The sequence below is a fragment of the Argopecten irradians genome, chromosome 13 (genome assembly GCF_041381155.1).
Source record: "Argopecten irradians isolate NY chromosome 13, Ai_NY, whole genome shotgun sequence".
NCBI classification, from domain to species: Eukaryota; Metazoa; Mollusca; class Bivalvia; order Pectinida; family Pectinidae; genus Argopecten; species Argopecten irradians.
The window spans coordinates 18,459,349-18,569,017 of record NC_091146.1 but is presented as its reverse complement, the minus strand read 5'-3'; the positions used below and the strand labels follow the sequence as shown (position 1 = coordinate 18,569,017).

Below are 109,669 nucleotides of genomic sequence, written 5' to 3'. Positions count from 1 at the left end.
TCTAACATCAAGTGAACATACGATTCTACTTCCTCTTGAAGTTTTGTATCTTGAGGTTGGCGTAGTGGTAGAGGTGAACGCGACAATGCATCTGCGGTGTAGAGGAATTTTCCAGGTACGTATGTAATGTCATACTCAAACCTCATCAGTCTCATCCTGAATAGCCTTCATACCCGACAGTGACACAAGTGGTTTATGGTCAGTCTCTATTGAGAAATGTTTCCAATGAGAAAGTCAGAGAATTTCTCTGTCGCCCAGGTGACAGCTAATGATTCCTATTCAACAGTGAACTTGTGCATAGCGTTGCTCGGTTGAATTCATTGAACGCGAAGCATAAGCTACTGACTTTCAGGATTCTTTTCCTGTTTCGTCACTTTCCGTGTTCTGTAGTAACACTGCACCTAAGCCGTCCGACGACGTATCCGATGAAACTTTAGTTTTCGCGTTCGGATCGTACAAGGAAAGGACAGGTGTATAATTTAGTTCCTTCTTAATAGCTTCGAATGCTTGAGCTTATAAATCCTCCCAAATCCACGAATTATCCTTGTGTAACAGATCGCGAATTAGCTTTGAGAGCTCGGACAGATTCGGAGTGAAACGACCTAGTTAGTTGACCATACCAAGGAATCTACGTACTCTACAGACATTTTCCGGCTCCGATCGAATACCGTTCTCATCAATCGCATGTCCCACGATTATGATACTCGACTTGTTGAACTCACACTTGTCGCGATTTAGAGTTAGGCCTGCTTAAGCTACCCTGCTATGCACTTCATTCAAATATATGTCGTGTTCCTCTTGATTAAAACCGAATACCATACCAAGACATCGTCCATCTGACATACGATTCCTTTGACTCCTTCCTGAAGTTTTGCCATGCACTTTTGGAAATGCTCTGGGGCTGACGAAATACCGAAAGGTAACCGGTTAAAGCAAAATCTCCTAAACGGCATCATGAATGTAGTCAAGGGTACCTGCCAAAGCCCAGAATTGGCATCGAGTTTCGAAAAAGTCGATGAAGCGTATCTTCGACACTTGGAAGTTGGATGTTCTCACGTCTAACCGACTTGTTGCGCTGAGTGAGGTCCACACAAAGTCTCATAGAATTATTTTTCTTTGGGATTACTAGGAGTCCAATACACCAGTCAGTAGGCTCGTCCACTGCTGAGATGACTCCTAACTTAGTTATTCGGGACAGTTCTTGCTTGACTTTGTCGAGTAAGGGTAATGGTACGCGTTGCGGAGTAGTAAACGCGTATGGTTTCGCGTCCTCGCGAAGTCTGATTTCGTACTCTCCTTCTATCTTTCCTAATACTTAGATATTGGGTCGAGTTTGTTAGAGTCCTGAACAGCAGCAACTACTTTCAGTAAATTAAGTTCAGTTATAGCTGGCCTGCCTAACAAAGGTACTTTCAGAGACATTAGCACATAAACTTCTACATAAGCTTTCTTGTCAGTTTCTGTGCTCACTAGTGTTGAACCTGCCTAGAGTTGTAAGTTTGTTCTGTCCTGGCCCATGTAGGATTTTATTTTAAGACTGTAACTTAGGGCTACCGATTTCCCTATCCACACTCATTGGAATTGCTGTTACGTCTGCTACAGTGTCTAGTTTAAAGTCTATAGACGACTCTTCTAGCTTTAACTTTATCCGCCATGGGTTGTGTCCATCATTATCATGTATGATACCCAGGAACTCGCTCTCCTGTGTCAACTCATCTATATTAGATCTACACCTTTTTGCAAAGTGAACTTTTTTTTATTGCACTTACGGTATGTCGCGTCACGAGCTGGGTATTTTTCCCTGTTGTGGTTCGGCTTGAATCCACATCTTGAACATGAAGTTGTGTTAGAGTTGTTCTCATGTGACTTGAGGCGAGTTGACTCACCGCGATTTGTTTGTGTATTTCTACGCTGGATAATGTTCGTTCCCGACATAACTTTGTTTGGGTTCTTAGCTTTCCTTTTAGTAACGGTGTCAACGTTAACACTTGCGGAACCGTTGGTCTCGTCTCTTGTGACGGTCTGCTGTTTTTGTACAGCCTCTTTTTGTCTCGCTTGTAGTACTGCCCTTTTAAGCGTTATATCAGGGTCCAACTGTATTTCTTCTAATAGGCGACTGTCTCTTATACCAACAACAATGCGATAACGTATCATCTCATCCCATAGTGTTCCATACCCGCAATATTCGACTAGATTGTATAACGAAGAGATAAAACTGTCTACAGATTCTCCCTCGTTTAGCTTCCTGTGGTTGAATTTCGCACGTTAGAATATTCTTCGTTTCACAAAATGGCCCCCAAATTTCTCACAAACCACGCTGTATTTTCCCGCATCTTCCGCTGTTAGCTGGAAAGATTTGAATATATCTGCTGCGTCGTTCCCCAACGCGTAAATCAGCGTGTTGACCTGAACACTCTCCTCCTTCCCATTTAGCTCCGACGCTATTCCAAATCATTCAAAACGCTGGAGCCATTTGGCCATTCGTCGGACTTAGTAAAGTCAAAACTATCTGGTGGAGGGACTCTATACGTGGTCATCTTTTATAATTTATAATCTGTCAGTCCGATGCAGCAGAATGGTAGGGCTTCAAAACACAAACGCACGTGGTCAGCCACAGTGTCGTCACAAAATCAGTTCATAATATGAATATGGCTCATGGCAACAGTCTAAACGCACATTGTCGTGTTCGTTGAATCTTCCGACATCTTCTGACACCATGTTATGTTGTACATCAACTTATTTATACATTGCAACATTACAGAAATCATACACAGATACTGTAGCTTGCTATGTTACCATTATGGCTGATAGTCCGCGAGTGCCCAGAACGAGGCTTCACTATAGTCTGTATCAAAATAACTCAACTGGACATAGTTATAGTCCGTAGCATTTTATGTCTTCTAATCATGCGCAGCACTGATATGTCAATCAGTGTGATAATTTTGGTCATTATTTCACAGAAGATGAAAAAATTGCCGTCTTGAAGGTCAAACACCGTTATTGAATTACCAAGTAGCTGAGAGATTATGAATCTGTTTGCATTAGATTTGAAATATGGAAAATCTTAAGCAATGCATACTTAGTCAACATGTAAAACTACATGAACCTGAAGTGTAAACCTGTGGCGAATCCGGATTAAAAACAACAAATGACACAATATTAACCCCTGAGTCAGCCTTAGTATCCATTCAATCATAGGCCTTACTACTTATGACAATTACTTAAACAGTTTCTAAACCATGAAAATAGATAACCCCCTATGCCTTTTTGTCTTGATTTAAATATTAGTTCCATGTGCCATACTAAGTCGAAGGTCTTACTGATATTACAAAAGTCTAATTTCCTTACCTTTATCCAATGCTGAGAATATATCATCGTATTTACCCTAATCCATTCTTTATACTTTTGAAAACGCTTGACCGATCTTTAGGAATAAGTAGTTAAAGACATCAATCTGATAAATAGATTTATAGATTTCTTAAAATGATTTATTATTTTGATTACGTGCGTATTGTCATATACAATGTACATTGATTAGTTTTGTTGCTAAACATTATATTTTTAATTTTCTACTTCTAAATTACCATCACAATACCATATTACTTGAATTTAAATACTATTAGTTTCAGGATTAATAATTACGTAAACCCTTTAATCTAGTTATATTATTTTCCACTGTATTTACTTTGGATATAAGTCTTCGATTCTTCATCACGAACTACAAAGCGTAAAAGAATCATTAGCTCAATTACAGTCTACGATAATTTCCAGGCGGAAAACGTAGACGCGCCATTGTAATTAGTAGCATAATGAAATCCCGATGTACTATTACTTGGCCAAAAATGACCCACTGTTATATACACATGAACCCCCCGGTTCAATCTTAGAACAACTACAGAGGTCGCCTGATGCAGATCGTGTATTTTTTGGGCATCAGAAAATGAAGACCCTCTAATGGCTCCGTTAACCATCAAGAGCGTTTGAAGTTGAGTATAAAACTCAGCACAAGTGACCCACATAAAGACGTAGGTGCCAGTTTCGGGAACAATGTAGATTCCATTACCAGGATTGTATCCGTGTCCCTCGTCCAGTGTCTCGTGATTAAAAACGACGATGTTCCCCGTCCTTATTGTTGGTAGATGCGTCAACTCGGAATGGAAGGCCACGACTGAAGAGTGCGGAACCGCCCTTGAAACAACGGAATGATAGCATGGTATCCTTGTTAGGAGGCAGCCACCTTTTTAGACTAACATTCCTGTGATTTATTTCAGAACAACAATCCAGATCCAAGATAATCACGAAAATTATTTCATCATCTGTTTGTGTTACAACCAGAACGTAACTTCTTAATATTACAGTGATGTTTATTTCATGATGACTACCTAAACATGTAAATCAGCTTCCTACAATTTTTAAGTTAGTCAAGGGAGATAACTCGCTTCCATTTGTATTCATTTGGTAGCACTACACTTATGAAATGACTCTAGTTACTCCTGCCACTAGGCAAAATCCTGATTTCAGAAAATCTTTTTCGAGAAACGTCATCATTTAATGGAAAACAAAAAGAGCGGAGTGTGTTCCTTACCCAACTAAGTACTTTAGTAAGCATTTTGGCGATCTTTGGAGGCGTTTTTATTGAAGCTTTTCTGGAACAAGTTGAAAAAGTACTGTTTATGCGATACGGCCTACTTCGTTAAGAAAACGTCCTTCAAGGCACAAAGTAAGCATTTAAATAGTACATATTTGATCAAGCACCATAAAAATATTTATGTGGTCAATTTTCGAGGAACACAATGCAAATGTTCTTACACGTAAGTACAGTAGGCTTTAAAGTTAACAGTATTATTAGCAATTGTAAAGTGGTTTCTGAAGGTATATTTCCATATAAACACGTATAAGGCATAAAAAACAAGAATTTCACAGTGCATAACCAATGTGTTCTAACTAACGTTTTTAAGGCATTATATATGATTGTCTGTCCATTTGAATGATTTTCACAGCTTTATTCATTAAAACTTAAGGTTTTAAATAGATACTTGAAGAAAAAATAGCATGTCCAAATTTTCGACCAGTTACGGCACATATAATTTTAAGACGAATTTATATCATAAAACATAAAAACACCAAAATGAAAGTCACTATGGGGATAATGAGTCATACTAGATCTGCAAGTAACTTACTCATTTGACTGTGTCTTGGTGAAGGGATTACATCATCCCCAGACTTCCTTGGTGAAGGGATTACATCATCCTCAGACTTCAGACTTCCTTGGTGAAGGAACTTCATCATCTCCAGACTTCCTTGATGAAGGAACTTCATCATCCCCAGACTTCCTTTGTGAAGGAACTTCATCATCCCAAGACTTCCTTGGTGGAGGGACTACATCATCCCCAGACTTCCTTTTTTACACTCAGAGGTGGAGAATATGACTGCGGCAAAAGCAAAAATCATTTCCCTATTTCTTTTTAAATTTCTAATGGAATTTTTCCGATTACCGTTAAATTTGCATAAACTGGCCTAACACTCACAAAAACACACACACCAAACACACACATACACTACATACATACATACATACATACATACATACATACATACATACATACATACATACATACATACATACATACATACATACATACACACACACATACACATACACACATCACACACACACACACACACACACACACACATACACACATACATACATACATACATACATACATACATACATACATACATACATACATACATACATACATACATACATACATACATACATACATACATACATACAATACATACATACATACATACATACATACATACATACATTTACATACGTACATACATACATACATACATACATACATACATACATACATACATACATACATACATACATACATACATACATACATACATACATACATACATACATACATACATACATACATACATACATACATACATACATACATACATACATACATACATACATAAATACATACATACATACATACATACATACATACATACATACATACATACATACATACATACATACATACATACATACATACATACATACATACATACATACATACATACATACATACATACATACATACATACATACATACATACATACATACATACATACATACATACATACATACATACATACATACATACATACATACATACATACATACATACATACACACACATACACACACACACACACACACACACATTATGTACATGTATACATTTACACACATACACACACACACACACACACGCATACATACAAACCAACACACACCCTCACAAACCCACACACACATATATATACACACATACATACACACACACATACATGCATGCATACACGCACACATATACTTATTTATACATACATCTACATACACAAATCACACGTTGTTTGTGAAATATTTATATATACTTACCAACTTTTATTTCTACTTTTGCCGATTTTCATAACTTTCTCTTTTTTCTCATCATTGTGTTTCACAATAATTTATTTTCTTTTTATTCACCATTCATGTTTAATACGTTATTTCTATTGTTCTGTTCAATTATACATTTACATATAACTAAAACAATCTAAATGTTGATAAAAAATAATCATACCAGTTACCAATAGACTGGTCAATTTTACCGAGAGCTATGTGCTTGTGATGGTCATATCAACTCTATCCACATTTACGTAAGCAGTCGGTACAATTGACCAGTCCCCGCACTGAAACCAAACATCATTCAAACCATTGTATGAATGCGTTTAGCATTCTCGATTTATGTTCTTTTCATGTTTTTTTCAGTTCGAATTGGTATTACTGACGTACCTTTTTTTCTCATCATTGTGCTTCACAATAATTTATCTTCTTTTTATTCACATTCATGTTTAATATGTTATTGTTATAATTCTTTTCAATCATACTCTTACCTGTATGGAAGTATTAAACAAACTAAAAACAATTCAATGTTGATAAAATAAATCATACCAGTTACCGATAGACTGTCAATTATACCAAGAGCTAAGTGTCAGTGTTGGTCATGATCATATCAACTCTATCCACATCGTACTTGCAGTCGGTACAATTGAGCAGTCTCCGCACTGAACCAAAAGATCATTCCAGACTTTGTATGAATGCGTTTAGCATTCTGGATTTATGCTTTTTCGATTTCATGTTTTTGAGTTCGAATTTGAATACTGACATAACATTTACTATCTTAGTTTTCTGTTCACTCATGTGATATACTTTATAAATCGTATAACCTATTATAATTAAAATAATATTTATATCATAACAATTTCTTTGGTTAATTTTATAACCATATATAATGTGTTTGAGTTTTCTCATATTGATACTATAACCAAATATTTTAAATATGCTTAGAGCTAAATTCCACAATTCATTGAAATATTTACATTCAATAAAATAATGTGTATAATTCTCAACATCTTTGCACACTTTACACAAAATTACTTTCTTGTAACCCTTCATTGCTTCAATAAAAACAAATAAATAAATGTTCCTTGATGACATTCATCATATTTGCATGTATAACTTGGTCTATCATTCCCTTTTTTCCTTACATGATTCAGGGTTAAATATCCTGCCATTGCTTTGGAACTGCTTTCTTTATTTTCAGTGTTTCAAAGATCAATCATTCCCAATTTATTTCATGAATCTCTTCATCAATTTCCCCAGACTCGTTCTTGGTATAAGGGATCTATAAAAAGTATATCCCCACTATCTGGTGACGGGACTTATTTATCCCCACGATTTTTTTAAGTTGGTGAATGACTTTATTTCCCCAGAGTCTTGATGAAGGGACGTATCATCATCACCCAGACTACTTGTTGAAGGGACTTTAATCATTACCCAGACTTCCTAATATGAAGGGATTTCATCATCCCCAGATACAATTTTTATCATCCCCAGATATATTTTTTGAAGTCTCATCCCCAAACTTCATTGGTGAAGGGAACATCATCCCCAAACTTTTCCTTTGTCTTCAACATAATTTTGGTATAATCATCCCCAGAATTTCCTTGGTTGAAGGGACTTCATCATCAACCAGAGTCTTCCTTTGTTGGGATTCATCATCTCCAGACTTCTTGAGTCCTCCAGACTTCATTTTTCCAATCACGATGTTCTCTTTAAGGGACTTTCATCCCCTTTTCATTGCCATTGAAGGGACTTCATCATCCCCAGACATTCCTTGGTGAAGGGATTTCATCATCCCCAGGAAAGTTAACTTTGGTGAAGGGACTTCATCATCCCCAATTCCTTGGTGACTAGGGAAACATCATCCCCAACTTCCTTGTGAAGGGACTTTTTTCCCCAATTCCTAATGCATCGATTGACTTTTTCATCATTCCCAGATTTGTGAAGGGACTTTATTACATCCCCATTTCCTTGGTGAAGGGACTTCATCATCCCCAGACATTACTTGGTGAAGGGATTTTACTTCATCATCCCAGTCCAGATTACCTTGATGTGATTTGCGTTTGTGAAGGGATCATCCCCAGACCATCCCTTGGTGAAGGGACTTCATATCATCCCAGACTTCCTTGGTGAAGGGACTACATCATCCCTACTATCCTTGGTGAAAAATAGTGACTTGATCATCCCCTAACTTCCTTGGTGAATTTTAATCTGGACTTCATCATCCCCAGATATTTGGTGAATATTACATTCGCCTGACTTCCTTGGTGAAGGGACATCCCTACTGTATGACAAAAAGAAGGGACTGATAATGGACAGCCATCACCAGACTAGTTATTTCAAAATTTTCTGTAATCCAATTATTGTTTTTGACACAGCCCCTAATGTTTGAATAAAAAGTCTTAACCCAATTAATTTATGAAATCCCAAACCCAAATTTTGAAAGACAAGAAAACAAGAAATCCCATTCTATTGTATCAAAAGCTTTAGCAAAGTCAAGAAAGAGTATACATGCATCTATAGTTAAATTTTTTCCGAATAATCTATGATATCTTGAATTTGTCTAATATTATAATACCCAATAGTACCTATTTTTCAAATATACCATTTTGATCTGTGAAACTGGATGATTTTTGGATAGACTTCGTTTTAGTCGGCATGTAGAAAAACTGTAACAACTTGCAGCAATTTTTATCAATCCGTATATCATTGATAATGAGATAGGTCTCCATTTTTCAAGATTTTAAAGATTCATTTTTTTTATAAATCAGTGAAACTAGCCCAAATTTTTTGTGTTTCCCTTAGCTCTTGATCTTCATACCTTCATTTAAGGATTCTGGGTTTATACCAGTTTACCAATCTTATCCCAAAAACATCTATAGAATTTCAACAGATAGGCCATCAGTTTCCTGGACTTTTATTTAATTTCATTTTAAAAAATAGCTTTGGTGCATTCCTCGTACGTAATGTATCCTTCACATGATCTACTTTCACTTTCTGATAACTTAGCACCTACATCTGTGTTGTTGACACATATACATCGATCTGAGTTTTATTTAGATATACAGAACATATATAAAATAGTATAGAGAATTGGATGTATAGATTTTAAAGTAGATTGGTACTAGAGCTCCGTTACAACATTTCCTTTTTCCCATCTCTAATTCTTTGTAATCACTCTATGTTGTCCCTGCCTTTTTTTTTTTTTTTTTTTTTGTTTTTCATACTTAAGAGAACATTTTGTAAAGTTTTTTTTCACCCTGTTACTAGCCAAATACTCCCGCGCCCCTAGACCTGTGCCCCTCGTGCCCTTTCAATCTTCATACAATAGTTTCTAACACTTTATTTTTCTAAAAATCCAGCCAGTATCTCATTCTTCTGTAGTAGAAATATCATTTTTTGTTGTATAATGTGTGCTAAATTATCTTCTATCTGGTTAATTTTGGATCTTTTTTCATCGTTACTGTTTTTGCAAAATTTTATTGTTTCACTTTTTATCGTAGCTTTGCAGTAGTCCCAAGTTTGTCTTTTGTTGAGGCCTGCTTTACTACTTTCTTCTATTGTTTGTTCAATACAATTGTACATATTTTTCTTGTCATTCTTAATTTTGAAAAAAACGATAGCGTTATTTTCCATGATTGACCTATATTATTTTTCTCTACAGTAATTGAAATGCTAGTAATCATCTATGGCGGGTTATATATCTCTGAGTTTTACGAAAGTTTTTTCATTGGCAAATACATGGTCATTCTGCAGGTAGAATACGTGTTTCAACCATGTGTTTGATATTTTTGCAAAATTTGAGTCTCTCCAGATGTCTAACAAAATACGAACCTATTTGAATTTTAATCATAGGTAGTTCTTGTTTTAATCGTTTTGCTTGTTAAGCATTATTCCTTTTAATTTTTGGTTAAGTATGAAGTCATCATTGAAAGGACATTCCATAGACTTTTAATATTTGACTAATCCCATTTATTTAATTCCGAAGTTTTCATTATTCTGTTTTCAATTTTTATGTTTAAATACGAGTTTTACAATTTTTTCTCGTCGTTAGGTGGCATAAAACCATATTTATCTAAAGTAAATTATTGTATTTTATCAATTTCCATATTCATTAAGACATATCTATCTTCCTTCATTTTGAAACTTTAAAAAGTAACAATATTTGTTGTATAGCGATTTTTTAACTAAGATATGGAAACTCCACAGACTCACTGACTATCTACCAATACACTGTTAAGCTGCTACATCCATTGACATCATGTAATTCTAAACGGTGAATCGTAATGTCTACAGTTCAACAGTGAAGATGCGTTTTCTTGAAGAAAAGAAATATGAAATTTTTTTTTACCATTCTCATAACAACATACTCATTTGTATTCCCCAGGCCTATTCCTTGCGTAATTCAAGGATTGTCAATCAAGTTAGTCGTTACCATTTATACCATTTAGTTACATTATATATTTAATGATCTATTTTTTTTGTGTTTTTTTTTCCCTTCCCCTTGATTTTGAGGAGTGGGTGGAGATCTCTGCTTTGATTTGCTCCGATCCCTTTTTGGCGTTTCCATTTGATTGAACAGGGAGTCTTAGGATTCATTTCTCTCATGAAACCGAATTTTTTCAAAGAGTTTTGTGTTGCCCGTGTCCATTTCAGAGTCCTTTCTCCTTAGCTGCTTTTTTGCGTCTCTCTCGCCCTTCGGTTCTTTCTCTCTCTTCTTCTCCATCCCTTCTCTTTGCCGTTTTGCTCTCCTTCTTCTTCTTCTTTTTTCTTCTTCTTCTTCTTCAGATATTTTCTTTCCTCTTCTTTTTCTTATTCCATCCTCCTTCACCTCATCTTTTCTGAGTCGTGTGGGAACAGTCCATTTGTTTGTGCCCAGTTTTATTACATCTGTTACAAACTCCTGAGTCGTTTGTACATTATATGACATTTTCTATGTCCTTCTTGTTTACACTTTGTGCACGCTCTTGTTTGTGTCATACTTTGGTTGGTTGAATTTCTCGGCTGGCCATAGTACCAAATAGCACCATAATACCTTGTGCCGACTTTGATTGATTTCGGGAGATCCGTTGTCAATTTCTGTGTTATGACAACGCGATCACCCGTGTCACAGTTGGTAAGTTTGTTGTCTATCCGGATTTTTCTCTGTACATTTCAATTATTGTACAGAAAACCTTCCGATGCTCTTTTAATAACCCTTCATCAACTTTGTAGGGGAATTTAGACACTTTTATTCTTGTTGTTGTCACATCATATTTTGGACGATGGGGGTTATCTGGTACTCAAGTACGTGTTTACCTCTAATCGCCACGCCTATCTCTATAGTTTGAGTTACTCCGATCACCCAAATTGTCGAATATATGCGCCACAAAAAATTCTTTGTACCGGCCACAAATGGTCCACTATAACCCCCAAAATCAGATCTGGTACAGTTCTCAAGTTTGTTTAACCATTGTTTATATCTAGAACTATGTGTTTTGTATACCGAAAACGTCAGTTTCTTTAATAAAAACTGGTTTGGCTGAACTATAGCCTGTTGGAGGTGGATACATTTCAATCGCGTCCTGAGTTAGTACTGCCCTTCAACTGTACGTCATTTGCCATATTGACAGTTTCCCCTGTACAGCAATCGTCGACAGTACTGAGCGGATGTTTTGTTTCTGCCTCACGTACCGACAATACCCGAGTACGTACGATTACCGTCGGCCTAGACTCGCTGTTGACCTACATTTACCTGATGGCAGTGTACCTGTTTTTGAACTAGGATACACGGTTTGAGTACTTCCATGGCAATCGCATATGTCTGCACTGCCCAAATGCTTGTACCTGAAATTGACTCATTTTTGGTTTATACCTGTGGAAAATTCACACATAAATGTTACCAGATTACAGTGTTCAGACCTTCATACACGATACCAATCATCCCCAGACTGACTTTATCATCCCCAGACTTCCTTGGTGGAGGGACTACATCACCCCCCTTGGTGAAGGGACTACATCACCCCCAAACTTCCTTGGTGAAGGGACTTCATCATCCCCAGACTTCCTTGGTGAAGGGATTACATCATCCCAGACTTCCTTGGTGAAGGGATTACACTTCATCAAGACTTCCTTGGTGAAGGGATTACATCATCCCAGACTTCCTTGGTGAAGGGATTACATCATCCCCAAACTTCCTTGGTGAAGGGACTTCATCATCCCCAGACTTCCTTGGTGAAGGGACTTCATCATCCCCAGACGTCCTTGGTGAAGGGACTTTATCATCCCCAGACTTCCTTGGTGAAGGGACTACATCACCCCCAAACTTCCTTGGTGAAGGGACTTCATCATCCCCAGACTTCCTTGGTGAAGGGATTACATCATCCCAAGACTTCCTTGGTGAAGGGATTACATCATCCCAGACTTCCTTGGTGAAGGGATTACATCATCCCCAAACTTCCTTGGTGAAGGGTCTTCATAATCCCCAGACTTTCTTGGTGAAGGGACTTCATCATCCCCAGACTTCCTTGGTGAAGGGACTTCATCATCCCCAGACGTCCTTGGTGAAGGGACTTCATCATATCCCCAGACTTCCTTGGTGAAGGTACTTCATCATCCCCAGACGTCCTTGGTGAAGGGACTTCATCATCCCCAGACTTCTTTGGTGAAGGGACTTCATCATCCCCAGACTTCTTTGGTGAAGGGACTTCATCATCCCCAGACATCCTTGGTGAAGGGACTTCATCATCCCCAGGCTTCCTTGATGAAGGGACTTCATCATCCCCAGACGTCCTTGGTGAAGGGACTTTATCATCCCCAGACTTCCTTGGTGAAGGGACTACATCACCCCCAAACTTCCTTGGTGAAGGGACTTCATCATCCCCAGACTTCCTTGGTGAAGGGATTACATCATCCCAAGACTTCCTTGGTGAAGGGATTACATCATCCCAGACTTCCTTGGTGAAGGGATTACATCATCCCCAGACTTCCTTGGTGAAGGAACTTCATCATCCCCAGACTTCCTTGGTGAAGGGACTTCATCATCCCCAGACTTCCTTGGTGAAGGGACTTCATCATCCCCAGACTTCCTTGGTGAAGGGACTTCATCATCCCCAGACTTCCTTGGTGAAGGAACTTCATCATCCCCAGACTTCCTTGGTGAAGGGACTTCATCATCCCCAGACTTCCTTGGTGAAGGGACTTCATCATCCCCAGACTTCCTTGGTGAAGGGACTTCATCATCCCCAGACTTCCTTGGTGAAGGGACTTCATCATCCCCAGACTTCCTTGGTGAAGGAACTTCATCATCCCCAGACTTCCTTGATGAAGGAACTTCATCATCCCCAGACTTCCTTGGTGAAGGGACTACATCATCCCCAGACTTCCTTGGTGAAGGGACTTCATCATCCCCAGACTTCCTTGGTGAAGGGACTTCATCATCCCCAGACTTCCTTGGTGAAGGGATTACATCATCCCCAGACTTCCTTGGTGAAGGGACTTCATCATCCCCAGACTTCCTTGGTGAAGGGACTTCATCATCCCCAGACTTCCTTGGTGAAGAGACTACATCATCCACAGACTTCCTTGGTGAAGAGACTACATTATCCACAGACTTCCTTGGTGAAGAGACTACATCATCCCCAGACATCTTTGGTGAAGGGATTACATCATCCACAGACGTCCTGTCATTTGACCACCTGTCCTTGATGGTCAGATCACCGTTTATCTGACTAGCTTTGTGTATTACATCAGACGTAGGTACAGACCTATCATCATCGGCATTTTTTATACGGACACAGACTCCACTAATGCTCTCCCACCACTCACAACAGTAGGTAAAGTCTTTGCTTCAATACGCTGATAATAACTACTGTGTATACCTTCATTGGCAAAATCGGATTTGAAACTGGACATTGGATAGACAGCGTCATGGGCATACCAATCTTGCTCTAGTGCCGTAATATTCTGAGTGAGAATCTTCACACATGCCTTCAGCTGATTTATTTCTATGTTCTTCTTCTGTATTTCCCTCTCGTTGTCGTTTACATATTTAATGTAAACAACGATATAGTTTTCTAGTTTCGTCTCCAGGTTTCTAATTTGAACATCTTTATCTGTTAGCTGATGTTCCATTGTGGCTAATCTTTGGTTAAGGGAAGTTTTAGAGGTAGCCGTCCATTGTTGTGGTTGGTCACGTTGTTGGGGGACGGCTCCCTCTAGTCCTTTATACAGACAAAGTACCAGGACAATCACGAGCATTGGAGCATGACGGTGATGTGTGTTGGTATTTAGACGCTTACAAACTACACACTAGTCTACATTGTAATATACTTATGCGCTTTCTGGTCATGTGATTAGTGGATACTTATAAGACGTATCTTTTAAAGTTTAGTAGCATCGAGCAAAACCAAATACAAAAATAGCTGAGAAATTAGAACCGAGAACCGCCGTCAATGGTGGACATGTCAATGATATATAACTAACAGAGCCAACATATTGTCGACTATACCAGGCAGTGTGACATTCATCTATATATACAGGGTAATCGATGATAGATCTGTGTCAAATTCAGGTCTCAAATGCCTAATTTTAAACATTTCGCCGTGTGTATAAAGACCATGCATCCAGGTCCTTTAGATTATCTTTATAGACATGTTTTACTGCATCAAACATCAAAACTGTTCATTCTTGTCAATTCCTAATTCCTTGAAATTTAAACATTAGCGTTACTATGAAAGTATATGGTTGGGAATGCAACTATATTGAAATGCTAGTAATCATCTATGTTATATATGCTCTGAGTTTCCACTATTGTCATTGGCTAATACATGGTCATCTGCAGGTAGATACGTGATATCAACCCTGTGTTGCCTATTTGAAAAATGTTGAGTTAACATAACAAAATATGAACTATTGTGAATTGTTGAGTTCAATAGGGTATTGTCCTATGGCAATCGTTTTTCTTGTTAAGCATTATTCTCTTTTAATCTTTTGGGGTTACACTGTATGAAGTCATAGACAAAAAACGGAAGGACATTCTTCATAGACTTCTTAACCCCAAAATATATTGAGAATAATGCTTATTATTTAATTCCGATCACTCAATCAGGTACTAATTTTTCATAAATTTCCGTATGTTTACTTACTTTTACAATTAAACAAATTGAGTTGTGGCACATTGATATCTTATCCAATAATTCAGTTGGGACAATGACTGTACCGCTTTTAAAATTCTCCGCGATTTTTTTTATGACATCATAATACGTGACGTAAGATTATTTTGGTCTATGGGAAAATAACCTCAAAGATCTAGCAAATTATATGGACCTTTGATTCGGTTGATATGATTTTATAAACTGATAGTATTAACCTTAACAAAGTATAGGTCCATGCTTGTCATTGATATATGCAACCATTTTAAAACATCACTACATGTATTACAACATTTTAAATGTGTGCATCGTTTTCGCATTGATACAGAAATATCATGCATATCCAGAGTTCAATAATTATTGAATCTATCAGAAAATGGTGGCGTTTCCATTTAGAATACTCCAATCGTTTTCAATTTGAATTATTCAATTTCATACTAAATGGTAACGTAATTTCGATCTCCGAATACCTGAAAATCGGTACAGCAGTTCGGATTCATACTAGGAGGGAGTGCCATTATTTGGAACGAAGACAACAAAACACAATTATGTCATTGCATCCACATTGTTTTAGCGCTGGCTACCTGGCTTAAAAGTGGTCTTACATAATAACGGAGTAGGGGTTTTTGACCTACAAAGATAGTTTTCCTGATACCCGAAATTCAAATATAACCAAGTAACAAACAGTAGGAGTGAGGTTAAGTATATCACTGATCTGCTCTTTTCGAGAATTACCAGGTAGAAAACCCGATTGACGAGTGGATGTTCTCTAAACATATTCCAGCACGTGTCATGTCTCCATTTCTTTGAATACCTCTATAGTTATGTCGTTTACGGTAACTGAACTATTTGATGTAAAAGTGTTTCCTCTCGACATCTACTGACTATTACGTAATCAATACTCTAAGTATTCCTCAGTATTTGTAAGATATTGCGACATGTCAGGAGAACTTGAGTTTGTGAGGGTAGTTTCATAAAACCACCATATCTTTATATCTTCTACCTTTGAGACTCCGATGTCGAGTCATTTGAAAAGTTTTGTGGCCTTCTGCCAAAACCCCCAAAATCAAGATCTCTGAGTTGAATGAAGGTATCTAGCACTATGTTACTATTCGTATCTCTAGATCACACGGGTCAAAGCAAGTTATCATATAATCCACTACCAGCCTCCCACCTCTAGAGGTTGATGGCCTAGTAGTTAAGGTGTCGAGCACTTTCAACACTTAGTCCGTTGGCATATTGGTTAAGGTGTGTGACACATCTTTACTTTGTAAGCCGCGATAGTCAAGTAGGTAAAGTTTCTGATGTTCTAAGCCCTTCCTCCTTAGACTATCATAATCGTACGTTTAAGTTGTCTTAACTTTGACCATTCTGCATTAGCATATTACAGGGTTATCTGTCCTTGCGGGTAGGTATTAATTGTGACGTCATGTGTTTGCGAGCGTAATGTCATACGTTTCGGAGAAAACGACGTGAATTGCGCTCACAAAATAATGACGTAACAATCGATACCTACCCAGAAGGGAGCTAACTCTGCAATATCCAAAGACGGAATAGCCCTCGTTATCTACACAAACAATATCAGTAAAACTGTATTCAAATTATAGTCTATGAAAATAAACCGGTTATTCTCCTATTAACCATAAATAAATATTGTGTACACTCTTCAGAAAAACTCAACCCTGTATCAGGTCACGGTATCACACGTAGACACGTAGAGGATGCAAGTCATCCAACCGTAAAAATGAATGGCCTTAAGTAATTTTCAGGATCACAAAATTTCTGATACCTGGAGTACAATATTTGGATTTTTTTAAATGAGTAATAAAAAGAGGATAAGCTTGATAAATTCCATAACACATAGTCACGAGTGAAAGATTTTATTTACCATATAACTTTTATAAATGGAAATATAAATAAAATTTCGTCTTTATATAAAACAGTAGAAATAATCAGTGACCATTCCGTCTACTGAGAGAATCATGAGACGTCGTATATAGATCATGACGTCAAAACTACATGTGACGTCATAATAGTGTTATTACATATGTGTTTTACGATGTTTATGGCATGGCTGTATGACATGGCTGGACGAGCCATTTATGTGATTAAGTTATAGTGATAAAAATATGGATTTAGTGGTCGGATAAACACCTTCTTTCATAGAGGCTTTGAAGTTGAGTTCATCATCAAAATAATGTCTTTTATTTATTTTGTTTTGTTTATTTTTACATTACAGATTCAATTCATGCCCAGCACCTCTCTAAACCATTGTTTATTCAAATTACTTCATAAATCTATGTTCAAACAAAATCTGATTATTCACACCATTATGAATCCGTTTGTCTACATCCGTTCAGCTCTATTTTAGGTTAATTTCCAGCCTGAAAATGTGGATGCACCATTGTAATTACGGTCATAGTGAAAGGTGACACTAGTGACACTTGTATGACCTACTTTTATAAACACGTGATCTCCCTGGTTCACCTTCAGGACAACTACAGAGGTCGCCTGATGTAGGTCGTGTACTTCTTGTGCATCAGAAAATGAAGACCCTCTCACAGCTCCATTAACCATCAATAGTGTTTGAATATGTTGACGAAATTCAGCAAACATGACCCACACAAAGACATATGTGCCAGTTTCTGGTACAATATAAATTCCATCAACGGGATTATATCCTTGGCCCTCGTCGAGTGTCTCGTGGTTAAATACCACAGTGTTTCCTTTGCTAACAGCAGGTTCCTGCGTCAACTCAGAATGGAAGGCCACGACTGAAGACGGCTGGGTCACCCCTGAAACAAACCATTGGCATCTCCATTACGAATCGGCTTTGGAGTGTTTTTACAACATCCAAATGAAACATCTTCAAGTACAATTTAATTCAAATGTATCATTTTCAGAGAAATATTGTTCGTGAAATTTATCAAAAATGGGTATTTTTTATTACCATTTGTTTTTGTATATCTAGGAAGACCAAATTCCGCTTTTAACACATATCTTAAACTATTGTTTTCTTCTGGAAGCGGAAAACAAATTAATCAAGGTGTCTTGAAAGTTGTCTGGTTATGCATTGGACCGTCTTTTTACAAAGAGCTGCAGGGGTAACGCAACATTCAATTTAGCATCGTTAAATCAAATATCTTTTTAATGTCGTTTTCCAGGAGACAACCGCACACTTAATAGATTGTTGAGGTAACAATAATGTTTAGATATAACTGTCTTTTCTTAACATAAATGATATTGATGAAATAACCAAATACTTGATAGATATTCAAGTTACTTACTCGTCTGTCTGTGTCTTGGTGATTTTCTCTCACTGGACTCACTGCCAGTGATGGTCTGATCACTGTTTATCTGGACAGCATCAGACGTAGGTACAGACTCATCATTATAAGTATCTTGTGAAGAGACACAATTTACTTTCTGAGTGAGAATCCTCACACGTTCTTTGAGCTGATTTATTTCAATGTTCTTCTTCTGTATTTCCCTCTCGTTGTCGGTAACATATTTACTGTAAACTGTGATATGGCTTTCCAGTTTCGTCTCCAGGTTTCTAATTTGAACATCTTTATCTGTTAGCTGACGTTCCATTGTGGCTAATCTTTGGTTAAGGGAGGTTTCAAACTCCGTCCATTGTTGTGGTTGGTCACGTTGTTGGGGGACGGCTCCCTCTAGTTCTCTACACAGACAAAGTACCAGGACAATCACGAGCATGTCGGCCATGTTTGGTGGTGTCTCGACATCAACAGATTGTATACTGGTCTATCTGGTAATATATTGAGGTACATACGTACTGATCATGTGATCGATTTAAATACTTAAAAATCTCGGTTCGTCAAAACAAGTCTTATCTATGAAGAGTAAATAGTACCGCATAATTAATCATGATATCTCCGGGTTCAACTGGATCGATGGGTGTTAGCAAATTTATGTTACGCACAAATAATTAAGATGTTAATGATTTTAGTTGACGTTACAAACTTTTCATATTGAACTCCAGGAGGACACAACATACATATTTGTAAGTGAACAAAATACAAAGAAAAATGTTTTATTAAAAAACGTGATGATTACCTGAAAATTATTATTTCAGTCATTTCCTTGCAACATTAGAATAAACAAGCAGCATAAGAAATAGAAATGAAAATAAAATTTGTTTAGCTTTAGAAATCATTCTACTACATTGCCTCCACCTCCTAAACATGGCACGTCCTTTAATTAAGCATCAAACTGTCTTCCTATGGAATCTGTGGTCTAGCGTGCATTATGATGATTGTCTGCAGATCTAGATCTCTCGTATCTATATAGATCATAGATTCCATAGCAAGATAGTTTAATACTTATATTTACATTATTAACTCATTTTGGGATGATTGTATTCATTGTTAAAGTTAGACATGAAAAAAAGTTTATCAACGACGATTTAATCCACAAGATTGAACAGCCATTTCGACGGTGATTAATTGACGTTACCATGTCAACATTAATGTCACAATGGTAACGTTTTGGGTGAGTTATACCCCAATAGACTTCACTTTGACTTGGTTAGATTATATAATAGAAATACCAAGTGAACGTAACTATATGACCTTATCTGTTAATAGGACGTTTCACCAAACCAACATATGACTTCGTTTGGTGGGAAGTCGATATACGACATTGATATCGGTTAATAGGGGTCAAGAGGTCAAGGCTACGAGTGTTCTAAAGATAGAAAGATTGGCTACATTGTATATCAAACCAGTCAACAATTCAGTCCTTTATCGGAACAAAATTGACATTTTAAAACGACCGACCTGTTTATATCTACGATTAATGGGGGAAACGGAAAAAAATGATATCCTGCACAACACATATAACTTCAGAAAACCTATTTATGATAATTTTTTATCAAAAATCTAAATACTCTCAAAACTGTCTTGTGCCATCTTTAAAACAGAAACAAAATGTAAACATATGACCAGTTGTTAAAAAATAGAGGTCCGCAAAGTTTGCTGAAGGTTTTGCAACATTTTGTGATCCCGAGGGTAATGTATATGATTATAAATTAAATGTTCATTTGCAATGTTTTAAGACTCTTCAGGAGTGAGCCTCAGGCGACATGAGAGTATTGAATGAGACCAGTAAGTATTACACCTGTAGGTATGACAGAAAAAACGTTATCACTACCTCTCAAACTCATGGTCACAGTGACACACAAATTCTATTTTTGCATCTTGTAAGTCAGGTTACGATGACCGAGTTGTTCAAGTGCCCGGCATTTGAACACTAGCTGAGATAAAAAAAATATTTGTACTGCAAAAACCCTCAATTAATTTCACAAAGAATTATATGCATTTCTGAATAAATATTTATGGATATTAATTAACTTTTGCTTCCCTTCATAATCCACATGTTAATATTATGAAGACAAACATCAAATCAGAAATGGTTAATACTATATTGTATAGTTGTGAGAAAAATGTAATAATGCCAGGAAGAAGACAATGACGAAATAAAAAAAATCAGCTTTCAAATATTTATTGTTTTTCATTGCCGGGTTAAGAACGTTTAGTAAATAATTAGAGTATAATTGTATCATTATTGAAGTTATTTGTTATATAAATTCAGCTAATATGTATTTTTGATGTCTGTGTCAAAAATCAAACCTAATCAGAACCTTTGGACCGGGGATGGGAAGAGCTTGGTAACCTCGTGCATTCTGTAACTAGCTTTGTATCCCATCTTTACTGCTTCTTATTTACAATGCTGAATACAAATATAAACCAATTTCAATATTTTTTGACAATCAATATTTTGATACGATAATTACGTCATTGATAAAAGTCCATCTCAACAATATCAATTTGAATATGACTGAAGTAAGTTAAAATCAGCAAATGAGCTGCAGGTTCAGTCAGGCTAACGTAAACGAATATCTACATACCTGTGCATATTAAAAGAGATTTAAATTCCTGTCTGTTAAGGAATACAACAAGAAAATCAAAATGTTTGGGAAATTTATCTCTGAACGGAATGAGCTTTGCTTAAAGAGAATTTCCTCAGCTGGTGAATAAAAACCGGCTGATCACCGGTCGCCTCAACGGCGCATTTCCCCCCAAATCCAGTGACATAGCCGGGTCGCTAGCGAGCGGCGTTCTTGACGAATCGTATCAGGGGAATAGTTATGCAAGATAGGATTCTCTTTAAAGATATTTCCTTAATAAGATATATCATCATCTACTGATCACATGACCAGTGCATATTTATTTAAATATGCAATACCAGGTAGATCAGTATACAGTTCGTTGAGGTCTAGACACCACCAAACATGGCCGCCATGCTCGTGATTGTCCTGGTACTTTGTCTGTGTAAAGGACTAGAGGGAGCCATCCCACAACAACGTGACCAACAACAATGGACGGGGTTTCAGACCGCCATTAACCAAAGATTAGCCACAATAGAACGCCAGCTAACAGAAAAAGATGTTCAAATTAGAAAGTTGGAGACAAAACTGGAAACCCACATCGCTATTTACAGTAAATATGTTACCGACAACGAGAGGGAAGGACAGAGGAAGAACATCGAAATAAATCAGCTGAAAGACCTTGTGACGTCCCTCAAAAACAACGTCACGGTACTAGAACAAACCTGCCGTGTACCTGATGCTGCCAATCGTATGTCCAATTTAGGATATGGCAATGTCGCCAATGAACACGTCAAGGAGGAAAACCACGTTACAAATACGTTATTGTCTGTCACAAGCAGTGGTGAAACTGAAGATCATGTCCTAATGTCGGATTCATCCAACAAAGATGGTCACATACACGATGGTCCGACCACTACGTATAGCGACTCCACCCACATCACTTCTGAGGATGATGTAGTCCCGTCACACAGAATCAGTCAGATAAGTATGTTAACCTGATGGAATTCATACCTCATGGTTTATCTCATATCTTACAGGTGTAATACTGGTTTTTCTCTCATACCTACGGGTGTAATACTGGCTGGTCTAGGGTAATACACTCATGTCATGGGTAGCCATGCAACACAGCCAAGTGACCTCACAGTGGCAACACAATTGCTAATATATCTTTTAATTTTAACAATTTTTTTCAGAAACGAGGCTGGCTTTATCATAATCGATGCAATCGACGGTATTGAAAACGGCGTTGAAAATATCATGCGCGTATGGAGATTTGACTTCCTGTTTGTAGCGGTTTTCTTTAAACTTATTTTAAAATGGGAGAAATAGTTGTCAAATTGCTTCCCTCCGTATCACAAAATGTAAAAACCCTTGGCAAACCTAGGGTTTTACAACATTTTATGACCCTCAGGTAGAATAGCCCTATCCTTCAGATCCACAAACGAAAGAGTCTTATAGTCTCGTATAATGAACCAATATGTCACCTGAAGTTTCATCACCTGGAACACAACCTCACCACTAGTTTCTTATATGATTTCTTTAGCAAATTGATTTATGCTTCATATTCTATATGTTGTGGACTTATGACGCTATACATGTGTAATGCTTTAATTCGTACGAGAGAGGAGATATACACGAAGAGGGAAAAGTAAAGTATGAGAAAGAGAAGAGGGGACAGAATCAACGAAATCACATATCCACAACAATTACAATTCAATAAGCTGCCATAGGAAGAACCTTGCTATATATCGTACTATATGTAATATAATTATTCAAGATATAACAAATGACTCAGTATTTTTTCAAATGTATTATTAGGTTTGCTTCATGGGTGTTAATTAATTTGATTTTATTGAGTTTTACATACCCACAAAACCTTTGTCATTCTGCGTACAAGCAAATTCATGCGCCCATGACAATGTGTGTATATGTACTATATGTTCATACACGGCTCAACTTTCTAGAGTTTCGAAATTTTTTTTATATTTAAATCACATTGTCAAATACAATCAAATATTCTTATGGTAATAATAATCAAATACCGTTATGATATTAGTGTGAAATTTTAATTTTTGCAAACTGTTTTATCATAAAACTTCAAAAATTTTCCATTCAATAAACCCATTTCATAAATTTCCATTACTACACTCGTGTGATAAATTTGATTGTGAATTGTATGTATTTAAACACGTGCGAAATGACCTTTTTCATATAGGACTTTTACTACGAAACGATAAATTGAATGACGACACTACACTTACCTGTAAATTCATAACGATGCGTAATATCAGCATCAACCCTCATCTTTTCGTGTCGGTTTGAAAATGATTATCAATGAAAACATATGTCGAATTCCCTAATATTCTAAACTCATATTAAAAATCTTCCTACTGAATCAGTTGTATCTAAATCAAAGGGAAGTAACTCTTACAAAAAACAGACATAAATCAGTTAGCTGAGAAATTAGATTTTCTTTCAAGCGGGAAGTAATATATGCGTAACTGACAATCTTACAATGCAGAATTAGAAACTCTAATCAGCAGTTTTAATTTTCTGAGTATTCTGATAGAGATTTTCTGTTCAGTATAAAGATCCAAAACACGTTATCACGAAATGATTATTCGCCGTTATTTTCACGAACGCTACTTTCTCAAAGTAGTGAATTATTGAAATTCTTATTTCTTATATAAACAAATATGTTTCAGCATGAGAAGCAGTTTCAGAAGGAGAATGTATTTTTTAGGGGCGGTCCCGTATTCTTCAGTCGTAGCCTTCCATTCCGAGTTGACGCATAGGCCGATACTACGGAGTGGGAACACAATAGTGTTTAATCACGAGACACTGGATGAGGGACACGGATACAATCCCGGTGATGGAATCTACATTGTTCCCGAAACTGGCACCTACGTCTTTGTGTGGGTCACTTTCTCTGGATTTCATGAACATATTCAAACGCAGTTGATGGTGAACGGAGGTGTACGAGGGTCTTCATTTTCTGATGCCCAACAAATACACGACCTACATCAGGCGACCTCTGTAGTTGTCCTGAGAGTGAACCAGGGGGATCACATGTATATAAAAGTAGGTCATACAAGCGCCGCCAATGCCACCTTATACTACGACCCGCATTACAATGGCGCATCTACATTTTCTGGCTGGAAATTATCCTGAGATATCACACTGAACTGATGTGGACAAAATTACTTTCTACACTTGCATATGGATACGGATAATGTTTTAACTTTCAATTAATTTTAAAGTAATTCTAATACAATATATATAATATGCCAAGTATTCCGAATTTGCATATTACGGAGTTATCTGCACTTGCCGGTAGGTATTGATTGTGACGTCATGTGTTTGCGATCATAACGTCATACGTTTCGGAGAAAACGACGTGAATTGTGACACAAAATAATGACGTAACAATTGAAACTTCCCGGAAGCTTAAGGGAGCTAACTCTGTAATATGCAAAGACGGAATAGCTCACATGTAGTATACCTACAGGGTGCGTCTTTCTAATAATGTTCATGATATGTTCAGCTACAGAAAGGATGTTGATCAAACCAATAAAGTTAGTTATATTTCAACCACATCGTTTTGGATGATCACTTACAATGTATTGCAATGCAGTTCAGTTTTTGAACTCCATATAGCAGTAAACACTTTCTGAAAGCTGGTCACGGTTATATGATTAAATGGATGGGAAAAGACGTCAAGATACGATAAAGAACAGCCAACTAAATGACACGTAGACCGGATCATGGAAATGATGACGGTGTATAGATGATTGAGACGTGGATGACATTTTGTCCCTGCCACTCGCTGGCGAATTTCCAAAGTAAAATGTTATTTCTATAGGTTACAATGATATGAATTTGGAAATCCAGATTGAAATGTAGGTTCAAAATATCAATGATGAAGTGGAAAAAAAATCATTTCAGGTGCCATTTTTTTTTCTTTGCCAAAAGAACATCATTTTAAATGGCTACCCAGATTGGAGTTTGACCAGAAGGACACCATCTCATTTCCTATATAGTGTTATATTAAAACCATTCCTTTAGTTTAGGTACCCAATACATTACAAATCCACAAACTAAATATAATGGGTTGGTCTCTGATATCACAATCATACAAAACGGAGATGTTTCCCGTTGCGTCCTGTTAACAATAAGTATCAGTACATACTTTTATTTAAGGAATAGATTCTCACGACAGTTGCATATTTTTTTTTATCAAAATACCCATAATATTTTCGCTCATGTCATCGTCAACTAATTCGATTGAACATCTGATTGGAATCGGGTCATTCATATGCTCCCACCAAAAGTGGGATCATAACCCCACCTTGCTACGCCAGCGACTATTCCCGTAACAATAGAATCCCCGCACGTGTTGTACTAACATTATACAGTGATAATGATAATACTAGAAAGCATGGTTATTGAGTCCATGTCAGTGCAAACTGTAAATATAGAATCTTAAATGAGTGCTCATTCCATATGAGATAATATGAAACCTTTCTAAGAAAGCTTTACTGTTTGGAGTCTTACAATTTACAGACGAGTGTCATAAAATCTCATAAAAAAAACTCAAATGTTGATACTTTTATCACTTAACTACAACAATCTACATTTCGAAGAATCTCCATGTGTTGCAATTCATTTTTTTGCATAAAAATTAAAAAGAAATAATTGCATATTACGGAGTTACCTGCACTTGCGGGTAGGTATTGATTGTGACGCCATATGTTTGCGAGCGTAACGTCATATGTTTCTGCGAAAACAAGGTGAATTGCGCTCGCAAAATAATGACATAACAAACGATACCTACCCGCAAGGGAGCTAACTCTGTAATATGCAAAGACGGAATTAACAAACGAAGACCACCCTTTAGTCACAACGTCCTCGAATACTGACGTCAAGTTATTGCTTACTGACATGATATCATGACGTCACAATGAATTTCCTGGCAATGACAATCTCACCAGGATATATTGCAGTAGTGACATATGCAAAACATTTTCAAGGGCGAAGTCATTATATATCAGCCGGATTATGTGATAAAAATCCATATTGCGCTGGTGTGCACCATAAAATACGTAGGTATCACAATCCGAGATGACTTGATAAACCACCAATGGTACACAGAACCGTTACAGGTATACATCAACTGGTTTAAGTTACAACACCATCGAAGATAATGAATCTAACAAATCAACCCGCTCGAAGTATACATTATTCATCGAATAAGATATACAAACACAATTGCCTTAAAACACACCATTCAATTTAATGTCAGTTAAATGTCATTTGTAAAATACGTTGATTTGTAATAGAACTTTCTGTTTGTGATTGCGTCTGCATAGTTATCCTAGCAAACACCACATCAGTGATGTCCTTGACATGACCCCTACTGGTGACCTTCTGTCCCCTTTTGATGACCACCTCTAGTGGCCCCTACAAACTGTTACCTGATTTAAATTTCGGGTATCAGGAATACTATCTCTGCGGGTCAAATCTAGAACACCCCTGCTATTTAATAGTTGGTTTACCTGGATGGAAAATAATGAATGCAAAATGAAATTAAAAAAAACTATAAAGTTTCTATTTCCCAATTAGTCATTAGAAAATGGTTCCTCTTATTTACATTCTACTTTTAACTGGCATTAAGCTGAATGGTGTGTTGAAAAGATATGCAAGTCAATAAAAAAAGGAAGCTAGATACAAACGGATTTTGCACAGTGAGTTTGGTATTGACAAGAATTGCTGTTTAGTCTACAGTTGCAATAGGGTGTTTAACCTCATCATACATGTTAGGTTTATATGCACGGAATAAGGCTTTTTCAATGAATTTATTATTAAAGATGCTCCACCGCTGACAAATGGTATTTTTTTCACTATCAAAAACAGGAGCAGACGATTAAGTATTTATCTTCAGTTACAAAAGTTACTCACTTTAGACCATTACCACCATTGGAAAGTTTGAACTTCTAATTTTATTTCACGTCAAAAATATAAAAAAAAAATTAATTGCATCCCGAAAAAATTCCGTGGCACTATATCCTATATAGAAGGAAGAACTGATTGCGCATGCACTAAAGACAAAATTCATTATTTTATATTATTTTTTGTGTTAATTAGGCATATAACACATACACGATTAAACACCCATTATTGTTCAAATGATGAATATCATTTATGCTCTCTCGGCGGTGGAGCATCTTTAATGAAACTCAAAAATACATTCTTGATACAAAAAGATATTAATCTGTCTCTCTGTCTCTCTCTCTCTGTCATGGAGTATGTAAGAAAAAATGGAAATGTACTTTGTATGTTTAAAACTACGTTAATTCTATGTTTATATTGATTTTGAGTATGCATGAGATTTCGTTTCTGAATAACATTTTAAGTCTGCCATCTTCAAATGTTGATTATGTATATATGTAATATTGTTGGAGAGGGCTTGATATAAGTTGAAATAACTTGTGCCCAATCCTTTTGTTTCAATAAAATATGTTTAAACTAAACTAAGGCTTTTTCATCTTTATTCTAGGTCATTGGTACAATGTTTGATCATTGTATATGTTTGGATACGTTCATTAAGTTTATAGTGGAGCAGCTAAGGTCGATTTTTGGGATAAATCGTTCAAAGTTTGAAGAAAACATGAAACTTCTTTCGGACATATGGTTTCAGGGAATAAATTGGACACTAAAAACACGTCCCTGGTAGCCGCCATATTGGTTTTTCAAAATGGCCGTCAAAAATCACCTTCTGCTTCCCATATTTTACGTCCTACGTACATTTATACCAGTTAATATGCAAATGTTCAAGATTTCTTCAAACTTTGAACGAATTCTATGGTTAGCCGCTCCACTACTATAGAACGGCACCCTATAGAACATAACCCACACAATGACATATGTGCCAGTTTCGGGTACAGTAGGGATTCCATCGCCAGGATTGTATCCATGTCCCTCGTCCAGTGTCTCGTTATCAAACGTCACGGTGTTTCCCATCTTAATTATCGGCCTCGGCGTCAACTTGGAATGGAGATAGAGCACCCGGCTGGTGTTTGGAGGTCCAGGGTTTTAACCCTAACCCGTCAGCTACATTTTTCTTCCAAAGTAACACACTGGCCCTTGTATAAAAGACAGCTTTCCTTTGGCAATACCGCTTTATATTTTCCGTTCAATTTTGCATCACTCTGTCAAAGATCGTCCCAAATCTCGTTCGGGATGCTGTACGTATGTATATCTCTGTACTCGAGCAAGTGAGCACTGTGACAGCCATATATGTTCTCACTCCTTTTTAACTATAATATGGCTCCCTTGCTACGGATCCTGCGGAGTGAACCATTATTCAAAATCAATCGGGACGCTGAACATGTGACGTCATATGCTAGAATCAATTGCGTCCGACAAAACTCTGACAGCTCAAGATTTGTTTACATACCAGGCAAGGGACCGAAGAAAGCTTGGTTCGACCAGTATCAATACACTACGCCATATATATTAGCTTAGCCTCATAACAAAGGCTTGCTCGCGAGACAAAATTGATTAAATTACGGGGTATTTATTATAACGGGCCGGGGTACAGAGACTGGTGTGGTGTAGGGAACACTTGCACGCGGAGAGCGCGCGCTAGGGACCTTAAATCTCTCGTGCTCTATAAGTTTACATCCTTGTTGCACCAATAGGATTTAATGTGTTACATTTCCCTGGATATCCGCGACAATGTTAAATGCTAAAAGCTGTGATTGCGGTGTGAAAACCAAGTTTAAACGTACATCTCTATGCTTATAGTAGATTTTTTTGGTGATGCAAGTCGATAGCAGAAAAGGTTATAGATACTTTTTGCTACTGTAAAATCGACTGAGTGAATTATTTTTGGATTAGATTTGTTATTCAAAACATTTTCTGTGTTGACGCAGTTTGCTGCTGAGGAGGCAGAAGTTATACCATGCAGCGTTCTTGTATAACTTTGTGTTTTCTATAGACTGTGTGTCTCGAAGTTTCGTCCTGAGCTTTTAGTTTACATATATCTTGAACGCGTTTGACAACATTGTGTTTAACGAACTTCAGTCAACACGCGCGTGACACGTGGCATTTGACAGGTGCACGTGCTCTTTTCATTAATGATCACCATTTACATTTGTAGGACATTCATCAGGATGGATGAAGACATACCGGTATACAATGGTAAGTTGTCTATTGATTTCCCTATATTAGTTTACACACTTAATGTAAACTTGGTAAGTCCCACATATAAATCATATGTTACACACGACACTATATCGATACCGCTTATCGTAAACGTTTGTGGTTCGTCGCGTTCGAGGAAGTCTCTGTTGCCATCTGGTTGGTAAAAGGTCTGCCATTCTGTGATCGGTGTCTTGCCGCGATAGTGACTCCAAGCGAGGAAAACATATATTGCCACGAAATATCCGGTTTATATGGAGTTAAAAATAAAAATCAAGTACACAAAATGCAGGTGCATAGTTTTGGTAATGAAACTTGAATACTAGTATCAGTTTTAGTTTTCATAACCAAGATCGTCGGTTAAAACGATTTAAAATCTGTCGTAGCGGCCACCTGTATATGCAGACCACCTGCTTAATAAGATCTCTTTCTTAGGCCCAAAACAGTTATTTCAAAACATTTTAACTCGCATTTTTTTTGTTTCTACCTTAAGTGATCTAACTGACTTCATTGGTTGTTTTCATTCCTATAGAATCGATGACGCGAATGTTTTCAAAATCAATGGAGTCGTTTGCAGTGAATATTTGGTATAGTTCGAGTATGCAACCGATCTACTTTTGATGAATTGGATGAAAAAATAAAGCCCCATTCAGAAAATCCTGCAGTCTATAATAGCCACTAATAGAAAGACTCGACTCACTGAATAATTCCGGATTATAACTGTGTAAGTGATTAACGGCATTAACGACATGCTAGCTCTGTAATTAGGAGAAAATTGGTTTATTCCGTTAGCAAAGGCTAACTAACGGAAATTGCATTTCAATATTGCCAAGTAGTTTACTAATAGACACAGGAACAGTCTGGGCGACTGTCTACCATCCTAATTAATATATACTTAAAAGTGACCTACCACTTCAGTACAGACCGATACGTTTGCTCACTTAAACAAGATTTAATAAAACGTGCATTATCGCCCAGCTCTGTATAAAGCCCATTTGCTTTAGTATGACCATTTGCTTTCGGTTCCCAAATGGTCAATCTCTACACAATTTAGCTTGCGTATAAGCCAACCTGCTTTAGTAAGACCATTTGCTTTAGGATACCAAATGGCCTACTTCTATACAATCAAGCTTGAATAAGAAGTCCACCTGTTTTAGTACTTGACCATTTGCTTTAGGTCCCCAAATGGCCAATTGCAATATATTTAGCCTGCGTATAAAGCCCACCTGCTTTAGTAGGACCATTTTCTGCAGGTTCCCAAATGGTCAATCTCTACACAATTTAGCTTTAGTATAAAGATCACTTGACTATAACCATATTTCTGTTCCTTGGGCAATCTTTATAGAAATATATTGATGGATAATCAAGAAAAGATAATAGAAAGCAAGTTCTTGAATTCTAGAAGCCATGTTTTTTTTAAAATAAGGAAGCGAAAAGCCGACAGGCCCCATCCAAAATGATCCCAAGTAGTAGAGTTTCGTTACAAAACGTAATGGCGAGCCAATTACTGGAAGAAAAATCATCGAATAATTTTAAGATAAGTTCTTTGGATATTACAGAAATAAATAGGATACACAAGGGTCGAAATGGCCGAGTGGTTGATGTTTATTAACTAATTACCGCTTGTCCTCCAGCTCTGGGTTACAAATCCCACTTGAGACACACAGTTGTTGCTAGTTCTGATCGCTGTTCGTTTGTTTTTCCCCTGGTACTCATGGTTTTCTTGACCTCCCAAACCTTGGCAGTTATTACTGTAATGCAAGAATGTTTTTGTACAATACCGTATTATCATGCATCATCGTCATATATAAATTATAAATGTATAAATATGAAATATATAAATTCATATTTACATTATGGACTTAATAGCTCTATCTGTAGTGGCGATTAGAACCAATATCCCCAAATAGAAATATTCCAAACTTGGTTCTATTAAAACATTTTTCCAGGAAGAAACTCATACTACCTCCGGTTCTCCAGGATCGATGACGTCATTTGAAGCGCGATCAATGAAATCGATGGACGATAAAGTGTACTTGTTTTGACCTTTAATCTCTTATTGGCGTTTAACAGACAATGAAACGTCAGTGATGAAGACAATCTTATCTCCTGTATGCTGGGTAAACACCCATTATCGACAGCCTTTGAAAGGATTGGTGACAGCTCTTCACAGTAATAAACACATCTGTATATACTGTAGCTGTTAAAGGCGATTCGATTTTATGCCCTTGTAGGACACTGAACGCCTCCCCCCTCCACTTCCCCAAAAGAAACCCCAACAAATAATGAAATAAAAAAAAAATGAAATAAAACAAATGTATTGTACACGGTGTGTACATGTAGTTTAAACAAAGTGCACATGGTGTAAAATTGTACATGTATATTTGTAGTCTAAACGTACTGCACATGGTAATATCTATAGTCTAAACGTAATGCACATGGTAATTTCTGTAGTTTAAACGTAGTGCACATGGTAATATCTGTAGTCTAAACGTAGTGCACATTGTGAACATGTATATCTGTAGTCTAAACGTAGTGTACATTGTCAACATGTATATATGTAGTCTAAACGAAGTGCACATTGTGAACATGTATATCTGTAGTCTAAACGTAGTGCACATTGTGAACATGTATATCTGTAGTCTAAACGTAGTGTACATTGTCAACATGTATATATGTAGTCTAAACGTAGTGCACATTGTGAACATGTATATCTGTAGTAAAAACGTAGTGCACATTGTGAACATGTATATCTGTAGTATAAACATAGTGCACCCTATGAACATGTATATCTGTAGTCTAAACGTAGTGCCCTTTGTGAACATGTATATTTGTAGTCTAAACGTAGTGCCCTTTGTGAACATGTATATTTGTAGTCTAAACGTAGTGCACCCTGTGAACATGTATATCTGAAGTCTAAACGTAGTGCACGTTGTGAATATGTATATCTGTAGTCTAAACGTAGTGCACATTGTGAACATGTATATCTGTAGTCTAAACGTAGTGCACATTGTGAACATGTATATCTGTAGTCTAAACGTAGTGCATATTGTGAACATGTATATCTGTAGTCTAAACGTAGTGCACCATGTGAACATGTATATATGTAGTCTAAACGTAGTGCACATTGTGAACATGAATATATGTAGTCTAAACGTAGTACACATTGTGAACATGTATAGCTGTAGTCTAAACGTAGTGCACATTGTGAATATGTATATCTGTAGTCTAAACGTAGTGCACCCTGTGAACATGTATATATGTAGTCTAAACGTAGTGCACATTGTGAACATGTATATCTGTAGTCTAAACGTAGTACACATTGTGAACATGTAAATATGTAGTCTAAACGTAGTGCACATGGTAATATCTGTAGTTTAAACGTAGTGCACACAGTATATACTGTACATGGAGTCTAAACGTAATGCGCATGGTGTTTACCTGTAGTCTAAACCTAGACCATGTGCACATATAGACATCATGTATTTTAAAAGATATCTCTGTGACATTTCATTCCACCATTTATAACAAACTACAGAGAGAGAAAGCGGAATAGAATGTTACGATCACGGTCGATCAACCTATCATGCAATACTATCTTTAACTTGGGTACCATGTCATTTATATCGACTTTGATATGTCGTATCGGGGCACCTTAATATCGACCTTGATATGTCGTATCGGGGCACCTTAATATCGACTTTGATATACCTTATCGGGGCACCTTAATATCGACTTTGATATACCTTATCGGGGCACCTTAATATCGACCTTGATATGCCGTATCGGGGCACCTTAATATCGACTTTGAAATGCCGTATCGGGGTACCTTAATATCGACTTTGATATGCCGTATAGGGGCACTTTAATATCGACTTTGATAACCGTATCGGGGCACTTTAATATCGACTTTGATATGCCGTATTTGGACACCTTAATATCGACTTTGATATGCCGTATCGGGACACCTTAATATCGACTTTGATATGCCGTATTTGGACACCTTAATATCGACTTTGATATGCCGTATTTGGACACCTTAATATCGACTTTGATATGCCGTATCGGGGCACTTTAATATCGACTTTGATAACCGTATCGGGACACCTTAATATCGACTTTGATATGCCGTATTGGGGCAACTCAATCATAGGAGATGTATACCCTTGGCTAATGATCAATACTTTCCTGACATGTACAGTATATGCTCTAAAGTGGAACTCTTTTCGGAACGGAGGTGCATGTCAAAGAAACGTAACGCAGACTTCCTTAATTATAGACCATGGAATAGCCAGCATGCACTAATGATACAGCGGGTCTTACATTGAAGCAGATTACTATATTGTTCCCGATATCAAAGGGAGAGTTAATTAAAACCACGGACAGTCACGTAATAATGATATTTTACAGAACCAGATCGATCGATCGATCGAGAGGGAGAACTATATATTTACTAGTGCCTCTCATTACTATCATTTGTGGCTCAGATATTTTTTTCTGATCAAAGAGGTCTTCTATGCAGAGTTGCTACCCTTAGCGTCAACTCGTATTGCAACAGCTTGTCAGATTAAGGGATCATTGAGTGCATTTAGAATGTTCCAACGTCACTAACCTGTCTCCTATTGGATGCTACTATCCTCGATACTCCAGGGGTTTCAATCACTTACAATCTATATACCCCTAAACTATCTCATATTAAAATTGAAGGCAGCTCAGAGGAAAAAATCTGAACCAATCACAGGTCAGCAAAAATTTTAATTAAAGATTACAATCACACGTACATGTACACAATCAATCACAGTGCACCGTTATACGGCTCTTTTGATGTGCATCAAAGGACTAAAATACCATCTTCTGTTTTGTTGCCTCCAGTTTTAATATGCGATGGCCCAGAGGTGTAGAGATAGGGTATAGAGTAAGTGACCGTAACCCCTGGAGGATGTGAGGATGGAGTACAAGTAGTTCGAAACCCACGTGGGCCAGTCGTTATATACTGACCATAGCTCGCTAGTTTTTCTCCGACGTCCCTCCACCTCTACAAAGTGGCGCAACTTTAAATCATATACAGTCGAAACTCGTTATCTCGAAATTCAACGGACCAACGAAAATAATTCGACTCATCCGGAATTCGACTCAAACGTAATGCCATTAGGTTTGGTCAGAACGTGGTTTTCAACGGTCCTTATACATGTATCTTATGACAGCCGGGTACATGCCTATTACCGTGATCAGCATATTATCGTGATTTTCCAACTGATAAGGTTTGTATCAAATCTTTTTAGTTATATGTTTTCAGATGTTTTGGGATTTTTTAAAAATACATTCGTAAATAAAAAAAATTGAATTACGATAATATGATTGTCACGATAATAGGCATGCACCCTGATTTCCCGGTGGTATACGTATACTGACTTCAATGGTTCACACATCAAACTTATACGGGATATATTACCTGAACAAATAAAAACAAGCACCTTTCTTATTTCAGAATTTAATGGTATTTCCTAATAGTAAAATAAACAATAGTTTTCACCTACCGTGAGCAGACTACATTCTCCGTTTCTACTGGTTAATATATAATTTACGGTAAATGAAACGAAAGTAGATTTCTATACCAACGAAAAAATACATTGTATGGCTAAGATACTAGTACATCTGCAACGACTAGTTAAACATTTAACATTGTGGGTTTGTTATATTATTTTGCACTATCAACATTCCATACAAACCTTAGAACACACTTTCGTTTCTAATGATTCCTAAACAAACACGCTTCCGGTCATGATCAGCCACGCTGATCAAGCGTCCTGTTTATGTACAGGTAAGTCACAATTGTAAAGTGACACTAATTAGGAAGCCAGACTTGAGAGGGTTATTAAACAATTATTAAATATTAGCAGTCATTGTTGTAGTATGTTCCCATAGGCCCGAATCTGCATATACCGATCGCGATATGTGCAGGTAAACCAATCACGTGTTACGACAAACCACAGGTGAATTTCAATTGTTTGTATCCATGTTATATTTACGTAATTGTTGGGTTTTTTTATTTAAAATTTTGACTAAAATTATTCGAGATAGCGACTGTTTTTTCCGCTGAATATCCGTTCTAGGGACCAGGAATTGACTTTGACACAACCGGAGTTTCGAGACATCGAAATTCGAGTCATCCGATCTTAAAATACATACACAAAGAAGGACGAAAAACGGGACTTGAAAATTAATTCGACTCAACCGGAATTTCGACTCAAGCGATTTTGAGATAACGAGTTTCGACTGTAATATTTATATTACTGGGTGTGGATGTCACTTGATCGATAGTATCGCACCTGTTAAAATTCAGCGTCCTTTGTATTCCTATAAAACGATTTCATTCTAAATAGTGTAGGTTTTGGCCAACTTTGATACCATGGATCAAAGACATGTAAGTCAGATTATTACGATACAATATTAATCATGTTGATATAAACAAAAAGTAACAAAACAACAATTCTGTATACACCGAAACAAAGTCCGGTACCTAACGCTTTGAAAATACATGTATGTGATTTTATTCTAAATAGTGAGCTTAGGCTATTGATTTTGAGAGTATTTGTATTTGGGTTTAGCACTGAAATGAATATTTCACAAAAAAATGTGGTTTATGGCAATCAGGAAGGAGAAGGTTTGGTTGAAGATAAGACAATAGGAGAATCTACATGTACATGTGCTTCCTGTTTAGTGACGGAACCCAAATTAGGAGTGGTTCTCTAGGCGTTCGTTTCTTATGGAGATCAAAATAATTTGATAAGTCGAATGTGCATTTCGACATATCAAATTATATATGTCCGGTATGGAAACAATTCTACAAATCAATGATAATAACCTATATTGTAATATAATGAATATAGGAAAAACTCTTTTCGGATGACCTCTGGCGAGGCAGAGGACTCTAGTAATTCCGAATGATTTGATTACAAGCGTCCCCATGACTCATACTAATAAAACGTTGTGATGAATGAGGGAGATTTGTTCTATTTTATCAGATAAGGAGAATAATGTCTATTCAATATTAAATAAAAAACCAATAAACTGGATTCTGAGCGAAGGCAGTCGGGGCTATGATACAAATCGTACTGTTCCGTTTACTTTTCCTTCAGTACTGTATATATTTCATTATATTATACAAAAAGTTACTTTTCTAACGCCAGTGTTGCCCTATTACATAAAAAACAACAATAACATTAGAAAATTAAAATGCGTTTCTGAAAGGTAGTTGGCCTTTGATATTTGGAACTGATTCAGATTCGAAAGATCTATGATCAAACAATGACATTACCAATGTATATGAAGAAACCATTTACACTAACGCGAAATATACACGTAGGTTTAGTACAGTACCACAGTATCAAATTCTTGTCATCTTTGGAAGGGCATAAGGGATAGTATGTGATTGATTAAAAATGACATAAGCGACCCGGCGATACGTCTGTGATATGATACAGAATATGGGAATGACAGTGACGTGTATAGCCTGACGTAGCGTATTCCGGTCGATTAAACCCGAACTTTGTAAGATATATAATCAAAGTGACAGATGTACATAACAAATATTGATTGATTTGATATAGAGCTGGTGTTTACTGATCACGAACTTCATACAAATGTACCACTCAGGAGTGGATTTAGGAGGAGATGGGGGAGACAGACCCCTGGTTTTATGATTAACTATATACATTTGTATATATATACAGTTATGTAATTAACCATAAGTAATTTTGTTGCAATATTAATTATATTCAGAGCAGCAAATTTCCGGCACCTCTAAATTTATCTGAAATAACGCATATTCATATCTTGACATTTTTCAATTAAATTTATGATTTTTTCAATGGATTCCGTTAATAATCTCATACTGGATTGTTTTTTATTTTGTTATAATTATGTTTTATGAACCATATAATACCAAGACAAGTTGAAAAGAATTGTTCAGCTTACTTTTTCTTCCCAAGTTACTTGATCAATGAAATAATTTTACTTTCATAGAAACTATTAAAGCCGCGAAATTTAATTAAATATTTCAAAAATAATGTAACGTATTTTCATGTATTCAGACATCAAAAGTTTGTGTTTGCCATCATGTTTTAATCCCAATTATTTAGATCTATGAACATAAAACTAAACCAAAACAAATTATATCAGCTCACAAATAGATCATAAGCGTCAGTATGACGACGACTTTAAAATGTAAACGTTATAAAGACTTTGAGCTGCCATGAGATTAGAGTGTTCTAAGACACAAAAAATAACTTCTGTCGCTTTATGACGTCAGAGACAAGATCACATGACTAGTTATTGGCAAACTGTCAGATCAAAGATCTCAAAGATAAAAGTTTTTTTGATCAACTGATTACATACAGTTTTTAAAACAAAGAAAGTCGAAGCAAACAAACGTCTGTCGCTAGCGTGTAGACTCATTGAATACTTATCTTCATTTCTTTGTATATTCTATAACCGCATCTCATCGTCAAATGATTTCACATGTATACGTTGAATGGGTTCAAAATAAACATAAAAAGGACTATACACATACTTTATAAGATATATATAGCTGATATACTATATGACACATCTTTCATAGAAATAAAAATTAATGCTTTTTAAAATTTTAAGATATCTTAAATCGTATATACGATATTTTATATAATTTTTTAAAATAAAATATATTATATATTGCATAGAATATCTTATGCTTGTATATACCGAACGGATATGACGACAAGACTCGCCTGACCTCTCACATCTTGAGAGAGTAGGACTCTTGTTCTAGATGAGAACACCAGCATTGCACTGCTCGTCCCGTCACATAGGGCAATCAGTCCTTATCATCCCCCTCCACTGTTAGGCACCATTTAAGCATTGAACGTCTTTTAGTTGGCATTCATTTTGGCTATGAATGCCAACTGAAAGACTTTCAATGCTTATATTTACATTTGGTTACAGTTTAATGATAAAATCCCAAGGAATTTTGCATCTATAATGAAATAATCATTCGTTTTCGTCACGGATGTAACAGCCATTTAAACAGCCGTCGTCCGTGATCGCTGGCACGACAATTGTGACGTCACAATGACAATGGCGTCATAATAAGCGCTTGAGGTTCATTTCATTTCAACATATTTTATTGATAACAAAGGGATCAGACAACAGGCAAGCTATATAAGTCTTCTCCCGTTCCGGAGGTCACATTGAATACATATTTACATACATAGATGGACAATATTAGAGGATTATTGTAAATGAATATATACATGTAAACAATACCATACATACCCCTCTCTCTCACACATACACACACTTACACACACTCTCACACATACAAACACTTACACACACTCTCACACATACACACACTTACACACACTCTCACACATACACACACTTACACACACTCTCACACTCTCATACACACACTTACACACACTCTCACACATACACACACTTACACACACTCTCACACATACACACACTTACATAGTGTAGCTTTACTCAGATTCATGGATTAATGATATAAGATTAAAATAACATCAAGAAGATTAGCATACGATATTCATAAATAAGTATATTTATAGTAAGTATATAACAAAATGACAAATTTAACAGGATAGCTAGGATTAATTGAATTAGTGGCAGAGATTCAAATTAGAAAGGATGAATTGATTTTCGTCAACAGTTAATTGGATAACACCAGATGGCAATAGTTAAGAAGAGATATGATTTAAATGATTAGCAATGTCAACAATAAAGTGTCTGGAGTCAGTAAAAAGAGGACAGAAGAGAAAATAGTGATCAGCATTTTCACAAGCAGCGCCACAGGAACAAGCAGGTACATCAATAAGGTGGTCTTTCTATTTGTCAAAGTTTAGATTGCTCGCATTATGACGTAATTGATATAGTATTGTATTAAGTTTTCTTGGATTACAGGAGGTGAAGCTAACAGCATTACTATTAGTGTGTGTTTGAGTTTTATTTAAGTTCTTTTTAAAAGTACTAAGAGTAGGGGAAGAGGTATTAGAATGGTCAAGATTATTCCATAGGCGCATTGTATCGGGAAAGAAACTACGGTCATAGGTGCAGGTTCTGGATGGAGGAATATTCAGGTTCATTGTCTATATGACTGCCGACAGCGTTTGGTAAGGTTACATAGTGGGCCTGCAGTGAAAATGTAAATATATACCTTCCATCCTCCCTGCTGACATTCTGCTATCACATCCTGGGAATTTGTTCTGCTTGTTATCGTAAGCCTCCTCCATCCGGTCTCCCCAAGGTAAAGGCAACTCGACTGAAATAACTTGTTTGGAAGGCCAAGCTCTGACACCAATAACTTGCCTTTGGTTGTTTTGGTTATATGAGACAGAACCTGGAACTTTATACTGTAGGACCTGTAAGATATGTTTGCAGCTAACCATTTCCGTAACAAGTTGTCCATTCTGTTCCACTCCACATCTTTTCTCCCTACTCCCCTGTTTAAATAGAGATGACTACAGACACGTTTCGTCTTCATTTGTTTCCTCCTGTTCTTCACCAGTGTATCCATGAGGACAGACAGGACTTTGTGGTGGCACCAATACATCTGATCATGAGGACAAACAGGACTTTGTGGTGGCACCAATACATCTGATCATGAGGACAGACAGGATTTTGTGGTTGCACCAATACATCTGATCATGAGGACAGACAGGACTTTGTGGTGGCACCAATACATCTGATCATGAGGACAAACAGGACATTGTGGTGGCACCAATATATCTGATCATGAGGACAGACAGGACTTTGTGGTGACACCAATACATCTGATCATGAGGGCAGACAGGACTTTGTGGTGGCACCAATACATCTGATCATGAGGACAGACAGGACTTTGTGGTGGCACCAATACATCTGATCATGAGGACAGACAAGACTTTGTGGTTGCACCAATGAATCTGATCATGAGGACAGACAGGACTTTGTGGTGGCACCAACACATCTGATCATGAGGACAGACAGGACTTTGTGGTGGCACCAATACATTCGATCTTGAGGACAGACAGGACTTTGTGGTGGCACCAATACATTCGATCTTGAGGACAGACAGGACTTTGTTGTGGCACTAATGAATATGATCATGAGGACAGACAGGACTTTGGGGTGGCACCAATGAATCTGATCATGAGGGCAGACAGGACTTTGTGGTGGCACCAATACATTCGATCTTGAGGACAGACAGGACTTTTTGGTGACACCAATACATTCGATCATGAGGACAGACAGGACTTTGTGGTGGCACCAATACATCTGATCATGAGGACAGACAGGACTTTGTGGTGGCACCAATACATCTGATCATGAGGACAGACAGGACTTTGTGGTGGCACCAATACATCTGATCATGAGGACAGACAGGACTTTGTGGTTGCACCAATTCATCTGATCAGGAGGACAGACAGGACTTTGTGGTGGCACCAATACATCTGATCACGAGGACAGACAGGACTTTGTGGTGGCACCAATACATCTGATCATGAGGACAGACAGGACTTTGTGGTAGCACCAATACATTCGCTCTTGGGGACAGACAGGACTTTGTGGTGGCACCAGTACTTCTGATCATGAGGACAGACAGGACTTTGTGGTGACACAAATACATCTGATCATGAGGACAGACAGGACTTTGTGGTGGCATCAATACATCTGATCATGAGGACAGACAGGACTTTGTGGTGGCACCAATACATTCGATCTTGAGGACAGACAGGACTTTGTGGTGGTACCAATGCATTCGCTCTTGGGGACAGACAGGACTTTGTGGTGGCACCAATACATCTGATCATGAGGACAGACAGGACTTTGTGGTGGCACCAATGCATTCGCTCTTGGGGACAGACAGGACTTTGTGGTGGCACCAATGCATTTGTGGTGGCACCAATGCATTCGCTCTTGGGGACAGACAGGACTTTGTGGTGGCACCAATACATCTGATCATGAGGACAGACAGGACTTTGTGGTTGCGACAATGAATCTGATCATGAGGACAGACAGGACTTTGTGGTGGCACCAATACATTCGATCTTGAGGACAGACAGGACTTTGTGATGGCACCAATGCATTCGCTCTTGGGGACAGACAGGACTTTGTGGTGGTACCAATAAATCTGATCATGAGGACAGACAGGACTTTGTGGTGGCACCAATGCATTCGCTCTTGGGGACAGACAGGACTTTGTGGTGGCACCAATGCATTCGCTCTAGGGGACAGACAGGACTTTGTGGTGGCACCAATACATCTGATCATGAGGACAGACATGACTTTGTGGTGGCACCAATACATCTGATCATGAGGACAGACAGGAATTTGTGGTGGCACCAATACATTCGCTCTTGAGGAAAGACGGGACTTTGTGGTGGCACCAATACATCTGATCATGAGGACAGACAGGACTTTGTGGTGGCACCAATACATCTGATCATGAGGACAGACATGACTTTGTGGTGGCACCAATACATTTGATCATGAGGACAGACAGGAATTTGTGGTAGCCAATACGTCTGATCATGAGGACAGACAGGACTTTGTGGTAGCACCAATACATCTGATCAGGAGGACAGACAGGACTTTGTGGTGGCACCAATACATTCGATCTTGAGGACAGACAGGACTTTGTGGTGGCACCAATGAATCTGATCATGAGGACAGACAGGACTTTGGGGTGGCACCAATGAATCTGATCATGAGGGCAGACAGGACTTTGTGGTGGCACCAACACATTCGATCTTGAGGACAGACAGGACTTTTTGGTGACACCAATACATTCGATCATGAGGACAGACAGGACTTTGTGGTGGCACCAATACATCTGATCATGAGGACAGACAGGACTTTGTGGTGGCACCAATACATCTGATCATGAGGACAGACATGACTTTGTGGTTGCACCAATACATTCGCTCTTGGGGACAGACAGGACTTTGTGGTGGCACCAATACATCTGATCATGAGGACAGACAGGACATTGTGGTGGCACCAATACATCTGATCATGAGGACAAACAGGTTGCACCAATACATTCGCTCTTGGGAACAGACAGGACTTTGTGATGGCACCAATACATCTGATCATGAGGACAGACAGGACTTTGTGGTGGCACCAATGCATTCGCTCTTTGGGACAGACAGGACTTTGTGGTGGCACCAATGCATACGCTCTTGGGGACAGACAGGACTTTGTGGTGGCACCAATACATCTGATCATGAGGACAGACAGGACTTTGTGGTTGCGACAATGAATCTGATCATGAGGACAGACAGGACTTTGTGGTGGCACCAATACATTCGATCTTGAGGACAGACAGGACTTTGTGATGGCACCAATGCATTCGCTCTTGGGGACAGACAGGACTTTGTGGTGGTACCAATAAATCTGATCATGAGGACAGACAGGACTTTGTGGTGGCACCAATGCATTCGCTCTTGGGGACAGACAGGACTTTGTGGTGGCACCAATGCATTCGCTCTAGGGGACAGACAGGACTTTGTGGTGGCACCAATACATCTGATCATGAGGACAGACATGACTTTGTGGTGGCACCAATACATCTGATCATGAGGACAGACAGGAATTTGACGTGGCACCAATACATTCGCTCTTGAGGAAAGACGGGACTTTGTGGTGGCACCAATACATCTGATCATGAGGACAGACAGGACTTTGTGGTGGCACCAATACATCTGATGATGAGGACAGACATGACTTTGTGGTGGCACCAATACATTTGATCATGAGGACAGACAGGAATTTGTGGTAGCCAATACATCTGATCATGAGGACAGACAGGACTTTGTGGTGGCACCAATACATCTGATCAGGAGGACAGACATGACTTTGTGGTGGCACCAACACATCTGATCATGAGGACAGACAGGACTTTGTGGTGGCACCAATACATTCGATCTTGAGGACAGACAGGACTTTGTGGTGGCACCAATGAATCTGATCATGAGGACAGACAGGACTTTGGGGTGGCACCAATGAATCTGATCATGAGGGCAGACAGGACTTTGTGGTGGCACCAACACATTCGATCTTGAGGACAGACAGGACTTTTTGGTGACACCAATACATTCGATCATGAGGACAGACAGGACTTTGTGGTGGCACCAATACATCTGATCATGAGGACAGACAGGACTTTGTGGTGGCACCAATACATCTGATCATGAGGACAGACATGACTTTGTGGTTGCACCAATACATTCGCTCTTGGGGACAGACAGGACTTTGTGGTGGCACCAATACATCTGATCATGAGGACAGACAGGACATTGTGGTGGCACCAATACATCTGATCATGAGGACAAACAGGACTTTGTGATGGCACCAATACATCTGATCATGAGGACAGACAGGACTTTGTGATGGCACTAATACATCTGATCATGAGGACAGACAGAACTTTGTGGTGGCACCAATGAATCTGATCATGAGGACAGACAGGACTTTGTGGTGGCACCAATGAATCTGATCATGAGGACAGACAGGACTTTGTGGTGGCACCAATGAATCTGATCATGAGGACAGACAGGACTTTGGGGTGGCACCAATGAATCTGATCATGAGGGCAGGCAGGACTTTGTGGTGGCACCAATACATTCGATCTTGAGGACAGACAGGACTTTGTGGTGGCACCAATGAATCTGATCATGAGGACAGACAGGACTTTGTGGTGACACCATTCGATCTTGAGGACAGACAGGCCTTTGTGGTGGCACCATTCGATCTTGAGGACAGACAGGACTTTGTGGTGACACCAATACATTCGATCTTGAGGACAGACAGGACTTTGTGGTGACACCAATACATTCGATCTTGAGGACAGACACGACTACAGACACGACTTTGTGGTGACACCAATACATTCAATCTTGAGGACAGACAGGACTTTGTGGTGGCATCAATACATTCGATCTTTAGGACAGACAGGACTTTGTGGTGGCACCAATACATCTGATCATGAGGACAGACAGGACTTTGTGATGGCACCAATACATTCGATCTTGAGGACAGACAGGACTTTGTCGTGGCACCAATACATTCAATCTTGAGGACAGACAGGACTTTGTCGTGGCACCAATGAATCTGATTAATAATATTTTATTTAAATAAGATGTTCGAAATTTTCAATAGTTGTAATGTTGTAAAGTAAGACATTTTTGCAACTGGAGAAAAATGCTTACTTTCCTGTTCCTGTTTCTGATAGAGAAAAATACCATTTGTCGGCGGTGGAGCATCTTTAAATCATCAGTTTAATGAATTAGTTGCGGATAATTTTAGACAGCGATTATAGAATATACCATTCAAACATACCTATTACAAATACCCTGAACCTGAATCTAAGTCCCGAGAATGTTTAAAGATGCTCCATCGCCGACAGAGCATAAATGATATTCATTATTTGATCAATAATTGATGTTTTATCGTGTATATATATGTCTAATTAACACAAAAAATAATATAAAATAATTTATTTCGCCTTTGGTGCCTGCGCAATCATCACTTCATTCCATATAAGATATAGTACCACGGATTTTTTTCGGGATGCAATTAATTATTTTTCATATTTTTAACTTGAAATAAAATTAGAAGCTCAAACTTTTCAATGTTGGTAATGATGTAAAGTAAGTAACTTCTGAAACTAAAGAAAAATACGAAGTCGTCTGCTGCTATTTTTTTATAGTGAAAAAAATACCTTTTGTCGGCGGTGGAGCATCTTTAAGATAAGGATGATTATTCTTATAGCAGTGACTTGCTTAATCTTTGCATTTGAATAAGTTTTATTACCAACTGTTAACTAAAATGTATTACTCTCCGTCTTTATTTCCTCTGTATTACTCTCCGTCTTTATTTCCTCTGTTTACTCTACATTTTCAAAACAATATAAAAAATAATCAGTTCGACAACTTCAAATATTAACATAGATTGTAAACGAATATTATTAGTGGAAAGTGAGTAGAAAGTGAAGACCATATAGGCCATGGGCTAGGAGGGTCCCAAATGCAACCCCCCCCCCCCCCAAAAAAAAAAAAAAAAAAAAAAAAAACTCCGAACCAATATATTTCTGAACCCTTATGACCCACTGATCACAAATCAGAATATTAACATTGCATAAGTTGGGATGAACATCCGGTTATGACGTCATCAAGATGGGCGCCATGTCGAATTTCACTGAAAAATGGAAAAAAAAATCATAACATTGACATTTTTCAACCGAAATAGACAAATGAGGTATCAGAATGACCTCAATAGAACAGCAAATATATATCAGAAAGATACCAAATAATCCAATATATGTAGTGGTTTCTATGAGGAAATGAAAAAATCGTATTTTAAGCTCAAAAATGGTATTTTTTAGCAAATTTTTCCATATTGGCTTCACGCAGCAAACATGTCTCCAAACAGCATACTATTATTTCTTACTAGTTATTTGACCTCTTATCAATCATTAAAATCAACAACAACGAAAGAAGAAAATGTTAACATTGTTTAAGTTCCGGTTATGACGTCATCAAAATAGCTGACATCTCGTATTTCACTGAAAATTGAAAAATAGTTATAACATTGACATTTTTCAACCGAAATAGACAAATAAAGAATCAAAATGACCACAATAGAACAATAAATACATATCAGAACCAAATAATGCAATATATGTAGTGATTTGTACTCTGGAAATGAGAAAATAAGACTTTTTACGTAAAATTTTGATAAGACTTTTTACGTAATTTTTGAGCAAATATTTGATATTTGGCTCGACGAAGTAAAAATGCTTCCTAACAACAAACTTATATTCGTAATAAGTTATTTGACCTCGTAACAATCAGAAAGAACAACAACAGCAGCAAAAATATATAGAAATGCGAAAGAGAATTATTGTTATACCATCATTTGGTTTACTAACATCACCGGGTGCGTATACAGGGATGATTGGTATGTGTTCCAAACCGCTGACACTACAGTTTCCTGGTGTCTTAGACTTTCCTCAATATAACATTGACTATTGACAATGTTTATCTAAACAAATTTGAATATAAAGTTGGCTGAATATCTCAGTGGGACTTGCGTAACATTATCCATTTTCATGTTCGAAATTTTGTACACTAGTAGCGTCTCAAAATTAATTATCCCAGCACAACGTCAATTAATAGAGTATCAAATTAAAACTGAGGTAAGCTTGTGTTTCCGTCAATACCATGGCACTTTTCGAAATGTTTTGAGTCTTTTAGAATGAGCATATCCATTGTTTATTTCCTGTGTATAACGCAAGGAAATATAAGATGGTTACTACTGTGTCAGATATTTCTTTCACTAGTTCTTTATGATAATCATTATCGTTATGTGTCCTTTCTCGTCAGAGTGTTATCTTCGATGTCGATGAGCTGATGTGACATCACATTGCCGTTTTACCATCGTGGTTCTAACTTGTCAGCCGTCTATGGCCAGTATTAACATCAGGAACATCGGGTTCGGGGAGGTGAGAGCTACTCCTGTTTCCAACCTAGTGATTCTCATTATATCGCTTATGATGTTCCAGACTTCCCCGGCATGATAGAAAAGACAACAGATCCACATTCTGGTTCGACTTAATTCGTATGAAGCACAATGTCTCATTCTTGTGAACCCTCAGTGACCATAGATGACACAATTCTTTGAGGTCATAAATGAGGTCTGCAGTGAAAACGCATACACCAGCTATAACCAGTACCTTAAAGTGAGTGGGAAAAGTCATACCATTAATACCCATTATGTTGGAAAAGTCTGGAATAGCATATACGATATGTTAGAATCTAAAGGAGATCCCACATCCCTGAACATGTTGTTCCTAATATGACCACGGACAGGTCATCAAAGATGACAGGCTAGAACAGCACTGGTAATGAATTGGATGCTGATATCTACCAGCTTGCCGAGTCACTTCAGTGGATAGAACAATGAGGCGAGAAAGCATCACAATGATAATGGTTATAATTGAGAACCAGGGAAAGAAATATGTGACATTGTAGTAATCATCTGATATTTTGATAATGCTATGCATATGAAACAAACATGAAAATGGATAATGTTGGGAAATTTTGAAGTTAGGAAACTATGACTTTTCCCACCTACATATTCTGTCAAATTAAAACTCATGTTTTCTACTTATAAATCGCTAATAGTCAATGTTCTACCTAAGGAAATCATGATACACAAGGAAACTGTAGTGTCAGCGGTTTTTGAAAACATAACAATCATATGCCCTGTATACGCACCCGGTGATGTTTTGTAAACCAAATGATGGTATAACAAGAATTCTCTTTTGCATTTCTATATGTTTTTGCTGTTGTGTTGTTTTGGCTGCTTAATAAGTCAAATAATTGGTCACGAATAATAGTTTGTTGTTAGAAAACATTTTTGCTTCCCCGAGCCAAATATGAAATATTTGCTCAAAAATTACCATTTTTTAAGCTCAAAATATTATTTTTTATTTCCTGCCTAGAAAACACTACATGTATTGAATTATTTGGTTCTGATATGTATTTTTGTTCTATTGTGGTCATTTTGGTACTTTATTTGTCTACTTCGGTTGAAAAATGTCAATGTTATGACTATTTTTCACTTTCAATGAAATTCGAAATGGCGGCCATTTTGAAGACTTCATAACCGAACTTATGCAATGTTAATATTGTGTTTTTTTCCTTGTTGTTGGTTTAAATGATCAAATAACTAATAATAAATAATAGGTTGTTGTTTGGAGACATTTTTGCTGCGTAAAGCCAAATATGAAAAATTTGCTAAAAAATTGTCATTTTTGAGCTTATAATCCGATTTTTTTCATTTCCAGCGTAGAAATCACTACATATATTTGATTATTTGGTCCTGATATATAGGTTGTCTATTGTGGTCATTTTTATACCTCATTTGCCTACTTCGGTTGAAAAATGTTAATGTTATGACTATTTTTTTCAATTTTTAGAGAAATTCGAGATGGCGGCCATCTTGATGACGTCATAACCGGAAGTTCATCCCAACTTATGCAATGTTAACATTTTGATTGCAATGTTAACATTTTGATTGGACCCTCCTAGCCCATGTCCTAAAACAAGTCTTACAAAAATAAGTAGAGGCCACTCGTTTAAGATTAAAATGAAGTAATCTCAAACAACATTTATAAGAAACTTAGAAGATAGTCCACTTTGTACCTGTTGTTTAGTCGAAACTTATCATCATTTGTTATTATCACGTTATAACTGCACTTTAATTAGACAAAATACACTACATCAATTAGATATTATTCTTACCGAAAAAAACCTTTACTTTGGGGAGACGATAGCTATTCAATACAAAAAAAAAAAAAAAAACACACACAAAAAAAAAAAACACACACAAAAAACAAAAACGAAGAAATATTTCTAGCAGTACATACCTATATCAAATTAAGTAAACGATTTTGTTGAAGTGAAATTTCAGTAGTGTTACTAATTGATACATCTGTAGCTATGCCAAATTTTAATAGAACTATGAATCCATTTCCTTATATTGCTATCACCACATGTATGTTCATTGTATGTATTTATCTTGTATTCACCACATGTTACTATGTACACGTATTTTTCTAAATTTAATATTTTTCTACGTTAAACTTTCTTTATTCATATCTTGTAAAAGGTGTTTCCAGTGCCGAACTTTCCTCTGGCTTGATATTTCAGAGAAAGGAATTTATATAAGCTTTAAGCTTGTTTTCCAACTCCGAAATGAGTTTATGTACTGTATTATATGTATCATTATATCAATAAAATACTGTTTAAACTAAGAGTCTATTCTTAGTTTTCTTTTTCTTTCTTTTTAAGCATCAATTAGACAACAGTTGGCATGATTTTAAAATTATTTTGTTTATATTTTCAGTGTATGTGATGACTAAAATGTAAAGCGGAGACCGGAGACGAAATGGTCCGGATAATCATAATCATGAAATTCATGATCACTCTGGTCCAGGTAGCAGGAGATCACGGTAAGCATCGTTTTCTCCGAGAGTTTCTCCGAGAGTCCATCGGGTCACCAGGTCATTAATCCATCTGTTCAATTACTTGCCATCTGCTGACCAAAGTCAAACACGTTTTGTAATAAATCACACCATTGTTTATGAAACGGAACAGTTTTGTTTGCAAATCGTGACTTTTTACTTCCAAATTCTCGTCCGAGATTTAATTCGTAAATATACTGTGTTCTGACTATTCACATTGTATCAAGTATTCCGAATTTGCATATTACAGAGTTATCTTCACTTGCGGGTAGGTAAAGATTGTGACGTCATGTGTTTGCGAGCGTAACGTCATACGTTTCGGAGAAAACGACGTGAATTGCGCTCACAAAATAATGACGTAACAATCGATACCTACCCGCAAGGGAGCTAACTCTGTAATATGCAAAGACGGAATATTATTGAAAACAGTGGGTTTTCAACGATATATATCTACAGTTACATTTACAATAGCAATCATAATAAACAATGCATGTTATAATTGACAAGTTTACTCACAATAGTAAGACATGTGTGTACAGTTCACCAGTATATAACGTCACGCCGGAAGAAGTATTTATAATTAGAGCAGTTATTCACTAAGGGACAACCGAATCTACAACGAGCCATGACTATCAAGAGGCATCTATACAAGCCAAAACAGGCTTCTTTTTGATACAGATTACAGCCAAAGTTCAGCCAAAGAAATACTTGAAATTAGTGATTTACGGGCGCTACGTGACCGCGTCCGCACACGTCGGTGACGTTATTAAATCTGCGGTTCACAGCAATATTGTCGTATTACATTGACTTATTGTAAGTTAGTGGGTTGGTTGGCTGGTCCTTTAAATAGCCAAGGCCATTTAAGGGCGGTGTCTTCGGTATGAAATGTGTTTCTTGTATATCTGTATGTTTTGGGATGCTGCAGTATATTCATGTCGTGTCTCGTTGCAATAGTGGAAACGCTTGCTCATTTCATATTGCTATATCACTGAAGCATACCGTCAGTACGCTATAATATAATTGAGATTCTAAGATTCATTGACAAAATATTGTAAAAGTAAGACCTTGAAAATGTAAATTATGATAGAGATTGTGTAAAATTCGATATAAAGGTATCAACCTCTTTCTGGTCTCTCAATAACTCCTTCAGCAATGTATATGTCTATATTATTTAATTATCATTATCATGATAATCTATACATAATACATATGCAATGTTTAAGAAAATAAAGTTCACAATGAAATTTAATAATGGATGCTGATCTGAAGAGTTATAATTCCTGAGATAGCTGCATGAATTGCTCAGCAAGTCTAGAGTGGATTGCATGCAGTTTCTACTACATGTATATGCTAGGCTTCGCTCTGATAATACAACGAAGAAAATTGGTAAGGTAGGTAACAAGTCTATCAACAAATCAAACTTAAGTCAATAAAAGTGGTAGTTTCTGCTCCTGCTTAGCGCTCAGCTTACCGGGAGTTGAACGCCTGGTTAGGTCGTTATCAATATAATGTGACCGGGTGGGGTGTGTTGCTTGGTGTCTTCGGCGGCATGCTTCAGTGTTATAGCACTATAAAAGGGACAAGAGTTCCAGTATACAGGAAGACATAACACGGACATACCGCAGTCTCCTAAAACACGCACCTCGCACTTCACACACGCTACACACTGCATGCAAGGGAGGGCGTCCTTACATGACCCTGGCTGTTAATAGGACATAAATTATTCAAACTAACGTGATTGAAATTAGTCCCCAAAGCAATACGTTTCTGCAGCCTATTATAAAATATGCATTTTCAAATTACTTGTTACATTCATTTTTATTGTTTCCTTTCAGGTAATTATAAACGATGTAAATGGTCAAACGAGAACTGTATGTCGGACTCGGAGTGTTGTAGTGAAGAATGTTATCTCGCGCATGAGGGGACGGACCCGCGCTGTGCACGAGGGGCAGTTGGCTTCCCTTGCTACGCAGACTACCAATGTGAAAGTGGACTCGAATGTAGCTCCACCTACAAATGTTGCGCCCCCTACTGGGCAGTTTGTTCTCATATAAATCAGTGTTGTAATAAAAACCATGTTTGTCGTGAGGAACAAGGGTTTCCATACCGGCGATGTTTATATCCAAGTCAAGCGTCGCGGGGAATAGAATCAAAATATCTTTTGTTATTAACTTCTATGTTATCTCTGATCTTGTTCAAAGTTAATACACAATATATATCCTGATAGTTCATTTACTTATCAGGAATATTTTAAAAAATATTTACAAACTATGCAAGGTACTTATTTACAAGCGCCTTTCCTATACAAACTCTCTATAGCAATCAATGAACACAAATGTCTGTACACCCTACATACTGCACACCAACTTCTTTTCGCGTACGATTCCATTTCGCGTATTGTTACCGTATAGCGTATAAATTTTCCCTACTTGAACTCAAAACGATGAAATTAAATTTCATGGTTTTAACCTTTTCGCGATCTAGCTTTAACAATATATGTGACTCAACCAATCCTCAAGGTTTCGCAATGACCGCGATCAACCAATGACCCGCAAAATGCGAAAATATCATCCCCGCGAAAATAACCGGTTAAACGATGTAAGTATTTATTCGCCATGAAAATAAGTTGATTTGCAGCGTGATATTTTGTAAATATGCAAATTTAAGTTTATAGAACACAAAGGATTATAATTAAGTTGCAATATGAGTAACATGAAGGTATGTGTACGTGTTGACTATTTCTCCCATGGAGACAATGCGTAATATTTTGTATGAAGGAAAACATACAAATATACCCATTAAATTATAAACCTTTTGATAAGTTTAAGCAGGATAACTTTTTTAATCGTGAATTAAATCGTCTGATAAAGAAGTTCTATCATGTTTTTATTTGCCAAAACCTGCAGAACGCTTCACTTAATATGTAAAACACTCACGCTTAACAAATAGGACTCAATTGGTTTTGTTAAGAATTTCCAAAGATTTATTGTATTTATAGATAAGCATATGAATGTAAAAAGAAAGAAAATTTAAGTAAAAATTTTGGGACGCTTTGTATATATACGTGTATTTTGTTAATGAGAGCCAAAAGATAGTACAGTAAAAAATCAAATATGTATCTTTTTGTTTGTTATTTTATACAATTCTTAGATACTTAAGCACATATTTTAGTATTAAGTCCAAAATAAACACACGCTGGAATAAACGACAAATAAACGGGGTCATGATGGCTATAAACAAGAAAACAAACTAGCAGCACAGCGAATTTATTTATCTTTGAAACAATTCACATATTTGGAAAGACACAGGTATCACAAAACTGTGGTGTTGAATATGGTATTGATTCTATTCTCGCAAGTCTCGTTATATATCAACCATCCTCATTTTTTACACAAAATATGACTTGATATATGTAGGGAAGCAACGGAGATAGAGAAATACAAATATGTCATCATCGAATTCAAAACTAAGTAGATAGTGATGAAACATAATGAATAAAAACTGAATTTTCGAGGTTGGTTTGAGTGCCAAATGACAGTAAACAAAACATTCAATAGCAACAATATTTTTTCATTATAGTGTCATAAATCACATGAAAGCTATTACCGTTAACATTACATTCATTATCAACTTCTGAAAAAATAATGAAATAAATAAAATGTTATTTTTCAAAACGCAATTCGTATTATGTTTCCCGTCGTCGTCCTAAATACCGCGCGCTAGTTGACTATCACTGCACCAGACAGCAAAACAGCGATATGTAGGATAAATAGTCATACAAAATAACATTATTTAAAACGTATCTAGGTTTATTCTTTTAGCAAAAGAACTGCACTGTAAAACATTATTTTTAAATAAAGTTATTTTTGGACCGTTAGATATAAAACAAAATACCTAACATCCTCCCATTGCCAACAGTATGACGTGTTTGAGCTTTTCAGAAGTTTGGGAGGTCTAACATGTGGAACACATCTACAGGTAACGCATATATAACGCATTTACTCATCGATCATTCTCATCACGCCAGCTTGAAAACTTACACCTGTAACGCGCCAGGAAGGATGTGCTACCGGTCATATTGATTTGAAATTCTCCTTCAAATGACCTCTCGTGCGTAATTTACCTCTCAAGAACCGACGTCCGGCGAGGATGGATATTTTATTCATGACAACGTACATGTATATACTTTTTTGTTGCCTTCGCCTTTGGGCAGAAATAATCTTGTGGGCTGAGATCTGAGCAATTAAAGGTTCGTGGCTAGCGTCTGTTAAATATTTCATCCGTACCGAGCCATGGGTTCATTCTGTGTGCATCTTGTACATGTACATGTTTTAAAGGCCCACTACTTTTTCCGAAAAGGCAAAAAAAATTTAGAATGGGAAACGTAAAACGAGATCGATAGTTTTGCAGAGTCGCAAAAGCTACATATTTTATGTATTACCGTTAATACTACACTCGTCATCATCATCGGGAAAAAATATTAAAATAACATAAAACGTAACGTTATTTTTCATAACGCAGGTAGTTTTATGTTTCCCGCCGTCGTTCTAAATACCGCGCGGTAGCACAGGGGGGCTAACTCAATGAAAATGGATGGTGTCATACTTTTGTGGTATTTGGTGGATGGACTGATGAATATATGTGACAGTCATGTGATTTTTTTTTCAGAAAGGGACGACAGTCGCCATATTGGAATTTTTACCCCCGCCTCGATTAAAGTTATTTTTTTCACAATAGTATACCTTTTTTCCTAGAGTCATAGTCACGCATCAGTCATCCGATAATCCATAATCACACACATACCATGTAAAAGCGTATGAACGATGTCTATTTAGTCAAACGCAATAGTTTAATCCAAAATTACCGACATCGAAAGCAACGTCCTAGTGGAGAGCGATTAGAGTGAATTCCCCTGCAATGTAATTCAATCGGTTTAGTCAGAGATATTCCGATACGGGTTTTTTTCGCGGAAAATTTGAATATTAAAACGTATCGGAATATCTCTGACTAAACCCATTATTACGCCGATTCCGGGATACAACATTCAGTCAGTTTAGTCATGTGACTTTCATCACCACGTGACTTAATTTAGAGCACATTTGAAACAAAATGGCGTCATATGTAATGATTGAACACGGGTGGAAAATTACATATCATGATAGAACATTTAACATTAATTATCAGAACATATTGTATTAAATTTAATCTAAATATGCACGATAATTGAATTTAGATACTTTATACGAAATGACATGTAAATTACGGCATCAATCAGAGATGAAAATGGAAAAATCTGAAAAAGGCTGAAATTTATGTTTCGGGGTAAAATTATATGGAATTCCATATACCAGGAACCTATTTTCTGAAAGTCAAAATGGGTGAAATCAGCCAATCGGCTGAACATTTTCATCCCTGTCAAATGGAGCTGTCGCCTAGCAGTTGGAAATCAGCGGTATCTGACGTCTCACTCACAAATATTTCATAACTTACCTTGGTGTATTTTCCCAAAAATTGATAACAAATAAGAAACACAAAACATAACAGTTTATCTTAGTTCCGTTATCGAGCAAGTATTACCGACTATGACCTTTGCCAGGACATTGGTATTCTCTGCCTATAAGTGTCACCGCCATGACAGAAAAATGTGCCCTAAATTTTTTAGACTGGTTCCCTTCCCTTAGTTCTCTACTCTCCCGCCAGGCTGCGCTCCGCTCACTAGGGACCGGTAGCGGGTAACCATGATGATTTTTCTGATTGGTCAATCTACATATCCGGTTCACAGGCATCACTTTTTTTAGACGTGGGAAACCCCTTTACGCACGAAGCGACGGATCTTCACGTAAAGAATAAATAATTTATTTGAACGATATATAAACAAAAGTAAATAAGGTCTTAAGTTTTACAATCTATTTCGTGCTAACAGAGATTAAAGTGTTTAAACGACGTTAATGACGTTATTTTCTCTTAACGGAAGTAGCCGTCTCCATGATGACATATCATGCGCAACAATGATGCGCACTACTCTGGAGTTGGAATTCTCACTCAAGATGGCTACTCGCTACCGGTCCTCAGTGAAGCGTACGCAAGGGAGGTAACTGAGGCGGGAACCAGTCTATAAATTTTTTCGCGGTCACATGACCAAATCAACGTTTTCTACCTCCTACCCAGAAGAGTTCCTTGTATCCCGGAATCGGCGTATTACAGCCCCCTGTGTGCGGTAGTTGACTACTATGCAAAAAAGCGAAATGAATCTCCAGATTTATCATATATTACGCAGGAAATCTTGCATATGTTTAGTGTTGCTACCTCATCTAAGGCCATCGATATGTATTTTTTTTATGTTTTTAATGTTTTAAGAAACCTTTAAGTTTTGCTCCCTGGGTATTTGTACCTACATAGGTTCCAAAGAAATTTCTACCTACATATGGGTCAATATACAACATCCTTGGACCAATAAGAATATAAATCCATTTAAAGGTCCACTGCCTTTCCGAAACAAAAGATAAAAGTTTCTTGAAATCTAGAATAACATGGGAAAGTATATGATCATGGCCTAAAATGGGGTTACAACTCCAATCAAATACCAGATTCCCTACATGTAATCATTTCACTGATTTATATAATTACCGTCTGGCGCAGTGATAGTCAGCTGTACATGTGACGCGTGGTAATTAGGACGACGGCGGGAAACATTTAAGACGGCCAGATATGTGAAAACTAATATAAGATCCGATTTCATAGAATTATATTGCATACCAATCTGATTAAAATCAGCTGTTTGATACTCCGCTAACTACGTGCTCCGCTACAAACGAATTCTGATTGGTCGATGTTTTAATGATATTCTTAATTTCGATGGTCGCGCGGGACGGTGACCTCGATGGGCTACTGTCAGATGTTTGTAGCGGAGCACGTAGTTAGCGGAGTATCAAACAGCTGATTTTAATCAGATTGATTCCATAGAAGGTGTATTATAAATGATAAGCTAATAATTTTTGCGGCAAAATTATCAATCGCGCTTTACATTCGAATTAAAAAGAAATGATAAAGGACGTTTCGGAAAGGTAGTGGTTTAACTAGTGACTCATAAAAAAGTTTAAATGTGTCATATAAATGGGCGAAATTTTTGACATGCTATATTTTCTTAAGTCATCAATTGAAAATCAATTGTTTGGGTTTTATAAGATTAACGTCCAATTAACAGCCATGGTCATGTATGGACGTGCCAAGTTTGTTGGTGGAGGAAAACCGGAGTATCCGGAGAAAAAAAAACCCCACCGACCAGCAGTCAGTACCTGGTAACTGACCCACACGAGATTCGGACTCGCGACCCGGAGGTGGAGGGCTTGTGGTAATATGTCGAGACTCGGCCAACACGGCCCCCACTCAATGAAAGTGGGCTGTGGTGAAGATCATTCAAAGATGTAGATAAACATGTGTGGTGCTTTAAACGAGTTTACAACAACACAGATTTTATGCACTGTTATAGTTCACTTTTCATGCTTTATTTATGTTTAGATGAAAAGACTTCTGAAGAAGCCACTTTATGATGGTGTTCATTTTACCACGATATTCTATGAGGATAGAGATATTCTACCCGAAGGTCACAACTTGTTGTAATACCCCGAGGTTTGCCGAGATACTCCGAGGTTTGCCGAGGGTTTTATAACGTTTTGTTGCCCCGAGGGTAAAATACACCTGTCCTTCATACCTACATATGAAAGAGTATAAGACTCTTTCACATGTGGATATGAAGGATAAGGATATTCTACCCGAGGGTCACAAAATGTAGTAAAACCCGAGGCTTGCCGAGGGTTTTGCAACATTTTGTGATCCCGAGGGTAGAATATCCCTATCCTTCATATCCACTTATGAAAGAGTATTTTTCTTTCATACCTCGACGTTTTATTGCAATTTTACAACTATAACATCCCGCCATTTTGAAATAAATTCGAAAAAATCCACGACTGGAAGTCAATTTCCATACATGAAAAATTACGTGATATTTTCAACACAAATTCCGTTGCTTGCATCTTTTATAGTAAAACCAGTCAATTTTCTGAAAAAATGTAAAAATTTTACCGAGGAAATAGAGATTTTGTTGACGTCACGAGGCTTTATTGCATGGGTAGCCATGCAATACAGCCTCAGGCGACATGAGTATATTGCCCTAGACCAGCCAGTATTACACGTGTAGGTATGAAAGAATATTTTCTCTCATTCCTCGACGTTTACAATTATGATAATATCAATTTACAATCCCGCTACTTTTAAATAAGTTCGAAGAAAACCGTGACTGCAAATAAATCTTGCATACTCGGAAAAAAAACAATTATTTTAACACTCATAACCTCCTTCAGCACGGAAGTTTCTTCTTTTCTCGTTATCTTCTTACAAACTTCGAATTCTCTATCTTAGTCAGTTTTCTCTTGATCGTGTGCTGTCCTTTATTACCCATGGCCAGCTAGTAATTTCCACCATGACCAGTTTCTTCTTTTTGTGAAATACCAAACACTGTGTTCGTTCGCAGTGTTGTCTCAGTGGTCTCAGGAAAAATCAGTTTGTAGTATTCATATCCAACCATCCTGAACTCATCGGGTATTATCGTGAGAATACACATGTAATATCTATTCCCCGAGGTGTTCCGGATGCATATCCACCATAACATACCACAATCTTGTCCATTTTAGATCACTTAGTCTGACAGTGCATGCAGTGAGTTTTGTTCCCGTTGGTATTATTCCCTTCGTTCTTTCTGTGAAAGCTTGCACATTGTTTTTAGTTCTATTTTATCAGTACTAGACATGTCTAGTAACTTAACAACTCCTAGTTGCAGCACTGGCGACTGTTCCTAATGAACACCTGTCGACCACATCCATCCTATTTCCACTGCCACTCCTGATTCTCTGAATTTATTTTTCCTGTATATGTACCCCTGAAAATTCATAATGAACTCTTCCGGCATTTAAAAGGCCCACTACCTTTCCGAAACGGCTTTTAATTTTTAAAATGGGAAAGTAAAACGAGATCGATATTTTTGTATAGTCTCTAAAGTTATTAACTTACCGTTAATACTACACGTGTCATCACATTCTGAACAATTTGATTAAAATAAATAAAATGTTAATTTTCATAACGCGGGTCGTCTTATGTTCCCGCCGTCGTCCTAAATACCGCGCGGTAGTTGACTATCACTGCGCCAGACGGCAAAACAGCGAAATAACTCTCCACTGTTATCAAACATTACGCAGGAAATCTTGCTTATGTTTGGTGTTGTAACCTCATCTTAGGCCATTGGTATATATTTTTAATGTCATTAATGTTTTTAAGAAGCCTTTATGTTTTCCTCCGGAAAGGTAGTGGGCCTTTAAATCAGAACCGTTTAAATGTGTCTCCGTTGTTGAATGATTTAACTGCAGTGAAAGGAAGTTATAAAAGTGTTATGAAACGTTTTAATTGATGGAAAGTACCAATGAATTCAAAGTCATCCCTTCCTGACATTGCTGTGTTCTTATTTCCTTTTTTACCTCCACAATGCCTTGTGTAGATTTTCATTTTAGTCATGTCCTATCCGCGTTTTTGATTATATATCATGCCTAAATACTTGGTATGCGACATTAGAATGTTGCTGGTTAAAGCTTCTTACGTTAAAGTTATTTGTAAAGAGGTTTCATTCAGCCATATCGTTCTGTCTGTTATTTGTAAAGAGGTTTCATTCAGCCATATCGTTTTGTCTGTTATTTGTAAAGAGGTTTCATTCAGCCATATAGTTTTGTCTGTTATTTGTAAAGAGGTTTCATTCAGCCATATCGTTTTGTCTGTGGTGATTTGTTTTGTAGACCATGTTGTTACCTTTCCATGCTACCATATCTGTCTTTGTCATCAAAATGAGCTCTGCAGCAGAGAACTTCTATCCTGTAACAACTAAGTACAAATTATTCTCATGTGCTACCGTCTTTTTATATATGCCTTGTTCACATCTTTGGCCGCGCGGCGATGAACGTCCAATGTCTATACAAAAGACGCTACCACGACATCAGTTACTCATTGACGACCAATCGCGGATGCAATCTCTCAGACTTGCTTTGAATGATGCCTTTTCCTCCTGGATGTGATAGCATGCTGGGTCCATGGATATTTGAAAGATCTATTTCCCATCACTGCAAGACATTTTGCTTCGACTTTTCACCTTGCAGTGAAATAGACCTATGCATGTTGGTGTGCGAGCATGAGGTTTGGTTACATATACGCTGGAGATCGGTTAGTTCAAGCTAGAGTTAACATCCAGAAGATCCGTTCTCACACTGGAGGCAAGAAGATGGTGGCGAGGTCATATTTCCTCATAACTATTCTTTTTCACTGATACATGCATGTATATATACAAAAGTGTTTTTTTTTAAATTTTCCTACTGTTGTGTGTTGCTTCATATGTTTGGGGAATAAAACACGTCCGTTCATTTTACTGCATGATACTCCTCAATTGCTTCTGTGGCATGAAGTTTCAAATGATGCCAATTGGCCTCCTCAGCAATGAGGGCTGGATTGTCTCCACAGTACTCTTGGCGAAAGCTGGCCTCAATCTGGGGCCATGACAGTCTCCGATTACTAGTGAGCGTGTCAAACCAGACCAAGGCAGGGCCTTGTAGCCTCAAATGAAAACACGCTATAATTTGTTCATGGTTATCAACTAGGCCAGAGAGTGTGAGATAACTGTGAAACTCACGCAAAAACTTCTCTCCATCTTCATTCATGAATCCGGAAAATTTTAAATGTTTATCAGGGACGACGTCTCGAATGATAAATGTCGGACCGACTCCATGGCCACGTGATGAATTATGGGCGGGAACGTGAACATTATAATTACCGTCTGGTTGAGGGAAATCTGTCTGTGGTAAACTGTACCCCGGGTTCCCGTCGGGAGTCTGTGAGAAATATGGACGAGGTAGCATATTCATATTTGGATGGTCATCAGGGCATGGCATTTCAGTATTTGTCACAGCACCGTTCATTCCGTTTCGCGCCATGGCGTGATAGCGGTTAACGTTGTTCTCCGTGATCCCGTCAGCATGGTCACTCCATCGAATTGGTGTGTCGAGGTGCGAAATGGGGTCACAGCCTGAAGTAAACATACTGTTAGGAGTACTGCAAGTAACATCTATTAAATTCGGATTCTCCACCATGTTGTGTGTTGCTTCATATGTTTGGGGAATAAAACACGTCCGTTCATTTTGGATTCCTTTTATTCTTCTTAATTTTCTATCTTTTACAACAAAAGAGTTCCAAAGTTCCAAATGTGATTTAGAGTTATTTCCCCTTTGCCCACAACTAGATCGTTTCATCACTCATTCCAATACAATACTATAACACTACCATAACTGGTTGTTATACCCACTCCTGGAATCTAACAACAGTGATAGTTACCCCTAGAATATCGAGGAGTAGGATGTATTAATGCATCATGTGGTTCACTGAATTACGATAGCATGTAACCATGGTTTTCCAGAACATTCCAAACGATCTATTGACAGGACCAGTCTATTCATTAGAGACAATAAATATGGTAATCCGCAAGGTAGAAGGATTTTCGTTCCAAACTATGATATGGAGATGTATGGATCCGGCGGTCCGTCCAATAAGGGTTCTATTTTCTATTATAACTAATAATAGATGCTGTTTTCATAATTGGTAATACACAAACGTTGATCTACCTTACAATACTATCCCTTTAAAGGTCCAATATACGTAACTTTTCATTCTTTCTTGGAATCACAGACATTTACAATGATCGAACATTGTACTAATGACCTAGAACAAAGATGAAAGACGTGTATTATGACATCATTCCGTGCAGATAAACCTATGATATCGAACCGTCGATAACCGCTTTGTAAACATGCCTGCCACCTTGAAACAGTATTTTTCCGAAGCTTCACAGTTGGTCTCAGAAATGCATTACCGGGCTTTAGTCAACATTTAATGCAGAGAACACGTGGTAAATTTTTTATAAAAATGTTTGTGTTTCAAACAAAACTTAAAACTTACGTATATTGTGTCTTAAGTTACGCTTCACAGAGAGATGCATGGGGGATAACTCTGACAATTGTTATTGCAGACAAATCTTAGGTAATATGAAGTTGTCTCCCTTATGCGATTGCTAAACTTGAGTATTGACATTTTTTCAATTTGTATGCATTGAATCTTTATTTTTGCTAAAACATCTGTCACTTGCTGTAGATACATATAGTTGCATTACAGTATGGGTGTGGAATACGTTTAGTGCTTTATGCGCCAGTTATGATTATAGTAAACAATTAATTCGAATGCACACTTAGCTAACGTGTTAAAAATTAACTTTATCATGAAATTTGATTGTGCTAAAATAAGCAATAAGCAAGTTTACAGCAATGCTTAGTTGACCCTGTGGTTCTTTCAAATGCATATTTTATCCAGCATTTATATTCTCCACTATCTCAATGGTGTACATTTGCATGTTGGCGTTTTTATGGATCTGAACTATCTTATATGCATTCATATCCAAACACTGTATGTTTTTATTTATTTGTCACAGTGAAAATTGCATGAAATATAACTTCAGTCATCCTATCCAACTAGCCGTTTTACGAATACAAAGTTAATATACGCAGTTTCCCTTCCGTTCAAAAAAAAGTGTTTTAATCAAATTAAACCAGAGTCACGATTATCAGAGACGTTAAGTCGCTGCCATTATCTAAGATAAATGTGTATACTTATTAGTTTCACAGAAAACGGGTGTATTGTTTTAGGTACTCTCAATATTACAGGGGTTATTATCACTGTCGTAAATTCAATCCGGCCTAGGAATATATGTGTCATAGGAAATCTGAAAGCTCTGTATACGACAACAGACGAGACAGCGGTACCGGTACCCTGTAGTCTGGTCCTTTGAAGCTTTGGGCGTCGCTCCCTATAATCTTTGAAAGGAAAGTCTTTGTAAGCCTGTGATTGGTCAGGTTTTTTTCTCCTGAAATGTTTTCGTTTTTACTACGACATTGATAGTAGCCCCTGGAATATTGAAGATTAATTATGGCCTTTATTTGGTTACTTTCTATTCAGTGCTTTATAACTAGCAGCATTTAAATTTTACATACATGTGTATTTCGTGAATTGATTTACATTATACCAACTTGCCTCAGTATAAGAGAAAATACAAAATAAAAACAACATACAAGTATCCCATTTTTACTTTGTTTATTTATATTTTGAGAAATACAAACGCTAATCCACATGCAATGCAAATATATATAAAGTAAACTTATAGAAATATACATGTAACTTTGTTCTCAATATGTATGGGAATGATATTAGTCTCTTCCATTTTTCAATATGTATGGGAATGATATTAGTCTCTTCCATTTTTTCTCTGGAGGTAGGTATTAAGGAGTTAAAATTTATGTACATGTTGACTTACATCACCCCCTTTTAATGAAAATGGTATGGTCCAAATCTGCTGTATAATTGTATACAATTGCAGCTATTTCTAATAAAAGGTTAACAATCATTGGATGTTCTGTAAATTCCTTCACCCCTGGAGATGCATTTAGACTCTTCCAAATTAAAGACAAGATCAGTCCATTGTGAAATTTCAGGGGAGAAAGACTTAGTTAATCATTTATCAAAATACCAAAATTATATTCCAAGGCAGTGAGTGGATGTGTTACATGCAACTTCAATTATTTCACAGAAGCAAATTTTCTATTTATAGTAACAGTGACCTTGACTCATGACCTTCCCAAGTTTAAAAGCAATCATAAGCAAGCACTTTTTTCCGTAAAGTATTTGTACATATAAAGTTTGAGCTTGAATGGCCAAAAATATTTATTGTATTTACAGTATTATCATATTATGTAGAAATGAACTTTCTATTCACAGTGACCTAATTGACATTTGACCTTCTGACCTGAATATTAAAACTAAATATTGATGTTTAAAATGTCATCTTTGTTTTATAAACATTCTTTCATGATTGAACTCATTATTGAGGAATATTTTTGTGGAATTTCTATTTGCAAAAATACAGCGAGATGTTACAAAGTTGAGAAAATGTCTGTGTTTGGTATTGATACCATTCTCATCCACCAGAGTTACTTCCCCTCCTTTCACTCTGTCAGTTGGTATAGCGATAGCTTGACAGCCGATGGGAGCCGAGAATGCATTGATACATGTATCAAACTGAGAATTCAGAAAATGAAGGTAATTTTAAACTACTAACATCATAAGAATCATTTGAATATAATATATAGGCTACAACAGTTTATTTATTATAAGACCAAGACTTTACACAGGAACTTTACACACATACACATATATCCACCTACTAGCTAATTGAGTAATTAAATGCTGTAAATGTTTTATGGCACAATATTTTGGGAAGGCAATACACATTTCCATGAAAATATACACAGGGACCTGACACAAATTTCTAACCAACAGTATTTATATATACAATATATATATATATATATATATATATATATATATATTAGATACTGTAACATACTGGTCCATATAAATACTGTTGGTTAGAAATATCTGCCAGGTCCCTGTGAAAATATACCTCTTTTCAATGATAAATTAAAGCATTTGTACAACATTGCTCGAATATACATATACATGTAAATAGTCTTTAGTAAAATGCATGTCACAAAAACGGCTTATGCAATACATACAGTGTATACCAATTTTCCAAGAAAAAATGAAAAGTTTTTACAGTAAAAAGGAAGACTTGTGCATGCTTGATAAGTGAGAGTACTAAGATATGCTAATGGTTGACTCCACCATGTATGTTTATGTAGTTATTATAATATCGCTACACCTGTATCAAAAATAAAGTAGATGATGAATGACACATCTTTTTGGAGAAATGTGGCATACAGTATGATACCTTATACAACTGTGAGAGTTACCTCCCTTCCTTCTCCAGATAATATGCCTAAAGATCTTATGCTAACTTATTTTGTAAACTTAAAAGATGAGATCATGCTTCTTCTCTTTCCTTTTGAGTTAAATGTAGATCAACTGGAATATATTCTGTCTTTGCATATTACAGAAAATTATGAAGTTTTAGACCATGCTTGCAAGCACATGATGTCACAACCAATACCTCAATAAGGGCAGATAAATCTGTAATATGCAAAAACCACGCATACAGGTACCATGCATATCATCTAAATCCATATTAAAGTATCAGTTTATTATCAAAGTACCATTAACTACGTATACACTGACCAATTCCAGCAGCCAATTTAATAACATATGAATGAGTTCATATAGTTTGATATTATGATATTATCAATGTTGTCAGAATTTAGGTTTATCATACATGTGATACTTTAATGGTGATTATACCTCAGCTCATCCTTGTAATATCAGGGGTTATGATCACTGTCAAAACATCCACTACTGGAATATGTCTAAGCAAAACTGAATATAATGACAGTGATAGTAATCCCTGGAGTACCAAAGATGAGGGTGGACATGTCAGCGGTGATAGTAACCCCTTGAGTATCGAGGATGACCTTAGTTATATCAAATGTATCACTTTCGCCATCAAAATTGATTTATAACATGCATATATGTATACAAACATCAGAGGCACTATACCTTTAGCTCTACAAATTCTTTATATAGTATCAACAATGATATCAGTACAAACCAAATTAAAGCACTATTTCATTAATATATAGGTATTGAAGTCACCTCAAGACACTTTCTATAATGGGCCCAACATGTTATATTCAAACTTGTTCAAACCCATTCACCCCTGTATTTCTTAAATGAACCCTTCTCGTCATAGAAATAGAAGAGTCCAAATGTATCTTTAGGGGGGAATGAGTGAAGGACCATAATTATGCACTATAATTGGATCAAGTATGTAAGTATAAATGCTGCAATGAACAACACATAACTCATACACAAATGATATCTACATGTATACTAGAACAAATATATATTTACATAATTAAGAAAGAATTAATGTGACATGGTTTTGAAACATATCTTATACTCTGAATATAAATGCACTGATTTTGGTGGTAATCTTATTTGTAGTGTTTTAACATCGTTATTGTAACCCCCCCGGTACATCAATTATATCTCGTGGAAAATTTTTGTGTTAATTGGTAAGCGTCAATCCAAAATGCATATTTGTATAATTATATTCCAGCTTTGTATATTCCAAACACTGAGAGTTATCTTCCTTAGGTCACGGTATCTACTATGACTACCTTGTGAACAAAATATTCATTTTTTTCTGAAAACTATGACATTACGTATACGCTCGCAAACACATGATGTTATTACTATCAATACCAACCCTCAAGGGCAGATAACTCTCTAATATGCAAATGCAGAATAATGGTTATGTGAATGTAAATCTGTAAATGGATGCAAGACTTAAATATTTAATAAATAATGTTAAATAATGTTTCATATCAATTAGGCTTTAATTGCAAATAGAATTTGGCAAAAAAAGATATTTTCATACATCAATTAACACAAGTTTGTCAAATAAATTCTTACAGGTTTCTTTTAATTATTGTAGATGATAAATTTTGAGAGTAATGACAATAAGAAATGGAATTTAGCAAAATCAATTACAACAAATAGTCTAGCTAAAAAACCTTAAAATAAGATTACCACTTTATTATTTGATATTGTCAATAAGAACGATAAGTTCTATAGAACACTGTTCAAATGCTGCAAGTTTCTCTACATTTTCACTCTCTGATGAAGAAAATTGTCTAAATATCATCAGAAAATTGTCTAAATAAAAAAAAAAAAGAATCTCATCCCTTTAAAAAAAAATCTGTGAAGTGAGGTTACTTATATGACACAAATGAGATTTTTTCCTTCTAAGACTTCCTCCTCAACCTTTCTGCTCGTAGTGGAATGGTCCGCTTGGATGGAAAGAATGGAGCAGAGAAAAACAAGGACTGTTCCGACGACACACAGATAGAAAGACCAACCTGAAAACAGAAAGGTAACATTTATTAAGAACAACTAAATGTCAATGATTATCATTCAGTGAAATCTACAATTCACAATATTGAAGATGTCAATCATAATGATCTTTTCCTCAGAATTTATGATGGTGCCTCATTCGCAGCGGGATTCATTCTCGTAGAACGTGATACCTGATAAAACTTGTGCAGGATTATTGCATCTGTTTGTGATGGAATGTATCAAAAGCTCAATATCCTGCGCAAACATCATTTCAGCGGGTAGAGAGTTGCCTTCCATCACCACTGGAGATACTAATCCTGCACAAACTTTATCGGTTATCACTAAGGGGATAGGGAGGGGTGCTCTTATTTTGATCACTTTCTCCTTCCTGAAATACATGAGGTAGAGCCTCACCTAATTCATATCAGTCAATGTTGTAGGGGTTAGCATATTCACATCGGTCAATGATGTAGGGGTAAGCATATTCACATCGGTCAATGATGTAGGGGTTAGCATATTCACATCGGTCAATGATGTAGGGGTTAGCATATTCACATCGGTCAATGATGTAGGGGTTAGCATATTCACATCGGTCAATGATGTAGGGGTTAGCGTATTCATATTGGTCAATGATGTAGGGGTTAGCGTATTCCCCACATACAGCTTTACCTAATTCACATCGGTCAATGATTTAGGGGTTAGCATGTTCACATAGGTCAATGATGTAGGGGTAAGCATATTCACATCGGTCAATGATGTAGGGGTTAGCATATTCACATCGGTCAATGATGTAGGGGTTAGCATATTCACATCGGTCAATGATGTAGGGGTTAGCATATTCACATCGGTCAATGATGAAGGGGTTAGCATATTCACATTGGTCAATGATGTAGGGGTTAGCATATTCACATCGGTCAATGATGTAGGGGTTAGCATATTCACATCGGTCAATGATGTAGGGGTTAGCATATTCACATCCGTCAATGATAAGGGGTTAGCATATTCACATCCGTCAATGATGAAGGGGTTAGCATATTCACATAGGTCAATGATGTAGGGGTTAGCATATTCACATCGGTCAATGATGTAGGGGTTAGCATATTCACATCGGTCAATGATGTAGGGGTTAGCATATTCACATAGGTCAATGATGTAGGGGTCAGCATATTCACATCGGTCAATGATGTAGGGGTTAGCATATTCACATTGTCAATGATGTAGGGGTTAGCATATTCACATCGGTCAATGATGTAGGGGTTAGCATATTCACATCGGTCAATGATAAGGGGTTAGCATATTCACATTGTCAATGATGTAGGGGTTAGCATATTCACATCGGTCAATGATGTAGGGGTTAGCATATTCACATCGGTCAATGATGTAGGGGTTAGCATATTCACATCGGTCAATGATGTAGGGGTTAGCATATTCACATCGGTCAATGATGTAGGGGTTAGCATATTCATATCGGTCGATGATGTAGGGGTTAGCGTATTCCCCACATACAGCCTTACCTAATTCACATCGGTCAATGATGTAGGGGTTAGCATATTTCCCACAGAGGGCCTTACCTAATTCACATCGGTCAATGATGTAGGGGTTAGCGTATTCCCCACACAGTCGGTTGATCCGGTCTGATCCCCAACCTGCTGGGTAAATCACAAGTCCAAGGACACTTAACAACCCTGGAACAAAGTCATATAAAATATACTGAAAGTGAAAGTAGTGAATAAGAAAAAGGTCTCTTAAATTTCTGCAAAAAAAGTTTTTTCAAATATTCTTGTATATTGTATTCCCCATTATTAGAAACCCATGGCATTTAACAAAGGAGGGTGCTTATGACTTAAAGATGCTCCACCGCCGACAGAGCATAAATGATATTCATTATTTGAACAATAATTGGTGTATTATCGAGTATATATATGTCTAATTAATACAAAAAATAATATAAAATAATTTATTTTGCCTTTGGTGCATGCGCAATTAGTACTTCATTCCATATAGGATATAGTGCCACGGAATTTTTTCGGGATGCAATTAATTATTTTTCATATTTTTAACTTGAAGTAAAATTAGATGCTCAAACTTCTCAGTGGTGGTAATGGTGTAAAGTAAGTAACTTTTGTAACTGAAGAAAAATACTAAATCCTCTTCTCCTTATTTTGATTGTGAAAAAACACCATTTGTTGGCAGTGGAGCATCTTTAATCAAAATAGAAGTCATGGACGAATAATGTCGGCTATATCTTAACTCTTTCTGACTTTCTGTACTTAATTATGACATGTTCATCTGTTACATGATAAACATGCATATGGCTTTTAGCCTTTGAGACACATCATTAATTTATTATGTTGTGATTTACATGTAAAAACCTCACAAGTTCATGTATATGGGATACAGTGCTGATGTTAGAGGCATCATATGTTATAAAACATTGTTAAATCCGTGGGATAGAGGCGCTTATTCAACTCAAACTCTTCTCTAGAAAAATGGAGGGGCCCTTATAGAGGGAGGGGCGCTAATTACTGTGAATACAGCATAACAACTGGTATATATACAATGTATAGCAAACAACAAAATACTATCAATGAACTGGAAATGCTTTCATTCATAAAATTTGAGCGAATTGATCTTTCTTGTACCTTGATTGCAGCTGATCGACATAGCACAGGCTTTTGACTCTACAAACATAAGCATACCTCTATATTTGTACACAGTATTACACATATATTATAGAAGTGTACATATATCTATAGAGCCTAAGGCCTGTGGATATAGACTGTATTTGTACTTGTGTATTTTGATATATAACCTCATGACCTTTCACATTTTGACCCCAGGAAGTATAACCTTTCCAATTCCAATCTGGAACTTCATGATCGGCATCAAGCTCATTACACCCCCTTATCCAAGGGAGATAACCTTTCACCAGACTTATTGAACCCTACTCTTTTGTATCTGCCCTTCTATTCAGAATAGATCTTGTTTAGAAAGTTTAGAAATTACCCCCCTTTATCGGTACAGTTTGACCTCTGACCTTTGGAACTGTTGTAACACCTTGATACATACTGGATAAACAGCTGCCACCAGAGTGCGAGATAAAGTTTGTGATAAAGCTACAGCAATGTGGAAACTTCAACCTTATCATTTACAGTTCCTAACACCTCCCTAAAATAAGTAAATAATCCAAAAATAATAAAAGGCCCATAGGGCTTAAATTATCTGATAGACTCTTTAAATTAATTCAGATTAATTTACCTTGGTCCTTGACCATAATAGTTGGAATTTTAATAGATTGAGGATAGAATGGCAAAATGATTCGCTCCGAAAAAATAAGTAAATAAGGAGCGAAAAAATAAGTAAATAAATTATATAATCTAATAAAGAACAAAAGAACAAATGGCCCATAGGGCATTAATTGTCTTTGTACTCCTGAATTATCTAAGATTAATCTACATTAGTTCTCCCTTAATAGTATGCTTGTTTTTCTGTTGTTCTATGATTCTATCTGTTATCATTGACTCAAAACCTTTATTACAGATAAATGACTGGCCATCAGACCTTTTTAAGCTTTAATACTAAGTTATCTCCCCTTAGTAGAATCAGAAATATAGAAGGGAAAAAAATAGTCAAGCCAAATTTAAGTGATTAATCTACCAAAGCAATGTCCTGCAATATCACAAATTATCATCCCCCTGAAAATGTAGCCATTGATGTATAAGATAATGACAAAAATATCTGAATTAATTAGCTGGAGATCAAGAAATAAGAACTTACCTGCTATACTTTGTACAAGTCCTGCTATTGTAAAAATACTTTTTCCAAAGAATGACCTCACAAACAGACTCAAAACAGCGAGAATCATGGAGAGAATCATGGAAAAACTTAAGAGAAGTCCAGCTAAGGCAAAGAACACTAAAGCAGCTTTCCAAGCATGTGGAAAGTCATCGTTGGGATCGGTGTATCCCGTCACAAACGTTGCACAATTTTCACGCTTCATCAAACTCAATCCTTTTTGTAATTTTCGACAACGATTAAAAATTCCAACAGTCGGAATAAATTCTTCTTTTTTCGATTGCTGGAGACTGTCATTCTGTGAGTCGAGTCTGTAACTCGTAGGAATTCCGATAAGCCAGTAAGGGGAGACAACTGATGTTACGATGATTAACGCCACAGCGATGGAAAGTAATGTCCATCCGAGAGAACGGCAGGTTATAATTACGTAACACATTTTGCTGATTTTCTTTTTCTTTTGTTTTCTAAATAATTTTCCTTTTATTCTGATTCAGAACGTGATTCAAAATCCTGAAAAGTCCTTAAGTAGCAAAAAAATCCAATAGCATGTTTTACAAAGCAACTTCTAAATCTGTTTCTCTTTGGTGGGTGGTAGATTTTCAGACTTCACTAGAAAAATACTGATCCGATCATTGTGAATAGCACTTGACATTTAAACACGTTCAACAAAGCTGAAGATCAATGAGTTCCGTACTTTTTAGAATTCGTTCCATCCTGCAGACTTGTTATTCAGCGTATTTCAGCCCATCAATGACGGTGACTCACGCTGCAATCCAATCACAGCCAACTCTGAAAAACATAAAAACAGCCGATATCTAAACAAAAGAGAGTGTATAAAAGACATTTGGATGCATGTGGGATAGGGTCCAGTTAATTTACGGTAGATGTTCGGTTGCATGTGAAATATAAAATATCTTCAAGCAAGGAAAGTTTATAAAAGAAATTTGGGTTCAGTACTCTCCATTTTAATTTTCATTTTCATTTTAAGTCCGAGAAGCTTTTAAATGACACATGGGTTCATTTACAGCAAGGATAAGGTTAGATGGTCTAGTAATTTTTGTGTTTGATATTATAAAATCAATTTTAAACCACATTGAAATGGTAATTTTTTTTTTTTTTTTAGAAAAGACCTTTTCTAAGCATATTATATTAAAAGTTGATGAAATCACAATACAAATATGTGTAATGTCATAATAATATTTAGTAGAAGATTATTTATATATTAATTATTAAAATTTATAACAAGCTACACTCTACAACTTAAACTGAGTATACATGTATATAGATTCTCTTGCTGGATTCTGCCTCTATTACAATATTATCGGATATCATTTTTTCTGTTCTTTACCGTATTCCAGTTCATTACACAATAAAGAGAAAATTAAGCAGTTACATAAAAGATTGTAACCACCTTCTCTCTAACTGCAGGGTAAATTAGCCGGGTAATTTGTTCAGTAATTGAATGACAAACCATTGATGCTGGAATGAATGGGATTCTTTAGTGCACGTGTAGTTGTGACATCACAGTTTTACGTGCATTGCAGCTGGAGCACTAGCTGCTATCAAAGATCAATCCTGAAATATCCACCAAAGTTGTGTTGCTCTGATTCAAGTTTATCACTGCATAAAACTCTCCACATTTTAGCTACAAGGTTTTAGTGTCATCCATTTAGTAGCATTTACATAGAAATAACGATGGGTACTACCTGGACTTTGTATATGATGTATTATATTATATAATACTGTATTCGACCTATTAAGCGCCCAGGTTGTTCAAAAAGTGGAACAAAAAAGAAAAAGTGCTAAATAAGACAAAATCATTGCAAACCCATACAGTTTTAGTCTTTTTATGCATGCATGGGCAATTGAAATTGAGGTCTCATAAGGGGGAGAGGCGCGTATAGGGACATGGACACTTGTTGGGTTGAATACTGTAATACTTGCACATTAATATTACCCAATTCAACCCAATAAGCGCCCCGTCCCTAAGCATCCCTCCCCCTTTTTAAGACCTCAATATATCGCTTATCTTAATTACATGCAAACTGAAAACATAAACTGTGTAGGTTTCTCTATTGGATTTCTTTTGCAAATTGATTAACGACTTATTCTTTGCAATAATTATGTGAAATATTAGACCAAATTTGGTCTTATTAAGTGCTATGTCATTTTTGTTATCACCCTGGGCAATTATTAGGAAAATATTATTTCCAATATAGAGCCTTTTTTTGGCAGTTAACAATAAATCTACATGTATATTTTGTATTAAAATTTTACTTTTGGTTACAAACCAATATCTTGTTTGTCATACTGACATATAAATATGAATTTATTTGTAACACTTAATTTACATGACATCTTTGGATATGTTGACTGAAATTTTTACATCTGTAACCCAGCTAGATCTTCTTTTCCCCAGCATATACACAAACCAACAAATAAGGCCAAAAGAAATTATATGCATGTTTCAGGTTACATGACTGAAAAAATAGGGTAGGTCAGTCAGGATTTTTTTTAATATTATTTTTTTATTTTATGTTTTAGGAGGGGTGGGGGAGGGAGTTGAGTGGCTTTATTACTGCATTACAGAGTAATTTACTAATACATGTCATTTGTCATTCAGGCTTTAGACTAGCTAGAAGTCTTTTATTTCTCATTACCATATTCGTAATTGAACTTTATCTGGATAAACTTAAAGCATGCGTAAAAATTTTAGTTGAAAACTTCACACACAACATTTTTGTTTTGAAAAAGTGTGATAAAACAGCTAGGGTCAGAAGTAAAAACTAGGGTAGGTAGGGGTACCTGAAACATACATATTTTTTTGGGCCTAATTAGCCCCTTTAATCCAGCATACACAAACCAACAAATAGTTAGCCCCTTTCATTCATTATATGCAGCTAGGCTCAACCTAATAAGTAGGCAAATTTATGCATAGACACTTAAGGCTCTCATATAGCCAATAATTTATCCTTGAAATGGCCATAATTTACATACTGTAGTATTATTTACTGTAGCTCAACTAGAGTGATGAGGGCAGTATAATATGATGAAGGTACTGTGTGACAATTTAACATTAATGTTTTTTTTCTTTGTACATTGTGGCTACTGTATTCCACCAGATAAGGGCCCAAGGTGCTTAAAAATTGTGGTGAATTAAGGTACTGTGTGACAATTAACCATTAATATTTTTCTTCTATATACATTGTGGCTACCATATTCCACCAGATAAGGGCCCAAGGTGCTTAAAAATTGAAAAAAATATGGGCACTCATTACAGGACCAGATTTGGACAAACTTTTCACAAAATTACAAAACAAAGAACCCATCTGTGATATCTGTATACAGTTTTCATAAACCAAGTATATATATATTGCTTCTGTCTGCATTAGAAACACTTGGGAAGTAAAATTGAATTGTTGTAGCCTCAAGAAAGGGAAGGGACACTTATACTATAGGGACAAGGGAGCTTATTGGGTCAAATAGGGCATTTGTGTATCAATTGATATTCTGGTATCAAAGAAGGGGTAGATAACCTAGTATTCAATCTCAGCAGCACCAAAGCTCCCAGCTCTCAGAGGGGTAAGTTTGGGAGATGTGTGCAATGATCTGGAAGCACAGGGATTGAGGGCCCATATACCTGTATACAATATCCTAAGGCCAGCAATACTTTCATGTCATGGAGAATATAATGATTGTGGAAATCTTGGTCCTGCAGTTGTTCTATAAAAGCAGCTATTTTACATGCTATCCTCTCTTAGAGAATCTTCTATCATGACCCTGTTCACACTCTCATTGCAGAAGTTTCCTATAAAAGTGTATGTGTTATATATGGTGCATAACCATATGCATTAATGACCCCTCCACCTCAACCACCCCAGACATGTGACCCCTCCACCTCAACCACCCCAGACATGTGACCCCTCCACCTCAACCACCCCAGACATGTGACCCCTCCACCTCAACCACCCCAGACATGTGACCCCTCCACCTCAACCACCCCAGACATGTGACCCCTCCACCTCAACCACCCCAGACATGTGACCCCTCCACCTCAACCACCCCAGACATGTGACCCCTCCACCTCAACCACCCCAGACATGTGACCCCTCCACCTCAACCACCCCAGACTACATGTACATGTACCTCCACCATAATTGATAAAGGACCTGGCTCATCTCTTAAACGTTTATATTCATTGCTGTTAGGACGTCTAGACATCCTGTACATCAATGAATACATTTTCATTTTTTTTCCAATTTTCTTTTAAGATTATGGTAATTAATAAAAGTAAACATAGAAAGCTAGCATTAACATAGAGCATATTTTCTCCACTTGATTTTTATCATTTTTATCACAAACGTTCAATCATGATAATAACATCAGATGTTGTAAACATTGATATTTACCTGTAAAGTTTCCACCTGCTGATATCACACACACCTTTTCAGTCAGTTTTCCTCAGACAATGTTGTCATTGATGAAAACAGGCAGTCAGGTGTATCAGGAGTGTGATACAGGCTGTTCACTTTGTACAAACAGCTCAAATTGCTCACAGGTAAAATACTTAATCTTGATCATCTGTGAGTTTGGTAGGGAAAGAGGAACAGGGAGATGTCAATTAGCATGTCCATCACCTTGTCTGTGTAAACAGATGAGGCTCTAAAGGAGAGAGAAACTCACATCATTCGTGAAAAGGTAGTTAAAAAGAGAGAAAATTTATCTTGATCTAGCTATTGATCGCCAGTGGATCAATGCCCCTCACTTCTCCCAAAGTATTTTCATAGAAAGGGGTCACAAGGACGGAGAAAGTTGAGTAAATAAATTAAATTGAAGAAATAAATATTTGAACCAACTGAATGTTTAAATAGAAATAAATATGCAATCATTATTTACAAGATCTTATAAAATAATGTGACATTTCATGTACTTATGACAATAGGGTCACAAAAGAAAATGTTTAATCTGTAAGACAGATGTGAAAAAAATTTTTTGAAAGGAAAACATATTACCAAAGTCTAGAGCCCCATTAAACTGCTTAACAGACAGCACACTTCTGTGTTAAAATAACACCAGAAGGAGAATAGAATGTAGCAGCCAGTTAATGTAAACAACTTAGTGTCCATTATGTTGGTGATATCTTCATCAGTGGTAGGAGGTCTAACCAATTATAATACTAGACTGGCCACCAGTCTCTAGAATATTAAAATCACTAATATATAGCTTGATAACTTTTGTTCCTACGACATGTTTGATTAAGCCAAAGCTTCAAACAAGGAAGAGTTAATCGGTCTAAGTTTCAAACTAGGGGGAGATAATCTAGTGTGAGTTTAGCCTCAACTAGGGAGAGATAATCTATAATGAGTTTAGCCTCAACTAGGGAGAGAATGAGACCTGTATAAAAAGACCACCCAATGGAGAAAAGTAATTCCAATTAAAATTTAAAATATTCTATACACAGGTGAAATTGTTATGAAATTGCCCTTTATACCTGTTTAGAAAGTGGTCTTATTTTAAGCAGGTGGTCGATACACAGAGGTGTCTGCTAAAGCAGGGTTTAATGTACAAGGCACAAACTACATTTAAGCCATCTGAACTACATAATGTTGTAATGTGTACATTACAGATGATCATAATCCCTTGGGTACATGAAATGCTAAAGTGGTTCTTTAAAGGGAAATTGAGATGAATATAAATTCTCCACTTCCTGCACAAAAACAGTACAAACATGTTTTTAAACTTCAGCATGTGCAGTGAAGTGATTACTTGCAAACATGCAATGAGAATTACAGTATATCGCTGGAGAGAAGGGGTGTGGCTCGTGGTAGGTATATCAGGTTAACAATATAATTCAATTCAGTAATTTCAAGGGACTTGGTTGTGGCTGAAGAATGGATAAAACATTTCATTTCTTATTTGATTTGGGAAAAAATGTTGTGAATTAAACAGAAATTTAACGGAACAGCTATAATTTTGAGATGGAATTTCCTTTTTATTTTGAATGATTTAAAAGGAATTTGGCCTACAGACACTCGCGGAAAAGTCTTGAAATTTAGGTCTTAAAAGAATTTTCTAAACTTTTTGGAAACATAAGCACAAGAGTAACATTTGCTTTGCAGCTATTAATTAAGATGTTAAACTCATTCACCCCTTAGACACATTTGAACTCTTCTAATTCAAAGATTTGAAGAGTCCATTAAGAACTTTCAGGGGTGAAAATGAGTTTTTTGACAGATAGCATCATGTGTTATGTTTCAGACCATTTGTTAACCACATTTGCTAATTTTTTTTTCTTTTGGCATCTAGATCAGTCCGACATCTGGGCACAATTTCACTTCCAATATATTCAAGATGTTGCTAGTGCCCCCCAATTTGTTCCTGTCAATCATAACAATGGAACCATTGAACCACGACTATGTTATCGATTTAACCAATATGAACCATATTTTCTCCATTGACAAAACTTAACTGAGTTCCTATACAAGTTGAATCCCCACAGTATACAGTTGTTTCATGCCTTTTCAGTCAACAGTCAAAACTCTTTTCCCCGAAGTGTTGGGACCAACCGTTTCCCGAGGGCGGGTTCTTCAGGTTGGTCCTAACACCTCGGGGGAAAAGAGTTTTGACTGTTGACTGAAAAGGCATGAAACAACTGTTTTGTAACCTGAACTGCAATCTTAAACTTATCATTAACTTATAGTGAGAAAGACTTTCACCAAAAGAATAATGGTATTTGGGTCAATCCTATGCGCCGGTATTTATGACATCAACAATTAATTATAGGGTGTCAACAATAAAGCGTATGCAAACGTTCAGCATCGATCAACAGTCAAACTATTGACCGATCAATAGTGGAAATTACTTTCTTTACATTTATATAGAGAGTCAGGTAACAATTGAAATTGCAGACTGGCTGAACACAAAATTTTCTCCCCTGAACATGAAACTTAGATTTTAAACCACAAAAAAATTAATATGTCTTAATATATCTGTCCTTCTAAAAGTGCATCTAATAACTATAATTGTAATTGAACTGAACTCAATATAGAATATTTTTAACAACCTCTATTAAATTTTTGGACTGACACATTTGTATAATAGCCCTTGGTCGGTGATTCCCAAGAGTAAGTAGCCATAGCTTTTCCCACTTAATTAGGAGGTGAAGTTACCAATTGATAAATCAGAGTTACATTTTATGTGTAGATTTAAAATTCATCGACACCACAAAGGAATTATAATAATTTGTAAATTCATATACAAATGATTTCCCTTGGAAAATAATGGAACTACAGTATGCTCATCAAGGCACCCAATACACAACTTAGAATTTCCAATTCAAAAGGCATATAGGGCCCTGCTTTTTGAAGAATTATAAGACTATAGGCATTTGCTGTGTCCTGAAGGAAGACAACCTATACAGCTATATAGGCCTGATGTTAAACATCCTTGATACTCCAGGGGTTATTTTCACTGTCTTTATATCAATCTTATTGTAAAACTGAAGATGATTTATGAGAACAAAAAATTACAGATCACATGCCTACAGAGCCTTCTTTTGCAGATTATAAAGAGAGTGACTCTCAATTTCAAAGTCACACAATTTATAATACACCATATTCAGCTCTTCTAATGTATATCAAAGGCCCAAACTACCTGCTTATCTATTGTCATACACAGAGTCTTATGTAATTTTCTATGAAATATTCTAGGGGTGGATATAACAACATTGAGAGTAACCCCTGGAATATCGATCATGTATGTTAGGAAGTGTAAACAGCCACGAACTGTTTGCAAAGGAGAAACCTAATGGCTCAAGTGCCATTTTTTCAGAACCAATTTGACCTTCAATTAAAGCGAAACTCAAAATAGTTTGGATAGCCTCACAAAAACACAATGATTTTGATGGTTCATATAAAACTGTACAAATGTATTTTTATTGAATAAGTAACTATCACCAAGAAAGAAAAGCCAGAGGTTCCAAACAAAAATCAACGGCCTTCAATTTGGATTTAAACAAATTTGTCAGATCAGTCAGTCACCTAAACAAACCACTCTACAAATATTATGGTGCCCCCTAAACTACATCAAAAACCAAATCTGATGTATGTAAAAAAAATTCTATAGTCAAGCCAATATCCATGGAAATTGGAATGTGGCTTGGCAAAGTATCCTACTAAGTTATGACCTATCTAACAAGCACGTACTGTTTGGCAGGGCCTTTCAACATAGCTGCTGGATTTTGTTTCTATAGATATGGCCCATTTGTTACAAGAGTCCAAGGTACATTGATAGCAATCTCTGTCTGAAGCACTCTTTAAAGATCCAAGAGACAGATATATGAATCAAAGTTGTAAGACATAAATCTGAGGTTAGAGGATCCTGTATGGTAGGAGACAGACTTATAATGTGTTTGTAGACATTTCAGATAGGAAATAGAATTGTCTGTATAAACATAACATAGTTTAACATCCTTCTCACAGCCAGTGTCATATAAGGACGTGCCAGGTTTGTTGGTGGTGGAAAGCCTGAGCACCTGGAGAAAAACCACTGGCCAACTGTCAGTACCTGGCAACTGCTCCACATGGGATTCAAACATGTGGTGTAGGGTTTGTGGTAAAATGTTGAGACATTTTAACCACTCTGCCACCATGGCCCAAATTATTTGGGAGAGGGTAGTACAGGACAGGACATACAGTTGCAATTCAGTAACTATTTTAAAACAGCTAATATACGGTTTCCAGTTTGGGTCTCTTTGCAACATTAGAACTCTTGCCCTTTTTATAATGCTACCACAGAGGCATGCGGCCAAAGACACCCAACAATCACACCTCATGTCTGACTCTAAGGCCATCAGCAACCAGTTGTCCCACTCTCTTTATGTAAATAAACATTAAGTATGAACAGAAACTACCCGATACCATTTTTACATACTGAATCTTGAACATTCCTCACAGGAGTGAACAATGGACCTATTGAAGTCTGAACCTGATCAGTTTGTTTCATCGCAATAATTTCAAAACAGACTTCAAATTATGACCTCAAAATATGAGTATTCCTGCCATTTTATAGAGCTAGACTAATATTTCCAGCTTCTCACCTCTGTAGTTATGATGAATCCCATCAGGGGGCGCCCCAGGTTACCTGAAGAAGCTTAACAGCCATCTGGCAAGTATTCTTTGTAATCATCTTATAGGAATGAGGGTGGGGATGGAGGGGGTGGGGGGAGGGGGTCTAAACCAACAAATCCTTTTAGAAGGCCAAACACATTTGACCCCCAGGAGAGATACAGCAACAGATGGTTCCAGCCCTCTGTATACCTATCAGGCTCCACACCCTGGGAACTTGTACTTCAGGATTTATATCAGGGCTATTATAAGGTGCAGTACTGTAGCTAAACAACTCTTTAGAACCAGATGTAGACTGGCCAACAGACTCTATCAAAAACATCACCTTAATTTTGCATGACAACTGCTTTCTCAGCTTGGTTATATTTTGATTCTAGAAATTTCAAATGAACTAGGGGGAGATAATCTAGAATTATGTTGAGAAAATCTAATCAATAACTTAAAGAGTCTGATGGCCAGTTTAGGTCAGATGTGTCAGGAATTATTCAGTAAATGATCACTTGATCTATATCCTAACTTCCCTACCTTCTTCTGTCAAACTACTGCCTATCTCCTAGCACTCCCTCATCCCCCCATCCAGCCTGCATACCCACCCCCTCTCACACACACTATCAACGGCCTTCAATTTGGATTTAAACAAATTTGTCAGATCAGTCAGTCACCTAAACAAACCACTCTACAAATATTATGGTGCCCCCTAAACTACATCAAAAACCAAATCTGATGTATGTAAAAAAAAAATTCTATAGTCAAGCCAATATCCATGGAAATTGGAATGTGGCTTGGCAAAGTATCCTACTAAGTTATGACCTATCTAACAAGCACGTACTGTTTGGCAGGGCCTTTCAACATAGCTGCTGGATTTTGTTTCTATAGATATGGCCCATTTGTTACAAGAGTCCAAGGTACATTGATCGCAATCTCTGTCTGAAGCACTCTTTAAAGATCCAAGAGACAGATATATGAATCAAAGTTGTAAGACATAAATCTGAGGTTAGAGGATACTGTATGGTAGGAGACAGACCTATGTGTTTGTAGGCATTTCAGATAGGAAATAGAATTGTCTGTATAAACATAACATAGTTTAACATCCTTCTCACAGCCAGTGTCATATAAGGACGTGCCAGGTTTGTTGGTGGTGGAAAGCCTGAGCACCTGGAGAAAAACCACTGGCCAACTGTCAGTACCTGGCAACTGCTCCACATGGGATTCAAACATGTGGTGTAGGGTTTGTGGTAAAATGTTGAGACATTTTAACCACTCTGCCACCATGGCCCAAATTATTTGGGAGAGGGTAGTACAGGACAGGACATACAGTTGCAATTCAGTAACTATTTTAAAACAGCTAATATACGGTTTCCAGTTTGGGTCTCTTTGCAACATTAGAACTCTTGCCCTTTTTATAATGCTACCACAGAGGCATGCGGCCAAAGACATCCAACAATCACACCTCATGTCTGACTCTAAGGCCATCAGCAACCAGTTGTCCCACTCTCTTTATGTAAATAAACATTAAGTATGAACAGAAACTACCCGATACCATTTTTACATACTGAATCTAGAACCTTCCTCACATGGGTGAACAATGGACCTATTGAAGTCTGAACCTGATCAGTTTGTTTCATCGCAATAATTTCAAAACAGACTTCAAATTATGACCTCAAAATATGAGTATTCCTGCCATTTTATAGAGCTAGACTAATATTTCCAGCTTCTCACCTCTGTAGTTATGATGAATCCCATCAGGGGGCGCCCCAGGTTACCTGAAGAAGCTTAACAGCCATCTGGCAAGTATTCTTTGTAATCATCTTATAGGAATGAGGGTGGGGATGGAGGGGGTGGGGGGAGGGGGTCTAAACCAACAAATCCTTTTAGAAGGCCAAACACATTTGACCCCCAGGAGAGATACAGCAACAGATGGTTCCAGCCCTCTGTATACTTATCAGGCTCCACACCCTGGGAACTTGTACTTCAGATTTATATCAGGGCTATTATAAGGTGCAGTACTGTAGCTAAACAACTCTTTAGAACCAGATGTAGACTGGCCAACAGACTCTATCAAAAACATCACCTTAATTTTGCATGACAACTGCTTTCTCAGCTTGGTTATATTTTGATTCTAGAAATTTCAAATGAACTAGGGGGAGATAATCTAGAATTATGTTGAGAAAATCTAATCAATAACTTAAAGAGTCTGATGGCCAGTTTAGGTCAGATGTGTCAGGAATTATTCAGTAAATGATCACTTGATCTATATCCTAACTTCCCTACCTTCTTCTGTCAAACTACTGCCTATCTCCTAGCACTCCCTCATCCCCCCATCCAGCCTGCATACCCACCCCCTCTCACACACACTATTGGTTTTCATACGAGATCATTTAAGGAGTTAAAGTGTATCTTTCTACCTTGAGATATGTATAATATCTGTAAAAGACCTTTTTCATGAAATGGGAAAATTTTTACATGAAATTTTGTAATTCTAGCAAACTTCTGCGATAAAAAGGAGCCTTTATTCCGCCCTAAATGCACCCAAAAATCTGCCTATGCTCACTTCTAACCCAATATCCCTTTACAAATTACAAACATTATTCTACATTAGACGCAGGAACTATTTACATTAATGCTGCAAACCAAACTGTTCTAGATTCTTATCTGTATCAGCTGTATACAAGATAGACACCTCCAAACTCTGGCACCAGACATTTTAACCCAATAAACAAATGAATTATAACACAAACAATATGATGTTACTGTTTTCTAGAATGATCAACAATTAGTCAATAACCAGTATCTGATAATATAAACAATATATCTATCTAACCAGCTGTTAATGCAATGTATACTCTCCACCTGGTCATAGATACTGTATTCTAACAAATAAGCGCCCCTCCCTTTTTCTGAAGAAGAAGTTGAAGTTATATAAAACGCCCCATGCTATGGATTTCTTGATGCTTTATGATGTTTTACAACTGTGTGATTCTTCTAACATCAGCACTATAACATGAACTTGCGAGTCATTTGTAAACATGTAAATCACAACAAATTATGTGTCTTACAGGATAAATACTACATGTATATGGGTACTAAAACAGATTAATGTGCTATGAGTATAGAAAGAGTTAAAATATGGCTGAATTTTTTCGTCCACAACTTACATTTTGGTTCACTTAATAATAAGCTCTAAGGGTTGTTACAATTTTTAAGCCCCCTGGGCGCTAAGTAACATGAATACAGTATACTAAATACATAAACGTTTCAAGGAAGTGCGTATGTACACAACATATAGATATAATAATCCTGATTTGCCAATTATAAAATAAATATTGGCAGCATGCTGTGTAAACTTCCCTTCCTGGTTGATTATAAACCAAAGATTAATCAACAAACCCAAATGTTCGCTAATAAGCCCCCCCCCCCCTCTCCCCTGGCATCACTGCAATATTTATAGGTATAAACCTTATCTGTGGAGGGTTTCTCCTGATTTGTTTTATCATACACATTTGTTCTAAAATCATTTGTTTGCAACTTTGTTACTATATATATGTCATTAAAAGATGAACCAGGTATTGGAAATTACATAAAGTTATATCACATATTAAAAATATATGACATACTTGACAAGTTGACATGGATTTCTGGAACCTCATATAAATACAACATGTGGTTTGAACCAATAACCTATACATGCATGTTGAGCACTATGTAGTGAAATTGTACATCCCATTATAATTATAAAGTTATAAAAGCATTTTAATTTGATTTTTTCATAACTGAAGAAAATTTATAACAAGTTCAGAATTATTAATTACACATTAATTAATGAGTTGATTTAGATCATATTTAAATTGTTACACTAATATTTTTCTTTAAGTTAATCAAAATGATTTATTTTATTGGTAGCAGTAACAAAGTCTGGATTTCAAATGATGAAATTGATTAACAGAATCTAACCACCAAACTACCTTCATCATCATCAGGCAGTAATAATGTTGTATAATTACCAAGATACTCTTATCACATTCATTTAATATGCGAACATTTGAACCATACAAACATGAGCGATAACAATTATTTGGTGTTCCAAATTTAATTTGCTTATCTCAAACGACTAGTGTTGCGATAACAGTTTCAAAGCAACAGAAATTAGAGGCAGAGCCAGTAGTTTACAGAACTGTACGAGGTTTTGTTGTTATTAATTCTACAGTACAGAAACTCAGTTAAGAATACTGCCATAGTTTTTCTATAAAACGCCCAGGGTTCAACTGAAACCAAGTATATATCATTTTATTTTCATTATTTTATTATTTTTTTTAACAATGTACGGCTTATAGCTGTAGTTTTACTACCATGAACCAAATTAGAATCAGTACCCACTGGTTTCTAGATAGCAATATGTGGATTTTTTTTTTTATTTTTTTTTTTGGGGGGGGGGGGGGTGGAGGGGGTTTAGTTGTTTTTTAGATGGGGGGATTACCTGGAAGAAGGACATCTCAAACTTGTCCATCAGGGTATAAATGTCAGTAAATGATAGAATTAATGTACAGGTATTGTTTTAAGAGGTGTCGAATTGACCAGTTCCACCAATGGGTTTAAAGTAATAAAGAACTGAACTGAACTATGGTGGATTAACAGTACATATACATATGTAACTAGAGTCCAGAAAGTGTGTTTGAATAGTTGGTAAAGCAGTTATCAGCATGACACAATATTCCTCAATGTTTCTAGATCCCTTGTAATAAAAGGAACTTAGAAGACTCCCTGTATTATCTTGAACTTCACCCAATCTCTATTATATCACTGTGTAACTGGAGTGGAGGAAATGTAGCGGCAAGACCAGGATTCAAACCTGGGACCTCAGACCACTAGTCCAATGCTCTATCACTGAACTCATCGATGAACGATGAACGGCCCAGTCCAATCCTGCTACACTCCTCCCTACTTTTTCAAAGTCTTTGCCCTCAAAGGCATACTACAAGACTAGGATTTGAAATGGGGACCTCTGTCCACTAGTGTACAATAGTCGAATGTTCTACCTCAGAGTTGATGATTGACCCAGTCCAATCCTGTTACAACTGTCCTACAGGCCACTGTGGCCAGTTGTGCTAACCTTCACTAACTGTCACTATTATCTGTAGTTTTGATTTGACAGTGACCTGACATCAGACAGGACTGTGTGAGGCTAACTGAGGTCTGAAATTAATTAGGTTAACCTTTGACCTACTACAACACTTTCCTGCAGCAATATCTCCATCCTTACTAATCACTTTCCAACTCAGAGGCATGCATATGTGTCTAATATACTGGTGCTAGTGTAATGAAAATGTAGACAATCAATCCTACATTTCACTTTGGACCTTTACATACACATCTGGTGGCTATGGTTTGTTTCAACATCTTATTAAACTACATTATGTATCTCAGTTGGTGACTTTCTGAATATTATATGTCCTACCTGGGTCCTTCCAAGGTCAAAAAATATTTAAGATAAATTAAAGGGCTTTGTCTATACAATGTATTTCCTATTTGTATACATATTGATAGGTATTGTTTTAAATGGTCCTGTTTGAAATCAACTTTTGACATATGTTTAATTATTGACCTTGTGTCAGTTATATAACATTTGTTCCTATTTGGTTTGATTCTTTTCTGAATTTACAAATATAATATCCTAAATACCTGTAAATTTTAATATCAGTTATATGTGTCAAATCCCTGTCTAATGCCCAAAATACATATAAATATTATTTATATGTGCCAATATTATTTATATGTGCCAAATCCCTATGTAATACCCAAAATAACTGTAAATAATATTTTTATGTACCAAATCCCTGTGTAATATCAAAATATATGTAATTGTTTTTATGTGCCAAATCCATGTGCCATGTAAAAGAATATAAAACATCAATTCTCCATTTACATACACGTACAAGTTCTAAAAAATTGGCTAAATTATGGTTGCTTGATAAGTAATATGAGTCACTGGGACAGAGGAAGTTGTATTTTAGCATTAGGCCACCTACAATACATTAGGGACTATTTATCATGCATGTACATCCCTGATTTCATAAGGTTCACATTTCAATAATGCTCTAGTATCAAGTGAATAATCACTTATAACATTTGTATACCTATTGTGAAAATTTGTGGTTTATGTACACATGAACAACTAGATACAATATTGCTATTCTGACATGTGAGTGGAGTATATATCAACAATTCTGAATTAAAGCAACAATTTATGGAATATTAACTTAAGTGTTACGTCTAATCAGGTCTGAAATAAACATTGACTACCAGGTACACAGAATTTATCACATACGATTCGTTATTGCTCGACACTGACTTCACCGACACATTGCTTTATCCGACACATTGACACGACCCAACAATCGTGTCGGTAACGTCAGGTATATTGTGTGGCAGAATTAGAACATGGAGTATCAGTAAGCATCAAACTCAATGAACTGATGAAACCTGTACCCTTATATTTGAGCCACAGCATATTCATTCAAACTTAATAGGCCAACAAAAACGCATGTGTCTACAAGTGCATTAAAAACGATATTAAATAGTACCAACCTCTCTATTTTGCTGTAGAATTTGTTCTAGTTTACATCTAAATCCTGTGTTACGGTGTCCAGTAATTAAGTCCAGCTATCGACAACACGGTAATCAACGCAGATTGAAATCAAAGAGCACACACTGCCTGCCCGGCCTGGTGGTAAATACAGAGGGACCCATTGATGCTGGTGACTAACTGGGGAGGGTCACTGTGGTGGAGCTTGTAATGTTGTGTCTCTATATCAAGGAGTAATACAGACGGACACATTGATACTGGTGACTAACTGGGGAGGGTCACTGTGGTGGAGCTTGTAATGTTGTGTCTCTATATCAAAGAGTAATACAGACGGACACATTGATACTGGTGACTAACTGGGGAGGGTCACGGTGATGGAGCTTGTAATGTTGTGTCTCTATATCAAGGAGTAATACAGACGGACACATTGATACTGGTGACTAACTGGGGAGGGTCACTGTGACGGAGCTTGTACTGTAGTGTCTGTATATCAAGGAGTAATACAGACGGACCCATTGTTACTGGTGACTAACTGGGGAGGGTCACTGTGGTGGAGCTTGTAATGTTGTGTCTCTATATCAAGGAGTAATACAGACGGACACATTGATACTGGTGACTAACTGGGGAGGGTCACTGTGACGGAGCTTGTACTGTAGTGTCTGTATATCAAGGAGTAATACAGACGGACCCATTGTTACTGGTGACTAACTGGGGAGGGTCACTGTGGTGGAGCTTGTAATGTTGTGTCTCTATATCAAGGAGTAATACAGACGGACACATACATACTGGTGACTAACTGGGGAGGGTCACTGTGACGGAGCTTGTACTGTAGTGTCTGTATATCAAGGAGTAATACAGACGGACACATTGATACCACAGGACGTGGCACGATGGCACGAAAATTTTTAACCAATAGTATACATATATATTATAGTATCAAGTTAATATTAATTGTATCTATATCAAGGAGTAATACAGGGGGACCCATTGATGCTGGTGACTAACTGGGGAGAGTCACTGTTATGGAACGTGTACTGTAGTGTCTCAAAATGGATTTAATACAGAGCGATTTAAACCTAATAGTTAGATGCTTATTATTCAAGGTGACATCTAACAGCCGCATATATAGTGAGATGGTTTAAAGGAGCGGGGCGTTGATCTTTAAGTTCCTTATTTTTCTACTTCCATATGTAACAGGGTGCAGGGTTTTTAATCAATTTAATCACTGCCTCTGCCAGGGATCGAACTAGGAACCTCTGGATTACTAGTCTGGCGCTCAACCGATCAACCCGAAAAAAAAGTTCTCTGTAGCTATAGGCGAGTGGCATATTGACCATGTTTACACATATGTTTGGACAAACTTATTCCTAGAATAAATGTCTATACACAAATGGCTCCCAGATATTTATCATGTATGATGTTTTCTGATTTTTTATGATTATTGGCAAGATGTAGTTAAAAAAATTAAAAGGTAAGTTGAGGAAATAAAAACATATAAAACCTTAATGCGTAGTGGCCATATACATATTATTTAATATATATTCCTACTGCATGCATTCAACACCATAAAGGATAATTTATTTCACATGGAAGAAAAAGAGATGAAGAAAGTCCGAGTACACCTGATAGTATACAGTTAACATGTAATCAATTAAATAGTTTTTACTTATTTTATTTCCCATAGATCATTTTAAGACAGACTATGCAACACTAGAATAAGCCTAGATGTAAGTTAACACTCCCATGTGGTTGTACTCTCGTGCGCGTGTAATTTTATCTCTGAAAACGACATTCCCTTGCAACAGTCCCACGGAGTGATATTTCATATAATCGCCAATCGGTTGCTGCATGCTGGCATGTGTCTATGAATAATATTGACAAACAGAAACCACTCTCTCCCTCCCTACATTTACAGCCCAGACACACACAAGTAGTTTGTCTGCATCAATTAGAAAAAAAATCTAAATAGGATAATAATTACACATTCCCCTTAATCACTGCCAAATCTATAGTCAAACTTCCGAATGTTATATAAATCATTGCTAAATCTCCGCGTGTCAAAACTCATATACATGTATATAACTATCTATTTATTTACATATGTAAATTTCCGTACGTCGATGAGTTCTCATACGGACCTCGATATTTTAAGGGTTACTATCAGTGTCATCATATCACCAATGGACAACATATGTCATTTCAAAACTTAAGGCTTTGTCGGCAATAAAAGATGAAGCAGGTAGTTTTGGTCTTTTTATATATCTCCAGGAATCTACTATAGGTATACTTTATGACTTTAGAAGTTTGGCGCAGGTCTCCAATTCTTTTCAAGCCTGCGATTGGTCTTTTTTTTCTTCTTCGGAACTGTCTTTATGACAAAGTCCAGACGTGGCTATAACGACAGTGATAGTAACCCATGAGATATTGAGGATGAGAAGTTCAGTGATTCAAGACGGCCTTGTCTTTTACCCCATAGTGTAAACCATACTTTAACGCTGGCGATGAATAACTAAATTAAAATTACATTATAATTATATTTTCACTAAAATTATTGGCATTTACAAATTTTCAAAAAGAGGAGAATACTAACGAATTTTAATCTAACCTGCTATGGCCAGTTTAGGCCACAGGGAGCAGAGGATTACATTAGTTTCAAACTTCTGTCGTGTCTACAAATCAAAGTACTGAAAGATTAGAAACCCATAAAAAGTCTAAAATAATCTATAAACACTCTAGTGGGTCCAAATTGATATAAACTGTAGATATATGAAATTCTCATATCCCTTTGCTCTGGTGGGTCCAAATGGACATAAGCTGTAACTATATGTAGTTCTCAGATCCCTGTGCTCTGCTGGGTCCAAATTGATACCCTGTTGTTTTCAGACCACACATGCAGGTTAAAATACACATTTGTATACGCATGTATAATCTTATTACCCGATAGCGTCTTTATTGCAATAAGATATCCCGTGAATAATTAAAGCCATAAATTAAACAATATGCTGATTAAGATACATTAATTACATACGAAACAATTAGTCTATGTCACTGCCAATTTGAAAATAAAAGGATCGTTCTTTTGTTGAATATAATCAAAGTGACAAACCAGCCCAGGGATGACACGAAACCAGCCAATCAGCTGTCAGATAACACCTGTTTAGCCAATCGCCTGTCAGTTAACATAGAGTTGATGGAGATGGCTACCGAGGTTGTGCCTACAACTGACTATAACTGCTGATTGAGCCATCAAATAAACATGTTTCTGGCTTATCTTGATCAGAAACCTAAATGGCCATGAAGCGACCATCTGCTTCTGTTTCCCCCTCGACCTCCATTTCACCCTCGAAACATGATTGTACCAGTTAGAGCACGGCGGCTCTAACAGTCCACGCGTCGTCATTCGGAATACTTCGGTCGATACCGGAACTTTCGCCACATCTCAGAACGTCCGACAATCATCGGAAACCAAAATGGCAAGATACACTTAGGGAGGTTTTTCCACATATTTAATTCTGTGTTACGACTTCGAAATCTACTTGTGGATCAAAACTTTGATAAACTCGTGTACAGAACGTATTTATGTCGGTGGATTTTTGTTCGGGTACTTCGCATTTTCTTCATTCCTTCATCGAAGATGGCAGTCACAGAACGATTCGTAGATCGTTGATTGTTTTCCGACAACATCAACTTTTCTTTTAATATATATATCCTTCAGAGAGCGACACTACGAATACATTAGCATGTGCATCTACATGTATATGTTCACTTTTATCCAAGAACAGAAATGTTGAAAAACGAAAAATGTTTCGTGAAGTATCTTATCTGTCTTGCATTTTATTTTCTAAATAATAGCTTATGATTATATTTATCGATCATATTTCGCTTCCGTCCTTGACCTTTTAAATTTCCTTAACACCAGCACGTGCTCACGAGAGATCTACATCTCCGCCAGAACAACTGGCGTTTACACATGGATACCACTCTGTCGAGTCGATTTCAAAGGTAACATAATAGGTATCTAAGTATTACATAATTTGATTAAAACGGTGTAAGGCAGGCCACATTTACATCGCCTTATAACCACTGTTTGCGGACACAGTTGTTGTATTTTATCAGTCATGATTTAAACAAACGTTCACTTTGAGCCAAAGCATAGGGATATAGGCAAGGCAATATTTCTTCACGTGAATTTCACGTGAAAACCCCACGTGAAATTCACTTTTTTTTCTCTCGGTTCATGTGAGATGCACGTGAAATCTAATGAATTTCACGTAAAAATCACGTGAAGTAATGTTGCCTGTGTGCAATATATTCTATTTGACCTATTTTAGCTTATATATATATGATACAAATACCACAGTCTCCCAAAACACATGCAACGCACTTCACACACGCAAGACCACCGCTTACACGAGAGGCAGTCCTTTGATTAGTGGTTTTTCCCAAGGACTCCGGCTTTCATCCATGTCTTTAACCTAGCTGCTGATAGACTGTAAAAAATGTACCTTCAGTATGAACTTAATCATATATCTGCCATCCATAATATACGAATACTATATACATGTATATGTAATCTGGTCGTCACATGAACATTTTAACATACATGTAAGTGACGATACTGTTCCACCTTTTGTTATTTCGTTTTGGCGATGCGAAAAGACAACGTTTAGTGGAATCAAAATAACTAAATGGCACATCACAAAAGATGTAGCGATTTACCAACATTATGAAAGATTTATAGTTGTAAAACTCTCTTCCTCCGATGGAAAGTGATATATCGAAGTCTAGTGAGGCTAGTCTCTCATTATAAGCATGTATATATTATGGCACCTGCCAATCACAGCTCAGCTGTCATAACCAGAAACAATTAAATGTATCTAAATATTTTTGTACGGTTCAGTATTCAGTTTCCGGCAGAATAGTTTACATTCCTCGGAATCCTGCCAGGAATGATCTCGATACCACTTCACTAACACATCGTACACACCAGAGATCTAAGTAGCGTAAACCACAGAGTGGTGTCTGCTAAAGGGACCTCAAGTACCCACACATTAAATCATGTAGAACGCATTAATAAAATGATAGAAGGCCGCTGTCTTCTTTAGTTTATTCGTGGTGTAGATGTACATGTATAGGAAATGTGTTGGTTGTCCGTTTTGAGTGACCACTAAACCCTTTAAGTTGTTTTTGTACAGAATCTCCCAGACCACAACTGAAAAATTTGGTACAATGTCTGCAATTTCATCGGCTGACTTAAACATCGTTTTCGTGACAGTACACAGCATCATATATAATCAGTAACAAAAACGTTGAGGTCGCTATACACTATCAACAATTCTCGAAATCCACTGTGTTCAACTGCTAATAAAAATTATCGTAGGGTGATGGTTCTTCCCGCGCGTACTCTGGTGATAGGAATTAAAAACAACAACAGAATATTGGGGAGAGAATCCCGTGAATAAGTTCTCATAAAAAAGAACGAGGCGGGAATTTCTTTAAGACATTTTATGAATGGGCGAAATCACGTGAGGTTGTTATGTAACACGACCTCCCGCTACTTGAGGCGTGGATAACGACTTCCTGATGATAGAGACGTCAGTCTACAACTCGCGTACAGAAACAGTTACACAGGGTAATACTATAAAACCAATGTGTTTTGGAACTCACGTTTTCATGCCGTATAACTTGTTAATGGTGATTTATTTTAGTATTGAGATTTATAGAGTGTCTTTCATTTTAATAAACTATTTTTTTACAACGTTCTGTTTAAATTGTTATTATGGAAGATGGGTATCATACTGGTATATTGTAATTGTAAATCATAGAAAGTAAGGTCATATTGGACAGGTTTTACCGTAATTAAAGATAAGGGGACATATTGGACAGGTTTTACCGTAATTAAAGATAAGGTGGTCATATTGGACAGGTTTTACCGTAATTAAAAGATAAGGGGACATATTGGACAGGTTTTACCGTAATTAAAGATAAGGGGTCATATTGGACAGGTTTTACCGTAATTAAAGATAAGGGGACATATTGGACAGGTTTTACCGTAGTTAAAGATAAGGATTGCGCGCAGGAAAACACAAGAAAGATGGAGATTGTGACAGGCATTCTCACCTGCATTGAATAAAAAAAAAAGCGTGCAAGAAAAAAATATTCCAAAGGATTAATTTTCAATAAAAACGGTTTTTGCACCGATTCACACAGTAACATTAGAAATCCAATACTTTAAACTTTGGAAAACAAGCTTGACACGTAAGCTTCGTGTGGGATAAATTGCATGATTATTAGTTTTTAATTAGATTTGATACCAAAATGTCAATCTCATGTTGTCGGGTGCTTTCAGTCTGCACTGAGAACAAAGCTCATTCTGTATGCCTTAATTAATTACTGACACAGATGGTACATATATATACTACCGTCCTCAGTCCCAGATACGCTATATGATAGATCGAATATACTTGTACATGTACAAAGGTTTGGGCCGAAAAAATGATCGTATCTAAATTCATATGTTGATATGACCTATTCTTTCCGAACGGGGGGCCGCGGTGGCCGAGTGGTTAAGATGACCCGACATATTACCACAAGCCCTCCACCTCTGGGATGCGGGTTCGAATCCCATGTGGAATCCCATGTGGGGCAGTTGCCAGGTACTGACCGCTGGCCGGTGGTTTTTCTCCGGGTACTCCGGCTTTTCTCCACCAACAAACCTGGCACGTCCTTACATGACCCTGGCTGTTAATAGGACGTAAAAATAAACAAACCAAATCTTTCCGAACGGAATCATGAAATTAATTGGCACTAAAAGATTTGAAGGATATCTCAGGAATTGCACAACTATTCGGTTTTTCTTTTAGTGTTAAAAGCTTTTCAAAATCATGTGTAGTTTACATTTTATGAAATAAAGCTGGAATTCTAGCAGATTTTGCCTTTTCCTACATATCATATATATATATATACATGTATATATATACCACGACTGGGGAATGGGGGTACAGGTTGTCTTTTATTGGCGATGGGGGCTGGTTTCTCACCAATCGCAACATATTGGAGAAATTTCCTGCAATCTTCGTAGAGAATCCAAAGATTGTCGGAGATTTCTCCGATATCACCCTCGGAAACCCAGTGTCTAAACAAACTCCACTACACTCCGTTGGCTGATTAACATGGGTATTACCGACGATGCACCGAGGTATGAATTTGTGTGTCTTACGAAAAGGAATTTTTCCGGGTATTGCGATTTCACTCATTAAACGACCCCCACACTATCTAAAACTCACAATGCAATTCGCATCGAAGTTATACATATATTAAAAACCATTCTGGTCAATTGGACTTGTTACCCTTCATTTCATTCTGTCAGTGACGTATTGACGAAGTGAAACTACCAACACAAAAGGCACATTTACCGTATACTTGTAGAAGGAACTTACTTTTCGTTTATCATAAATATTTCCTATTTACCGTACAGCAGACGGGGCGCACATGGTGCTAAAAGACAAACTCTGAAGTCAAAATGAGGATAATTTTATCAACATGACTGATAAAATTGTCAAAAGGTCACAGCAAAGAAACTAGAAGAAAACAACATAGGGAAATATGATACTAAATGTAAACAGATGTATCACTGAACACAGGGTTCCGACGCATAATCTTACCTATATCACCCATCAGTGTATCATAATTATTTGTAAACAGATCACAGGAGACTGATGCATAATTATATATATCACACTGTAAAGTTTGTGAACTTACTTATTTACTAGCCAACTTAATTTCGTTATTAAGCATTGATGATGTCACTATTTTTTAACTTCATTGAGGTCTGAAAGAAATTTGTTTCCAAATTGTGTGAATCTACATAGCACAAATTTTTGCAAAAAAAAAAAAAAAAAAAGAATAATAATAAAAGAATAATAATAAAATTCAATCCGCGTATCGGATTCTCGCAAAAAAAAATTGCAACAGAATTTCAACTTTTAATAACCTTATGAAGATTAGAAATAGTGACCTCCATGTTTATTTTTTTGTGACTACTTGATAAACTAAGATAGGTTTAAACGTATAATTACATCACAGGGACCTGGCACGATTTTTTTACTAACAGTATACATATATATATGATACTATTTTATACATATGTATACTGTTGGTTAAAAATTTTCGTGCCAGGTCCCTGTGGATTACATTGACAATGAATTAGACAACGCATTTATGACGTAATCGGTTTTGAAACATCATTAACCATTAATCGGTCTAAATTTCATTTGTGACAAATGTATTAATAATGAAAGAAAGCATAACATTGTTCTGACAATTTTTTATCAAAATATCACGTTAATTCCTTCTTCGGAACGATTTCTCATTAGAGCCTTTTAGGATTTTAGAAAAGTTAAAAGAAAGAAATGTTTTTTGTTGTTGTTTTTTCTCTTTGTTTACTTAGTTTTTAAAATACCAAAATATATTTCCATTTACTCCCAAGTACTTTTAATGGAAAAAGTCTAATTGAAATATACCTAAAATTTCATTTCTCTAATTTACACATGACTTTAAAAAAAGTCTAATTGAAATATACCTAAAATTTCATTTCTCTAATTTACACATGAGTTTTCCCCTGTTAAAATGATACACACACAGGTCAACAAGGACGAGTTGAAAAAAGTGTAAATAATTGCATTCATGTTTATTTATGATCTTGAACCAGAAGTACGGGATGGAAATCAAATTTAATATCTCCGATATAGAGCATCGCCCACACTTACGACGTTTTAATGAAATATAATGAAGTCAGGAACAGGTGAAGTCATTAAAGGGTATACATGTACCTAGAGACCGGAGGAGCCAGCCTCACTTCCTATATGTACAATGTACATCTGTTTTTATCTGGTATCTCAACCCAAGATGACGTAATGTGAATTTTATAAATTATGATTTAGCATCAAAACAAGAGGCATACAGGGCCTGCAACGCGAATGTTTGGCGATGAAAATAAATTTACAACAACAAAATCGATACCCCTATCACCACTGGTTAATAGCACCCCCCACCCCCCTCTTAAAAATAATTATTGTCCTTTTTTCACACAAATACCTGTATGTAAATATACAGCATCATTTCCAGTAGTATTCTGATTTTCGAGTTCCGGAATGCCACTTTAGAATAGTTTCCAGAAAATGACAGTGGGCTTTGATTTTCTTCGGATAAACCAAAATCAACAAAAAAATATTTGTAAAGTAAATAGATTGTGGTGGCACTTTCAAAATTTTCCTTATTATTTATTAAATTAAGGGCGTATATATTCTTGAATGAGCGATATGAAGTGTTAAATGCGTCAGCTATTAGATTAAAACCGGCTAAAATATATATGCACTTCAAATTATCTTTTCAATCATATCATGGAATATTTGACTACGCATATATCTGAATGTAAATTGCAATGACCATTGAATGACAAATAGGCCTATATTTGGTTCGGGCCACTTAAGTCTTAGTTGAGGAACAATCGTGATCCTTCGGCACTTTCCGTAAATTAAACCTGACAACTGCCCCACTTCAGTTTCAAGTTCGCGACCTATATATTTGAAGTGGCTAGGGAATGAATATTAATGGAAGAACCATTCGAACAATATGACCTCTGAATTGTTAATATACATGTGCATTAGCACATAACCATAGAGCGACGTTATAGTAACAGACATTACACCATATTTATACAATATATCGATAGCCACCAGAAGCCCGATTAACCAGTGTCTGCAGACTCCTCGTGGAGATGTACCGGTTACCATGACAACACGGGCTGTGCCGGTCTATTTTATTGACCAACAAAGTAGAAAGATGAATAGATGTGTTAACTTTGGGGTTTTAATGATTTGATTATCAGAACTATCTCGCGAGCGGATCAGGAGCGGTCTGGTTACCATAGTGATCGACCAATTCGTTTTAATAACCAGTGGTTGATACGAATACCATTAAGTGCGTTGTGGTCATCTTTTATGTACGACTCATCAATTTTATCACCCAAAAAACTCACCGTTAAACAAACTAATGAAGGTTTTATTATTTTCACACTTCTTGATGGTTAACCACCACAAGTCTTTCAGAAATTAAAGTCACATTAACTTCAAAGCTTTCCAAGGTGCCAAATGATCTAAGTGTTAAAATAAAACTTTAGAAAGACTATTGCTTAAAGTAACTGGAGCCACAAACTGTAATTGGTAAACTATGTTTATATGCCTTCTTTTGTTCTCATTGCTTCTTTTGAGAGTAACGTCATACATTCATACAGAAATTAAAGAGTTATCTGCACTTTCGGGTAGGTATTGATTGTGACGGCATGTGTTTGCGAGCGTAACGTCATACGTTTCGGTGAAAACGACGTGAATTGCGTAATGACGTAACAATCGATACCTACCCGCAAGGGAGCTAACTCTGTAATATGCAAAGACAGAATAAAGTATAGCAAGTGTCTGTTACACACTACCCCCAGGAACAGATATTTTAAAACTCTATATACTTTGTTTGTGAATTAATTAACGTCCTATTAACAGCTGGGGTCATATAATTATAAGGACGCGCGTACGGTCTCCTATGTTTGCGGTGTGCCAGTAGTGCGTGGTGCGTGTTTTGAGAGACTGCAGTATATGTTTGTGTTGTGTCTTGTATTGTGGAACTCAATATGCAGAGACGGAATACGTTTAGATTTTTTTTTTCACAAGAAGTATGCAAATTAAACATGATGGTCATAAATGTATTTTCTATCCACCTAGCTAGGTCTGTATACAGAGAAATTTTCAACTCGTCTTGACAAGGTTGCAACAACTACATATACGTATACTGTCATATCGATTGATATGTCTTTGTGCATTAAAGGCCAATCACCTTTCCGAAACGGCTTTTAACTTTTAAAATGGGAATGTAAAAACGAGATCGATAATTTTGTAGAGTCGCTGAAGTTATTAACTCGCCGTCAATACTACATTTATCATCACCTTCAGAAAAAAAAAAATTAAAACGAACAAAAAATCATTACGCGGGTCGTCTTACGTTTTCCGCCGTCGTCCTAAATACCGCACGGTAGTTGACCAACACTGCACCAGACGGCAAAACAGCGAAATGACTCTCCACTGTTATCATAAATTACGCAGGATCTTGCATATATTTGGTGTTGTAACCTCATCTTAGGCCATCGGTATAAATTTTCTAATGTAAGAAACCTTTATCTTTTGCTGGGCTTTTAAAGAGTTGTCTGCCCTTGAAGGTGTGACGTCATGTGTTGTTAGTATAATGCCTATTGTAAGGGCGATAACTCTGTAATATGTTAATTGTAAATATCATGACACTGACATCAGATGCCATGTACTGTTTGTTTAATAGAGTCTGATATTGATATTCTGGTTCAAACGTAGATCACAGACAGTGATAAGATTCGGACCAGCTTAAATCGTGTGTGGTCATATATAAATTGTAACATGAAATTTGATTGGACAAAGTGGAAATTGTTCATCATCACCATGGTTATGGATCAATATTATCTCAGAACCAATCACATTCCAGACATTGATCAGTGCTCTAGATCTGTGAAATTACAAACCATTCCTTTGGTATCGTAATGTACATCGTCCCTGGCGTAGTGAGTTGTGTCAATGTTGAATTTCAGTAACATAAGCCATCAGCTCTTGTTCACGTAATACACTTGTATTTATCGACACGCCATGGTCTGCAGCCATCCCTATCATTTATTATGGCATGTGGTTAGATATTGATTTTCTGAAATTTTCTTTATTTACCACGGGATGTCTTTTAGCATTTTAACCAAAATTTATGGACCCATCAAATATGAAAAAAACAACCCTAGCTGCAGTTTTTGATTCCAGAAATTGCTAAGTCTGTGCATACACAGGACGAAAGAAAAAGATTAAAACGAAATGTGCAATGTATTTATGCAGCAAAAGTGTTTTTCCTAATAGTATTTTACGATTAGGTTTTTAACTTTCAGCTGTTTGTATCATAACATTAAATTAACTTTCTTTTTAAAGATAGTACACTTTTTTTGCTATGAAAACCATGAAATTGAGTAATTAAAATCTAAATTTTGAACTCAATACATGCAATGTACATTATGTAGTCTACTTACGTTAATTAAGGCCATATGCTGCTTATTTTTTAAATGGAATAAATGCGTCGGTACCTTCTCTCCAAAGTATCAGAACACTTTCATTCCATTGCCAATTTGTACGCGAATACACGTCGGACTAGAAGTAAGATTTTAAGTACTAAATTATAAGTCATATTCCTGGCTACAGCCGAACATCTAAAAAGGTATTTCAACAAAATAACATTAACTATGATTTATAACAGAGAAGCAGTAACCCGTATTTTGTCTTTTGAATCCATGTGTTTCACAACAAAATATAACGTTAGTACAAATGATAACATAGCTGCAATATTGTAGCTAAATAGACTTTTAGACAGAAAATTGTGTCATCTTGAGAAAGGCATAGTAATGAGAACACTATTCTTACACAAACACACACTCGCTTAGATAATCCACAGGTCCCTGTGTCAATCCAGATGGACCCTCCCTCACACAGGCCGTTGATGAATCACCCTGCCCTGATCAATGGGCCCTGTATCTCTTTCCATGCTCCCTACGATAACGCCTATCGAGGCGATGCCTCTGATCAACCCCCTGCAGTGTGATTTCACCACTCCGCTAGCTACTGTACGTGATAAAAACCATTTCAACGAGGATACAAATCAATGAAGTTTGGCTTTACTGTAATCTTATCAAAACATAATCCGCTTAACCTGCTGATATATTATCAAAACATAATCCGCTTAACCTGCTGATATATAAGGCGGAAAACCCTAATGATTTAGGCAGGCAACAGACTAATTAAAATCACTATATATGTTTGGTTAGAGGATCTGACAACATCTCATTAGGGTCACGTTTTTGACGACCTTTTGAAATGGCAAATCAAATTGTGGTCACAATAAACTTGACCAGGGACGACATTGTCAGAATTATTTTCGTGTACGTAGCTAAAGTCATCTCGCCAAAGGAGCACAGAAAAGCTAAATGTATATGTATACTAGGACGAAATGGCATTTCAATTAATGTTGCAAGGTGTAGAAAATGCCATTAATCTGAAGTACACGTGGCACAAAGGTCATCAGAACATTACCCCTTGTCAGATCCTCTGTTAAACGGAGTGGTTATAAGGATATGTATTTTAATCAGATTGATTTTACTAGATTGTATGTGTCATTTTATGAACGTGTCATGTTTAGAAGGTAGCCCGAGATACCCTGGCCCTGACACCAGACCTACCAGACATCTATCTGTCATAATGTCTAAGTTATGGTGTCAGGGCCAGTGTAATCTCGGGCTTGTTTAGAAGGTAGATATGAAAGTCAGAAAAGGAAAAAAAAATAGTACACAGCATGCGCATCTGGCACAAAATCAAACAAATTTTAAATATTTACACGTACGTGTTACTTCGCATCATATCATACTTCAAGACAACTTATTTGCCGATAGAGAGTGGTACATTTATAAGGCATGGTCGAGTTACCTTCCTTGATCGCATTGCTTGCAGAACGAGTTGAAAGATGTAAGGCAACACAACAGCTGACAAATAGATTTTGCCCACGAAACTAATTGTTTCTGCCACAATTATTGGCTTCATGATCTGACCGTAACGCACTCATTTTAATGTACTGTAGATGCAAACATAATGATTTTCAGCTCCTATGTGTATCTTTAATATAAATTGCTTCCTATCATCTTTTTGTATTATCTGGTGCCTTCATTATTTTCTTAATTAGTAATGTTACAATAATAATGTTCTTGATGACTCAATAATGTTTTTTTTTGTCTATTACAGTTCTTCTTTGGGAATTTCTGTGATCGTAAGTAGAACACGTGTATGAAAGACAAAATGTATATTAAAATACTAAAGATAATGTTTAGCGAATTACTTTCGCAATTTTGTATTTTGACAGGATTTTTTTACTATTATATGAATACCATACATGAAGTATCTATTTCTTAATATTTTGCAATCTATACCAATTCTTCAAATTTCTATCACATTTGCAAATTACCCATAATTAGTTTGAGCGATACTGTTGTGGAATTATTATTGTTAAATTATATGTATACATTTGGGAAAATCACCAATTTCCTTAGTAAAGCTGTTCTCTATAAATCTACTTAATTTGAGTTGTGGAATTGCCTTATATATGTTCTATATCGTTTTTTCTTGATAAAATTGTATATACATATTTTTATGTCTATTTCAGCATAATGTTAAGGGTCTTATTCAGGAAATGATTGATAAAAATTACCGGAAGAAAGGTATGTATTTATTATGATCTTAAACTTTCAGAAAAAACATAGAATAGTATTGTTGTATAACACGCATCTTGACCACAGGGTTTTATGTATTCTATAATTTCCTTCCTTCATAAGATCATTACTACAAAACGTTCACAAAAAATTTTGGCATTTTGATATCATTCATAAATAATAATCAATTTTAAGTTTCCCATTAAAATGTATGACCTTTTCCATTCATTGTTGACTAAATGTATTAATGATTTTAAAGGCAAAAAACTAAAACGTATATTTTTGACATCACTTATTGTTTTTGCAGTGAGGCAATAGAACCATTTCCTCTGCAAAAAACCCGGAACCAAATACTATGTATGGATATTCATCAGATATGACGAACTGTATTTTGATTTATGCAAAGAGCTTCTACTACGGAGTCAATCACGTTTTTACAAACTGACCTTCACAGTATCTATAGAAAATGTATGAGCATGGCTGTTTTTGGTCGACTTCAAATTTCTTGTATCGGTATTTCATTGTATTGCTATAAGCAAACCAGACAAAGGGACTTAATACGTATACGCTTCAGAATTATACTGTGAAAGTTGACGAGGCAACACCTGGTAAAAAGAGTTGAAACTTATGGTATAAATAAGTTTCCAAAAAGTGTTTTTTAAACCGGGTTATTAAAATGACCCTTAAAGGTTTAGAGACAATAAAGTTCTTTTTTTGAGCCAAATTTTAATATGTTAAAAATATGCAATTTCGATTTTTGTCGTATATCTCATCCATTTTGAATCATATGACCTTGTACAAACTAAGTCAATTTTTATGTGTCTGGATACATCACATTTATTAAAAACACATTTTTTTCTTCCCTTTTAAAATTTCATAAATATAACGGTAAAATTTACGTTAAAAAATGAACGAAATGCCTTATTCAGAGGGCTAATATCTTCTAACACCACTCGCTTGCAACTACTCTCTATATTCCTGATAAATGATAAATGAATAATATGAACGTGCACCAACACCAAACCGTTACCCCAAAAAACGTAATAACGAAAAAACAAACAAAATAACATTCACTACCAAAAACCTGTACAAATACAATTATGCTTTTGTCCCAATTTTACAAAAAATCAACACCCTTCATTAAATATTTTATGGGCGCTACGAACTCACAAAATACGGTGAATAAGATAAGGATAAATAAGGAATGGAAACAAATTGGAACATATTTGGAGAGCTATATTTTCACGCACTTTTTCTATATAACCCTTTATAATCCATAACTTTTGAAGACAATAAGTTCATACAACGGAGAGTATGAAAATCAACGACTGTACATACAGGTATATTTCCACTTGCTAGGCTTGGTCACTATACGCTAATACTAGCCGATTTTGTTTACCATAACTGCATGGTAACATTGAACTTTGAACTTGCGTAAGGAAAATGTTCTGTGCAACGTAAAAGGACTACTTTTAAAAAAAAAGAAACACATGGCTTTGTTTACATTTTGACGCAACATTACGTGTATATTGTTGTTTTTTCATAGAATTTTGGAAAAATGTAAACAATATATACATGTTTTATTATTTATATATGATTCAAACAATTTTTAAATTAACAATTATATAAAGAAACGGAAAAATATCCCGGGACCGGGGCGACGTGCTTTCATTTTTGTTAAAAATGATGGGTGTCAAATGTAAACATTACCTCTGTGCCTATGTTCGTCCTAACGATCGAGCCTTTGGGGTGGGACGGGTGTGAGACCCTCTGATAGAGGTCAGTTATAAAACATATCCTCTTGTCTTTGTTCTTTCAGTATTTAACCATGTGTATTATAAAACATGCACCGCTAATAATCCACGTGTTGACAGTTCCGCGTCACCACAAACACATTGTATCCATCGAACACTTAAAGTGAATTTGTTTCATCTATCGATGACGATATGGATCTAAACGTAGATTATATAATCACATGGCTCCCAAGGATGTAATACTGTCAAGTCAGACGACATCTCAAACACATTGAGCTACTTGAAAATCGGTGTTTTGACAACTTCGGCAAACTAAAGTGTGTAAGCGTGCGTCAGCTTCGCCTCGCTGCACAATAAACGGTCATTGAGTTCACACATGTGGCCAGTGTACAAATTCTTTATGTTATTACGCTATATATTAACTTTTAGCAAAATTGAATATATATTTAAAGTTCTGATCTGAATAATAAAATAATCTCTGAAATTTACTTTGTTTGTCATGTTTATTTTACACTAAAATATTGAACTTTTTTTGTCGTCGCTGATGAATAATTCTACCTTACGTGAAGCATCATCATTCGCTGTTCAATTGAGTAAGCTCCTCCCACTTTTGACCGACTTTTATTGAATAATTACGTCACTTTCAAATGACGATTTTATTGCATAAAATATAAATAAAAAGTCGTGTGAGTGTAAATACAGGGATTGGAATTCGTTTTTATGTTTTTATGTTTAAAAAAAGGAAGTTTTTAACGTCTGTGACCTTGACCTTGAACCTTATCGTACAAAATCGAACGTACGTTTCAAGCACTCATGTACATACGTAACGTGTCCAAATTTTAGCGTCGTATCTTGTTCCGTTAGTGAGAAAAAGTGTTAAGAAGGTTTGTGGAAATAATAAGAATAATAACTAGATTTGATCGCGATCAAAACACGGGATTTCCACCTATGTAATGATATAAGTAATGCTAGTGAACAGGTGATCTTTAAGTCGAATTAATTAAATCTGTTTTTCAGTTGGACCAGACTACTTTCGTAAGAAACGTTTTCTGATTAATATTGAGTGAGATCGTCCGTTCGTTCAAGCAATCGTCTGTTCGCTAACATTACTTATATCATTACATAGGTGGAAATCCCGTGTTTTGATCTCGATCTAATCTAGTTATTCTTATTATTGTTTTTTCTTATTTCCACAAATCTTGTTAGCAGGTTATCTCACGAACGGAATAAGGTACGACGCTAAACTTCGGACACGTTATACGTTCGATTTTTTACAAAAATGTTCAAGGTCAAGGTCACAGACGTAAAAAACGACTTTTTTCGAACAAACTTTAAACGTTCATAACTTCATAACCGTACGCTGTTCAGGTTGTGCGTTTCATTATTTAGGTTGATTGCGATGTTGAACGTTTTTTTCTTACTACATGTTGTCAGAGATTATGTCTAGGCCAAGAGTTCGCTAGAGGGTCAAATGAGGTCAAACAAAGGTCAAAAATGAACTTTACCATAGAAAATGTTTTGAAGAGCGCACATGAAAGAACATGCTCTTAGGCACATAATGTGACCAATTTCAAGGCCATATTATTCAAAATGGCGGAGATATTGGACATCAAAAATCGAAATTTTTATTTTTTTATCTTTGACTTTTTGTAAAAGTAGACCTTCGCATATATTCTGTAAAGGGTTTAAATTTCAAAGACAAAGCTTTAAAAATGACGGAAATATAGCCTTGCAAATATGGCGTTTCGTTCATTTTTTTAACCTAAATTTTACCGTAATTTATGAAATTTTCAAGAGAAATGTTTTGAATTGGATGTGAGAGAGCATGCTCTCAGACACATACAATGACCAATTTCAAGGTCATATCATTCAAAATGGCGGAGATAAAGGACATCAAAAATAGAAATTAAATTTATATTGGTCTTTGCGGCAGGCGTTTCAGCCTTTAAAACTGTAGGTACAGTGTTGATTTTTTATACCTATGTTGTATGAACTTTTTTCTTCAAAATTTATGGATTTTAAAGGGGCTATATAGCAAAATGGCGGAAATATAGCTCGCCAAATATGGCAATTTGTCCCGTTTCCTTATTTTTTCCGTACTTAGTGAGCTCGTAGGGCCTTTATCATTTAGTGAAGGGTGTTGATTTTTTGTAAATGTAGACTTTGACATATTGTCATGATTTTTATGTTCTACATGCACAATGTACACAATCGCCATGTTTGCGATAACACACGTACATGTACATGTGTAGCTACATGGGAGGCCTTCCTTACTTGAACCTAGCTATTAATAGGACGTACATTTAAACAAACAAACAAACAAAAAAGATAATACACAAACCCAATAACTGACAGGTTTAAAACCTTTTATGTATGTGGCAGAGCTGTCACATGTGACACCGTATGTTTAAGCAAAAACCGGTGCTATGTTGTGGAAAATACCCGGCAGTTTTGAAAACAAATTCCGTCAAAATTCTTTACAAATTTTACATCTACATGTATTGCCCGACGCGCACATTAACCATTAACTGATGTACCCTTAATAATATCCAATCAGCAGGCTCCGATATATTCACCTCTCTATGAAATCTTCTGCCCCTAATCTGTTTACGGTTGGACAGCCTACTTTCGTAAGAAAAGCTTTCTGATTAATATTGAGTGGGATCGTCCGTTCGTTCATTCATTCGACTTGAAGCGAAGGAAAAGAGTATTAAAGCAATCGTCTGTTCGCTAACATTAACATTATATATCATTACATAGGTGGAAATCCCGTGTTTTGATGGCGATCAAATCGAGTTATTATTCCTTTTTTTTCTTATTTCCACAAATCTTGTTAGCAGGTTATCTTACATGTACGAACGAAACATAGTACGACGCTCAACTTTTGACACATTATGTAGGTACATTAGATCTTGAAACGTACGTTCGATTTTTTTTTACAAAAAAATGTTCAAGGTCAAGGCCACAGACGTAAAAAACTACTTTTTTTTCGACCAAATTTTAAACGTTCCTTACTTCATAACCGTACGCTGTACGTTGTCCCCGTTTTGGCATTAAGGTAGATCGTGACAAAACGCGATTTTTGTTCATCACATGTTATCAGTGATTATGTCAAGGTCAAGAGCTCGCTACGGGGTCAAGGTGATTTCAAATGCCAAAAGCGAAAAATTTGCCACAGAAAAGTTTTGAAAGATAGATTTGAAGGGCATGCTCTCAGAAATATATAATAAAAAGGTTTCAAAGTTTCATCGGAACCAAAATGGCGGAGATATAGACCTTGGAAAACTGCGATTTTGCCGTTTTCCCGCCAAAAAATGCACAAGATTTTCAGCGCCTTTAATACTTAACATACATGCTTGAACTTTGCATAGACATAGCATGGACAGATACGTGTATCTACAACAGTTTTACGCCAAAACTTTGTGACTCTGTTACGTCATCAAACTCGATTATACAGATTTCATATTTCAAAAACCTATGGCATTACATGTGTGCCTGCATGACTTAAGATTAAAATTAAAAATTATAGTCAAGGTCATACAAGTCACATATGCTACATCAGTACAATTGTTGTAGAACATCTTTACATCAAAAGACGATTGCCGCATGTCAAAATAAGTTTTTATTGTATGACGTAAATCACTCTTGAAGGTCACGGTAGTAAAATGTTGAATTATGTGCTGAAATATCATTTTACATTAACACAATTCCTTTGAAACATCAGCTGAGCTCATGTATGGTATAAATGTATACGCTTACAAATCGAATTACGTTGACATGAATTCAATGTCACAATGGTCAAATCTTGCCCCAAGAGCACAACATAGTTCAAGTTATATGTGTCGTAAGTTTCATACTCATGTAAACAAGAAGAGCTTTTTAATATGTTATTCACCACCAATAGTTACCAACATTTTGAGAATTGTAATATTTACAATGCATAGAGTAATTTTACAAAGTCAAAAAGTGTTCAAAATTTATTTTTGCGGTATATTTTTACTGCCTACAAGTGATGATATTTTCCACTTCAGTGCAGAAGAATAAATACACAACGGTCCGACCATGAAGCTAAGTTGTGGTCTGCTATTTTATTTTACATTTTTACAATGGTATCAGCAATTATAAAGTGACTTTTTCACGTATACTCTCATCCTAAACCAATACATAAAGCATAAAGACAAGAACTAATGGTGCATAAATGCTGTGTTGTAACGAGTGCCTATAAAGCTTCATGATTTTCACGGGATCTCAGCGCATTTACAATTTGGTGTATGATGGTCATATTTTGCACATAACATGTAGGTATATACTATGGAAACGATGTTTAGAACATTTTCTGTTTCAATGTCATATCATACAAAATGGCAGAGATATTGGCTCATGAAATTGGCAATTTGATCATCAAAGTTAAATACGATTGCGACCGTTCGCCAAGATTATCCTCGAGTTGCCGTCTTTTTGACCATCATTTAACTTACTTACTAGTTACTGAAACCAAAGGTATAGAATTGCATAAGGACAAAAATTTTCATAATATTAACATATACATGTACATCGTTGTTTGAATGCTGTTAGATCTGGCAGCTACTGAGACGCTCAGTGTTACGTGTTAATAACCACATATAAAATATATTCAGAAACTTGTTTATACAAAGTGGCGGCTTCATTTCACATAAATCACACAAAAATGTTGAGGTTTCATTTAAAGATATAGTATATCTTATTACCCCATCTTAGGCAGTGATCCGTTCAATGCACATGTATGATTCACAAAAAAAGTTATATACATGTACATTGTAATTTGTCCTCTATCTTATGTTGCATTTGTTGAATGTTGTAAATATGTTTCTGTACACAGTTTTTTTTGAAAATTGACCAATAATAAAGTTTGAAGTTTGAAAGTCCAAAAGAAACGACAGGTAGTGATCCATTCAGTTGATTTTATTGCATCAGTTCCATTAAAGTGCAATTTAAAAGATTAGATTAAAAGATTAAAAGATTAAAGAATATTTTAAAACTTAGAAACCTTTAACAGACAACATCAACTAAACCACAATTATGGGCACTGTCTAGACCCAGTAGGTAGCTAAAATCGACAAGTTTGTCGGTCATTTTACACATTTTTTCACAAAAGCTCTCATCTTAACATACATAAAGCGTAAAGACAAGAACTAATATGGTACATACATTTGGATGATTTTCACGGGATCTCAGCGAATTTTACAATTTGGTGTTTAATGGCCAATTGTCGCACATTCATGTAGGTATATACTATGGAATGATGTCTATAAATCAGTTTTGAGTTTCAAGGTCATATCATACAAAATGGCAGAAATATTGCCATCAAAATACTGTCATCAAAGTAATCATGATAGGTATATACTATGGAACGTTGTCTCTAAAACAGTTTTGAGTTTCAAGGTCATATCATACAAAATGGCAGAAATATTGCCATCAAAATCCTGTTATCAAAGTTAAATACACGATCGGCGCCCGGTGACGAAGACAACCCGAATTGCGTCCTTTTGGCCATGAAACTAAAGGTATAGAATGCATTTACAAGACTGCATAAGGAAAAAATTTTGAATGAAGATGTGTTTTAACACGTTTTGAAAATATCAATATATAATCGTTCTTTGGATACTGTTAGATTTAGGCCGCACTGAGGCGCACAGTGTTACGTGTTAATCACTAAATATACTGTAAAAATATACAGAACTTGTTTATACAAAAGCGATGACTCTATTTCACTTTACACACAATATACAATGAGGCAAGATTATATTCCAATAGTTTTCATTACTGATACATCTATCTAATTCAAAAAGCATTTCATTCCTTCGATGAAATTTACAAATAAAAAAACCTACAATCTAAATACTATGACTAAATAACCTAACATGTGGCTTCTTGGGAGTTACTCGTATGACTACAAATATACTTGTTATATAGGTAGACTTCTACCCTTAATTTTACCAGGGATGACCATTCTGGTATTAGGTTATGCTTTAGAAAATATTGCAGGTAGACTTTCTACATGCATTTAGGGGTGACCTTATTTACCAGGGCGGACCCATCTGGTTTAAAGTCAATTTTACTACCGGGGACCTTATTTACCGGGTGCGTCCCCACCAGTATCAGGTTAAGATTTTTTTTTACCCATAAGGAACAACTTTATTTACCAGGGATAGCACCTCAGCCGGTATCAAGTTAAATCTTCTGGTTTAATTGATAGATCTTATATATAGGTATAACTTTTATTTCAGGGACAACCTTATTTACCAGGGGTACAACCTGTCAATTGCTTGACCTATAAATAAACAAAGGCCTTATCTGACTCCCTCATCCAACTGTATTCCCTGACACCCCCCCCCCCCTTCCTCTTCCCTATGTGTCTGTAATTGATGCCCTGATTACAACATAAGGTAAATTCAGTATAAAATATAAATCACAAGAGCAGAAAGCTTGTTACAGATATATGAATATAGGTATATGTATTGTGTAAAAACAAAAAATTAAACAAATTTACATACAAATCGCACAAAAATATTGAGATTTCATTTTAGATAAAAGTATATCTTAATATCCCATCTTAGGCAGTGATCCGTTCCAACGCACATGTATATTTCACAAACAGATATATAATTTGCTTCCAATCTATGTTGCAGATTAATTTTGTTGAATGTTGTTTATTTAATCATGTTCTCTACAAGAGAACGGTGTATTTTGCCCATAAAGAGACTAGTAATACAGTTTGAATGTGTGAAAGTCCGCAGAGACATGACAGGTAGTGATCCATTCAATCTGATTTATATTTTCATCACGTTCTATTAAATTATACAATTTAAACAATCTTTGTCAATTTAAAAATGCTTTAAGTGAACAACATCAACTAAACCATATGTATGGGCACTGTCTAGACCCAGTAGGTAGCTTATAATCGGACAATTTTGTCGTTCATTTTCACACCTTTTTTCATATCAAGCTCTCTTCTTATCCACATACACTAGATCATAAAGGACGAAGATCCAATATGGTACCATTAAATGCGTGTGTTATCACGGGTCTGGAAGCCTATATAAGCTTTTATACATTGTTTGTTCGTGCCTTCTTTGATATGATTTTCACGGGATCCCCACCGAAGTTTAATGACCATTTTTTCGCACATTTCATGTAAGGTATATACTCATGGGTACGATTGTGTATACAGTTCTTGAGTTGGAAAGGTAATAATAATACAACATAAACAGAGATATTGGCTCATGAAGTTGGCCAA

General features: G+C 36.4%; 3 protein-coding genes and 1 long non-coding RNA gene across 5 annotated transcripts; 2 read left to right on the top strand and 2 right to left on the bottom strand.

Moving 5' to 3' along the window:
- Positions 1 to 17,871: 17,871 nt before the first annotated feature.
- LOC138306081 (uncharacterized) lies at positions 17,872 to 19,392 on the bottom strand. The gene is made up of 2 exons (XM_069246437.1): positions 18,901 to 19,392; positions 17,872 to 18,408 (listed from the first exon to the last, which is right to left on the bottom strand). Exons 1-2 carry the CDS (start codon positions 19,337 to 19,339, stop codon positions 17,981 to 17,983), a joined length of 867 nt encoding a protein of 288 aa, XP_069102538.1. The 5' UTR covers positions 19,340 to 19,392; the 3' UTR covers positions 17,872 to 17,980.
- Positions 19,393 to 21,836: 2,444 nt separating this feature from the next.
- On the top strand, positions 21,837 to 25,115 carry LOC138306484 (uncharacterized). Its single transcript, XM_069246948.1, has 2 exons — positions 21,837 to 22,509; positions 24,268 to 25,115. The coding sequence occupies exons 1-2, from the start codon at positions 21,927 to 21,929 to the stop codon at positions 24,693 to 24,695; spliced, it is 1,011 nt and encodes a 336-aa protein (XP_069103049.1). The 5' UTR covers positions 21,837 to 21,926; the 3' UTR covers positions 24,696 to 25,115.
- Positions 25,116 to 28,991: 3,876 nt separating this feature from the next.
- LOC138306426 (uncharacterized) lies at positions 28,992 to 52,318 on the top strand. The gene is made up of 3 exons (XR_011205857.1): positions 28,992 to 29,726; positions 49,680 to 49,785; positions 51,633 to 52,318. It is a non-coding gene; the product is annotated as an uncharacterized lncRNA (long non-coding RNA).
- Positions 52,319 to 63,009: 10,691 nt separating this feature from the next.
- Positions 63,010 to 86,494, bottom strand: LOC138305492 (LHFPL tetraspan subfamily member 2a protein-like). 2 transcript variants are annotated; one of them, XM_069245742.1, is made up of 4 exons: positions 86,280 to 86,494; positions 70,555 to 71,361; positions 68,349 to 68,462; positions 63,010 to 66,800 (listed from the first exon to the last, which is right to left on the bottom strand). In XM_069245742.1, exons 2-4 carry the CDS (start codon positions 71,006 to 71,008, stop codon positions 66,658 to 66,660), a joined length of 711 nt encoding a protein of 236 aa, XP_069101843.1. In that variant the 5' UTR covers positions 71,009 to 71,361; positions 86,280 to 86,494; the 3' UTR covers positions 63,010 to 66,657. The 2 variants fall into 2 exon arrangements, with proteins under 2 accessions (XP_069101843.1, XP_069101844.1); XM_069245743.1 differs by lacking the exon at positions 86,280 to 86,494 and adding an exon at positions 74,982 to 75,235.
- Positions 86,495 to 109,669: the final 23,175 nt, after the last annotated feature.

Coding starts and splice junctions, on each gene's coding strand:
- LOC138306081 (XM_069246437.1), bottom strand. CDS start 19,339: ATGGCCGACATGCTCGTGATTGTCCTGGTACTTTGTCTGTGTAGAGAA. Junction 18,409..18,900: donor ACCAAGACACAGACAGACGA/GTAAGTAACTTG, acceptor GGTTTGTTTCAG/GGGTGACCCAGCCGTCTTCA.
- LOC138306484 (XM_069246948.1), top strand. CDS start 21,927: ATGGCCGCCATGCTCGTGATTGTCCTGGTACTTTGTCTGTGTAAAGGA. Junction 22,510..24,267: donor ACACAGAATCAGTCAGATAA/GTATGTTAACCT, acceptor TGTATTTTTTAG/GGGCGGTCCCGTATTCTTCA.
- LOC138305492 (XM_069245742.1), bottom strand. CDS start 71,008: ATGTGTTACGTAATTATAACCTGCCGTTCTCTCGGATGGACATTACTT. Junction 68,463..70,554: donor ACTTGTACAAAGTATAGCAG/GTAAGTTCTTAT, acceptor ACTTTGTTCCAG/GGTTGTTAAGTGTCCTTGGA. Junction 66,801..68,348: donor CATTGACCGATGTGAATTAG/GTAAGGCCCTCT, acceptor TTCTGTTTTCAG/GTTGGTCTTTCTATCTGTGT.